The sequence below is a fragment of the Acanthopagrus latus genome, chromosome 8 (assembly GCF_904848185.1).
Source record: "Acanthopagrus latus isolate v.2019 chromosome 8, fAcaLat1.1, whole genome shotgun sequence".
In the NCBI taxonomy this organism is placed as follows: Eukaryota; Metazoa; Chordata; class Actinopteri; order Spariformes; family Sparidae; genus Acanthopagrus; species Acanthopagrus latus.
In genome coordinates, this window is record NC_051046.1 from 18,193,185 (window position 1) to 18,303,413 (window position 110,229).

A 110,229-nucleotide genomic window follows, 5' to 3' on the forward strand; every position below is an offset into this window, starting at 1 on the left:
CGTCACCTGTCAAATCAACAGTTTCTGGCATTTGATTGAGCAGGAATAACATAGGATTTCCCCTCTTTTAGATGACGTCCCTCGAGATGTTGTCCATGTTGGTACATGCTTAATGTGAAATAGCAGTTGTTTTCCAGGAGTGGATCCTTCCTGCTGGAAACCCGCTGCGGTGCCTCCAGTTTCCTGACTCCCTTGGCCTGACGCCCTCGGTCAGTCCCTGGCCAGCTGTCATACCAGGAAACCAAATACAGAGAAGCCTGGCACGGGGCTGTTGGAGGTGCAGTCAGTTGGATAAAATTCCTCATATTCTCCAAGACAACTCTAGGAGATATGATGCAATTTACAAAGAAAATATGTCTGTATTCGCATTAGCAGTTTTGTGTTTAATGACCCTGGTAATGCCTTGGTTTTGATAATAAAATGAGGGAAAATGGACACTTGTGGTCAGAGAGCCAGAAGTGTAAATAAATAGTCACAAAATTGCATGTTATAGGCTTTTTCACATTTATATGGGTATCAAGTGTCTTTTTTCATGGAATATAATCCTTATATATTTAAGCATCTGATAAAAATTCAGTGATGTATCCTATTCTTTTTCAATATAGCATGTAATTTTAGGACAAAACCAAAGTTGTTTGTGCAACATTTCTTATACTAGCGTAGTAAACTCCCTACAACCTTATGTTGTTGTCAAAAAAAAAAAAAAAGCAGATCCCATAATGGCCATCCAATGATTTCATCTGAACATTTTGGTAGAAGTGCATGAGACTTGCTTTCAATGACAACTCGACAACTCAAAAATGTCACAGATGTGGCTGAAATCTTTCAAAACAAGATGGGTCCTTCTATTGATGTCTTTATTATTTTTGGTCAAGCTGGTAGTCAAAAATAAACTTTCAAGCTCTCACTGTAGGAAGCACTTTAGGAAGGTTTTCTGGATTATTTTTTCAAGAGCTCCCTGATTTAAACAAAGTACATATGAAAACGCATTTCAAAAATGAAAAAAAGTGAAGAGCACCCAATTCTTTACATGCACATCAGCACAATTAAAGGAGAAGCATATAGAAACAAAACTATTATCCCTCCACTGAATACTGGACCAGTAGGGACTACCCACCAAGCTGTGCAGAGAAAGGACAAGCGATGGGAAGACAAGATGGAGATTTGGAGGTGACACAGAGGAGAAAGCTGTCATTAGTACCTGAACACTTTAACTGCCTGCAACTCCAGAGGGAAAAACAGCTGCTCTGTCAGGTAAGGGGCCGGTGACAACGTGATGAGCTCATCTGACAACTGTTGTCTAACATGATAATTAGCAGGTATTTACTAATTGAGCACAAAATGTGACGTAACCATCCTTTATTTCCTCAAATGTTACAGCTGTGCCGAAACATGGCACCAACATTATAAAGAGTTTCCTCCATTATTCAACCTTTACAGTGTCATCGAGTGTGAACGTATTTTCTGAATGTGATGTGGTTCAGAGGATTTCACCACTTAAGTGTGACCTTCACAGACTGTAATGAGACTGTGAAGGAGACTCCTCGGGTGAGGATACCTTTGGAAGATTGTGTAGTGGTGTAAAAAGAGATTATGCCCCTGGGGTGTTTAAATGCTAAACAGGCAAAACGACCCTCAGTGCTTTGGTCTTTTGATCCCCCACCTTTTTAAATGGAAAGCAGCTCCAATTAATTCAGCAGTATGATTAATACTATAACCTAAATATTCCATTCATTGACACACAAAGAAGTGCAGACTATTGTTGTGCTATTGAAACACTTGGAGTCAGTTAAACATTTTTGATTCTTTATTTTTATCATGTTCAGATACAAAGGCGAAACATCAAAGGAATCCTCTTAGAAACAAAATACTGGAATAAGCAGTAAAAAAAACAACAACTTCAAACTGTTTAAATTCTGTGGGGTCCACAGTCAGTATAGAAAGAAATGAACTCATATTATACCATAAAAACACATCAATGTAATCAATTGTTTTTAGATCAATCATAGAAAACCTGAACAGCAGGAAAACAAGATATCTACAATACTTGATACTCTGAATGTTAATGAACACCTAAAGAAAAGAAGCTATGTCACCAATAAATTCAAATCGGTTGAACTTAAACTGAGTAACACTATTCAATAAAATGCATGCAGACATGGATAACAATGGTGACTGCACGTGGAATCGTCTGCGACAATAATAAATATTGTACAGTGTTTGACACCAACATCTATCCTCGACCTCTCAGTGGCACTGCTATCCCCTCATGCATTTTTTAAGGATATTGAATTAATATTCATTGTTATCAAAACTAACACAGTATAATATTGCACAAGCCCATAATTCATAATTCATGGGGTGGAAAAGGTTTAGAATACTGTGATGGGGGCGGCAGAAGCAGATGATACGGCGGGTCGTGTCACATGTCCGGTGGAACCGTAAAAAATCAGTTTTAATTTGGTTTCTCTCTTACAGTCTTATCAGCGGGGCCTCAGCTTTTAACTGGAGGCAGAATGTTGGACCCCAAAAATAGATGGTCGACAACAAACATTAACATCTACTAACACGGACAGTTCTCAGCACAGGAGTACTGTATATATGCATGTCACATATTAACACCAAACTCAGACGTTCAAAGATCAGTTTAATCCAAAAAAGAAACTGAACTGCAACTATATTTTCTATTCTTCTTCTCTTTACGTGTAGTAATGAGTATCTTTACAGTTGGTTCTTCAAAGCACAATACTGTTTTTATTTCTTGTTTTTTTCTTTTTGGTTTTTGGATATTTTAAAATGTCAAAACACGAACATCAAAGTGCCATAAAAAAACAATTTGAATTGTGCGAAGACAACTAGAAACACGGCCAAGAGTGTGAGTGAATTTGTAGCATTTCAGTAGCATTTACTGTACATTAGGAGCCGATCTACTTCGACCTGAGATGACAATGTACATCATATTTTAAACTTGCAGCTTCTACACTATAGTTAATCTCTCAGTTTATGATGCCTACCAATTAGGGACACAATTACTGGATTGTTATTGACATAATACTGTCATTCTTGTCATTCCAAGAATCTTGTCAGCAATTATAAAATTGATTTGAAATGGATATGTCAAGATATGAAGTTTCCAAGAGTTACAGATGGCAAGAAAAATCTCATGAGATTTGAAACACATCTGCTGTAACAGCCAGTAACATGTGAATAGTGAAATAACAGTGCAATGTATTACAACATTTAGTCAAGCAACTAAAACATAACATTCTTTAAAAGGACTTATGTATAATTTCAGAGGATGAGTTCCTGTGTCAGATTTCTTGTTGCACCAGTTCATGTGTGAATCTTTGTGAGTCAACAGCTTTTATTCATTATCCAAAGAGTGTCTCTTGTCTTTAACTTAACAATGATCTCAAACTCTTTTTGTCTTTTGTTTATAACATCCTGTCTGTCAGTGAGTCTCCTCCAGCTTTGAAATCACATTTGTCTGTTAAACTGACAGACTGTTAAGGTTTATTGAATGATTGTGTCTCACAATGACAGAGATTAATTTATTATTTGAATTTTTTTCTTTTCGAGTGTCTGCATCACTGCATCATATACTTTTTTCCCCCATTTCAAATTAACCCACAAAAACAAAAAGATTCAGGGGGGTTGGCACAAGATGAGATTAATACTTAATACTGTTTTGACTTTCAAAGGGGTTCGTAGATGACGTCTGGTAAAAGTTTCAGTACGCTTCCCTCAACATGTTCGGTAAAAAATAAGGAATAGTGTAAATAGTCTATTATTGGCTGCTACATGTATATGTTTTGCCAGCATGAATACAGTGGATGTTGGATCTTAACCTTCTAAAGCAGTGCAAAAAATGTACTTAAGGAAACGTGAAATGAGAATTTTACCGTCCAAGCCGCTGCAGAGAAATACTCTGAATACTGAAGAACACACAGTGACACACCTTGAGATGTTTAATCTCTTACTTTTGCTCAAACAAAGAAAATAATATGCCAAATTCTCTGGTAAATTGGTTTGGAATTCAATAGTTTTCCACACTAAAGAACAACAAGCAAACAAACATGTTTCTTCCCAGATTTAAAGACAAAGGATTCTTTACAGCATATTAATCATATTTGCTAATTCACAATTTATTTTTTTATTTTTCCTGGAAGGAAAAAACAACTTTAAATGTCAATATATCCTCTAAAGGTAATATGTATCTTGTGTGTCTTGAGCAGAGGTGAATGGTTTTAGGACATGTGCAAGCTATTAAGTGGAGCTTATGTACATCACCAGCCGTGGGTCTTGGAGGTTCAATGTTCCAGGTAGAACTGATCTAGGATCAGAATCTAGGCAGCACCAACTGATAAAGCAGCAGTCCTGTTACCCCGACCTCCGACGTAGGGAAGAGGGGGAGTCACCACCTTTTATTTAGCTTGTAGGTGTGATCCAAATCTGACCCCAACTGTGCTCAGTGACAAAAAAGATAATAATAATTTCTTGAAATGATCACAGATTTGGTTCAGGTGGAAAAAATTAGTGATCGATTCAGGAAATGGACAAAGACGAGACACAGTAGCTAAACTCAACCAGGGCCCTGCTTACATTGGTTAAGTGTAACATCTCCCACCGCCAACCAGCCAGGGTTGGGGCAGTGGTGCGCTACTCTGGTGTTTGCTGCCCCCTAGGGCTGAGAGCAAGGCAGTGCAGGTGTGGCTCAGGAGGGAGAAGGGAGGGAAGGAAGAGGAGGAGGTAGAGCAAGGGGGGGAGGGGGGAAGGCGGGTCCAGGACATCGTTACTCGTCACAGCCGAGAAGCTCGATTCGCAGGGTGATGCGCTCGTGCCACTCCCACGGCAGGATGCGAATATATCGGCCGTAGAACGGAGGCTCAAAGATGTTCTTTTTGTGAACGTTGTTGTCACTGTTGCCTGGGAAGATCTGGACAGAGAACAGCAGCAAATCAAAACAAACACAGATCATAGCTGTTGATAGATTGAAAAATTCAGATAACAAGACTAAGTGAACCACAATATTGGTCACTTTTGGAGTTAAAGTTTGTTAAATTTTACTCTATTATTTTGTTAGAGTTGTTTTAAAACATAACTTTTCAGGCTTAAATTAAGCTTCTGTCCCAGCTAAATACAGATACATTAGTGTGATAATAAATTGTGTATATTTTCACTATTCGCTCATAGTAACAATACTAATGGCACAACAACGACAAACGCATATTAAAGCTCTCTCTGGCCCTCAGGCAGAATTGAATAAGGTTAAAAACACACTCAACAGGGACATCAGAAAGATTCACAACATTAAACCTAAAACCTTATAAACAACTGCAAACATTATTGCATCAAAGACAGATTCAAATCATTAACCGAACTTCAGAATAAATATTTCATCGGTTAAGTCAGAAAACTATCAATTGTTCCACATCCTGACTTAATACTTCATCAGGCTGTACTCGGGCGCACATCTGGCCGGTGAATAGACTTTTGGATGCAATATGAAGTGCATACAGAAAACTAATCAAACCCAGCGACAAAACAATTGCCTCGGGGTGCAGGGACCAGTGCGTCAGATAAAAGCTAAGCCCCTTTTTATAGTTTCTGTTACAACCACACAAATAAACTCCTGTATTCTTCAGAAAGATGTTCTTCATTCTATATCAATGACTACCATTATAAGGACATGTATTTTCTATCAGATGTACAATATTTGTGTGTAACTGAATCAATAACATCATAACAGAACACAATTTTTCTTTGAAATGTTATTTTCTTGTTTTATTCCTAATGCTGTAATCTTTAATTTTTATCAGTTCCACATGGATCATTTCAGTTTTGAGGTTTTTCAATCAACATTTGCAAACATATTTCTAAGCACAGCTGGACTGACCCTGTCTGTCCTTGTGGTCTCATCTTTCACAATGGTCCAGGACTGTCCGTCATCACTGTGAGCCACTTTGAAGGCTGTCACAAACTGGACAGAGCCGAAGTCTTTGGCCCCCTGTGTGACAATTCCTGTGATCTTCTTGGGAGACTCCAGGTCCACCTAAGGACACAGACACAGCTTCGCTTAACAAACACAGCAATGGGAAAACAAAAAAAGCAACAATGTCCTGGCCCGTTATGCCTTTCTGTCCTACCTGCAGCCACTCAGATCGGTTGTTCGTTGCGGCAGTCCAGGCATTGGTCTTGCCCTGTTTGTCCAGGCGGGCGTAGTGTGGGTGCCAGGTGAAGGCTTCGATGCCCCAGGTGCGGAAGGTGCTGGAAGCCGTGATCTGGCGGTTAGACACCAACCGGGACTTCATGCCCATCGGCTCTGAACAACCTGAAGTGTTTGAATACACTGTAGTGGTGAGACAAGACAGAGAGACGGAGGAAGAGACAGAAAAAGAGAGGAATGGAAAGAGAGAGAAAGTATGATAGACAGGGGACGGACAGGAGCAGCTCAGGCCGGCCAGCGATGATGATGTGGAGTGCAAGAGCAGCAGATGCAGTAGACAGCGATATGTCATGCAGGTGAAACCATGAATGAGCAGCATTAGGCTTAGCTATGCTCACACGAATGAATCTTATGTTGTCTTCAACTAATTGTTTCCACCATCTGTGGTTCAAGTTTATCACACCCACATTATGATATTCTGACATTTATGATACAGAAAGTATTTCCATACTTTTCACATGGTCAGTATGAGAAGACTGCAAACTTCTAAAGCTCATTACACACTTTTCACAGGCAGTAACAGACTTTTTAATGAGTGTGAGTTAGTGAAGCAGCCGGGCATGCAGGTCAGATGAACATAGGGTCAAAGATGCATGAAAGCTGTAATTTCAACTGTACTGTCAAGCTTGTTGCTGCTATGCAACAGCCTTTTTCATTTCCATTACAATCATTTTAGAGCAAATGTTTCTTAGAAGTAAACATCATTTAAAAAAAGGGCCCAAGCTCATGCATGATGGCTGTCGTATGCTGGACTGACAGGCATATGAAAAAAAAACATCCAACAAATGTAGCAATTTTTAAAACATGCACTGGTGGGAGGAGGACAGACACTGATCTGATAAATGAGACAACAATCAAGAGACAAATATTCAGCAGCGTAATGAGGTCAGCAAGTTCCAAAGAACCACACTACATAAAAGAAACAGAGACACAGAAATGTGCTGCATACAGAAAACTTAAAAGAAAAATGATCACATCTGCCTGCTGGGGCGACAATTTTTGGATGCAAATGTGACTTTCAGTCCCTGAATCATTAGCATCCAGTGTGCAGTATGCTTGCCCGTATCACTCCAAAATATGGTTTTGATCAATACACATCTGTGTTTCTAAGTTACAAAGTTTAATTACAATCCTCTGAGTAACACCCTTCGAAATATAATCAATCACTGGGTGAAAAGGGCTGAAAACAATTAGTGAGGAAGCATGTGACTAACATACGGGTTTTAAAAAAAAAAATGAAAAAAAAGACTCTTGGATGACAGTTGTTCCAACCTGGGGTTTGAATTACTTAACTTGTGGAAAGCTTGTTTCTATCACTAACAAACAGTATAATGAAAGACAAAAGTGTGTGTTTGTATGTTTTCTGTGTGAGTTTACCGTTAAGCTCACAGCCCACCATCTCCATGCGCAGGGTGCAAGCCTTGCGACACACCACAGGGACAATGCGGATGTACTGGGCAATGATCGGGGGGTCGAACAGGTTAGTCTTGGTGCCGTCATTGTCCACATTTCCAACAAATACCTACACGGAAATGAAGAATTAGTAAACTGTGTCGTGTGTACTATTAATTTGTTATTTGAACTGGTAAGTGATACTAATCATTGATATTTAGTGGCAGTTTGTAAGTATATTTATATATGTGAACAAAGTGCAATTGAATTGTGTTGTTGGAACATGGTCAACATAAAGTTAGACCAAAGTTCAGTGAAAACACTGAATAGTGTGAGTTCAGTGTTTTCTGCTGATCTTGTTGTGTCTCCTTACACGGTCCTTCCTCTCTCCTTCTGTTCTGTACATGGTGTATGTCTTGCCGTCCAGGCTTGAAGCCACCTTGAAGGCCTTGATGAACTCAGCTGTTCCGATGCGACTGGCACCCTGTGTCACAATACCCGTAAAGCGCATCTTTCTTTGCATATTGATCTGAAATTGTAAAGAGAGAGCAGACATTCGTAAATTATGCTTAATTTTTCAGGGCGACTTCTATCCAAAAGTTTAATCAAAGCATCAAGTGACATATAATGACAGCAGAAAATGTGGGGAATGATTAGCAAAAGCCTCTTTACGTGTTCAACTGTCTTAAATTTTGTCACAATTTTTAATTATTTGTCAGCAGACAGACAAGATTTTTCTAGCCTGGTAGAGCTACAAACATCCTGATATTGAAGCATTTATCCATCTATACACTTTATATCTGAATACACCTCTTACCTCTATCCATGGGTTCTTGTCATGTGCAGCAGCACTCCAGGCGTTAACCAGCCCCTTGTTGTTAAGGCGGGCGAGCTCAGGTCCCCAGCGCTGCAGGCCTAGCATGCTGTAACGGACAGATGAGGCTGAGATCTGGGACTCAGCGATGCCCCCTCCCTCCATGCCAAGCAGGGAAATACAGCCTGTAGGGGAGAGGTGGGGGGGCAGATTCTGACGTCAGTGGGAGACTTCCTACTGTGAAAATAACCTTTCAGGAGCCTGATAAAAGGTTAACGTGGCTAAGTACTCATACTTATTCAGGAAAATGTAGTTTTATTACTTGCTTTACTTTTATAATAAATAGGAATTCTGCAACTGTATGTTGACAGGACTTTTACTAATGGAAGTACAAAGAACAGCGAGTACAAAATGACACAAACACAAAGTTATAAGAAAGAGCATCAAAATAATCAAAGTCTAACACACATTCAGCTATAGTTCTTGTGTGCGCTACAACCTTCACTAAACTTTGTAAACCATGAAGTCATTAAGGATGCAGAGCTTTGAATCTGCTTAACTAAATAAAGTATTGATTTCTCATTTGGCAATCTCCCTTAATGCTGCCTATTGATCATCCTTAATTGCAGAAGCTTGGCAGCCTTCCCAGACATGTCATCCTCAATGTCTTCCTTCAGTCGAACTTCTTTCAATTAATATTTTTCTACCAGCAACTGTGCACCATCACATATGGATTAATTACATCTGTGTGTATATGCGTACATTTAGTTTACTTGAATAAATCCAAAATTATTGAATTTGTGAAACACACATAGTTTACACAGAGTATAATTAGTTAAAGGTAAAGTTAAAGACATTAAAGATAATGAGAGTGATTACAAGACGCATTTTCAAGGGTCATACTTACGCAGCTGACAGTGTTTGCCCACATAAGGGGAGGGACAGTGGCATTTGAAATCTCCGTCCAGGTCCCTGCAGGTGCCACCATTCTCACACGGCTGGCCAGCACAGTCATTGACATCTGCAGAGAGATGCATCACGCCATCACTTACTAAAGTCAAACATAAACTGTTATCAGCCAGTCTTGAAGCAGATCACAGTTAGTTTGAGTAAAGATCACAGGTCATGCTGAAGAGACGAGAAAAGAGAGAGGATGTGATGTTTCTTCAACTGCTTCACACTAAGGTTAGTTGAAGCCATGCCAACAGGACTACAGATGTAGTAGAGAAGAGGCTAAAGGGAGGTGCTGGTTTCTTGTAATTGGACAGTAAGCAAAGCCTTGATCAAGATATTAGAGATCAAAGAACCAGCTTCACAAGGAGCTCATTTAGTCAAGATGTGGAGTATATAATGGAAAGCTCCCAGGAGTGAATGTGTTTAGCTGGGTGAGTGTGGAGATGAGCTTTACAAGAAATCTCAAACTGCATGATACAAGAATAATTAAGTATCATTGAGGGCCATTTCAGTGCAATGTACTTCAAGTTTAACTCCCTTGTAATTCTTTGTTTTGCCTCTTGATGGTGCCCCAACCAACACTATCTGTCCAGCTCAAATGAGTCCAGGTGAGAAAAACAAGTCAGCAGAATGACATGGGAATCAACTCCAACTCCTTTTCATCTCTCACCCACTACAACTGTCAGTGTGACTAACCAGCTTTGAAAACACTCTGTATTGACCACATTTGCAAGGAAAAAGGCACATATTTAGCTGGCTGTATAGATAACTGCAAACCAAAAGGGGGATTTCAGTAGGTCTTTGGAGCTTTAATCCTCAGTGGTTATTATGGAAGAAAAAAAAATGCACACGAACGACCCAGGCACACCAGTTTTATGTTACTATCCAACAAACACGCACATGGCAGCATCTCCCTACCCACATGCTCTCTCCATAAATAGCTCCGTGTCCAAACGTTCATTTTCACACAGTCGCAGGAGGAATACAGTCATTTTGAAATGTGCATCCACAATCTCTGGATAACGAGGTCCACAGGCATGACACTTCTGGCTCTGAAGCTTACACAAAATCACATTAATATACTTTTTTTCTAGCAGCAGCAGCTGAATATTTTACACATCAAGCTCTCTACAAATTGTAAATAAGCTCTTTGATCAATTTACTGTCTTGGAACGTATCAGGACATAGCAGCTGCGTCTGTCTGTATGCACATATGCTGATATATTCATGCTGTCAGGGCATCTTTGGGTTTTAAGAAGTTACAATGTGAGGGGCTTCTTCCAGGGCTACAGGCAATTTAATGTTGTTGTTTTTTTTAAGTATTTTAAATTAGGATACTGAATTACAGTAAAATAAAAACAGAGGTCAGAGAGCATAAACAATTAGAAGTTGAAATATAACACAGTAAGATGGATCAAAAGATTAATTCCAGTGTATTTGCTGTATGAAGTTCAAACAAAATAACTACTGTAGGTAGTATGTTTCGAAAGCAATACTTGCTTCAGGATTTAAGAGGCTGATTGGACATGTTGTTGACATGATATCAGATTATCAACAATCAACCATGTGTTCCTCACCTTGTTGAGTACACTAAGGTGTCAGAGAAGACTCACTGTGCAACCCAGAGACCTATATCTGTAATTGACGACAGACTGATGGAAACCCTGGGACTGACATGCATCAGCTGGTGGTTCTCTCTCCAGTAAGAGGATTGGGCACCAGGAGGACCTTACAGCTTGTTGTTGGGTCTAATCCATTAAAGAGCACAGAGTACCACTGAGACAGGTAAAGGAACAGGTGGTGGCAGAACAACAACAAAGGCATGTAGGTTTGTTTGTCAACAGAGCTACACATGCCTGAAATGTTCTGATCAACTGTAACTGTCAGGTAATGTCTTACAGAGATGTGTCAGGGAGAAAACTGAGCACCTGTCAGCAGCTTCAACCGAGAAAACAAATACTGACATCTAATCAGCTGTTACATACTTAGCAGTATCCACTATGAACGTATTGTTTGTATATACATATAGATTTTTGGAAGAAGAGCATGTGCTAGAGACTCCATGGTCTGTATCCAACAAACCCTGTAGCATATTATGGAAACAGCACACTATCACAATATTTAGAGCGTCAATATCTGTCCCAGCATGAAGTGAAAACCAATACAAATCTCATGCGGCTTGTTTGAAACCCAGCCCTAATCGATGCAAAGCCAAGGTCAGCTGGCAGTGCATGTGGTGATCAGCAAAGCTATCTACATCCAGGATCTGTGCTGCAGCCAGCAGGATTTGGGACTGAAAAAAAATGTGTGAGCCTGCGTCTAACAGACCAAATCTGCTTTTGTGTTGCTGCGCGAGAGCAGAGTTATACGATACATTCTCCATAACTCAGTGTTCAACCCACAACATACTCAAACTGAGTTTTAAATCTAAACCATCTGTGGTGTCTGTACACTTTCCTATGGAGTCAAAGAGCAATGACAGTATGAGGAGTGAAACTTAGAAAATCTATCTTTTATCCCTATAGACACATTGTCCAACACTGTATTAAAGTATTGAATTGATGGTTTAATTGTTATGTACATCAACAGTCCACATTTGAGATGCAACATTTGCAATGAGACTGTTGCAGAGAAAAGTTGGTCTTTTCCTCCAACCAACGATAACAAAAAATAAGGAAATTACATATTATTAAGCACCACTCTCACCGTTGCCATGGTAGAGCAACCAAGGGGGGGTGCTCTGAAGGCTTTAAGGTCACCAAATAAAACCACATTAAAAGTAAAAAAAAAAAAAAGTCTGAAAGGTTTCCAGATGTGTAATTTGATGTGTACTGTGTGGACAGCCTGCAGTGCACCAGCGAGCACCAGCAGGACCCAGAATAGCTTTTGAAGTGGATCTCTGCCAGGGTGTCATTCTCTGCTTAAGGGATGAAGAGCTCCCAGACAAGACTTCTGATGTCATAAAGTGTATTTACAGAGCATGGTGTTTAAAGCTCCATCTCTAAGTGCTCACACTGAAAAGATCCTGGTGACATCAGATCCTGTGTGCTAGAAAAAGATAGCTAAGGTTCAAATCTACTGCATTTAAAATATCTATATTGCTACATTTCTTAAGTTTGAACTGAACATTTATTATTTTAAGATCAGCTTACCTAAACTCATAATGTACATTTGCTACATATATTATATAGTATATAGATATCCTTCATGTATGTTAGATGTGTTAACTTCCCTTTTTCTTTAAAATGAATACACAGAAGGAACTTGAAGAACATCTGAGTCAGAGAAATAAAGTGTCATAAAACTGACAAAGTCATGACTTTATGCCCTTGTGGTTTGAATAGAAAAGTGAGTCTTAGAAGTTGTACACAATGGATTTCCCCCTTGCTGAACACAGAGTTGTTCATCACCACATTATGGTTAAATATTTACAAACGTGGTTGTTAAATTTTCTGGAGGATCTCAAGCAAGGCACTGAACCCCAGACTACTCAGTGGTCAACAGAAGATGAGTTAGAGACATGAAAATACAGTACTTATTGAGTGAATACAAGAATGCTTCTGAAAAAGACCATTTTGATGACAAAAAGCATTCGTTTTCGTTATTTGGTAGTTTAGCAAAACAGAAAAATATAAATTCAGTATCAAGTAAGTTTGTATTAACAGGTTAAATGTTAGTCTTTTCTACAGTTTTCTACAGTAAGATTCTTTCTTTTTACAAATCAACTTGATGGCAATTTCAGTTCCATGATTGAAAACTGTGCAGTTTTGTCATATCTGATTCATGAGAGCACCCTATGTGGCTTATAGTTTTAACAGTCTTTATAAGTCTGTTGCTGTTTTTTATGTTTATGTTTACCTGTGAAGACTCTGTCTCATTTGTCAAGACAGTTTGAAGATACTTCTGTTACTTGATTGTGTAGTTATTCCAAGTAAGCAGCTTTTTAGGACATTCTTGTGTGTTTAATGTAGACAATGGTAAAACTGAGAAATGCATGCCAGTCTGAGTCAGATCCATGTCAGCATTTAGGCACACATGCATACATACATATACATTATATATACACAAACCCTGCACTCAACAGGGGGCATGGAGCCCAGTCTGCCCACGTAACCACATCCTGGGAGGAGCTGAAAATTCTCCCAAAACAACTGAAAAAGCAGCAAATACATGCACATCCCCCTTTGAGACTTTCAAGAAGCAAACAGGGTGCTTTAATCTGCTATGAAAATCTGGGATTTCGAGACTGCAAGCAAGAAAAATACTTCATCCTCCCTCACTTTTCCATCTGCATTGGTCCAAAGTGAAGTGAGCGGCTATTGACATTTCCCTCTCTCCCTCTCTGCATCTCAATACTTGAGCCTCCCATGAGCGCACACACACACGCACACACACGCACACACACACACACTTTTAGGCCAATTTGACAGGACAGTCAGAAGTGCTGTAGTCAGACCTGAGTAGTGAGTGTGACATTGTCAGGAGGGCAGACTTAATTCACTGTTCCGCCTCCATGTTCACTTTTCCGCCCAGCAACAGTAGCAGTACTGACGTTGCGAACACTCAGCGTGGACCGCCACTTTCTGTTGGCTAGGCTGGCACGAGGGATGAATTGTGTGTGTATGTGTATTCTAAACAGTCAGTATATGAGATCATGAGCTGTGTGTGGTTGTTCATGTGGGATGAGCTGCGCTCAAATGATTAAGCTTTTTCCAGTGGTGATTTTCTAGCCCTCTCGATCTGTTTCTCAGAGGAATTCTATTCCTTTAAGGGAAAAAGTATTCGCCAATTACAAAAATTGCGACTACATATTGGTAAAAAAACACATTTGTCCTTTGAGGCCAACTTCTGGAATAGGAAAGAAGTACAAACAAATAGAAGATGGTGCAATTTTCTACCATCTAATTCTATTCTATCTAGTCCATCTTCCAATTTTACTGCTGCGTGTTTCTATTTATAGTTTTCTAGATGCAGTCGTTTGTGTGAGAACAACTTCTACATCCAACCCCAGCTTGCAAACACGTACTTGTCAAGCTCGGTTTTAGGCAGCTTACTGTAAAACAAAAAACAAAAAAACAAGAAGACCGTTCATCCTCCAATAACAGGCCAATACATTTTCAAACCTGACCAGTGAGGAGATTGTGGTCACATTTCTGAACTTCTTCTTCTTTTTTTTTTTTATTATTCTTATCAATTTCTGAACCAAAATGTGCATCTTAATATACAAGTTCATATGTGAATTAACATGAAATTTTTAACTACACTACAACCCAGAGCTAACCACAGTCACAGGATTGCTACTGCTCGTCTCTTTCTGCGTATCACACAAACCATAGGAGCTGGCTGCAATGAGCCTCACGCCTTGCCCACACACACACACAAATTAGAGAGCACTTAAACTGTCACAACACAGTCATCAGTAGCTGTGAATAGAGGGGCACCTCCCTGACCCCGCAGTCCTCAGAGGGGTTCTCAGAAACCAACACGGTCACATAAATTCCCCTCATCATTATCCTTCAGGCATTATCTAATTAGCGTGAATGGCTTCTCTGCAGAAGGCTCTTATTCTGGCAGCTTAGATATAAGTACATGCCAACAGACTTGTGAATGTATGGATCTTGATGAGCTGTGCTTGTGGTTCTTAAAGAAAAAACAAACAGTAAACCATGGCTGTATCTTTGTTCAAGTCAAATTAGTTGTTTAAGCATAAAAATTCCAGATTACGATAAATGGTAACTTGTATGGTTTCACTGGGATTTAAGGCTTGAGGGAGTTGAACAACAAATATTTTATTATGAAAGCACATCTTTCTGTCAGGGTTGGTGAACTGATAAAAAGTCAGTTTATCTAACGTGGAGATTATCTCACTGCCGGTTTTGCTATTAGCCTTGACTCAGAAACAAGGCGAGATAGTGCTGAACTCAGCAATTCCCTGTCTGAGTGTGTGTGTTTGTATATGCATGCTCTGTGTGTGTGTGTGTGTGTGTGTGTGTGCATGTGTGTGTATGTGTGTGTTGTTGAATTCCTCAGCCTCCGCATGCAGCCAAAAGAACAGAGAGCACCTGGATCCAAGAAGGATAGGAGACCACAGCACAAAACACAAACACACAGACATCTTTCTCTCCTCAAGTCCCAGTCCACTGTTACCTTTTTGGGAACTTAAATCAGCCCCTTGGACACCTAGGATAAAAAGGCATACATGATCAAACACAAAATATAAATAGGCTTTTTCCCTAAAGCCCCAATTGATTCCTGCTAAATTACTTCTTTGTGCACATTTGGCCACTGTTATTTTGCCGCCTTCTCGCGCAAACAGTAGCCATCTGTCTCTGTGTGCAGGGCTGGAGGCAGTTGGAAGAGCACAGCACATGTTCCCACCGTTGCTTCCCTCTGACCCTGACTGAACCAACCTGGTCTGAGTGACGTGTGAATGAAGCTCCCATAAGGACAACAGCTGGCTGTCTGGTGGCCAGTACTCACAGCAGCTGTCTGCATGTTAGTGTGTCAGGTTGGATGGATAAACAAGGACCTCATTAGACTTGCTAATTAATTGGACAGGTAAGTATATCTGTACTCTGAACAAGAAAGTTAGAAGCATATCAGGTGTTGTAAAGAAGTATTGTTGTTACTGCCAGATTCAAGGTTTTCAGTGTAACCGATTTGGAATTGTGTCAAAAATAAACTACTAGAACCCCTGATCACTTATAACACAACTCTACAGTGATAAAGCCATTGAGGAGGGAGCACAGACTTACTGTTCTGGCAGTGAACTCCTTCAAAGCCCGGCTGGCACTTGCAGACATACTCGCTGAACACATCACCTCGGCGGGACTGACCGGTCACTTCACAGATGGCATCATTTTTGCAAGGATTGGGGTTGCAGGGCCCTTTTGTATGAGGAAAGACACAGAAGTAGGAGAGGTTTAACAGCAGTTGAGCAGTAATAAATATTTTGGAGAATTGATCTAGGCCAAAGTCCAAGCAATCAAACTCAGATCTAACATTAATTTCAACCCCAGATTTGCTGTGGCTTACCAGTCTCAGTCTCATTGCAAGTTTCTCCAGAGAAGCCATCTGGGCAGATACAGATGAATGGAGCTCCTGCCCCAGTCACACAGGTTCCACCATTACTGCATACATTCACCTTGCAGTAATCACCTGAGGAGGGGAGGTGACATGGTGACTACCACAGTAGACAACACACTTTTTTCTCATTCAGAGAAATCATCTACATTGTTTCAGTCCATGCCTCCTCTTACATGAGCAGATTCTTTGGGTTAATCTCTAAAAAGGACATTCAGGAATGTATCAACTGAGCTTTCACTCAAACTTTTGATTGATTTTTGACTATTGTTTTGGCTGCTTTCATTCAAATGTGTAGTGTCAGAAACAAAATACACAAAAGACAGATTCTGTAAAAGAAGAGCATATTGTAGAACTGGCTGTAGATCCGGTTTGATCCAGCTGTTGTGTACTTTTGTTTCCCATTTATAAACAGCTAACTGCCAGGAATTTCCTGTCGAATCAAATCTGATATTTCCAGGCCCATATTTCAGGAGAGAGAGAAAGCAATGACTGTTGGTAGGAGTTCTTGTACAGTTTTTAGCATTGAAACCACCTTATTATCTATAAGAAAGAGTACAAGATGTTCTGAGACAGTATCAGTTAAAATTGTGTTTTCTCCAACTATTAGGTTGTTCACTCCATACTTCATCGTGCTGCTAAGAGAAGAGTAAACAGACTACTGCAGGTTGGATGTGCTGTTTCGAACAGCTGAGTAAGCCATCACTACACTGTAAACACAACACAAACACTCGATGCTTCCACCAGCAGCACAGCCGCTTGGCCTGAACCTGACAATCTGGCAGCTCTCTGGGCATGAGGGAAATCATGTCATCTCTCAGTGGGTGGGGGAGAAAAAGGAATGAAGAGGCGTGTAGTGTTTTTCAAAAGCATGAAGATTGAATGAGCTATGATTTACAGTCAGAGAGGTTTTTATTCCAAAAGAAGTTTTCTGACCTAGGGAAACTATGAATACAATGCATACAAATCCTACATGTCAAAAAATATAAGTGGCCTACAGTACACGAGTGAGGTAACCTGGTTATTGACAAATTAATGTATCATCTAGTTTATGCAATATATCTAACCAGCAACTGCATTTTTCTCCGCACGTAGCATTTTGAGTGCACTTTTCAATTATACCCTGTTTTGACACTTGTGGAGGAAGTAAATAATTGGGAGTCTTTAAACACTTGTAAAGACAGGGAGGACATTTCCAAGTTATAACTCATCATTTGGATAATTGTTCAGGGAAATTGAGGTTGGACCCCAAGTGTGAAATTGATGGTTATGGTACCACAGTGTCTGTCATACAGGCTAAAAAGGATCTCTGACCCTGTTTTTTTAGTGTTTTAGTGGGGCACCTCCACCTACCTCAAACAAAGCTGAGTCATGGGAGTAGATAAATATTTTTTTAGACATCCATAGTAAACAAAAGTGGTGTTTTAGTCCTGTTGAGGGTATAATTCAGAGGCCACAAGGCCACGGACAAAAAAAGGCTGTGTATCCTGTGTATCACTGCATCCTCTCCATCCATCCTAAGCCCACACTGCACACACATCGCTATAGTTTTCTTGTAGTTTACACAGTGCGAACTCTGGCAAACACATCAGCATTGTGGAAAAACTAGAGTCAGCAATCAAGGAGATGAAGGGAGAAGGAGAAAGAAAGATCCATTTTTTAAGCATCCTGTTTGGCTGTTTATCTACTGAACTGCACTTCCCACAGATGCACAGTCTTATCAGTGCTGTATCCAGTATCATGGCCTTCAAATGCTTTCATATCTCATGGGACTGTAAGGCAACAGGCTGGGCTGGCACTGCCAACACATCCCGATCCAAAAGCTGCCGCTTGTTTATCTTTGGGAAGGAACACAGCCTCCCTTCCTTCAATGGCAGACAGCTCCCTTCAGGAAATCCTCAGAGTAGAGAAATGACAATGCTGAATAAATGATCATCCAAGAATAATTTTATGGAACAATCTGATTGATTAACATGAGATAAACTTACAAGATAAGAGAGACAACTGATTTCATTTAGCTGTCTCTGGGAAAATTGCTTGTGGCCTGCCATGTCTGAAGGGTAATTTAACAAGAAGTTTGTCTGGATTCATGGAGGAAATGAAATTTGTGATGTATTAGTCAAGTTGGTCAGCCAAGAGACAGTGGTCAAACCACCACAGTGGCTTAAAATTCCCAAAAGTGAAGTCACTGTCTGTAAAAATCACATCTGTATAGAATTACACAGGAATAAAGAAAATATGTTTCTTCCTTATTCACTATACTATACAGAGTATATTTCATTATGGGACTGGAACAACTTTGCACATTTACAACAAAAGACTTTGAAGAGGAAAGAAGAGGAAATATGCAGCATCATGTTATGTGGTTTCTAACCCACATCAACTGTAAGCTCCACTGCCATTTCAGAGGAAACCATTTTCCCATTATCTTCTTAACTACAGTTTCAGACAAGTATGAGTTTATATTACAATTCAAATCTCTGGGTGTGGTTTCAGTTTAGTCAGTGTGGGGAAATTACAGCTAAAAATTAGACTCATTTTCAGCTTCCACAATTCAAACTGCCACACCAGTCAGAAACAAAAGTGTTGCTGTGGAATTTTTTTCAAATGCTGATAGTAGCACAAAGAAAGCATCTATTCATCTCCATCATGTTCTGGAGGTGACAGAAATGCTTTTTGCGTTTTTCTGTAAATTGATGGCAAAGAAACACAGAAGCAACCAAGTTAAGAAAAAAGTAACCAAACCAATGTGTAATCCAAAAATACATGTATGCCACTGCTGTTAGTCCAGAGGTCTCTATGACGTCTATAATAACCCTATTCAGGGTGCTGAAGTAATGACTCCTAAATGCCTTTTACAACAACCAAAATGAAAACAAGCCTGAGCATGTTAACACTGTGTTGATATTTCTGTTAATGTGGGTGTGGATCTGTAAACACAAGATGAATCCCAGAAACAACATATCAGTTGTTTTCATTATGTAAACACACAGATATTCCCTATTTAAAAGTGCAAACATGACTATGAGTCACCTGAGGTTGCAGCAATAAACATCTATTTTGCAGCATCTGACAATGCATTACAAACATGTTCAATACATTTGTCAAAATTACACCAGTGCTAAAACTACTCAACATGGTGCCCAACTTTGTCCTCACCACAGTGACAGATTAGGAAGGTATGCAGAGTTTTGTTTGGCAGGACAAGCCATTTCCACAGGGCATTGTGCTTTTCTCACTCCTTATGAGTCATGGTATGTGCTTTTCCCATGATGCCTCGGCCCAAGAATGAGTGTGGAATACCAGACCATAAACACAGAGCAGTACATACCAGAATCACATAATAAGACCCACTAACAAGATGGTGTATGTGTTTGTGCAAAAGCTTCAGCCTCAGATGTGAGGACACAGCTGGGGTAGGGTATCAAGTCAGTGTGTGTAGTAATATTTGTAATTCAAATATATCCTAAAATAAAGGGAAATTATCATATTGAATGTAAGCACATCAAGTTATTGCTTAGCAGATTTTAATAACTGATACTGATAAGCTAAACATTCAAAAGTACCTAAAGACTATCAATCAATCAATCAATCAATCAATCAATCAATCAATCAATCAATCTTAGGCACATTTAGCTTAACTGTACGGGAGGGAATGTCTAGGCACCTCACGATTCGATTAGATTCCGAGTCGAGGGCTGCGATGCGATGTATAGAAAAAAAATCTTTTTATCAAGATTTTTTTCTCACTATGTGACTACTTAGTACTTTGAAAGCAAAGTATTTGTATTTGGTTTTGGTCTCATTGTAGCGTGTCGGGATCATTGTGTCAGTAAAATATCTTTGAGATGGGACGTTGTGTCTCGGCTCAAATATACATAGCGCAAAAGCCCTGGTTCTCGATGACTGAATATGGACGCAAGTCCTTGGCAATAAAAGTTGCAATAGAGTTTGCAATTTGCTTTGCCCTTTCCGAGTTGGATAGAAAATTTGATATTGCTTGCTCGATGGTCCTCTGGTTGGAAACTACAACCAACTTTTTTTCTTCCTCCTCTGGGTGGAAACGTGCATGTGGTTTCTCATGTTTTTCATGTTTCCAAAATATTTTAGTTTAATTCGACAACCATCTAGCTCAGCCATCTCATGTTTTTGTTATGTGTGCACCATCACCTGTCCAAGCGCTGCACTTCTGCACTTACGAGTTCTGCCTCTTGCATTCCGTCAACATTACATTGTCAGTTAACATTTAGAAAATCGATTTTTGACATTTGTGAATCGATTCAGAATCATCCACGTTCGCATCGCGTTGCATCCAAGAGTCGATTATTTCTCCCACCCCTAGTTATCAGTATCAGTAATTATAATTTGATGAATACTTGATGTGCCAACAGCATTGTCAATAAAGCAAGTTTGTACTATAGTCCCTCGCATCTTTAGCTGAAGCAAGCTTCAAATTTTTTGAGTGAAGAAGAAAATGGTGATGCAAAAACGATCATTCCTGCTAATCATGAATTTTATCGCAATTACAATATCTATAAAAACAATCACAATTTGATTTTCTCTCTCCTGGCTGGGAAAACGTTCACAAAACGGCTCGATCATTGAAGCAAATGGTATGTTACTGCAGGTGGCTGGGTTTGTCATGAATGACCCTGACAGGTCTTGTGTTTACCTCGATGAAACAAATGAGTGGCAGCACAACACATGGTACATGTTTAGGGAGTTTCACAGAAAAAGGCATCACTACAAGATGTTTGGCCAACCATTGACCTGAGCCAACATACTTGCCCTCTGACCATATTAGAGCCCAAGCGAATAGAGGGAAAGGAAACATAACCTTTATACAAGGCTAAGCAGACGTCACAACAACAGTGAAACACTTCAGGACTGGATTCATGGGACCGGCCCTCCAAAGTCATTGAAGGACTCTGCGCCATGACTGAGGATAAAGAAAGGATTTAAGGACATGGGGGGCGGGGGGTCCTTAATCAGTTTGATGCAAACTACATCATTTCTGTGTTCAGACTTGGTTTAGAGAGGTCTCACTGACAGGGCATGCCATTTTCTGCTTTAGGAAAATACACACGGTGCACAACAAAAGGCAAGAATCTCCTTCCTCTGAATTATTCTTGAGTTATCAAATACGACATGGAATAAATCATAAGTATATAAAAATGAATACAGTTGGACAGTTTAAGAAGGCTTTGAGGGAATTAGCTTGTGTGTGTGGTTACGTCACTGCTCATATCTGATGTGTCCCAAGGCCTTGTAACAGTAACTGCTCTGCCCTCTGCTCTGTCACGCACACACTTGCACGCTGGTGCATATAGGCTAGCAGGCAAGGGTGGGAACTCAGTGTTCCAGAAAGTCAAGGAGAAGGGCCTGCGTCACAAATACACACACACATACAGCCATACACTTCATGCACTACTTAAAACTATTCAGGATGTGCTGAAGCATAATAAGAAGGCTTGAGACCTGTGGACTGCTGCTCATCCAGTCTGATATCCCACCACTGCTGTATGCTATAACAGCAAAAGGAGAAGGGAAGCTGGACATGTGTAACAAGAAGTGGATTTATCAAGGCCGTGTCCTTAAATAACCTGCATCTTTTCAACATGAAGATCAGCAGGACTCCAGCTGCAGGTGAGCTTTCTGTAATCTGCACGTGCCACTCCAGAGCAACACAGCCATCTGCTGCTTCACAAAAAAAAAAAAAAAAAAAAACAGGGGCCAGCCACTAAAAATACACACACGCGTCACGCAGCATCAACTAAACAACAAGCTACTCTCTGAAGTACTGTATCTGAAACAGAGCCTGGAATAGTAACACAGCAGCAGCAGCAGTCTAAAGTGCATGAGGATGTACCTCTATATAAACACTAAAACAAAGTTAGCAATTTTCTCTGATCATCGTCTTCTTCTTGGATTCATAGTGCCACCGATTTTGTCCTTGGCTCACTGTACGGTTCACGTGACAGTCTGTAAAATATTTATCATGGCAGATTGGAAAGTGGAGCGACAGACACTAATAAAGTGGCCCAAATTAGAAGATACTCCATATTGCAATGAAACATTGATAAGGAAGCCATTCAAAATTCAAATTGGAAGAAAAAGAGCCTGTCTTGTCCTGAGGGACTAATAAAGTCATCAGAGCCGAAGAGGACAGCGGCCTGAAGACCCAACAAAGACAGATGGTAACGACAAAAACACACACTTTCATATTTCTCTCACACACATTGACAAACTTTTTGACACTCTGGAAACTCAGTATAATAGCACTCACTGAAAAAAAGGCTGCAACAACGTATTACTTTCATTTTCTAACATTGTGCAGATTGTTTTTCTTGATTGTTTTCTCTGTTCAATGTCATGAATTACAAAATAAAATGATCTAATTGGTGTGTCCAACCAACTGTTCAAAACTCAAAGATATTCAGTTTTCTATCACACATGAAAAATAACAGCATCAAATCCTGACATTGTGATATTTTCAGGCTATGTTTTGACATCTTCTCAAAACAAAATCTTAAAATATTTTTAATTAAATACCCCAATATTGATATCAATATTGTGACAATATTGCTGGGATGTCTACTGGATATGAAAATCTTGATAAATGATCATCAGTACTGTGGATATAATAATATAATATAATATAATATAATATAATAGATACTAAGGCTATCAAGTATTAGAACAAACTGGAAAGTCTGTTAAATTCAGAAAACAGCACTTGACATAAAATGACATATTGTCTCATATCACAATAATGACATAAAACTGTTATATTGACAAGCCCTAGTACGCCAGTAATTAGGAAAACCCTACAGGAAATGCCATAAGCAAAGACAAAGGCAAGAATAATTTAAATCAAATAGGATTCCTCTGTTTCATGACCCCAAATAATAGCACAAAACTAATTGTCAATTTAACTGTGAATATGAAACATCCATCACATCAGCAGGAAATTAAAATGTCTGGTTAAGTAAGTCCAATAACCGCCTCATATTAAAACTCTATCTTATACCCACAAGTACATTTGCACCAATTTCACCTGAAAAGTCTTCATACGCACCTGCCTGCTTCCTCAAATCATACACATACACACACAGTCCTGCCAAGCCATTGGCCCATCGTCCCCCTATATTTAGCCCTGGTTCACTCAGTTGCCCTATGTGGTCTTGTTGTGAGAAAAGACTGCCTCAGCCCTGACACAGAATGCCGTTTTTCACTTCTCTTCCCTCAGCTCTTGGCAGATAGGACAAGTGAGCTACAACCTGCTGAATTGAGCCCAATCAGGTAAAACACAGGGGGGAAAAACACTCCCCTCAGCTCTTATCCTGCCATGTTAACAGTCCACATGACACAGCAGCAACAAGTCCCATCCCCCCAGATCCCTGACAGCATGGAAAGCCTTGCTGTGGGTGGAAGTTCACTGGCATGTCTGTGTTGGCAGCTGCATCCGGAAAAGTGACTCAATGTTGTGGTCAGTGCAACCACACCTATTCTCCACGGCCGCCCTGTCCCTGAGCATCAAGGAACAAATATGTTGGGATGTGTGCTTCGTTTCAGGCTGCATGCTTTTTCAACTTTTATTCAAAACAAAAGTATATCAAATAACCATGCAAGTGAAGCACCAAGGAAAATCTAGCAGCCTGTCCGTCATGCAGGTCTATGTAAGGACATTACTGGAGAAGGAATAGAAAAACAGTCCAAATCAAAGTTGATGGTCATCAATTTTGGCCACCCTGTATCTGTTAAAAAATATGTGTTTCTGTTACCTGGCTCCAAGTGAGCCTCTGAATTCAACAACTCTCCTTGTCCAGTAATGAAGCCACATGCTTGTATCTGCAGCATGCAGTGCGTTTGTCAACATAGCTGACCAACACAGGCACATGATTCAAACTGTAATGATGGGGCATTTAAAATTTATTTTTTATGGCCTCCTCAGCTACAGGGGGTTAAACAGGGCTATGTTGCTGAATCAAATCATAGAAAAATGTTTTATAAGCAGATTCAATGCAGCATCTGTGTTAAATATGATTATTTTGAGCCCATGTCAGGACCGCTCAAATCAGATATCTTACATAATATGATTTACTATTTGCTTTAGTTTTAAATCCCCACCTTATACAATGCTTCCCTGCAGATTTTTACATAAATCAAAGAAGAATAGAAAATATACCTGACCTATGACAGTGAGCACAAATGCCTGAGGGAGGAAATGTCAGTGGTTGGGTCTGTTTTGCAACTTAACAAAGTCAAAAGTCCGCATTTCACGTGGCAAGTAATACACTTTTACAGACACTTTTAACCAAAGTCCTAAATTCTGCTCTTTGTCAACGTGCAGAATAGGCCTAAATGGAACAGGAACATTTCCACATTTGTCAAAAACATCACCACACCAAAGAAAACATGCTTGTGTGACATGTGGTGATTCTCTCCTGTGTGAGCAGAAAATGAAGGCAGTAGAATCAGGCCATTTTATCTTTTGTCCATGGGCCTAATTGTGTTTGATGCATGGAAATGCAAACAAAGCCCATCGCCAATGGCATGAGCCTAACACCGGACAAGTATAATAGCCAGTCTGTAGGTTATGTGTCACGCTCCTTAAAAGGGGCACTCTGCACACAAAAACCCTCAGGGTATTATTTCTGTAACCGCACTCTTTGTCATGAGCGCCTAGCCTCTAAAACATGAAAAACAAGCCGATAAAATCGATTCCAAGCGATCATTTTTGAATTCTTAAATTTTGAAACCTCTTTGAACACACAGCTGTCCAATCTTGCAGTTTCAGACCCGCCAAATACTGTCTCACTTCTCACATTCCCCCACGTCCTGTCAGCTTAAATCAAGGACTGCTTGAACTTGCCAACCTACAAATGCCCACTGCTCCGTTACTTAGGTGATAAATTGACAGTGCCACTTGTGCGTGGCTGAGATTAAATCGTCACATACCAAACACAGGAGGAGCGAAAATGAGCTGTCGTACTGAACAACTAACTACACATATTCCCAATGAGTACATTCGAAGAGAAAAAGATAAAGTCGCGGACAGAAAGCAACTTTAACTGTAAGCCTGATTCAGCGACGGTCCGGGGGCGATAACAGCGGCGGTTTGAACTGTAAACAAACACAAAGAGGCAACTTACCGTTTACCCCCAGCACCAGGCAAGCTGAGAAAAGTTGCAGCAAAATGAAAAAACTTGTCTGCTTCTTCATAGCTGCTGATTGTGTGTGTTACTGTTGAGCTGTTGTTCGTTAGTTAAAGGGACCGTTGACAGGACAGCGACCCTCTCGCGCTCTGGACGTTGTTGCTGGCTGCTGTGGTAGCTCGTGCCTGTTTTGCGGCTCTTAACTCCCAGGCAGCAGGCTTAGAGCAGGAGCACGTGCGCTTCAGCTCTCAGCCAATCGAAGCCTGGTTTCTAATTGTAGCTCCGCCTCCTTATTCCCGCTGTAGATGGTGAACAAAGAAGAAATTAAATTACCCTGGAAACAAAAGGAGCTTTTATGGCTAATGTGCTGCACTGAATCTCTTGATTAAAATATTTAATATAGGAGCCATCAGAGGAAAATAATTGGTCCTCTGTTCTGGCAATTGTTGTCACAAAACCCTGTGACCTAATTAATTGTTTCTATTGGGTTATGCCAGGCAATGGTCTGGTAAAGCCAGAAGTGGTGTGATGTAACTAAGATAATTTATTGTGCCACTGTGTTTAAGTATAAATATGAGGTAGTTCATGTCATTTTGTGTTTCTACACCACTACATTTCAGAAGAAATAGAACATTTAAGTCACTATCTCTCTATCTGCTATCTTGGCAAGATGGCACTGTAAAGGGGAGGGTGAGGTACAGAAAGTTTTGCAGCATTTTCTTTAGTCATTTAGTGTCTTTTGTAAGTTACTGTTTTAAAAAAAAAAAGTGTTGGGTAACATTACTTTTAAAAGTGAGATTGCTGACATTAAAAAGTAACTTGTTACGTTACTGAATTATCTACTGAGAAATGCATTAGAGTACTCTAAAAGTATTTAAAACCTATGGTAAAACCCTTTGCGACTCATGCATACATGTGGGTTATATTGTCCAGACGGCATGTAACTGTACAAACTGTACCTTTGAATGTATTCACTCTACTGTCATTTTGTAGCCTCCTTTAAGGCCCACAATCAGTAACACTGCAGCCTAATAAAAACAAAACTCATTATGTGATACCTGTGTTATGTGTTGAAAACTTGTATGTTGAAGTAAACATGTATGTACTGCTGTGATCTGGCCCTCTCACTGAAGTTTCAGAGTGCAGAAACAAGTCATAAGGGGGCGAAGTGGCAGAGACAGAAACACCAGTCATCCTATTACAAAACTCTCTACCCTCATCATGATTCTGAATCTGTTATCTTATAGTAAAAGTCACATTATGCTGCATCAAAGGATCTGAATACTTCCTTCACCACTGGAGAAAAGACATGGACTAAATTACTCAATATACTTTGGACTCAAGTTCATTAACTCAAGTATTGCAGACTACAATCATTTCGCTTTACATTCACTAACATGTGGAGGGAAATGCTGTACTTTTCCTCTACATTTATATGAGAGCTGTGGTTGCTTTACAAGTTAAGATTTCACAGGAAAGGTACAACAAAGCTACTGGCCTAAGGCTGTCATACTCATGAAATATTACCATTTGCATTACGTAACATTTTCATCAGTGGAGGCCTTAGTTACTTGTAATGGGGTATCCTCCATCCCTAAACAAAAGACATTATTACTCAAGTATAATCTTCGCAAGCAATATATACTGTATTCAAAGTAAAGTAGTGTTTCACCCAGATCACTTCATATGGAATGTATGCTCTCTTTAAAGGCCTCAAGAAGTGTTTTGATATTTGAATTTGAAATTCCTATGAAATAAGAATCACCTCAAAAGTGAGTTTCCCTATAAGACAGCCCTGTATAGGGTCTTGTGTCAAAAACTATTTTTTAAGACTTTAGTAAGTTTATATTTTGCTCATATAAAGGTAATTCCTTTTTTAAAAAAACAAAATATCTAACTCTTTGAAAATGTCTCTTGGTCTCTATGTTCTTACAATGGGGAACTCCTGGCAGGGAGGGATCAATGGGGGACTGTCTCTGGCTCCCATAGTAAATCTGGCCCCTGGCTCACATTTGTACATATAGTCCACATAGTGAAATATGTGATAGAGGAATGTGGGTTTATTAACACCTAACACAACCCCAGCTTTTATTGTTCTACATTTATTCTTTAGTCTTCTCTTGCATGTATTTACTCTGTTCAGTTCAATCATACAGGCCATAACTGGTTGTAACAATGCATCTTTTATCTGCAATGTAATTTCTTCATTAAGTCTGTATGCTGAACGTCTTGAGTGCTTTTTCACTAATAGTTCTGGGAAAATTCCTGTGACGGCACCCTGTACAAATTCCTCCTCTAAAATGCAGATTAAGGCCAGTGTTTTATTGTGGAAAAGCCAGAAGGTTCATCTGTGGGAGTTTCTTAAGTCAAGATCCAGCAGTGGGTCAGAGTTGATTTTTGTGCTTCAGAAGTGGTGGGTGGAAGGTGGAGAGTTGTTTTTAGAGGGGAAGACTTTTAGAGTGATGTCAAGCAGAGTACATTTTTCGGCTTATTCCTCATTTATGGACGAGTTAGCTGTACGTGTTCACCTTGCTCTAGATTAAGGAGACAAAAAGCAGTCTAAATATAACAACAGTCACATGATTCTCAATTTTAGAAGATGAGATACCTAATGGCCTTGGAAGTATGTTTCCTTGCTCTCTTCTTTAAATTATTTTTCATGTAGCAACAATATTCTTAGATGAACTCTACACATGTTTGATTGGCAGGGTAAAATGTACCCTTCTGTAGCCTAGTAACAAGCCAAAGTGATTTAAATGCAGCATAAAGTGATCTCATGCTTGGAGACCAGCTCAAATACAGAAAAAAAGGCTGCTGTGCTTTGAAGGTCTGTTCTCATCACATCTCCATACCTCGTTTATCGCTCTGTTCCCATGAACAAATCCAGATCAAATGTAGCTGAAAATGACGGTGTGAAACCTACAGCCCTCTCCCTCACATGCTGGACATAGAAAAAAAGAGAAAAATCCTTCCCCAGTTGACCTTAACACATCAAAGCTCAAGCTATATGGAGCGCTACCTAGCTCCTCTTATATTCCCACTCATTAGTTTGATGAGCAGCAGGTCAAACAGAGGGTGAATAAACTGTGATATGGGATGAACTCCACTCCTACCTCAACTCCTACTTCAGGAGATGGGGGATATAAAAGTCAAAGCATATTTCTCTTTGGGTCATCGAATAGAGCAGGGTACATTTAAATTCCACATGAATCTTAATGCAGAAGGTTATCTGAGGTATTGTCTGTTGAGATAAATCAAGGACATGCTGGGAATCCTGTATCCAGTAGTTCCCTTTATTGAACTATGACTAACATTCTTAATAAAGATGAAGGCTGGAAGGTCTCTGTTTAGCAGGTTTGTTTGAGTTACAAGAGGTGCCATTTTCTGCTGTAAAAAAAAAAAAAAAAGAAAAGAAAAAAAAGATAGACTGTAAAACAGCCAAAATAGTTTTCGCCCTGAACCATGTTAATATTAGATTAAACAGTAGTAAACTGTTGTCACAGGGGTTGAAGACTTTCAGCCTGATACAAGTCTGCTGGTGAAACATGCAGGGACAGAGAAGAACCTTCTCTTGTGCTGCCATCTAATAAATGTGATAAATGTGTCATCTCAATCAAAATCACTTATGCAGAACGCTGTGAAAGAACGAAAGTGTTGAAGGGATTCTTTTCATATCAGACCAGTCTGTAAAATCTGTTTTCCCTTGGTGGTGTGACTTGGGCAGATAAGGTTTTTAACCTGGGACACACATTATGGATCTTTTTCAGCCGATGCCAGTAAGATAACTGATAATTTAGCATTTTTCTAATTTAAAAAGGAGATGATAACCTGTAATTTATGCACATTTGAAGGGTAAGAAAGGCTAAGATGAAGAGATCATGGATGGATCAGTTGATATCCCATTGCTTGAGAAAGATTATTTGTGGGTTCATTGTGTTTACTGGCAGATTTCTAACCAATTTAAGGTCGCAAACCACCTCTTGTAGAGTGTGTAGATGCTGCGTTTGTTAAGAGAATGAATGCAGTCTGGCTTCATTTCATTGGCTCTATATGTGGGCTACAATTTCACAGAAAATGATACATAGCCCAATATACATTGTGCATCATTTGATTTTTAAGGTGCAGAACTGCAGCATCGCCAGTTTGAGTCCAGCTGGGGACATCTGCTGCATGTCACTCTCTCTCACTTAAGTTGGACAATCAACAAGGCAAAGAAAGCGACTCCCCCCCAGATTCATTGTGTAGCTTTTAAATTGGATTATTCTGGTAAATTGCAAATCTTTGTGCATACACCACTAATGCACAATATGAACTAAATGGTGAGAGTTAATATTTACTAAATAATCCATGTGAAATGACTAGAGAGATGATAGAAACAGGGGCTCAGTAGGGTTCCACAGCTCATCTTTCCCTCAGGGTCTCCACAGCAGATTAATCTTTTCCTGCTCTCCCACATCATTTCCTGTCATGTTTCCACTGTCAGCTATCCAATAAAAGTGTTGATTTTTTTTTTATGAACCAAATCAGACAGACCACAGCAGCTGCAATATTCAGCGTTTTCCTTCCAGCTCTATGCTGTCCAGTCTGAATTAAAACCAAAGCTCCTCATGCAACTCATGTACCGTTACACGCAGTATGCACACAGCTGGAACATACAGCTCTCATCATAGCATTTCACCATGAACTTCGACCCTCTCATTCATACATCTGTCGCAGCCCTTACCACATATTTGAAGTTATTAAAAAAAGAAGGCACTGACCCTTCATCTGTCTGTGCTCTAGGCTCAGTCAGAGGATTGTAGGTCAGAATGTGAGCAGATGCAGTGGGACATCCTGATATTTTTGGCATACTACATTCAACAAATCATGTACTGGAACATAAAAATATTTTTCTGGCATACTAAATATTATGGGTATTGGAACGCAGCCCATATCTCTGTGCATGACTTTATGTATTTGTATAGTCTTTGTAGACCTCCAAACTCTCTTCCTGGCAGACTTGAGAGCATCATGAAAATGTTACTGTTAGTTCAACAGCAGGTAACAGCCACCCTAAGCCTCTACCTAATAATGTGTTGAGAAATGTGAAAAGACAGTAAAATGCATGGGCAAGACAGATGTTCCCATCCTGAAGTGGCTGCGCTTTTCTCCTTATGATGATAATGCTTCCATCATGTTGAAGTGTGCTTTAGCAAAGAATATTTAAACCCCTCTTAGTTTCTTTTTCTTCCCCTCAGAAAAAGACTGTCAGCAAAATCCCCAAACTGGAAAACTCAACAGGCAGAAAGAGAAGGCTGCTTTATCCGTACAGTCATGAAACCATAAGTACAGATGAGACAATCATGTGCACTGTGAGCTGGATAACGTGCAGCAGCCGTCAAATGTGGTAAGACGGCATGCTCTGATGTTCTTCTCCTTTCAGACAAAGCTTCTTCTCATGACTGACCTCACTAAGTCTGAGCAAGAGGATGAGGTTAATGATGGTTAGATGGAATTTAAATGTGACAGAAGCCTGTTTGATCCTAATCCTCAATGTGGAGTGCCGCATAATCCTGTAGACTCAAACCTTGTGAAAATGTGGTATAGTTAGAGGGAAATGCCACTCAAAAAATGTGTCATAGAATTTATAAACCTGTACCTGGCGAGTATCAGGATGTTTCACTTCTGTCTTCCAAACATAAAGTCCCTTTCACTTCAGTTTTTTCATCTGGAAACATGAGTAAGGATTCATTCTTGTGAAAAACATCATAGATAAAGAAGTGAAAATGATTTCTGTAATGACTGCGAATTCCTGTGGCTCTTTTTCATTGGAAAAAAAAGGAGCTACAGTTCAACTGAAACCTCATTTGGTGATCATAGTTCTGACAGATGTTTTTGCTCAAAAGGTTCATTAGAACTGCGCCAAACCAGATGGGTGCAACCACAAACTGACATGTAGACTCTCTAGTTTATTTTAGGAGCAAAGATATACAGTAAAAACTATGTATGTATAATCAGAAATATGTCCACTCTAGTTTCTACAGGTTTACATTATCATTGTACCATTGTGCATCTACACAATGGATTTACACAATATTATATCTTCAGTTAAAATGGGCGTTTCTGTGGCTTCATATCTTAAAAGACATGGGGCTATATTTGTAAAATGGAATTAAATAAAAGTAGAAACTCACTCACACGTCCCTGTGTCTGTCATTTTCCTTTTTTTTAATCCACACTGTTGTTTAATTGTGTGTTCCTCGCATTCTTAATTATTATGTAAGTGGTTTGGTAATTGTGGGGTAAATTGTTATGAAACAATGTGATGTTTCTGTTCATTGGCAGTCTGCAAAAACATGTTTAAAAAATGTTCTCATGAATACAGTGTCAACTATGTCATTATTATAGTTATTATATGATAAAACTATAATCAACTTTAGAAAGTTAGGACAAAAATATTAGTAATAAATACGTTTAGGGCATGATTAGGTCACTAAAAATGAAAATCAAGTTAACACACTGTATGTCCCATGAGTAGATGGCGCCCTCCAATGGTTAAAACGCTGAAAAAAGTGAGAGTGACTGAGAACTAAACTTTTTTTCATTTTTAAAGAAAATGTGTTCATAGGAATGAAACCCACTGCACATGCAATTACACATTTTATGAAGGAAAGTATAGGTGTTTTCTGGAGGCCTACTGCCATTTACCACTAAAAAACAATCTTATCTATAAATTAAATTAAACATTTTAATCTATTGTTCTTTTTTCTCATATATTTTTATATGCAGGCCTGCAATAAGAATTGGGGGCCCATAGCAAGTTTGCGTGAACATATTCACCTATAACAACCAGCTGTTGGCTATAATCGCCCCATAGTGGCTATTATTGTGGGAGATTAAGCCAATAAGGCTTTTTTTTTATATAAATAATATTTGCCTAAAATGGAGGTCTACAAACATTTACAATTGGCGGACGCATCTGCCTGATGAGGTCGCAGCATGTTAAAGTCATTTGGTCAGCTGTTAGATTCCCTGAAGTAGGAAGTAAGGTACACCGCTGTTTGTCATGCTGCCTTCCTGTGCTATCGGATACTCTGACTGGCAACGGAAGCTGACATAGGCTATGACTCAAAGCAAGGGAAATAATTGAGTTCTGATACGTCGTTTGAATAGAATAATTCAAGGGCTAAACTGATGTAAAGGGGAGGCTAAACGGTGTTATTTCTTTTTTCTATTACTGAACGTATTTGCTGCTGGTGTTACCAAATATCGGAGCTTTGTCAGAGCACTTGAACGCACCCTGCTGGTCACTCAGCTCCTCGGTTGTAAACAGTCGGTGTACAGAGACGGAGCGCTACTCCGGGTGGATCCGACCAGAACCCGGACAGACTCCGAACCACGCCATGGTAAGACCGGAAATGTCCCCCGTATACTTTTAAAGTACATTGTATACCTTTTCTTGTGTTTGTTGAAGTTTTCAGTTTTCACCTCGACCACATTTAGAAACTGTTTTACCTGAGTGACAGAACAAAAGAGAACAAGAACCTGAGACCAGGGACACTTGTCGTGACTCGTTTTTAAGCTAACCAGAGCACAGCTGGCTAACTCCAATCCTGTGTCTTACTAGTTTTTGTTGTTCCGGTTTTGTCGTCCATGTATTTTAAGTGTATGACAATAGGATCAACTTTAAATAGTTAACTTACTAATAGTTTCTATGTTTCCCTTGGCCGCTGAATCGAGTCATTTGTTAGTAAGTTGCCTTTTAAACCTGTGAACACACTTTAATATGTAAATTTGGTGGGGTTTCCCTTTAACTGTGTGTGTTTTCTCTAGCACTGATTGACCACCATCACACTTTGGGTTCAAAAAGGAGGGACCGCAACCACTGTAACTCCTCCAAAGTAAGACAAGGTGAGTAAACACTTCAAATTAATTGAGAGCAACTCTGCTAATTAATGATGACTTTAAAAGTGTCAGAAGCATATGATCAGTATTGATTTTAAGATACTGTCAGTACAAGTAATTTTGGATTTAAAGACTCAAATTCTTGTATTTTGTACGAAGAGACAGTTTTCATAGATTTTGAGCCAGATAGTGTTGGCCTGCTGCACAGGGTGTGTTTGCAGGATTGGAGACTGTGACTCATTTTTCAGACCAACATGTGAAAGTTAACCTTCCCACTGACGTCAGACTACAGACATTTTTTCAAAGGGTGCAGCTCTCTAATGTGGACAAGAACTCATAAATGCTTGTATACCGATTCATGAATTCATCAGATTTCAGGCTGGTTGATAGCACCCTGAAAGACTTAAGGAAATTTAATAAAACATGCCTTAAAAAAAAACAACAACCCTCTTTTGCCCAAGTTGTCATGTTTAGAACCAGACTGTGCTATAGACTGACAGTCAGATATTATTAAAAAAGTAATGTTCAGTTTTACAGAGATTCTGTCTGGTAGAAATTTACAAAAAAACAGGAGTTGCAAAGATCAAGGCCATCTAAGGGAAACTGATCATGAAACAGAATACATTGGTCCAAATCAATATTTATAGATAATTCATCAATCTCAGCAATTTAGATCATTCTAACAGAGTCATGTAACTGGCTAATTCCTATTTTCAATCTCTTAATAAATCATGTAAGTTAAGTTTTTTCTGTGCGTAGGTCCTCTCCAGTGTCCACAATGACCACTCTCGATAATGGTGACATGAACACCTTCGGCCCGGAGCTGCCCGCCATGTTTGATGGCATGAAGCTTGCAGCTGTGGCAACTATCCTCTATGTTATCGTCCGCTGTCTGAACCTGAAGAGTACCACAGAACCACCAGAGGTCACCTACCAGGACACACCACTCAGCCGTTATCTCCTCAAATCCTGCCCACTGCTGACCAAAGAGTAAGTTTATCATTATCCGGTCCAAGTTTTAAAGACCAAGAACACTGGACGACTGAGATAAAAATGCCGCATCTTTTCAGCAATACCTTACCTGACTGTGTCGTTAATGATATTATATTATAATATCTACTGTATATACTATACTATATTACAACCACTGACAGAAGAGGGAGATAGGTGAAGACTTCTTACTGTGAGGTTTGTTTACATGGCTTATTGAGACTGCTGTGAAAACAAGCACCGGAAATTCTGGCAGAATAATTTAGAAAATTGCCATTGTAAATTGAACTTGTACTGGTTTCTCAAAATGTACACTTAACGACTGTGGACTTCACAAGACATTAATGTGTAAGACTCAACCTAGACTCTGACATGAGCTATTAGACATTATTGTGACCTTAGAGAGTCTTTTCACTCTGTTTTTAATCAACTTTTATCCCTTGAAGTTTCTGCTCTGAGCTTGCAGAGCATTTCTGTTATCGCTGATGTTCTGTTTACAGTGGGAGTGTCTGCTGGCATTTTTTTTTTTTTTGTCTACGCAGGAATGTGTTTGATAAAGTTAGTACCAAAGCTGAAGTCTCCTTATACCAAACAAACCATGACATTGACTTGCTGCATCTTGTGAAACTGGGCCTTGATCATTTAAGGCAGTACATCGGTGTACATTCCTGCTAAATCTTGTTGGCTTGAGACCAAATCATTTTTAACACATTTAAAGGTACTTGTGAATGCTGTGTCTAGAGCTACATGATATGGTGATTGAAAATGTCAGCCACGTATAAGAAGTCTCCTCTAGCTCAGAGATTAAATCCAATTCAACTGACCGCTCAGTTAAATTAATGATGGTGCCTTGCAGATTTGTCTGTCACCTCCTATAGTTAGAGTGGTATGTGTGCCTGTCTGTGGTGGGATAATCTTTACTAAGACTGTGCTGAAACATCTTCAGGGTAGCGGTTACAGCTGTAATCTAATATGGAGCTTCTCCTTAGATACATTCCTCCCTTGCTGTGGGGTAAGAGTGGCCATCTCCAGACGGCACTGTATGGCAAGATGGGACGTGTCAACACCCCAACGCCCTGCGGGGTCCGCAAGTTTCTCTCAATGCCGGACGGGGCCACAGCAACCTTTGACCTCTTTGAAGCGCTTGGAGACCACAGCACAGGAGGTCAGATACTATTACTGGTCTGTCTGGTAAAGCTCCAAAGCTTATTGAATTACTGCATGTTTAGGATTTAAGCACACAACTACTGTTATTCTGTCATACTATTAAAAGCTTGTTTTCCTGATGAAGCTATCACTACTTGTTGTTTTGTCAAGATGTTTTTATTCACCGGTCTTTACTCCAGAGTTTTATGTGTCTGTATGTATTGTGAGCCTTGAGTAACAATCAGCCCTTACTACAGTAATCATGAGCAGGAAGACCACTAATGAACTCCCTCGCGCATAAATGCCATGCATTTCAGCAGCCAATTAAATCAACACACACACAGCATCAATTTTACGCCCACACATGACTCCACTTTGTATGTTTATGCATCTGCTTTCTCTTGTTTGTCCGTGTGTGTGCATGTCAGATGACATTACCATGGTAATCTGCCCTGGGATCGGTAACCATAGCGAGAAGAACTACATTCGGACCTTTGTGGATCACTCCCAGCGGCAGGGTTACCGCTGTGCTGTCCTCAACCACCTGGGAGCTCTGCCCAACATGGATCTCACCTCGCCGCGCATGTTCACCTACGGTAACGAGGGAGACATCACATGGTAGTGGGTGACTAACGGGTGCGATTACAACATCTTACAGTCCAAGCCATAGAGGGGAAGTCCACTTAAGTACTTTTTTATGTTTGTTCATTAAAGAGAACTAAAGTAAGGGGAAGCAGAGCAAAATTACAAAAAAAACCAAAACAATGGTTTCAGTCCTGTTACAGTCAAAGTTGCAACATTAAATGGGGGAAGTATTGAAGATCTTCATTAGAAGGCTGTTTCCCAGCATCTATATAAAAACACAACTTTATGAAATTATCTAGCCATTTAATCAAATGTGAAACTTAGCTCTAAAAGTGTCTCTCTTTCATTCAGGGTGTACCTGGGAGTATGCGGCTATGGTGAGCTACGTCAAAGAAGCTTTTCCACAGACGGCACTGGTGGTTGTGGGCTTCAGTCTAGGGGGAAACATTGTCTGTAAGTTCCTGGGTGAGAACAGATCGAACCAGGACCGAGTGCTCTGCTGTGTCAGCGTCTGTCAGGGTTACAACGCCCTCAGGTTAGTAGAATGAGAAGCAAACAAATGAACAGAATGGATTTTACTAAAAATGCACAGATATTTGTATTGGAGCTTCAGTTCTACAGCAGCACTTTTGACAAAATCTTTGAATATGGATGACATTTTACCATAAACATTGGTCACCTTGAAGCTGCAGGTGTTTTTCTTCCTGTGGTGTGTTCATGCATTTTTTATGTGTTTCTAGGGCCCAGGAAACATTCCTTCAGTGGGATCAGTGCCGGAGGCTTTACAACTTTGTGTTGGCAGACAACATGAAGAAACTCATCCTGTCACACAGGTAAAGAAACACAACAACAGCTTCTGCAGTTACAGATTTACAGTGACAGAACTTTTAATCCATTTAAGTTTATGCCAGTGTCAAAGCAACAAGAATCAGCCTGGATCATGCTTTTTTTTCAAATGTATTGGGTTTTATCTTTTTGTTAGTTGTTGCAGTCGATTTGTGCAGCAAGGAAGATGAACATCCATGACAGGAGGCAATTTTTCTTTCACTGTCTGACAACAGCAATGATTTGGATGTGACTCTGACATTGTCAGACAGTTGTAACAAAGATTTAGATTCCTGCTCTGATTTGTCAATAAACCTTAATTGTTTTGATCAACAGGAGCAGTTTGCTTGGCCTGAACTCCAGCAACATTGGCGATGCAGACCTGGAAAGACTGTATGCAGCCACATCACTGACGCAAATTGATGACAGCATCATGAGGTTTGGGTGCATTTTGATTTTGAACCAGTTGCTCTGAAATCTATAGCTGTTCTCTCTTTCATTAATGTTGTCACATAATGTCTTCTGGCAGAAAATTTCACGGTTACAGCTCGTTGAAGGAGTACTATGAGCAGGAGAGCTGTGTGCACTACATCCACAATGTGAGTAACCTCTCTCTGAGTTCATATATACTTTTGGTACCATTGTTACTATCATTACTACCTCTACTGCTCTCTCCTTCACCAATTCTACTACAGTACTGCATCTTTCTCCCCTCCACAGATTTCTACTAGACCAACTTTTGTACTATAAAGATTATCAGGACTACTGATGGTGCACACAAGCCTGATATTAACTTGCTAATGCTACTGCTTCTAATATCACTGTAATACTGCTACAGATTTGACATCCTGTCTCTTAACCAACAAAAGTTAAAGGAATAGTTTGATATTTTAGGAAAATTGCTTATTTGAATTCTTTTGGACAATCAATACCAATCTCATGTTTTTGTGTGAACCATGGAGCTAGAACTGGGAGACAAATAGCTTAGCTCATCTTTGTTTAGCCTAGCATAAAGACTGAAAACTAGGGGTAAAGAGCTAGCCTGGTAGTGTGACACGCTAAAAAAAGGCCACATGCCAAGAACAGCTGGTATCTTTTTGTTTAAACTTAACTGACAATTTGAGGTGTTTTTATTGAAGCATGTGATACAGTCCAGTAGCTTAATTTTCTTTACTATAAACCAGTAGACAGAAGACAGTTTGATGTTTTAGAGGAAGTTACATAGTGTGACTATTTGTTATGGCAATCAACAGTGTTTTCTGTGGGTTACATGGCAACCTCACTACCCCTACTTCCCCTAAAACCACAGATTGTCATCATGATTGGTAAGGCTGTCTTCAATCTTGATGCTAAGACTAACCTATTGCTATAACATCTCCTGTTAACACTACCACTATCACTTCTGATGCTGCTTCTTTTCAGAAACTTTCATTCAGAAATAAACTTTTGTTTCACATGCAGGTCACTGTGCCTCTCCTCCTGGTAAACTCTGCAGACGATCCACTGGTTCACCAGTCACTTCTGGCTATTCCACGCACACTCGCAGGTTTGTGTTCATAGACAAGAGTCATTCATCAGTGTATTTCATTGGTCATAATGTAGTAGTAGTATTCATCAATTACCATATCAAATATCTCATGTATTTTATCCAAATGGGTTTTAAGGACACCATTTTTATTATTAGTGACTGCCATGGAAATGCTTTGATATGGAACTCTACAAATATTACAGTTTGGTTTGTCCTCAAGGCTAAATTTGCAAGGCCCTATGCCTTAGTGGACTAATAAATAAATTAGGTCACACATTAAAGCTGCATATGATAAAAAATATCAATGTACATCCATCTCTTAAAACATAATCATTCACACCTAATTACAGCCAGATGAAAGCATGATCTGTTATATAATCTCTTCTCTGCACATCCAACTGTGCAACGTGCAAGTGTGAAGGGTTAACTGAAACTGTTGCCATAATGACTCATGTGTTGTTTGTTTTGAATATTTTGCGTGTTTCCTTGTGAACAATGACTACAATAGGAAAACGTTGTCCTCACAGTGATACAGACTCAGACGAGTATAGAGCAGATGAACCCATTGTCCTCCCTTCACTGGAGCTGGATACCGAAGCCGGAGTCTTAACCGTTGATAAAGTCTTGTGGCAGCTATCTGCTCAACACGGCCCAGCAGAGACAGTCTTGTTGAATTTTTCAGGGCCATGTGATCTGACTAGGCTGTTGGATTATATATATAGAGCAGTGTGTGTGTGTGTGTGTGTGTGTGTGTGTGTGTGTGTGTGTGTGTGTGTGTTGCCTTAGAAGGTCACATGCGTCTGTGTCTGCCTGTATAAATCATGTGTGTGTAACATAGATTTTAACCAGTAAAATTCCAAACTTGTCCTGTATTTCAAGAGAAGATCAACGCATAGAATTTACTTTTCAGTTGAAAGATTTTGAGGAGTTGGTGTAAATATTCAGTGTTCTGTGCAAGATGTGAGACACAGAGTTGGTTTTAGTGCCTCATCAGGTGACCTACAATAGTTGAAATGTATCACCCACAAACACACACTTTAATGGTGTGTGTGTTTATAGTTGCAAAGACACATGAACAGGAGAAAGTGTGTAGGTGGTGCTGATGACAGGAAGTGAAAGAGGCTGGTGAATTTCTGAGCAGAAACCAACCATCTTGCCAGCTGACTTTACAGTCAGTCACTGAGCCATTTTAACGAGACTGCCAAAAAACAGCGCAGCTTAATTATTTACCTTTGCATTCATGAGTGCCTTTAATTACCATATGGCTGCAGGTGCTCGACCAGAAAACCAAACTCAGACAATGATTGTGCCAAATTGTGCTTTTCTAATCCCTGAATGTCCTTCCCCCTTAGTACAGAGTTCACATTCTTGTGCAGGATGTAAATGTGGGGCAATGAAATCAGAAAGTCTTTCATGTAAGAAACCTTGATTGTCACTACTCCTTCATTTATTGAAACTCAATTAAATGTTGTGTTTTGATTACAACATTTGCACAAGTCACTGTGGTATATAACAACACGCAAGGTGTTTAATCCATGAGCAATTACATCCTAACTTTTAGGCTCTCCCAACCTTTACATTGTTGCTTTGTTTCACTGGCTACACTTTGACGTGTTTTACCATATACATAGACAGTATGAATATAAAACTGACACAGCTGCTTCCAAACAAACTCAGACAAGCAGATTGAAGCACTGCAGCACACTAGCTGCACAGCATCAGACAGCAGCAGAGAGACAAAGTAAACAAGTAGCTGATGGAGAAAGACACAGATGTTTTTGCCAGTAGTTGATGGAGACCAAGAGACATACAAAGAGTAGATATTTGATTAATGTTTTTCAAATTGCATGGAATTTGATTTTAAATGGATGCCCATGTTGTCTGCTGGTTGTGTTAATACATGGTTGTTATGGTAAGCCATTAATATAGATTGTCAAGGTTGTGTCTCTGTGTGTTTTGGACTATTTATAATATAAATCATGGAAAACCACTTTTAACTGACAGATAACCTTACCAGACTTACCAGAGAAAAGTTGCACTCAGAGCTCCTAAAGTTCCTATAATTTTTCAGATAATTGTTTCATTCTCTGGCGTAAAATGCAACTTTTATTTAGTTCACTCTCATTTCTCTTGTGGCCGTTGTTTCAGCCACAGCAGGCAGCTGTTTTCTGTGCAAAAAGCGACTTTGTTAGCAGCTAGCTGGTGAACATAATGGAGGACTTAGCAGCTAAAGAGGCAGATTTGAGCCAGGAGTTGTGGACACTGAAAAATGAGCACAAGGAAGAGTGAACATCAAACATGTATTCATAAAAATCCAAATTATTGCTTGTATTCATAAAAATCCAAATTATTGCTAATGTTGCTCTGTATCTTTCACGCATTAACTATGCAAGCATATGCTAACAAGTTTGCCACATCAACTTTATGAACTGCTAATGCGTCAGTGTGATGTTCCAGTTGTTTCTGCTGCCCCAAAATTGCTAAAACATCAGTTATTGCAACTTTAAACAGATCCCTACAGAAACCCCTACTTAAACTTTACACTTAAGAACTGATGTCATGTTGCTTTGATGATTGGTTCCTGGCATCAGTAGTTTATATGGCTGATAGACAAATTATGTGTTCACTTCAAAAGTAAATACTGCTGATGAAAAACTCCTTCTTCCTCTCTGTCTGTAGAAAAGATGCCCAACGTGATATTCGCCCTGACTCAACATGGAGGCCACCTGGGTTTCTTTGAGGGAGCCGTGCTTTTCCCTCAGCCCCTCACGTGGATAGACAAGTTCATAGTCGAGTACACAGATGCCATTTGCCACTGGGAGAAGAACCACCCAGCCTGCCAGAAGAGCAGCCAGCAGGACATGAACTCCTACCTGCAGAGAACAGGGGTAACACTCAGCGGGTAACTCATATGGAAATGAAGCAGAAACACGCAGGTACACACTCAGCCTCCTGTACTAATGGCCTTATAGTTTACGGAGAAATTCTGGGAAATGCAGGGAATCATCAAATGGATTAGAAAAGGAGGCTAAGTGGGAGTGGCAACACTGAGCTGTAACCTGAAACTCACATTAGTTGATAATACTGGAACATGTTATATGACTCCTTGGTGAATTGTCCCTTCCTCTTGTCCCATTTAACCTCCAACATAACACAAGTTCACCCCTTTGCTGGTTTTTGGCAGCTGCTGCGTCTTGAGTTGAGACAACAGGTTGACCTTTGACCTGCATGTTGAAGGAAAAGTATTTTTATACATGAATTGTTGAAGGGTTCACTTGCAAAAACAAGACATGTTGTTTTTATTTATTTTCTTAAATCTTGTTTTTTGTGCATTCCAGGGAATCAATCAAACTGGTGATGTTCTGATAAGAAATCACAAAAAATGTACTTAAATAAATCTTGTTTTTCATCTTTATGTGCACTCAAGTGGGGTTAGTTTATTAATTTCAGGGTGACATGTATCTGTTTTTGCAAATGAACTCATCTTACATACAAATTAGACATCTAGTATAAATCTTCATAAGAACTGGAAAATCATCTTAGTGAAGTCTACATTGTTGGGATGTTTTTTTGTTTTTTTTTTGTTTTTTTTTAAGCAAACAGTCTGAGGCCTTACAGGCAGTTCGCTTCAAAATCAAAATGCCATATTCTCTTAACTGTAGTGGTATTTATCCATCTAGATTGTTTTGGTATGAATTAGTGAGTTATCTGGCACAAAGATGTCTGCCTTCTCTCAAATATTATAGAACTAAATGGCACTTTGGAGCTCACATGGAGCTCAAAGTGCCGGAGACTCAACAGCAGTGTCCAGAAATCATAACCCAATTACTCAAAATAATCCAGAGACCTTGCTGTGAGGTGTTTCTTGAAGGAACTACTTTTATTTATTTTTTTAAATATGAAACTACACCTGCCAACGGTATCACCGCAGGGATTTCAGAGCGCATTTTTTCATAGACAAGAGACAAGCTAACTAATACCACTTTTGGATATTTTTGGTTAAGTTAGTGAACCAGGTTAAATTTCACTTTTTCACACTAGAGCTTGCCTTTCTGTTTTTTCTTTCTGATTAGTATGTTCACTCATTCATCACAGCCATTCGGAGTAAGGCTCAATTAATGCTCATGACCACTGAAGAGTCATTTCACCCAGTAGTAAATAACGATTATACACATTTACTTTGAAGACAAAAGCCAGATATTAGCAGGTGTAAGCAGTCTTCCAGTGTGAAGAGGGTATAAGCAAAACTTGGCAACAACCACCAAAACAACCTAGATGCATTAATAGCACTACAGTTAGAAGTATTTTGGGGTGGGTTCCATTAAATTCATGACCATAATATACTTTTGAATACCAGCGATGTAACACATCTGTTATATTAAAGCATCTTATGGTGATCTATTTAAAAAGGCTTTCAAGATTTAGCTCATAAAGTTCACGACCACATTATTAAGTGCCTTAATATGAATGTGAATCTGAACAGATTTCTGGCCCCTCATGAATCATTGAGCTACCTCTAATCAGCAGCAGTCTGACATGATTTATGGTTTACAATGATGATTCCAGTAATGATTACAGTGATGATGTTAAGGCTTGTGTTTAGTCAAACCAATTTCCTTGGTATGATGTAATATCATCTTACTTGTTTCCATCAAGAACATGCTGTTCTTGCAGGATAAATGCGTTAATTAACATCCTGTTTAGATTATTTATATAGTTCAAGGCATCAAAGTTAGCAAGTTTTGACACCACTCCAGTTTTTCACTTTGCATTTGCATTGTGTGCCATGGACCATCGGCCTTGCTGCTTACCTTCAAAATTAAAGAATCAGGGTCTCTGGTTGAGGTTTTATAAATGATGAAATTGTTATTTTGATTTAGGGATGTTGTTGCTTTCTCTGTTTTTGAATGGAAAATTGGGCACTTCATATGAACAGATTGTACTCAGCACAATGTACTGTGCCAGATCAGCTTGTTCTAGTCAGTGATTTGTTCCACAGTACCATAAACCAGCAGGTAACAGCAGATGATACCGCCATTCATAGCACAAGGATGGTTAGGTGGTTTAATTTCCCTAAATGCTGCTCTGATTGTTAACGCTTAAAAGGTCCTTTTAAAAATTGTACGACTGAGGCCAGAAGCTACTGAAGATGTACAAATGACTGAAGGGCTGTTCAGGACAGAGCTCAGAGTCAAACTGTGTTTACAAACACCTTTAACTAAAAGGAGAGAAGAGTGCAAATGGGACTCAAATTGTAAGTGTACTAAATACAAAAGCCAATTGTGGATTTTCAGTTTATGCATTTATAAAAACAAACGGACCAAAGCAAGTTTCACTTAAATAATGAAGTAGCTCAACTTTGTTGCTGCGCATTGGCCACATGTGACCCAATAAAAGTCATGTGGCTTTGGCTCAGATACAATAAAAACCTCACATTGAATATGACTTTGAACAGGACTCATTTATAAGTTAACTGCAAAGTGAGAGATGCTTTTTGGGGGTTGTTTGAAGCTGCTTATTGCTACATACAGGATGGGTGGAGATACTTCCTTAAAACAAATATTTACATGAACAGAGGAAAGATTTTTGCAACTACCACATAAAACTTCTTTCTTTGTTCTGTCTCAGCTCATGATAAAGATCTCAAACATCGTCATAAGATTAAGTTTACTTGCAGAAGTTGTTTTCATTTCCTGAGGCTTATTCTGGATCCACCTCAAGTGTCTTTGGTGTAAATGTTTGATTCATAGTTTCCTGTGAGTAACATCCTGTCAGACAATGTAAATGCAACGGTCTCCACCCAAGTCCATGCTTCTTATTGATCAACTTTTCAACCATCTGCCCTTTTAAAAAGATTAATACAACTTGCATTTGCACCATTACTTTGTCTGTATGTGCAATATGTCCTGACTAAGAGATGGACTGATTAGCCTGCACTTTACTGTCTTTGCAGTTCCTATATTTCTATATGGCACTATACTGTAGTATGTATCAGCAGCATATGGGTTTAACATTTGCAATCTAATCATGTTTTTTTTTGTTGCTCTGATGTGGTGCAGCTGTGACTGAATAGTCATATTTAAAATTATTAATAAACATTTTTCACATTGATTTGTTTTTGACAGTTTATTGTTTGCTGATTCTGGGTTGTCCTTTACTAGCAATGCTATTATTTGTATGAAATATTCTTAAACAGCTGTTGTTTGTGGTGTTGTTACATCTGGTTAACACATTCATATAAGCCATATAAAGGCCCAAAAAATATACTTTAAAAAAACATAAAAACCATTAAAACTCAAGTAAAGAGGCTGTTTTGAAAATACAAGGAGTAGAAAGTACAGATAGGGGTGTTAATATGTAGGCAGTAAAATGTAAAAAGTTGTTAGAAAAATCCATACTCAAGTAAAGTACAGATACCTGAAAAATCTACTTGAAGTAACAAAGTATTTGTATTTGGACTTCCCACCTCTGGTGATTTTGCAGAGCTGCTACCACAGCAGTCCCCTCTGTTGCCCTGTTAAGACCTGGAAATTGACGCAAAGACTACAACTTATATTTAAATACAGTTTATTGTACATTTATTGACATTCTTATTGGTGCACCAGGTAGCACAGTGGGTAAAACCTCATAATATTCATACTGAAGAACAATCTAAACACGCATGAGAGACAGGCACTTGTTGGAAGATCAGCCTTGTACTTCAGGGAGAGACGGGGGCCAGAGGGTGGAGATTGAGAAAGCTGGAGCCTGCCAGTGTTAAAACAAGCTGTGTGGGTGAAGCATGGTCTAGACAAAGCACAACATAACAGAGGCTGTGTTGTTGAGAGCCATCCAGTAAAACACTCTCACTTGGCTTCTCCTGGTTGGATACTTTATAATCGTTTTATTAAATGAAACGATATTAAAAGCATTTATATGTGTCTGACTCATGTACGATTTACAGTAACGCTGAGTATTTTTCAAATCGTGCCACTGCCTCCCAGACATCTACTGAAATCTGTGTGACATTTAGTCATCTTTATCTTTAGATCACTTACAGTGATGCAGTTGTCATCTACTTTTTAGAAAGCTTTTCCTTGTTGGTGACTTTCGATGAGCTCTAACATCTCCTGTTTCTGAATCAGCGAAACAAAAGACATATTAAACAAAAATGATATTGTACATTTGGTAACTTGGTGTAATAAAAGTTTTGCTGTTCACCAGCAAACTGTCAAAACTTCAATATCAGAGCTTCCATGAACACGAGTGTCAAAACAGCCTCTGCCCAAAGCTGATTAAATGTGTGAAAATTACAAAATAAAGGTGCTGAAATGTTCATCATGAGGAATTTCCAGTTTCAATCCAGTCTTAAGACTAAGATGGCTGATTTTCACACCAAGTTGGTGTGAATTGAAGTCAGTGTTGCCTGGGAGACAATTAATCAGTCTGAAAAACAATCAAGTACATGTATACAGTATGGAGTGTCAACCAAAGAGCTGACACAGTACTGGAGATTAGATTGTGATTTAGGATGAGGCTGCCTGTTATGTTGTGCTTTAGCAGGAGCACTGAAAACAACATCACTTGGAGCTCCCATACACTTCATTCATTACTTTTTTTTCTTCCACCCACACCGCTACAGTGGGCTTTAAGTCTTGACAGTCTATGGGGGTTTTGTAATATATATCGGCTCTCCGCCTGGTTGGCGCAAAGAGAGGCAGGACATTTAGTCGAACAGCTTGGCTGCTGTGGCCTTGCCATCGTACTTGGAACCTTTTCCATCAAATTCAGAGGGCAGGATATCGGCATCAAACTCCTTGTAGTAGTTCTCCAACTCATCTCCGTGGACGAACACCTAGAGTAGGAACAGCAGCTATTAGAGGCCTTTGAGACAGTGGGGATTTTCAGCACCCGACAATCCAACATGTAAATAAGTGGAAATTTAATTAAATATATGAAATCACTGCAAGAGGAAACTAATATCAGGAAACCAGATAAAATATCAAACACTGTATAAAGTTAATTCTAAAGAAGTATTCCGTGTATTTATGTATTATTTGAAATGGCAGCATACACAGCAGAAGTAGCCAGCTGCCTCCAACAATAACAGGCTCTGTCACATAAAGTATTTTAAAGCCATAAATCTATGACTCTTGTCTAACTCACTCTCTCTAGCAGCTTGCTCTTCATGAGGGGTTTGACCACATTGTAAGTGGTGGTGAAGTACCAGGGCTGGTGGATGAAGTGCACAGCTTTGAAACGGGCGGGGAATGAATCCTGAAAGAATAAAAAGTCAGATGAAATAGATATAAAACCTTTATCGGAGACACGTACTCTGCATTTAGTTACAGAAAAGGTATGAAGACTTCTCTTTTTCTGCTCTTAATTTATAGCTCATGAACATTTATCACACCAACTTCAAACTGTCAAACAATGAGCAGCACTTCCTGGTAAAGTAAACATTGTAATGCCTTGCTCAGAGGCACCTTGGTGTTAGGAGAGGGAAGAGCAAATTTCTTCACTTCTTTTACTGCAAGAATCAGAAACACGTTTTCCACTTTACTTTTGCATCCATCATAACATAGCCTACTGAAAACTTCAACATCTGCAGTTTTCAGTTCACCTGTAGTCATAATTTACCCACCTGCAACATGTCCACCATCTTCTTGAGCTCGGTGGGTTTGATTCCTGACGCCTGCTGCATGGTGAAGCCCTTGAAGTTCTCGATGATGCAGAACCCGTTGATCTGAGTCTCCTCGTTCTCCAGCAGCTTCTCCAGGATCACACAGTAGGCGCGAAGGATCTGGAGGTACACACATTTATCACTGAAATCATATTCCAATCAAAAAGTGAGTTTGTTAACATGTCTCCCCAGGTGCATTGTGGGATATGCAGTGTCACGTACCTCATCAAAAGTGATCTCCTCGTAGTCCCAGTTCTCGATGTTGAAGAGCAGAACCACGCGGCCGTATTTGTCTCTGCTGGGCAGGATGCCGGGGTAGCCGGCCTCGATGGTGCTGCGAACGGCCTCTGGGGTCAGATTCTCAAACAGCTCGGGGTAATCCTTCCTGAAACGCACGTAACCTGGATGGAAAAAACAGACACACACTCTTGGGTCACACCTGGCTGTAAATATCCCTGTCTCTCCAGCTACTGGAATCATAGTTTTCATTTAAAGGTTTTCAACACTTAAGAATTTTTAGTTTAAAGTTTAAATATTTTAGTGTTTTTGTCTATTAATGAAGAGGTAGCTTGGGTCAGACTGTCTTTAGGGACTGATGATACAACTAAAACATTTAAATCAGTCGAGACTTTATCGTCCTATGATGATTTAAATGGTACTTGAAAGGCTGTTTTCACCCTGATGCTGACAAATATTCAATTGAAACTCTAAATGATTGTAAATTTGTAGAAAAAGGTTGTCAGTACATTCAGTTCTGCCTCTTTGCTGACCCACCCTTCATGAGCTCGAAGGCTCTGGGCACGTCATACTTCCTGGCGCGGATGAAGCGGACAAGCAAACTGTCCGGCTTCTCCCCAAAGGTGTCCTGCACCCCCTTGGCCAGGTCATCGCCTCCCTCTGCCTTCTCCTTAATAATTCCTCGCAGCTCCTTCACTGCCGCCACCTTCTTCTCATCCGTCTCGTTCAGCTCGTCCTTGGCCTGCAGGGGGAGCCAGAGCAGACAGTTAGCTGACAGTTTGGATAACTTTGGATGGGGTTGACTAGCATTTGGAGCCAGATTTAAGCAGCAGTTGGAGAAACGGTACTGATCATTTTTCAGTTCAGGTGATTGTCACTTGGGTTTTATGCAGTTTATACTGTCAAAAAGTAAATGTAACTTTCTCTTGTGTTGCGAGCTCATGATGAATTTCATGGACAGCTAATTTGAAGTTCTACAACGCTATCAAATCCCCAATTAGCCCAATACTCGGACTGAATGGCTGTTACTTAGACTAACCTTGCCTTAATGATAGCTTTCTCAGTGAATGAACTCACACTGCACCAGCTAACTATGTGTTATGTTTCATCCTCGGTGTGAGCTACAAGTGGTTCAATAGCTAACTAACCTAGCATACAGTGCTAGCTAGCTAGCCTCTTCTGCATTTCATCCAAAAAGTCTGCTTTTCCTATTTTTTTGTGTGCAGTCTTTTAGTACATTCATTCAGCTAGTGTTGTGACAACCTGTGGAAAAGTAATGCAAGTGGATTCTATTCAGAGCAAAACTGTAATGTGTAAATGTGTCAGCATATCCAGGCTGTCCACATGTTTCTTGTCCGATCACCTTCTGCTTGGTGTGGTCTGGCAGGCTGGCGCAGGGTCCAAACACTGGCCCGTGGTCCTTTACGGTGAGACGCTCCAGCTTGGACCTGAGAGCCTGCTCCTCCTCCGACACCATACGGTAAGTTCCACTCTGAAAAGACATGCAACGGTGTAAATGAGAAGGCAGAGGACTTCAGGATCTGCAGATATAAAAACAAAGTGCAGCACGGTTGTGCACTCACAGGTTCAAGTGTTGCTGTCACTGTTTCACAGCAGTCATTTTGACCTTAATGATAGTTGGTAGTGTGTCCCAGTATCTGTCTGCTCACACTGTGACAAAGACCTTGAAACTGGCACAGCTAGATAATCATAAATTGTCATGAGTCACCTAAGCTTCAACTCAGTAGCAAAAGCAGAGCATTACATTGTGTGGGATTTTTTTAGGGAACTACATAGTAAATTAATTTTATGCTTACAATTCATTTATTGTGAATATGGTTCAAACTTCTCTCAGGAGCAACAGGACATTTATTTCCTTGCAGCTGACACTCGTAATCTGTAGCTGTGTGTGTAAATACAGTAAATTATTTTTGTCCACTATAGAGTTGATGAATACAGTTACTATGTGCTTTAACATGGTAACAGATACTAAAATAATATCTTCATGAGCTACAGAAACCATTTTTTCATTTGACAAAAGAGACCGTAGTTCTTAAATATGGAATGTTGTATAAGCCAGCGGGCAGCAGGCCTCTGCAGAATAAACATGACATTATTTAATAGTTTTGGTTGAATTTACCGGTTCTCCCCACTTTCCTGTCTGTGTTTATGGGATCAGATGACAATCATAATCCCATTGGCATCCAGGAAGTACAGTATGGGGGGGCTGCAGGAGCACCTTTTTCCAGGTTTAGTTTTAGAGGAGGAGCCTGCATTCAAAACCACTGGTCTAAACACTGGCAGCTGTATGAGAACTTTGCTCTGATAAAGTTAACAGTTGGCAATATTTGGATTCAAATCAGTAAATATGTGATGAATGACGACAGATGCGATTGCTGATACCAAAAATACTGAAGTTTGACTCAAAGCTCTACCACGTCCAACTGAGGGAATTCATGGTATGAAGAAGAGCACTGTTGTTTAGGTTATCAACAGCTCGCTACCGTCAGAGTAAAGGAGCACTGAATCAGAGATGGAAGATAATTGTCTCTGCTCTCCATTGAAACACGGCTGAAACACCTGAAGAGGTCATTTCCACAATGTATCATAGCAGGAAAAGCAGAGCTGTTATTAGTGACATTAATAATGGATGAGTTTCATTTAGCCACGCCAGTCTCAGCACCAGTTGGTATTGTGGATACTCGCTCATTGGGAACGACCTAATGGCGCACAGAATGGAAACAGATCCATCGTTCATGTTGTTAGTTACGCCAGTGCCTGACAACATTAACAAAGGAGACCAGAAGGCCCTGCACACCTTGACGCTGTATGAAGCCATGACATTTAATGCACCCAGTGAGAAACTGCTCTTTTTCTATCTTTTCTGCCTCTGCAGGTTGCTCTGGACAAGAGCTCAATAACTTGCATTGTTGATATAATTCTCTCACAAGACCCAGTTGTGCAGTGTGAGGTTTAAAACATGTCTAATCCACATGAGACAAAACACACGTCCGCCATTGCTTCAGCAGCATAATCAATAGGCCTCAGTGTTTGATTAATCTCCCTCACATGAGTCCACTAAAGCTTGTAAATACACGGTAAGGACCGCTAGTGGACCTGAAGCAGGGATCAGAGATTAGCAGATAAGGCTACTGTGGCTGTTGACGGCATCCTAACAATGAGCTTTGGTCTTGAGAAATGTTGAGCCTCAGCCACGTTACAGGGAGATTACTGGGTGTTTGTCTTGGCAATTGTTACTTGTGTGTGAGTGTTACAGCTCAGAAATCCATCCAAAATATCCCCATGGAGCAAAATCGAACCACAGTTCAAGCTGAAGTAAAAGTGTGAGTACTTACAACCACAGCCATATCTGCTGCTCCTTCTATCAGCTCCGAACTGTCTGCAAGAAAATAAAAGGGAGTTTGTGATTCACATGAAACAAATGACACACTGTGCTCAAAATTAATCCCCCTTCATCCCACCCTCTCTGCTATCACAGGGTACCTTCATTTGGCTATATTTAGCACTCGTCCATTCCTGGGTGATTTGTCAGGACTTTTAAGGTCGAGAGTCTTTTTAGTTTTATAATCGACAGGCTCACATTTGCTGTCGAGGTTCAAACTCTTTGGTAAATTCTGTATAAATGCCAAGATCACCAAATATCCATCAGTTTCACCCTTAATATTCCCTTAAATCTCCTGTGAGGCAGTTTTAACGTAGATTGAAAAAACATTTCTCAAAGTGTGATGTAGCATATGCAGTATCTTCTTGTTTTTATATACAGAGTTCTTTCTGAGGTTTGTAGAAGACTTTGATGCACACATTTGGCAGGGGATTTGAAAATGTTGTGTTTTTAATAAAAAATATTATATTTGGGTACAATTTTTTGGGATAAAACCAGAGTAAATAATAAATACACAAAAAGCATAAAGAAGCACAAAACTTGATAAAACTTGCTTTAGTTTTTGATCCTCTCGACTTGGATTTTACCTTAATTTGACCTGGGTGGTGCCCAAAATTGCTGCAGCTAAGCCTTATAATGCTGGGGAAAACCCTGATCTGCAACTATTTTGATAATCGATTAAATATTTCAAAAATTAAAAAACACCAAGGTCTAGCCCTTTTGTCTGAATACGTGACAGTAAACTGAAATAATTGTCAGGAAATTGTCTTGTGCATCATTTTATGCAGATTCCTCTGTTGTTTCTACTAACATTTCTAACATTTAGTGTTTTCTTCTGATCTTTTTTAAAATTAACTGATAGTTGTCCTTCTACTATAGAATAATATACTATACTATACTTCCTTATATTGAATACATGTAGGCCTGAGTCAGTTTTCTTGCATGCTGAAAGTTTGGAGAAACTAAAAGACATCCCACTCACCCACACTATATTACTGTATTATTACTCAATGTAAGCCACTCAGTCGATGCTGAAATCCAAAGCTGCAGAACCATGAGCACAATTTTGGGAATTTTTGTCATGGCTCTGAACATTGCTTGTTATGATGCACCTACTGAGCACAATACAGAGTCTGCTTGATTAGATTTAGCACTCAAATACCTCAAAATACATAAAGAAAATGGTGTTTGGGAGTCAAAGGAAGTAGAATATCCACTTTATATGAGAACACCACTGTTCTTGGTCAAAATCGCTGCTATGTTAACAAAAGTTCAGCTACAGCAGGACTGAGAGGAGCTGCAGAGTTCCACTGTTTCAGAGTGTGAAGCAGCACATCGGAAGAGGAGGCTGAGTCTTACCTGAGGCAGATGTGAAGTCGCCGGTGGGCAGTCACAGGGGTCTGTGTGGAGCGAGGCGGACTGGACCTATGTTTTGTAGTGCTGGGATTAGTGGCGTCACACCAGATTACATCCTGCAGATTTCTTTTTCTTTTCAATCAGCATAAAAGTGGCGGAATTTGGGAGAGAAGGGGGAGGAGGGGGAGCGGGAGATGGTTAGGGTGTTTGGCCAATGGTGGACGTGCTCTCATGATGAAAGGCAGGGCCAGGACACATTTTGATGAATGACGTAATGTTTGGTGCACACTTTAGGTAAGAGGTGGTTTAAGAGGGTGGACGGATTTGATTGCATTACAAAGAGACTCGGATGGAGAGAAAAGTGACCATTGTGACCACTGCATTTGATTTCTGCAACGTGATTCCGCTTGGGCGAGAAGAGAGGAGAGCCTGTGTTCTAACGGGCAGTTTCACATGTTTAAAGGCATTAATGGGAGTTCAGTCTGCATCTAATGTTGTGACATTTCTCCCCAGATCAGCAGCAATATTATCTCTGTTCTTGAATTTATCTTTTTAAGTGGGGCTGATTTCCTCAGTCTGCCAACAAAGGCTGGGATTTATGATCTCGTCTCTGTTTCTATGTGACTAAAGAAATATACAGTACAATCCCAGATCCTGATCTGCATAAATCTAATAAATAAGTCTAATCCACCAAATTTCACAGTGATCTTGTACGTTTTTGAGGTACAGTCAAAACAACAACTCGTCATACGTTATTAGCAACTGAACTCCTTTAGCTCTCGCTGATATCGTGTTTGGTTTTTATTGGGATCTGCAAACTCTGATCAGTAGCTGCAGTCAGATTTTGGGTTCGTATGCTCTCTTTTTTTGCTACATCCATTTATTCATCCAGATTCGTCAATGAATCGTCAGGGAAACTATTGAATTGAAGCTCATGAATTGTTCCCATCTTTTAAGCAAAACATTTAAGGATTCATTGTTTTTTCTTTATTTGATATTGTTGCATATATTTGGGGCGGTATGAATAAATGGTCAAATGAAACAGGCAATCTGAAGACGTTAAAGTGGCCTTTTGAAATAGTGGTGCTGATGCTTTTAGTCGCAATTCTGCAGTGCTGTAAGGGAAATACAAAGCAAAACAAACACAGTGGAGAAAAAAGCAGCAGCAATATCTGGCAGTTCACCAGATATACAAAAATAGTATAAAGAGGCATCAGACCAGTTTTCTATTTAGGACGTCTTACATATCAGAAAACAACAAAATCCATCATTCTGTCTGGAGAAAACCTTCATCTCTCGTGTTTTTATGAAGCAGAAATATGTACACGAGCCCACAAGGATTTGGATTTAGACTTAGGTGCATTCATATCGGTTAACACGGACCTTAAACTACCCACAATTCCCTGTGATCAGATTAGTTCTCGCATACACATTATACGTCAACACACAGAACACACTGACACCGTGCACGTGCCGGTCACCTTCATAGCTGTGTGTGCCACAGCGAGCATTCATTCATTAAGAGCTGAGAGTGAAGGTTAATATTAATAATTCTGTGAGCACTTAATCTAATCGGACACACATTTACTCTGTGTTTATGTCTAATCTCAATTGAGCAAGGCTGAGTAAAAAAAAAAAAAAATAGATTTAATCTCACGTAATTGAGCAACAGAGAGGTGTGCATGAAAACGAATTAACAAAGAGCTGGACAGTAAATACAACAGGATGCTGTGAATATAGTAAGTGCTTTTGGCTTGTTGAGCGAAACCAATCTTATGAATATGGATCATTATGAAAAACAGTAGAACATAAGCAGCGTCTTAAATCAGATTTACAGGGCCTGTGGGGAGTGAGGACATGGGGCCTCATTTATTCCATCTGTAACTGACATCTGAGCTGATCTATTCACAGCTCGAACACCTCGGTGCATTAAAGGGAAAATGTGCCACTGTTTGTGTGGATGTCCAGTTGGTTTTGATGGTAAAATAAGTCAATTAAAGCAATAAACTCCTCAGGGTGTGTTTGATTGACCGAGCAAGCCGAGTTACCCTGCTACAGAAACTGACACCAGTGACGAAGTTGGTTTTAAGAAAGACTTCAAGTTCTTTCAGCTTGGATTTAGCCTCTGGACAGAAACAGGGGCGTGCTGCTGCTCAGAAACAAAACTCGTCCTCTTGCTTGTAAACTGGATTACAGCAAAAAAATGTAAGTGCAGAGGCTGTCGCAGATGCAGATACATTTTTATGGTTCCCGCTTCTCTTTTTCTGGCTAAGTAAGAGATGTTGATACTGCCTTTACACTTCAGCAGTCCGTGGACTGCAGCAGGTTGTTCTATTGTGAGGTTATCTGTGATGTTGGGAAGTCGGCCATTTTCCTCTCTCTGACCCCGGTAGCACTAACGTCACCAACACACGCTTTTCCTCCTGATGCAACGATGAAGGAGTGGGCAGCCGACTAGTAATCTGCTAAATCGGGGCTGATCTACTCAATAAAGCGATTTGGGGAACAAAATTAGACGGATTGGGCAAACAATGCTACTCTCTGTTTTCTCCCTATAGAGCTGAGGGGCCAAGTTCAGGCTTTAGGTGGCTGTGTGGGTGTGTGCTCATGGGTTTGAGTAAGAAAGAAGGAAGCTGAGGCACAAGGGAAAATACATTCACAGAGTCATAATAAAATGTACAGCTCCACCTGCAGCTCACTGTGTTTCACGTTTAGTTTATGTCAGTTACCACTTCGTGTCATGGATTTTCCTGAAAAAAAAAAAATCATATCTTAACTTTCTATTAAATTCACGAGACCTTGGAAATCCTATTCCTCTACTCCAAATACAAGAGACCTGAAGGAAACTTGGCAACACGTTTTCATTTCAATAAGTTTTTGCTGAATGGTTGCAGTAATCAAATGAAATGAACAGGAAGTCATTATCGAAAGTTCTCCACTAGTTCCACATTCTTGTAAACAAACTGTGATTCTGTGTAGTTTGCAGCCACATACAGCAGCGCAGCATTCAAGTTCAATGACTAACGTCTCAGTTACTGGTATTTAACTGAGTCTGCTGGGAGAGAAGAAAAGAAGGATAAGCATTAAAAGTGAAAATGGTGCTTTGTCTTCAGACTGTCGTGTCTTTTCTGGGTCAGCCCACTTTTAATGCAGTGGATTTTGTAATCCATTTGGACATGGTGCCATTCGATGATTTAAATTCCTGATCCTGTATTTATGGCAGACTCTGGCCTGTTGGTCTGGAAGATCCTGAAAATATTTCCCAACTCTTAACAGAGCTTTAGTTTCCCACATTAATGCTACCTGTGTCAACAATGCTGCTGTTAATGCTGATCTGGCTCTCAATCAAGTAGGAGGACCATGACGCCATTGTTTCTTTTTTCCTCTACACTAGCACGATACGTCAATGCAGTGATCCAGGGCAACAGAAGTAAAAAGGTATAAGGCAGCTGACTATGTTCTCATCAGTAAGCCAAATGCAACACTTTTGGGTGTTTTTTTTGCTCCAATTTTTCACAAGTTGAAGTGAAAGTCGTTTTTTTCTGTGCAGACAAAAGATTTACATCTGTCAGATTATGAGCAGGTATCCTGCAGTGAGCAGTCCTTAAAAACTGGCCACACCTGTCAGGTGGATGGATCTTCACACACACTCATTAACACCGATTTACCTTAAACCAAAACATGGAATCTATTCTAATCTATCTAGTTTTTGAAAATAAAATTATCCTGATATCACAAATGAATCACTATTGCTTCACTTTTTTTTTTTTTTTACACTTTACTTCATACTATTTCTGACAGTTGATCTACTCATACATATGTTAAACCATAGCACTCTTGAACTTTGTTAGAACTACATGCACGACCCTTTGACATGTTTTAACTTTAGGGTTTTGTTTATTTTTGCATGTGTATATAGATCTTAATAACATGTTTTAATAGAATTGCAAGTCTTCAAACTTTTTCAAAGCAAAAAAAAAAATTACAAAGTTCTCTCAGCAGCACTATGCCACAAACTGTAACTTAGGTTGGCAGCATCTGCGAAGGTTAGGTGAGGTTAAACCAGAGCAAATCCATTTTAAAGTCATAACAGGCACAAAAAGGAAAAACTTTGTTAATGTTATTCAATGAAAGCACAAAGTGATAAAGTTTCAATTAAATATGCCATTTTATTGGGACATTTAAGAGCAGCTTACAATGAGAGGTAATTAAATAACACCATTACAACTAGACATAACTGTTAAAACATTAAGGCCACATAAACATGGAGGCAACTGCAAAAACATTTTAAAAAGTGTAACTTCCACTTTGAGTGCGCTTATGGCAGCCACTTCCCTTCCACATTATTTATGGTCTTCTATGAACAGAAGACATTTTATAAAGCAATATCAACTGAAAAATACAGCTGCACTTTCCAAAACAGCTGTATCTGTGGCCCATGTCCTCTTAATAGTTAACCTTTTTACCTTTCAAGTAAGAGCAGATAAAGTTGGAGAACTCCAAACACCGCATTTCATAACCTCAAAACTTTAAAAGCACCAATGTCACCCTATAAATATTATCAAGTTAGCCTGATAACTTAGAGACTCTGCAAGCAAACATCACAGCAAAAAAATATGCTGTTGAGCACTCAAACCATGTTTAACATGTTTTAAAGTAAGTCAACAAGTGTTTTCATTTAAGCAATAATGTTCTTTTATCCAAAGTGACACAGTACATCTCCTTGTGCGAGACAATGCCAATAATTTTATATTACCCACCAAAAACGCATTTACTTCTTACAATACTCTCTCTCTCTCACACATTGTTTATAGTTTTCTGTACTGTAGTTCTGAGGTATTTTCCACTAAATGTGCCACATGTCATAAACACTCTTATTGGCTGTCAGCTATGACATCGTCTGGCCAGTACTCGTCCTGCATGTAGTGGTTTGAGGAGGCGAAGCTCGGCTCATGTGGGGCGTCGTCGGCCCTCAGCTTGTTCTGCAGCTCCTGCTCCCACTCGCCCTCCACCAGCTTGTAGAGGTCGAGGGCAGCCTGAGCATCCTCCACCGAGCAGTGACCTCTCCTCCCCGTCTGGACAGGGAAACAAAGACAGGGTCAGTGTAACACACATCATAAACATGCTGACAGCAGACTTCAAAAACAGATAAAAGTGTAGTTATGTGTAAATATTATAAGGAAAGGAAGTCAAAATTTGATAGGAATGATTTAAGACACGTCAGGGCATTTCACAGTAGAAAATGGTCGTCTCAGCGCCCTCTGGTGGGCAAACATCATGATACTTTATTTTCATGACTCCCTTCGGACAAAAGATGACTGCAAAACAAATTAAATTTATAAATTATAAGTCTGGATACGTTTCTGACTGTCAATGTCTCACCTGTATCGTCCTGTTGAGCAGTTTACTGGCCAGGATTTTCAGGGAGGGGCAACGTTCGCGGGGGAATCCAGCCAATCGACTGAGGAGACGCGTGGTACTCGTGTCCCTGACCATGTGACCTGGATGGAGCATGTCCAACGCCTCAAAGTCATTGTAAATGGAGTGGCCGATGACCACTTTGCCCTCAAGTATGCTGAGGATCTACAGGTAAGAAGCCACAGAAGTGCATTAGAGGAGAGAACTATCTGACTTGACTGCTAAAACCGCTTCGACGTGAAGTGGAGCCCTGTAATCTAAAATGTAGAGACAACAATACAGGCATTTTAAACACAGGCAGTATTTCTCTGATTCATTTCTCATCAGGAGGATTTGGACTCTCATGTGCTACCCATTTACAACTGAACTACAGCTTCAGCTTTTATCAACAATACATCACATTTCTGTACTTTTCCCCTGAGGGGCTGATAGCTTTTCAAAGCTCAATATGGAGCAAAGTGACGGCTCATGCTTTGGAAAGGAGGATATACTTAAAGAATCATTAGATAGAGCTTAGATCCAAAAGCGAAGTGGGTCTCACCTCTTCCCTGGCCTGAGTGAACGGCATGGCGTTCTGCAGGTGATGCCTCCGGATGCCACTCCAGCGAGTCCTGTAGTCTGTGACTGTCTGGCATGGTTGGACATATTTATCATACAATACGTTGCCATGATAGTCCAGGATGCTACAGCGGGCCAGCTCGCTGCAGCGTCCCCCAGGCCCAGTCCCCACCATCTCACAGTCCAACGCCACCACCATGGTTGAGCGGAGGCAGGGTGAGCTCCGACCGCTGGCTGGAGGACTCGCCTCCGAGCAGAAACCACTGTCCACCTCCCAGCTGTCCCTGAGTGCTGTGGCTAAGCTGTGGTGGTCAGAGAATCCAGGTTTAGATATGTCAGCACCCTTGTTCTCAGGGTACAGAGTACTTTGACTCTCCTGGTCTGAATTGCTCAATTTTGTTTTTTTGCCAAGTGTATTTGTACCAAGTGGTTCACTGTGGTTGTCTGTTAATTTCCTCTTCATGTTTGGGAACCTGATCTTTTGCTGGCATTTCTTCCTTACTTTTGTGTTCTCCATGACTCGAAGCATCTGGGATTTTTTGCACAGATACCGATAGTTGCTGAGGAGCCCCCAAGAGGAAGCTTTATTCTTTTTTGACGGCTTTGCCATCACCAACCACCGAAACCAGCCACTGCGACATTACTAAGGAAATAAAAAAACAAAAACAGCCAGATTAACACTAGGAAAGAAATTCTGTAGGATGAAAGTAATACGCAGGATTTTATTTTTCTGACAGATACACATTTTCCTCTGGGGCGGTGGCATAACCTTGGTTCTTATCTCACTGTGGCCAATTAAGCAGACTGACATGCGTTATAGTCTAAAGAAACTTTTTTTTTTAACAGCCCACATAAGATCTCCCTGAGGTGGCCATACAGAAGTATCACTGACTTTAAGGGGAAGGGGATTGACAGCAACACACGAGGACACAACTACCGGTCTAACTGTCTTGTGACCTCATTAATTTAAATTTAATCAGTATGGTTAAAGTATGGTAAGTATGGTTATTAATTATTATTAGTTATTATTTTTTGAAAAAGATATTAGGCGTAAAATGAGGGATGATGAATGCCGTTCTGTCTTGCAGAGAATGGCACCAAACTCCATTCAAAATTCAGGCAGTTTAATGTTCCTCCGTTTCTCCATGAATGCTACTAACTGCCTAACATTTATTTTAATTCTGGCTCCACATCAGTGATAAATTCGCTCATCTGTAACACTAATATCACTCGTACATTCAGCCATATCAGATTTAAACACCGGTGAGTGATTGAGTTGATCGTTCAGGCCGTGATTGGCGTTGTATTGATCAACTGTCGTTACGAAAGCTTACAATCAAAGATCTTGGTCAGTTGTATTCAATCCGACGACCACTGGCCCATATGTGTTTGCAAATGGCGCAGACTTGTGTTTTAAGAGTTGTCAAACCGAGTCAGTACCTCCGACAAACAACAACTGCCAGATATTTCAAAGGAGTTTGGCGTTACGTTCTGCTACAACTGACATTGCTAGCTTGTGCAGCTATAAAAGCGACGTCAAACAAAGACACAAAACATCAAAGACACATTTCCTCGACGAAAAATACACTAAAAGACCAACGCTAACGTGTAATCATGTTGGCGAAAACTAAAGCAAACATAAAACAGATGAAATCATTTCAGCATTACCTTCTGATGCAGCACGTGTGCAGTCTGAACATGCCTGGACAAGATCCATCTGCTCCACATCTGATTGGCCCTTTCTCTTCTTCGTTGGTTCGGTGAATGGAAGCGTTTTACCGCCAAATACCTGCGGAGTCGCCGTCTACTGGTTGGATGTGTTATCGCCAAAAATAATTCTGTTTCACAAGTGCAACTTTTTCATCAGTCCAACAATACAGATTGTGTGGACGATTTATAAGAGAGTGATGACATGAAAGCCGTTAAATAAATCTCGAGGTTCATAAAAATATATATGAAGCTCAGCCCAATTCTTAGCTGCACAAGGAACTGTCAAGTTAAAAGTTCGAAATTTGGAATAAAAGTGGCACTCGTGTGGTGCGTGCTAGTGTTTCAAATGTGCCGAACGTATCCTGGACCTCTGTGGTTGGATCACCAAACGCCTTCATTACTCTAAATGGTGCGAAATGTAAGGACTAGCCATGTGTCAGATTCGTACTCCAAACCAACAGGGGCAGCATATGACCGGAGTAGCTGTTAAGTGCTGATAACTGTTACTGTGTCTCCATTCAGGGTCTGCATCCTTCGGAGGCCGCATCTGAAGGCCAATTACGTCACAATGTGTGAAGAGGCTGTCCCAATTCGAAGGCTCCTCCAAATACAGCTCACAAATGTGGCCCTCTTTTCCCTCTTTTTGGAGGATGCACCAAAGGTCTCTCCAAAGGACTCACCTTCAAAGACTGCATAGCCCAGGTCCATCAAAGGATGCAGACCCTGAATTGAGACACAGCATGTAGCTGCCCCTTAGATAGTTAGCTCAGTAAGCTGTGCAGCTAGCTGTTCAGACTGGGAGCACAGGGACCAGGACGCTGTTCACAGCGCTAGCACAGGGACTTAAAATTCTTACATATTGCCCCTTTAAAGGAAAGAAAAGCCCTCTAGCGACTTACTGGGGTACATACAGTTTAAACAGGAAGTACTCATGCATAGTTAGTTTTTTTAAACCCTTGTGTTTAAACTCTTGTATGGTTATATATCTGTCTTCTATTAAAAAAACAATATATCCATTGTTTTTAGATCTGGGGGGCCTCCTGTCCTGCATGTTTTAGATGATTCTCTGCTCCATCTGCCTGATTCAAATGAGCAGCTTGTCATCAAGCTCTGCCATGACAGACTTGTTCATCTTCTTTTAGAATGGCAAGATTTGACAAAAGTAATTGTAATTTTATGTTTTGTTTTGTTTTGATCACTAAAATAAGTACTATATATGTACAGAAGTACAGGGGAAAAACAACGCAAGTTTTCCGTCAAAAATGTGGCTAAACTAAAACATTTCAGAAACTGGAGTGCAGTAAAAAATGCTCTTGTCCATTTAGTCAAATTCATCTGAAATGTATCATGTACCTTAACGTATTGATTATATATTTTTCTATAATCTTTTGACTGGAGTATCTCATTTTTTTCCTCTTTGTTTGTGTAATGATTTACAGACCAAAGCAAAATCACTTATTTGCACACGTATGACAAAAACAAAATGAATTTGTCAATTGCCAAAACAATTCTCATGAACTCTAATTAACTAAATAATTCCTGAATTAATTTTACCAGAAAGGAGAAAAAAAATCATCTAAAATAAGAAAATATTTTTATTTAGTGCTTTGTCTCTTGAACACTAAATGCAATCACTTAATACAATATTTGAAATTAATCTGAAATGTAAAAAAAAAAAATCAAAAAAAATCAAAAAAAATCAGCCAACAGTATGATAAAACATTTTTATCCATGAATGACATCATACAGTTCCTTTTGGTTTTGTGGGCCTTTTTATTTTCACAATCCTTCCAAATGTACAAAAACAAAGACGTGTTACAAAAACAAAAAGAGAAAAAAAAAAGGAATTCACCATTACCATTATCCCCTGTGACGACAACAACAAAAACCAACAGATGACTGGAGACTGCTGTCAAACCAAGGTGCATCAGCCTGAGGTGTGGTAGACAGACCAGGGGAAATAAACATCTCAACTTTTTGAAAAGCTGTCCCCTCTTCTCTAAAAATTTGTTTTAGTTTTTAAACATCGGGCAGGCCCTGGCCACCACCCCTCCACCGTCCACAGTTTTCCCAGAGCAGCGGAGGACCTAAAAGGGAGCGCCGCATCTTTTCGACTTGGCTTCAGAGCATTCGGTAGTTCACTAAGAGAGTGGAATATAATTTAGTTCTTTCTTTGCATGGATTTCCCCAATCCTCCTCCTCCTCCTGTTGTGGGTGGGATGTTGAGTTCCTGTATGGAGCTTTTATAGCTCATCGTCGCCGTCCCTCTTCTTCTTCTTCTTCTTCTTGGACTCCTCCTGCACTGCCAAGGGATTGGTGGCCTCTCTCTTCAAGTAGGAGATGAAGTCGCTCACCTCGCGACCCCCCTGAGACACAAAACGGTGAGAGGGGGATGATGAGCAGAGTGGATACAAGCAGGACGTCGTTTTAATGAACGCTCAAGCAGACACTCACCTCGTATTTCTTTGGGGTCATCTTACGTCCAGCAGGGGCAAAGTACAGTGTGGGGAAACTAGAAAAGCAAAAGATTCAGTGAGCAAGATGCCAAAAAAAACATAAAATTTACAGCCCAAACAACACTGGATTTTAAAGGTCAATACCAATATTTGGGTTAAAAAAAAACCCTATAACAATGTATTGGCTTGGCCCTTTTATCAGTCTACCTCTAAATAACTTCCCGTGAAATATAAAAACTAAATGAATTAGTAAATGGGAATTACATGACAAGGTTTATTTCTTCCTGATCGTAATTTGGAAGTAATGTGTGAGTGAAACTTGGTGTTACATTATTCATCGAGGCATTCTGAGATAGAGGGGAAGTGTGAATATTACATTATTATAAGTGACCCATGACTCACCCGCTGACTTCATATGGAGATGGCACATCATTGGCTGTGGCGTCCATCTTGGCAATGACAATGTTGGGATCCTCAGCAAGCTTTAAGACAAGAGGAGAGAAACAGTCAACTGTTTGCAAGCTAGTTCACAAAATCTACTACTAGAGAGTCTGTAAGTTGTGGTCTAATACAACTTTTGCTGAAAGCCAGTAAAACAATTGTCTTACACGCTGGTTTCTACCATTTTTAAAATTATTTTACCCTTAAAAATGTACAAAAATGAATTGAAAGACAACACCAGGTTCCGTAAGGTTTTCAACCTAAAATTTTTTGTGATCTTGTTGTATGTTTAAAAGTAAACACTTGAACTTCAAGCCCTCCTTTGATCAAGGTCATTAAAAAGCATTATTTTACAGCGTTACCTCAATCTGTTAAATATAGCAACAGTAGTAGATAAGACAGAAGCGTATTTATCGTTAGGAGTCTGTTCCCTCACCTTCTCCCCGAGCTCGTTGAATTTGGGCTCCAAGCTCTTGCAGTGTCCGCACCATGGAGCGTAGAACTCAATCAGCACGTCTTTGCTGTCGTCGTTGACGATGGAGTCGAAGTTCTCAGCCACCACGACCTGAGGACAAATGAAAGATGTCACAAGTTCATCATTATGGACTGATAACAGCTTTCAGACAAAAGTTTTAAACAATATAACTGCATTATGCTATTAATACATTATGAATGTGTACATAATAGTTGCTCAGTCAACTACAGTCTACATATGTACATCAGTCAACTGCCCGTTTCATTTTTACAACTCATTCACTAGCTTATTATCACAAGTACAATATCCACATTAATGCCTTATTTTTGGCGACTACTTGTTTGTTCTAATTTCTGAGCAAATTTTTTGTTGTATTTTAAGATTGACCAAGTTCAATTTAATGCACCCCTTACAAAAAAGGAGACACCCAAGAGTCTTGTCTACAGGAAACCTGAGGGTGTAATAAAGATCTGGCTGTAACAAAGGATCAGGTATTGTTTATATTCCATTAATCTCCATTCATTCAAGTTTTTACACAGTAGGAGTGTAAATATTACACATGAAATAGAAAAATGTAGGAGCAATACAAATACCACCACATAGTACATTATTAACAGAACATAAGAATCTTCTTTGAGGTTTCATTACCTTGACAGGTCCGTCGTTGCTCTCTGGAATGGGCTCTGATTTGAGGTAGCGCTTCAACTTGCCGTCAAAGTATTCCTGCAGGAAACGCTCCAGAGCTTTTCCATCACGTCTGTCACAAGAACAAAAAAGGAACTTCTTTAGAATAACCAGAAAACACAGGCAGAATCTACAAATATTCAAGTTTTCACTTGGATAAGAAGCCAGTAATCTGACTTTCATGTAGTTTTTCACTGCCCGCTTCTGCAGGCAAATGAAATAAGTCATACTGCATTTCTGTAAATTTGTTTGTCGTGCTGCTGAGCTCCTCTACAGATCGGTCTTGTACCACAACACCTAGGGAACTTGAATGACTGTTATAATAACGGTGAGATTGTCATTGGACATCATGAGCCCACACCCTCAGTACACTAGACAAGCATCTCCTCAATATGTGAAAGGGTGTTGATTGAGCCACTGAGTAATAACTCCCACAGGGACATCATTAGTTCAACACCCATCTAAAGTCAACAAGCTAGCAAAAGGGAGCATGTGTGTATAATTATGTCTTCCTCAATTTGTGTGCCACGTGTGGCAAATTTGGATGTTTGAAATGCACTTGTGGCAAATGACAAAATGACCATTTGACGTGACTCACGAGAACTCCTCAGCCATGACGTATTTGTCTCCCTTGGCAGTGCGGATGGCCACCAGAGGCAGTTCTCCTGAGCTGCCATCCAGGCCAAACTCGGACACGTCGTGGCTGAACGCAGCCTTGCTGGCAACGGCAAAGTTCAGCTTCTTGCCCTGATCCAGGAAGCTCTTGGCCACCTTCATCACCCTGTACAAAGCCACAAAGAACAAACATGGCTTGTGATTTTTCAATGTTTAAAAACACAAGAAGACTGAGATTTGAGCTCAGACTAAGGAAATCAACAGCCACTGTGTGAAGGTGAGGAACCCTGGAAGAGTTCAGAGACACTCACCTGTTCCTCCAGTAGTTGGAACCCTTGGGATTTTTGTCATAATCAACATCATAATAAGCCACCAGCACGTCTTTTCCCTTCAGCTGGTCTTTGTTGTCGTCTGTCATGTGGGGGCAGATTCCAAAGCTGAGATGGACAGAGAATATAAAAATTACAAATAAATTTAAAACAATCCATCATATTCTCCAGCCACATAATCCAACTATGCAGATGGTTAACAGCAGTGGAACATGCACTAGAATTTGGTTTTGATCAGATCAAACTCTTAGAAATATGCTGCACACACCGACATCCTGCAAACTTCGATCTCATGCAGATTGCCTAGACAAGAGGTTAGCTTCAAGAAAAGTGAAACATGCTGATAGGGACATCGGCATCACGTGGGCAAAAAAAAAGAAAGAAAAATACAGGTGACTCATCCGCCCGCTTTGTCACACAGCGGTTGGTGGGAACGCTGTTAAACCATATGTAGATGATATACGCACAAGTGCTGTATCTTTTGTTTCAGTTGCCTACATATGATACCTGCCTTCAAACTAGCAAAATGTACAAGTAAAAGCACTGATCCCCCAAAATATACAGATGACAGTGCCGAATGAATTCGGTTCATGTCACCAACTCCTAAAAATATTGAAAGATATGGAGACACCAGCTTCATAATGTTTTTTCAGTATCATCTAATGGGGCCCTTTAGAAGATAATGGAAGTTTTAAAAATAACACAGATAGTAGCACGTTAGAGGTTTCACACTCACACCCTTGTTGCATCACGTGTTTTTAAAAGGTTTTTAAGGGCCCATATCACACCACTCTTCACAATTTGACATTAAAATTTGAAGCTTAAGGTAATGATTAAGCGAACCATATACAATGAAGACTTGAGAGCAACATTTGCCATTTCTATTGAAAATAAATAGGTCAGTAATATCATTAACCTCCAAAAATGTCATGACACCAGATAACAGTTACTGCTGATCACAAGTACCAAACACAAATTGTTACAGCTCAGATGTATGCACTTCAACCTCTGTATGCGTTTCACTGTAAAGTCTGCGGAGTAACTAAAGTAACAAACTTAAGTTACTGTAGTGGAGTAAAAAGTACAATATCTGCCTCCAAAATTGAGGAGTGGAAATATAACGTAATAGAAAACAGAAATACTAAAGTTACTTCATCACTGGTTACTGGCACAATCATCTTTTAATGTAAATGTATACAAGTTTCAAATATGAGTTATCAGTCACCTGAATTACTAACAATCAGTCCTGAAAAACTTTATCGATTGATCGCTGCTTCTAGCTGAGCGACAGCTGACTGTGTTTGCAGAGTGCACGCCTCGCCTATTACACAAGGTCCTGTTGGCACCAGGCCTTGTATGTAAATATGTACAGTGACTATGCAAGATGACCAAGTTTTACCATTGTCAACTAGACCTACAAGTACCAAACATGTCTGCTGCTTAACTAGAGCTGCTGAATGCTAACTGGTGGGGGAAGGATGCAGATAAAACTCACATGTTGTCCTGGATGAACCTCTTGATTTTGTTGCTGGTGTATTTCTCATCGGTGAACTTCACGGAGCTGTCTTCAAACTTGTTGTTGAGTCGTGGTGGGCGGAACAGGATGACTCCCCTGTCGACCAAAAACAGGAAATGTCACTGTAGTCCTGCGGCACCAACAGCAGCTGTGTTAATAACATCAAATGTGTATGGAATCAAACTATTTGGCGTCTTTGCCAATATCTGCTCCCATGGGCTCGCATAAAAGCAAGAATGATGACTAAGCCAAAGGTGGAAAGAGCTACTTACTCTCCGTCAATGCCTTGGCTCTGGAGGAGAGCCTCAGAGTTGGTGTGGGCGAAGCGGTAGTTGTCTCTCAGGGCGCTGGCTGCCTTCAGGTACTCCGCCTGTGATGTGCTCTTGTCATCAGCAAAGAACCCTAAGAAGGAAAGACAAACCCTATTCAGATGGGGCTACAACAAACATGGTGCTGTTGTTTGTGGTTGTAACCAAAAAGGCTCAAGTTACCATCCAACGCTTATAGACGTTATTGTTGATCGACTTTTAATTTCACTCATTCACCTCATTTCTGTGTTAACAAACAGTAACTCACCAATAACACTTGCGTCTTGGTCTGCAATGAACTTCTGAAAGGCTGCGTCATCCTTGAGCTCTACAGAAGCTGGGCCAGCCTGCTTCTTGAGGAAGCTGACAATCCCATCTACAGAAAGCAAGAGCAAAGTAGAGGAAGAACACAGAGTGAAGACAGAGACAACCATGAGGTCACAGACATAAGTATTTGAGTATTTTTGTGGGTGTGAAATCACATCAGAGGCAAATACCTGCTGTTCTGGGACCATCATAGGGACCAGATTCTTCTCCATCCCTGAAGATCTTCAGGGTCGGATAGCCACTGACACCATATTTGCTGCATGTGTTGCTGTTGGATGTGCAGTCAACCTACGAGGAAAGAAAATCATTCACTTTCTGAAGAGGTCCAGAGTGCAGAGAGCCCCACTAAAGTGGACAAAGTTGAGCTTTGCTGCATTATGTAATACCTTGACCAGGGGGACACTGCCTTTCAGACGTGTGGCTGCTGCCTCATACTCAGGTGCTAACCGTTTACAATGGCCACACCTAATGGACAGAAGATATGATCAGTCAAACACAGACACAATTTACACTTCATCTGTAGTCAGGTTTCAGCTTGGCCAAGATCCTGAGGGAGGTCTAGTGATTTCGCCATTTGGAATTTGATACTTCTGACGTAATTCAGTAGGGTTTGTGAAAAAGTTTAGCCTGAGGGCAACAAACGTGATTCACAAGACTGAAAACTACTTTAACTTTAAATCTTTGCTGATAACTCCATTAATTGTTTGAGTCACAAATTGTGAGACAATGATACGAAATGTCCAGCACATCTCCCCAAAGCATGAGCTGGCATTCTAATACTGTCTGTCAGTGCAACAATCCAAAGCCAAAACTTATTTACGTTTAATTCATTATTTTCATAGAAATATGACGTTTTCGCTCTAGGTAGTATAAAGTGATCAACGTTTTAATAAAACCATCTCGGTTAACTTCTATATCTGTTCAAGTTTGGCACAGTGGAACCACGTCACAGCTCTTTTTGACCAATCAGAGGTGGACACCAAAACTTGCCCGGCCAATCAGAACGTTACAACAGTCAAAGGACAACCCCCTAACTTCCTCATAGCCCCATTCGTACGTAGTTTCCATTGAAAATCATTCAGAAAACTTATAAGTACAAGACAGACATAAGCGTCTTCATTATTTTTTTTCCCACTTTTAAGTTATATCTACTGTCAAATCGTGGGAGTCTTTGAATCACTGGTCTACTTCAATTAAAACTACTAGTACAGGTAGTTGGCTTACACCTTTCCGCTTCAAGCTATCATGCTAACGTTTGGTCACTAGCCAATAAACCTAAGACAATTGACACTTCCGTCTGTGTTAATGTTAGACGTAGACAGACGTGCAATGTTTAACATACACAACGAATGATAAACATAAAGAAACAATCGAGATGCATTCACAGTATTTTAAGTTCTGCAAGTGAATGGCAATTAGCTGGTCACCGCGAAGCAAGTAAGCTAGCGTTACGTTAGCTTTTTTAACGAACGTAGAGGTTTGACATAAACTGTGCTCATAACGTTTGAAGACTCACCAAGGGGCGAAAAATTCCACCAGAGCGAGGTCATGAGTTCCAATCTTGCTTTCGAAATCATCATCCCCGTAATCAAGCACATCACTGGCCCGGGAGAACCCAGCAAGAGCGGCCAAAAAGATCAGCCTCAACATTGCAGACCGCACTCGCTAAAAGTCGTCTTTACTTTTTGTTAAACAAAAAAAAAGTTTGAATTGCTAAATGTGTCCGTGATGGCCCCCTCTTCAGCGACGTAAAGCCCAGAGATGCAGGCTCATCCGACAGGGCCAAATGCAGACTAGTCGATAGAGAAAGAGAAAGGGATGGAGGCGGTGAAGATGTTCAGGCAGGCTGCGGGACCTCTCCTCCTAACCACAGTGTGGCAGCCTCCCATTGGTCCAATCCAGGCGTCACTCTACTTCTGTCAGCCAATGAGAAGTAAGCAAACGGGCCTTCTTCCTCTCAGACCCAATCACAACCCGACAAAATCAAAACCTCGCTCTCACACGCGGAAGTGCTTATGTTACTAGTTCACTGCTTGATGTCTTGGCTTTTTAATGAACTGCAAACAACTCCAAGTGTGTCGTTACAGCAAGTTGCAAGTGCTCAATCCATACGACTGAAATACAGTTGCAGTGAGAAACATGTATGAAAATGACCTTTTTCATATAGTATCAGGTATAGTAGGACAGGGTACAACTTTTATGTCACCAAGGAGCACTTTGACTCCTTTTAAACTTCAGCCAGTAATAATACATATAGAAAAGTACAGCAAAACAGAAAAGTAGACGCAGGACAAATCCAACAAACCAATAAATACTTCAATATCCCCATCAATTTAATCAGTCTAAATTGTACAAAAAAATTGAGAAGTTGATGCAGGTTAAAACTTGGATGACAATAGAGTGACCAACTTAGTATCGGATAATTTTCATTAGTGTTTTGTTTAGTCCAACCAACAGCTCAAAGATATTACGCACAGTCTATTATCATGTCAAAGCTGCAAAGTCTCACAACTGAGAAGTTGTTTTCAAATTGTTGTTTTAAAATGTTTTTTATGTGCGTGATTAATAGACCAATCGTTGCAGCTCTGGGTGGTAATGTAACTACTTGACCCCATTTCTACCCCAATTTTAAAACTGTTTTTAACTGCCTTTCAGATGAGTTGTTAAGTATTTTCAACCACTGCTTGTTCACAGGCACCTTCCCTCAAAGCCTGCCATGATCAGACCACTTCTCAAAAAAAATTCATCAGAATCCTCAGTTTTTAGTAACTACCTTTAGTAACTATCTGATGAGTTCCTCAGACACGAGTTTTCAGAGCCCGATTACATTTTGTAATCTTCCTTCAGGCAGCACAACATTTACTGTAGTTGTGATGCGCAAATGGTCAGTGTTCTTTCCACCGCTGGCTCAGATGTCAGAGGAAAGGTCACACACACACTCATCACCTTGTTGATCTGCCAGTTTTTACCATCATTGTGCTATGCACTGTACCTGTTGTGGAAACGCTAAAACCCCAGGATTAAGTGGGCTGGTGCCATTACTTATATAATGATAATTTAATAGAAATGTGTGTTATTATCTCTGTTGCTGTTATCTAAACTACTGGGAAGGTCAAACACTTAATAACAAACAGGTAAACATACTGCTGTCATGACAATAAAAATAGATAATTATGCTTTTAGATGATGAAAAACAAGCATAGTCTCTATCTTTTATGAGTAACACTGGATTTTCAACAGGCAATGCTGGCATCACATCACTGGTTACAGTAATTTATCCTGTAAATTTTGTACTGCTTAATGTAACTTAAGTATCAAGTGAAGTGAGATCTGCCTTACAACTAAATCTTCATACTCTGTCTTGAAAGAGGAGCTTTGTATCAAAATATTGCTTTAATACTTCTACTCTTTTCGTTCATATCATGCTCACATGATGCATTCCTAAATAATCTTAAAAAAAAAAGAAAGTAAAATGTAAATAAAGATGTGATTAATCATAACGACCAAAAAATAAATCATACACAGAAGATCAGAGATCAGGTATCATTCCAGCAAGTTCTACTGAGGGTTTCACTAACAGGTTAGTCTGGCTGTGATTGCGATTATGTAGGTGATGTAGACTTTGTCTTCTTAGGTCTCAATTAGAAGTGTTGTGATATATTGATATTTCAATAACCATGATAATTACAAATATAGTATTGTATTGTAAGTATTGTAAATAACATATTGCCTCTTAAATTTCAATTTCTTCACATTATTGCTTTGTCACATAGCAGGTAGCTCTTTCTATGATGATATTATCTTGAATTCTTTAGGCCACAGTAACCGTGTCGTGAAGATCTGATATTGTGAGATTTATTCCAAAACCCCCCAAGCAGATTCCATTCTTATTCTTAGTTTCAGTCTTATTACAGAAGACACACAAGCAAAAGTAGGCTTCAAATTAATTACCAGTTTGATACAGGATGTGATAATGATTTCAATATTTTATGAAGCTTCAGTTGTAGAACCATGCCAGCAGAGGGAGCTCTCAGACAGCCCACAGTCAGTGACCTCGCCATAGTCAGGTAAGGTCTTTTCAAAAAACATGTTCCATCAGTGTTAAATAAAAGCAAACAGTCATACAACACCTCAGAGGGTAAGTCAGATGCAAAGAGATGTTTCAGTTTACAGACTTAGGAATCTTGTATTTCGTTAATGAGTATTTGTAAGCAGTATATTAAAATACATTTTTATAAGCCACATTAATTTCCAAAATGTACCATGTATCAAACCAAGGTTAACATGTCTGACACTTGTGGAGGCCAATATATCCCTTGTTAAAGTGTCTTTCAGCAATATTTTCTTAATTAGGCCCTCATCACTTCTTTATTAGTTTCATGTTAATCTGCCAAAACTCTGTTATGTACTATATTACTACAAAACTCACTTACTTACTCACTTGCCATATTGGAGGAGGAAAGTTACAGACTTGTAGGGAAAATCTTGAAAGTCTAAGACATATAAAAGTACTGAAATTGTGCAGACTAAAATCAGAAGATCTTTCTCAAAATGTGTATCGAGCCGAATGTTGTATTTTCTTTCTTCCCTCTGATCTCATTCAAGGTCAACAGATATTTGTGGGAAAATTAGAAAAAGAAGATGCAGATGAAAACTTGTTATCTGGCTGTGCAAAGAATGGTCCATATGAAGAATAATATCATATGGTATCTGACCTTGTATGGAGTCTCTATAAATCGCTGTGGTTTTGGTATGCATTGTTTGTCAGCCTCACTAACCTACAGTGCAGTACAAGAAAAACAATGACTTTTAAATCATGCTCCACTACACTCATCTAAAACCATGTGTAAAACCGTGTTTCAGTGCTGAAAATATTCTGGTCTTCATTTTTGTAAACCTTGCTTCCTAAACTTATCTCTGTGGCTCAAACATCCACACAGCCAACTGACAAGCTGTGCTGCTAATCCTTTAAAAGCCGAGGTGCCTTTCTTCCAGAGCAGCCACCGTTTACTGTAAACTTACAGCTGAGATTGGGATTGCGGAAATAGAAAAAGGGATCAAATGAGGTTAGAGGAGGGCTCAAAGTGTGTGAGTACAGAAACTGTATTGCACTACACAGCACTTTGTCAAATATCTGTACTGTTTCAAGGTCATCAATTGGTTATCCACTGGCACCTCAGCCCGTACACATATTCATCATCATTTAGTCGACATATTTTCCCTCACACACAGACTGTCACATCACTGTTCAACCACCATTTTATTCTACGAACCAGTGTTTTGTCTGTGTGTGGCCGAGTGCTTCTGCGCTGTACAGATTTATTTTCCGTTACCCACAAAGCCCCTTCGTTCCTAAATCAGAGCCCCCATTGCCTCTGTAAAGTGGTTGCCACGGCAACCCTCCTGCTCCTCAGCCATATCTGGAACAAGGAGGAGGAGAGATGAGGGCTGCAGCATTATGCTTGTGACATGCTCTGAGAGCTGTGAGAGAACGAGAAGGAGGGAGGGAGGGAGAGGATGTGAGTGTTTGTATGTAGTCAGAACCTTCCTCCAAATCCTCGAACAGAGAAACAGATTCCTGATTCCTTCGCAACACCAACACTTGAAGTCTCAGCTGCGTCTTGTCAGAACACTGAATGTCTTGTAGTCCTGTCAGCGTCCAGACCAAAACACTGGAAAAACTGTTGCCTGTTTCATCACTGGAGACAATAAAACTTATTCACAACAGGACAAAGCACTTGTTACATACTTCCTGCAATGCAGAAAGAACACTGACATCTTCACACTCGCTTGTAAATAACAGCCGGACACTTTCTTTGTTGTTGCTGAGATTGCTCAATGGATGTTTATACTGTAGATGTGTTCACAGTCAGATATTATATCAGATAATCGCAGAGCTTTAAGGATGAATCAGGCAATAATCTACATATTTTTGTTATTGTCAAAACATCCCATGAAGAGACCAAAACGAAAAAGGTGTTAGTCTCTCAATATTTTACAAATACTTCAGTTTTCATTAAATGCAAACTAATTGCAAGGTCTGAATCTAACAATTGTTAATCTGTTAATCTGCCACTCAACTAATAATTTTGGTCTGTAATTGTCCCAAATTGTTCTGAAAAGACGTTACTTAAATACGCTCAGTCAAACTTGTGCATCCACTTTGGATGGAATACACTGTACCCATCTTGCTCTGTTGTTCAGGAGGATGGTGCAGTGCTGTTTTGTTATGAGTACGAAACTTCATCAGGCTTTCCATCGGCTATGGGTGGAGTAGACAATGACTGAATATTCATTTTTGGTTCAACTTGTGCTTTTATATGCACAGGCAATACTTGACAGTATGATGAATTTTTATTGTTGTTTTTCATGGGATTTGTTGTTGCAAGCTTCATCCTATGAACGATTAATTAAATCACTGAAATCTGACATCTGCCAGGGTTCAGTGTCTTGGTTCTGTCAAAACAAGAACCCTGAATACCGGCCTCTCAAGCATAATACAGTTTTGTTATGCCTCTGACTGAACATTGTCACATGACACTATGCAACCACGCTGATCGCAATCACGCTCCTCGAGCTATGTTACCATAGTTACCCAAAGCTTGGGCTTCATGCTTGGGCAAAATCCTCCTAGATACCAAATAATTAAGTCCAGCTCACGTAGAAGCTAAAAAAGCAATCCTGTATCAACACTTTGAGACACAGACAGAGCAGGTACTGTTAAATAGATGATTTCTTTAATAAAATTCATTACAGTGTGACATTCAGCGATGAGCTGGAATGATATTGCTTCATTCGCTTACAGTACAGAATCCAGCCTGGCCAGTGTGTGTTATAACATTACATTTTTGACATCAGTGTGTCATCAAACGTACAAATCCTTTGGAGGAGTATCTTACCCTGTTAATCTACATTCAAAATCCACTCAAAATCGTGAAAAGAAACTGTGTTCATACACTCTACAATGGAGAGTAAAGCACTGATGGATGGACCACACAAGCACCAGATAGTAGGAATGAAACAACACACAGGAATGAGAGGAAAAGACAGAGTATAAGACATGCGTCAGGAAGGGACAGAGGAGGGGTAAAGCCAGGTTTGGTGGGTGCAGGAGTGCTTTCGGAGCAGAGCCATAAATACTGTTTGGCCATGCAAAGACGGACAAACCCACAGCCATCTTTGCTCTGTTACAACAGCCTACAGTTTGTGCACCGTCATTAATCTTTGCTGCAATTTTAGAGCTAGGCTTGGCTTTGAGTTTAAAGATAAAAACCTTCAAGCACCTGAAACACAATGAAGTCCAATGCAGTATTCTGGGACTCTGGTTTGGTTTAGCCAGATAGCTGCGTATAATATACTGTCGATTATATTATAGAGATGTATACTGGAAGGGCAAGGAAGGTTGATTAGATAAGTAGTAGGAATAAAAGAGGCAATGACATAGATATTCATAATATCTATGGGCACAGAGCGGAGTGTTGTGCATGTGTGTGTGCCCAGAGGTTTGTGCAGGTGAGGTCAGGGGTCAGTGTCTACTTGAATTGCTTGAGGGGTGCGGGCACCTTGATGTCCTGACCTCTTTCCAGTCTCTTCTCACACTCGATAAGGTAGTTGACACCGTCGACCACGGTCTGCACTAGCTGGACCTGATGGAGGGATGCATCACACTTGTGAGACACACACAACTGTGAGACAGCATCAACTAGAGGCCAATAACCTTCTCTAAATGATTAAATGAGTCTCTAAAAGGAATGCCTTCTCTAAACGAGTAAATTTAAAAAAAAAATAGCTCATCTCCAAAACAAATACTTGCCTTACCTGTGTCAGCTGTGAGGTCTATAAACTATAGTTGCACAGTTTGAAGATAGTAAGGATTTGTGTACACGCTCACAAATGAAGAAGGATAAAATCTTATTCACATCCAGAATTAGAAATCAATTAACATACTATTTGTAAAATGCCATAGGGATTCTTTAACATGTTAATGTGTGTAACAACACAAGTGTCCTCAGATATGTTGTGTGTTTTGCTTATTGAGAACCACATTTAATTTAATTCATACTGATTAATCCATCACATAAAGTCATAATGAAAGAAGATTTGTGCTTGGTACATAAGGGATACTGTATCTGCTCTGACTGACTAAAAGAGGCACAACTTCTTATTACTGTTTTCCCGCACTTTGCTCCAGCTGTCCCTACTCTGCCTTTTCCTCCATCTATTAACTTGTTGGCTTGGGGCACCAAGTAGCCCGGTAGCTCAGAGGGTAGAGAGCGAGTCCTGTGTACAGAGGCCCTGTCCTCGCTGCAGCAGCACAGGGTTCGAATCCAATCTGCTACTATCCTGCAACTAAAGCCAGAAAGGCAAAAAAACCAAAACACACACACAAAAAAAAATACTCATCTCCACCCTCAGAGTGCTCCTCTCCTGAGTGGATGATGGAGGACTAGCCTGCACTGAAAAGCCCACACGCTCAATAAAGCTTAAATCAAGAATGGATGTTAGAGTCAGACAGCTGCAAAGGTCCAGTTACATTCAAATACTTAAACCTCTCTATGTCAAAGTCATGGATTCACTTCTTTTGGACAGAAGCAATCACAACATGTCATATCTCAAAATGAGGTAAGTGTTTCTCAACCTGCACTATAGTGCGATGAGTTAGTACACTGCACTCCAACCACTGGAGGAGAACAACAATACAGAACAGCTTCATTGTAGTGTCTGACTCTGTCACACAAGCGTGACAGCATGACTGAGAACATAACAAAGACAAACTACATGCACAATCTGGACAAGGACACTCTCCTCTCCTCTCCTCTCCTCTCCTCTCCTCTCCTCTCCTCTCCTCTCCTCAATTTGGTCTGAAAAAAGATCTTCCACAGTAACACAGCTGAGACGGTTTAAATGCTACACTGACAACACTGATGCAATAAATATTGAGTCTAATTAATTAGATTTTTTCAAGAAAGAGTAACTGGCCAGTTTCTTCACTAATCCCTGACCACTTTACAGGTCTACATGGGTTTCCCTACCTCAGACTGTCCCAGGCGGTCCAGGTTGGAGATGTCGAACACACCACCCACAGCAGCCGTGTCCACACCACCAGTCCCTCGCTTCTGCAGACGCAGGTTGGCCAGAATCTTACTGAAGCGGGGATCCTAAGCATTGAATGAGAACAGTTCAAGTTTCAAGGCACATTTATCACCATATTACTACATGTGAAAATCTATTTTTTTTCACCTATCTGCAACATTCAGACATTATGAAAACTTTTACCAGCAACATTAATAAATCTTACGACCCTAGTCCTACAGGATAAACAAAAACACAGTGTTGCATATTCCAGTTGTTTGGTAAAAATGTTGTAGAGTAGACTGACTAGCTGAATAAACTGCAAGAAGGGGAGGGGGCATTTCTCTTGGGCACAGCACAGTTCAAAGCATCTGACACAATGTGAGACACTTGCTTCACATAAAAACTGAACTGAAGAAGCGCTGTTGAATGAGAGTTAAATCAAGAAAATCGAGTCTAGTCACCTTCGAAAAGCTCTTAGATTTTAAATAAAAACATCTGGAAACATAAAAGAGACATTTGGCAATAGATGCAAGGGAAAAAACAACTAATTTGGCCCTATTATTAACATTTTTAATTATTTTATTTTTAAGCTTTCACTATTTTGGTGCTAAAAGCCACACAGGTACTCTGTTTTTCCATCAATATGAGTCAAAATAGATTACCAAAGCAAATTACCCTTGTTATCCACTGAAGTGTGAGCATTTTCTTTGTATTACAACGACTGTGTTACCTTGCTCAGCAGGGGCAGTTTGACGTGGACCCCGGCCCTGAGCCCTGTGCCCAGGTTGGAGGGGCAGGTGAGGATGTAACCGAGGTTCTCATTCCACATGAACTCCCAGCCTCTCTCTTGGATCAGACGCTCCACCTTAGAGAGTCACAGTACAATGAGGGTGTGTTTCATTCATAAAATCTCTGACCTTCGGCACTTTTCATGGGTGTGTATACAATGTTAATACAAAGCAAACTGTTAGTTGCAGCTGATTTTTTTAGATCATTTTTAGATTTTTCGGAGTAAATGAAGAGTTGAAGACTTGTAGGACTGATGAATAAACTGTGGTGGAGCCGACTGACACAGACACTAGCACTGAGGTGTTTTTTGTCAAATCCTCACTATGTAACAGTGCATTGCCACATGTTGCAGCATTTGTTCTTTGCTCTCTTTCTAAGAAGGAACTTGGACTGCTTGGATAAATAATTTATGTTTGCACAACCATGTTTGGACAGTGTTTTTGTGCATCTCTCTACAGGTTTTATTTCTATGGCAGGGAAAGAACTAGGATGAGCAGTTTGCCCTCAGTAGATACTTCACACTTGTAATAATGTCCTCCCTTTTAGCTAATTAATCCCTACAGCCACCTGATAGCAGCAGGTTACAGCTGCTTAATAATCTCACATATTTTAGTTCAATAAAAGATTTCTGGTAAGTAACTATTACAAACTGGATGTCTGTGACAACATTTCAGATGAAAACTACAAGCAGTGCACAACTTTTCAGCTCAATTAAGTTGGAACCTGCTTACTATTTTTTCTGGTCTCTACTAGCATTGGGAGTAAATGTTTACTATTGCCAAACAAACAAAGAAAAGATTGAGGACAACCAAGGATGAATCCTCAAAAACGTGCAAATTTAAAGACGTTACACAGGTGGCACTGTTTGAATCTCTGTAAATACAGCTTGTCGTCATATTTCCAGCCCAGAGAACAAATGAAAGTCTGAGAGATTGTTTCTTTAAACATGCTGTGCCTAATTTTCAAATGGTCCACTATGATACAGTAACTTGGTTTAATTGTGAACAACTAACACCTAACTGCTACAAAATAACTATAGTAAAGTGGTAAAGTCTGTGCCTCTGTGAACATCAACTGTGATGGTTGTTCAATATACTTCTTAATCCAGAGATGCATTGTATATATAGTGCATGTAGATCAGACAGAAAAATCGCAAGACAGTTCAAAAGTTCAGTCTCCTTTCTTAATCCCAGCCATCATCTCTTTCTCATCTCAACATCTTAAATGATCCAACCCTCCCCCCAAACACAGTCATACCTCTTTGAGGCCTTTGCAGAACCTCTCAAAGACTCTCTTCATGTTGCCTCCCTTCTCCATGGAGATGACCCTGGTGTGATCCTCCTCATTGACCCAAATCAGGAATGTCTTGTTGTTGTTGTGCCTGCACAGATAAGAGTTATATTGAGCTATATCATATTGAGCCCAACTGATTAGATTGATTTGTCCTCTGCATTTTGCCCCAAGGAGCACTGGACAGACAAAGTGCTCCAAAAAGGGAGGGGTTGTTTATTTGGATGCAGTGGCCAGGGAACTTAAATACAGAGCTGATATCCCTTTATTATTCACTGCATATTTAGTTATTTTTTAACAACTTTACTATATTAAGTTAATACAGATATGAACACATGGTAGTCACACATAAATGACATTACAATACACTGTGCTTACAAGGCCATATAACATGGTATCGATTTCAAAGAAACATGACACCTCATAAAACACAACACAAAATAAGACCTCACAACTTGTCAACATGATTTTGTCAGTAGTAAAGAAAGGTTTACATCTCTTCGAAATTTCCAAATATTTAAAAAGTCAGTATATAAATAAGTGTGAAGACAGTGGTGCTATCAATAGGCTCACTAGCGATGGGGCTCTATGGAATTTGTATGGTGTAATGTCAGAAGGTTCGTCTGGTCATACAAAAGTGTCCAATTTGAAAAATGGAAACTACAACTGGATTAAATGATACATACTTGTGGTCTTTAGAGTATACATCTGACAAAATAAAACCTGGGAGCTTATAAAAGTACGAAGGCGTGATGCAGATGGCAAGATGCTGCAAAAATGAATTACTGAAATTCCCATAAATGTTGATATAAATATTCATGACATGCAGTATCTTAGTAATTAAGGTTTTAGTCCCTCAACTCTTAAATATATCTAACAACAAATCTGAAAAGCAAACTACGGTGAAATATGCTGAACACATTCATGCTCCCCAGGGGGAAGCATCCACTGGATTTCAATGACCCAACGACCCCTCCAAGTACAGATCTCAGGGCAAGCTGGATATTTCACATAGCTAATATCAGCCCCGACAGAGGCTTTTTGTCCACACTGAGCTCCTTGATAGTGTTAGATTTAATAATGTAATGGATAGGTTATGGAGACAGCAGGCTGGGTAGAAGAAAGAGCGAGAGAGAGAGAGAGAGAGAGAGAGAGAGAGAGAGAGAGAGAGAGTCAGAAAGAACAGCAGGGCCGTGAAACAAAAAAAGAGTATAGGAAAGGTGGGGGTGATGACAAGCAAAAATAAGAGAAAGTAGAGCAGAACATATAGGCAGTGAGAGAGTGAGAAAAAAGGAGGGAGAGAATGAGCCAGGGATGGGAAAAGAAAGCTGGCAGTAGATCTGAAAGAAGAGATGATGGAGGGATGAAGTGAAGGTGAATTATTAAGGAGAGGAGAGGCTGATACGGCTGGCAGGAGAGAGGAGGGAGGCTGGTGATTGATTTTGGCTGGCTGGCACGTTGCATTGGGCTATTCCTGGGTACATGCTGAAACTCAGTGCTGAGGGATCATTGTCCGCATTGCTAATACACCTCCACCATAGCTCAGCAACAGGGAGACAACATTACAGGTGCATGCCAGACAGATAGGAATCATAAAAGTTCTAAAACAGACTGTAAACTCTTTTCACATTTACATTATGGACAGAGTTTTTAAACATGAAAAATAACAAATTCAGCATGAAAAGATTGGCTTTATTTGGGGCAGAGGGAGATTAACGTTACATAATTCCTTGTATGACTTGGTCCCAGCCTTCAGCAATAGAGGAAAGGCTTTGTACAAATCCTAGCGGATCTAACTGAATCTTAGTTTGTCAAAATGCAAGAATCATCCCCTAAAATAAAATGAATGACGTCCCAAAAATCTGCTATAAATCAGATACAAATAGCCTGACTCAGATTATTGCCTCTCCTGTCAAACATAACAGCTATATAAAGACCAAGAACCTTGGATAAACAGTATAGGAAGTGAGAATAATACAGAGAATATGATCCAACCTATGAAAATATGATTGTAACAATAAAATGAAATCAGTTAGACTGTCTGCAGAAAGTTGGAAAGGGACAAATTGATCCATTCTATGAAATCAACTACATTTTATTTAATATCATTAATAATATTGCAATTTCTTACAAGAATACCTCCAGCATTTCCTCAATTTCAGATCAATGTAATGAGCGCTTTTAATTTCTCACCATTTAACTCTAGAGAGCTGGATGAATCTATAAATAGGATAAAGTCTTCAGCTTTTCTTCATAGTGTACCTGACCATTCATATACTGATGTCACTGTCTAAAATACAGAGAACAGGACACTTACCTTAAAACAACAAGTGACGTAATCAGGGCAGCTATAAACTTGATATCCAAATTCTAAGTGCTGTATTGTAGGCAACTGGACTTCTTGATATCCAAAGCTGCAGAATTCAGATCTCAAACTGACTCTGTCAGGCTGGTTCAAGCATCAGATTCACAGAAAAGCAACATGCTCAATTAATGCTGGTTTATCAAACCAACAATGGCTTTATGCAAAAGAGTATCATTTTTTATGTACAAACAATTCATTGCTTTATTTCTACAGCCAATTTTGTTGCCAGAAGCTTGTTTCATCGTTTTTCACTTACCAGATACCGCGGGCATCTGGCCAGTCACGAGCCATGCCTGCACACGTCAGCAGGGGTGACACGGGTTTGTCAAACAGGAAATGGTCCTGTTGTAAATAAAGAGAACAAAAGTTTTATAATCAAAGCACCAACAATGGCTTTGACTGAAGCAGTGAAAACTTAGATTGGACAGTATTGTCACAGGGAAACAAGGGTTGAGAGAGTTAAGAATTCAATAATCTTCTCAATCTTTCTCATTGTGGGCGGGAGAAAAATGTCTTGGCAGGCACAGCTCTCACTCATTTCTGATAATGTGAGGAAAATGTCTGTATCTGTGAAGTCAAGTCAATATTTTAGTCAATTTCATTTAAAGCCTAAAAGCTCATCACCTATTATCACAAATTATACATTTCTCATAAGATCTGTACAGCATACTGCACCCTCTATGGTTGGACACTCAATCTGCAAAAACAAGAAAACAAGCTCTTGGTTATCCAAGGTAAAAGACCTATGTTTGGATCAAGCCTCAACTGAGCCATTATAAACATGATGCATTAGCCTGTATAGTGTGTAAAGTGTAGTGATTTTGCAAAATTTAATGACTGTTTACTGAAACACTGCCAAACCAAAAGGAATTAAAAAATGAATTAAAAAAAATCAATCAAGATGTTGCATTTGCTTTGCAAGTCATCAGTGGCAGCATCCCTGCTTCACTCACATCAATGAGCTGCTGCTGCTCCTCTTCTGTCATCAGGGCGAGACTGTAGTACCTCCCGGCCAGGTCATCCTTCAAGCCAGCGAGGGCGTCCACCACCACCCTTTCCACCTCCCTGCGCTCTGCACGGGTGCAGGCGGGGGGCAGGCTCAGCCCACGGATACTGCGGCCCGTTCGCACCCTGGACGACAGCACGTAGCGCTCGTCGAACTGGCCTGATTGAAGCTGAAACAAAGACAGGGAGGGGATATTTCTTCATATACTCTGCATATCTTGTGTTTCAACATTTTCTGTCATTTTATGACTGATTTGACTTCTAGTAATAAAAATACAGGCTGAGGTTGTTCCTGGAAGCAGACTCAATCACACAGGATGAGATTATTATAGATAACAGTTAAACTTTTTGTTAGCCTACTCCATTTAAATTGGGACTAACCACACTAGTAAACACACAGCGATAAAAGTAGCCAGTCACCATGCCAGCTAACATGACATCCTTTGCACATAGGAGGTCTTGTTTATATGTGATGTTGTGATATCCATCCTGTGTGTCAGTATCATGTTATTACCTTGCTGGAATCCAGGTCAGTGGGGTGCTTCATAGTGAGAGGATCATAACCATTGTGCCTCTCTTTAATGACAGGGTTCAGGAGGTCTGCAAATACCTGAAAGAGACCCAGAATGTAAAAATACAGAATTACAAAACAATGGAGAAAGACTCACATTTGGTTCACCTCATCAATGTACGTCATGGCAAACATATACAGTACTGATATTTTGTAGAACCAGCTTACACATGTGTATCAAAACATGACCTTAATGACTTTTGATGACAATAGCATAGATGTGATAATGGAACAAAAAAGCAGCAAGAAACCAGAAATAAATACAACCCATAAGAATTTACTTCTACACTGTACAGTGCAATCTAAAGCATCATATTGTGTGGTCTCAAGGGTGTGACTATATACTGTAGTATGGTCTTTACATTAATAGTTTTCCTATCTACATTAAAAAATCTTTTTACACACTGCAGGTCAGCACGTCTCTCTACTTACCAGCAGCAGCAATACCACACCCAAATGACCACAAACAGAAGAACCACCCACACATGTGCAAAGCAGGGAGTATTGATGAGTCATTACATCTCAGAGAAACAGTTTAATAAACATTAGCTACAAGTCCATAACCAAAAATGAGCCGGCCACTTGGATACATTCAGGAGTGATGCAACCTGAATGACACATCCTTCCCCACGCCTTGACCTGCATCTGGAGCCTTAACACTCCCACTGATTGGTCCCCACTCATGTCCATAGTTTATATCAGACTAAACAATATACTGACTACTCTAAGAAGTTCTAGATCATCTGTGGCCTCTAAAGGAAGTATGCCATTAAAATGAAAGTATAGTTAGACCTTCATTATAGATAGGCACTGAGACTTCCCAAAAGAGGTGTCCTAGCCTGAAACTCTCCCTCTCTGGTGCTGTAGTACTCCCTCCACTGAAATGAGACAGGAGGATTGGGTGACTTCATTTTTTGGTTGCACTAAAGCAATTTTGCAATCATTTATCAACATTTGTACTTGTATTTACTACTGTATGTCATTCTGGACAGTGAGTGGCAGTCAGTGTTTCACTGTCACTGCAACTCCAACTAGTGGCCTGGGAAAGCGGTGGTCAGCCTCAACTGTTCTGCAATAGACATGGAGATGTTCCAGCCACTTCTTTTCAGCTAAAAACAGGGTGCTTCCATGTACATGTAAAAAGGTACCATGATGTCTGACCTCATAAGACTCCTCGTCACCTGCCACCATGCCCACAGTCTTGATGAAGGGGTGCCCAGGGTTGTCCACACCCGTCTGGATGGCCAGGTCCAGCGTGTAACCATTGGGAGTGGCCTTATCACACAGCTTGGCATAGATGGCAGGTGTCAGGTTACTTGCCATGCAGTTGTTGTGTTTGCGCAGGTCAGGGTACTCCGCACTGCACACATACAAATGCAAGATAACATATTATTGCATTGATCCTTGAGAGGGAAACATTTTTTTCTTTTTGGCAGTGTGGGCACAAGTTAATCATGGAGCTGTGCCCTTGGAGCAGGTGCAGAGAGGGTGACTCACTATACAGGACACTTCCATGTGGCACAAAAACCAGTGCCCTTCTGGCTACGGGACACCTGCTGTGAAAGACGGCTACTACTTTAGATAGAGATGATGCAGCACATACAGGGACGTGAGGCTGTTAATATAAATCATATTGGCATTGTAAATACTAATAAAGTGCTTTGTGATTGTGGGCTTTATAATAAAAATTTAAAAAATTGTACGATCTACAACTATTGTACAATCATCAGTACCAAGACACTGACTATAATCAATGTTTATATCATCATTAGATGTTCAAAGTGTTGTACTGAAAGTCTTTCAGTGAAATAATAATGCCAAATTAACATTAAGAGAGTAAAGACTTAATCACCTCTACCTTCAAATGGTTTGTTTAGGCACACTGGTATGGAAACGAAAAGAACTTGCTGTCAAAGACTGGCTTTGATCCAAAACAAAATACACTTCTATGGCCAAGAATGGAATTAAATTGGGGTTGGCATGGCAAAGACTAAAACTGCAGGAGCAGCACAGACTAAGTAGCTTGTGGGTTCCTGTTTCCTGCTGTCTGCCAAGCAGATACGGAGGACCAAGACATTCAACATGACACAATATAATGTATGAGATGTTGTAATTGTTCCAAACTTAAATGTGCTAAAACTTGAAACAGTCTCAATTTCACTGTCTATTAAGACTTACATAAGCAAACACCACCATCAGCGTGATGTTATGGTGCAGCGCAAAAGTTGACTTTGTTGCACAGTCGCCACTTTTGTCTAGAGAGGCCATCGGAATCAACTAAAAAAGTTCCTTATACAAGCTTTAAAAAAACATTGCTGGTGATGAAATTAGTCCAAAGGGAGATGTTTGTTACAGATAGACAATGACAAAAGTTGAATTTGCTTTGTCAATAAGCCTATTTTCCTCAATTCACAAGAAGCCTGGCCTCTTCCCTTTTATCATGTCTTTCCTGGTCTTTTAATATGAGGCCACCACAGAAAAAACGGAATGGGCGTGGAACAAATATCAAAAATTACCCCATGCCACCACAAATCAATTACAGAGGAAAGACTGTAATTTCATTGGTCAATGACAGAGAGAGAGATGCAACAAAGGCTGTAGCCTATGGTTGATGCAACAACCCCTTAGTCAAGGGAGCACCACATTACCAGTCTTTCAAAGCCAGGAAAACACAGGTGGCTGCAGACAAAATGTTGGCCCAGCGCTGGCAGATTCAGGTTAGTATCAACTCGCTGAATTCACTCCATCATGAGCAACTCAACCCACCTACGTACAACTATAATTGTATTTATGTATTAGCCTTATCATCATTTCCCTAGCATTAGACTGATTGTTAACATAAAGTTGGACGTGTGTGACGGCAGTTTGATGTCATGAAAACGACACCAGCATTTTTGTTGTTGTTATTTTCGATTATCTAACTTGGGTGATGATTTATCCGTCCAATATATATCAGGCATCCCTAATAATCAGTCTATCTCTAGTAAATGCTACACTTGTTAAGTCAACTAAAGCACTTTTGCTTTGTATTATCAGTTCTACTTTGTGGCCATAATTTGATTATCTGCCAATTACCGATAATGTATATTTTTTATTATCAGGCCGATCATTTATCATTTATATTTTGTGCATCCCTAATTTTTGCTGTAATTCAGTTCATAAGTAACACTATGGCAGAATGTACGACTATTTTAGTCATGGGTGTCATACGCTTTCAGTAATAACACACCTAAAATCTTATCAATTGGGGGTAATAGATTAAACCATTAATCAAAAAGTAATTAAGACCAATCAATATATTACCAAAGAAAATAGGTGCTGGTTGAAACCAAGTGTACAAGAATAGGATGATTGAGAGAAAACGTGTTTAAAAAAGACGAGATTTCCTCCACACTGAACCAACATCCAAGGTCTAAGAGAGCACAACACAGATGAAACATGTATAAGAGACTACTACATCTTATCTTATGTACATTGACTTTCAGACAGTAAAAATATTGCGCCTTTAGGACAGCCAAACAAACAAACAAATCTCTCCATCCTTGAAAACTGAGAATTTCAAATTCACCTGCCTTAACCAGAATTTCAACTCCAAGGTAAGACAGCCAGATCTAGCCAAATATTTTGTATCCACTTTTAACCCCATATGAAGCACTATGTTCTTTTTTTCTTTTGTGAAAAGCTTTGGACTAAATATATCTTGTGTGCCATTTCAATTTATTTCAGTTTAGAGGTCCGTGACCACTCATATTGTTTAGAGAAATACATCGCTTTCATGTTAACACTTTGTATTGGTGTGATCTGTGTGACTGTTATGCAACACTCAGGCAGGTTTTATATCTGAGAATCAGATAAGGTTTTAATCTCCATATGCACTGCTTTATAATGTCGGTGTGTCATGGGACACGTACGCAATATCCCGCTGTTTATCTCCCCCGCTCCCATTCATCAGAAAACACTAATGTCATACAACATACCTGGGGTCACCTGAGGAGAAACAGGTCACGGCAGAAGTTGTGAGGCATTTATGTGTCCTTGTGTACAGGCGCGGGAAAAAATCCAAGTGAGAGCAGACACGGCTCTATGTCATGTGTGTCAGGTTTTACCCAGCTAACACTTATTTCATGTTAAAGCTGTAATTGATGAGTCCGGTTTGTGCAGTGTGGCATGTTTTCTCTTGTGTCTGTAAATTGATCGATGATCTTCTTGATGATCGAGACAGAATAAAATCAGGAGAAACACACTAACGGTAACACAGACGACCTTAGTTACTGTTAACATGCAGCTAACGGTGCTTTGAAGTGACTGTTCCTACTGTGCTTTGACCTGCTAATTTAACATATTTTTGTATTATTTAATTTTCCATTTCTAACCTCAAGAACAGGTTGTTGGGCTTAATTGTGAAATGAGCCTCATATATATATATATATATATATATATATATATATATATATATATATATATATATATATATATATATTAGCTAGCAAGGTTACTTTGATGCCCCTCACCCCGCCCTTTTCATTAAATTGCACATAAACCAGGATTGTAGTGAAGAGCACATTTACGCCTAATTGGTGTCGATGACAGGCATCACCACTTATCAAGAAGTGTTTAATATTAACAAACATAATGATATGCAATGTGTTTAAGGAGCCGAAGGGACATATTGGGGTAACGTTACCTGGCGGGGTACCTCCTGCGTACTGGGACTCCGGCGCTGACATGTTCCCGGTGGAGCAGAAATCCAGCCGTTACAGAGCCTCCAACAAACGACAGGATTCCGAGATGTCGTTTGGAGGACAAGATTCGTGTGAAGCTGCTTGCCATTTTTTTTAATTTATTTATTTAATTTTTCCTCTTTAAATGTGTTAAACACGTATTATTTCCACAGCTGCTGTCGGGATGGAGGGACAGGTGTGCGGGAGCGCCGGTGATGAAGAGCCTCTAGTGGAATGACAAGAGGCTGGCTGGGCGATTTAACCGGAGCGACGTCAAGATGGACGGAGACAGGAGGGGGGGGGGAGACCGGAAGTTAAGCTCTTGTTTCAACATAAAAGCACAAATTGTGAAAGGGCCATCTGTTTTAAAGTCGTTAGCTGTCATATGGACAACAATCACAGTCGTTTGAATTATATTATCTTATGTCGGGGTCCCTACAACAGTGTTCTTACAGATATTCAAAAAATGTACCAAAATGTAAAAAAAATGCATTGAGGTTTTTATCCCAAGTCCAGCATCCAGAGGTCGTACGGAGGGAAGGAGGACAAGGACTAGTAAGTGTCAAAGCTGCTAAGGAGGAAAAGTAGGAGGACACATCATCAAAGGACAAAGCCATGCACAAACCCATGCGTACCCCTGTATGTATCACCGACAGATTGAAGAAGTGGCAGAAATCGAGAAATCCTACCAGTGGCTGGGAAAACGCTGCGTAAAGAGGCCCCTGAGTCAATCCAGCACACTACCGCCAGCATGGGAGGTTTGGAAGAGGATGAGGCTTCATTACTGAATAACTTTTGCACCATGTAGTATGTAGTCAGTTGTAAACATGTTAGATAAGATATCAGTTAAGCAGGGAGATGGTATATATATATATATATATATATATATATATATATATATATATATATATATATATATATATATATATATATATATATATATATACACTATGAGTAAGTATAGTATTTTCCCTTACACAAATCCACAAAAGGGTGATTTTATTGTGAAATTTGCCTTGTACAGGAAGTCACATATGTTATTCTGGCGGACTTGACAGGTTGGGAGATGAGCGTGGTGTGAATACTGAAGGGCATCAGTGAGCAGGCTGCAGCACTGAGAGGTTTGTTTCACATCGAGCTGGCCAGCAACAGGACACACAGTGGAGTCACTCATTCTCTCCTTTAACATAGAGTCGAGGAAAAGTGAGACTTATCTGCTCTGGAACTTATCACAAGATTAATCGGGTCATTCCTACATATCATCATAAAAACTGCTGCAACTTCCTCTTATCAATGCGTTACAGCTCATTGAAATTCAAGGGAAAAATAAAGTTCATTTGTCCAATGACACAACTACATATCAACCCGAGGTAACACAGTCTGGTTCATTATGACCTCTAAGCAACCTTTAGAATTCATAACTTATTTATTGTGTGGAAAGTGTTTTACTTTCTTAATCTTTGAGCATCCTGATATACTGATTTTTATCGCTGATATTTATTTACATTAGTCGAACATGTGGGTCTACATATAAAATCATGATCTAACTCAACAACATCTTGAACTCAAAGTTTGGCCCATGGACCTCAGCTCGGTTTTCCTCCCCTTGACTGTGAACTCATCGGACTTATCCAGTTACACACTTATTTCTGTTACATATTTGGTCAAAGGTGTTGATGAATGTCTATAACGATGCTATGTCATATACTGTGCCTTTTTCTTGTAAATGTTTCCAAAAAATCTCTTTAATTTGAATTAATTTAGCAATAGTCAGTGATCAGAAATATGCAGTTCACTTTACAGTCAGTACAGTTTCCAGACAGAGGCCATACTGTTTTATATTCAGGCCCTGAGCTCCTTATGGAGGCTAATTCAATAATCTGTGGATTAAAGAGGAAATAGTGGGCAAACAGTACTCAGATCAAAGTTCACATTGTAGTTCTGCAGGACCTGCAGTCAGTTTGCAAGACAGTGTATTTGAACAAGCAACTAGGTGTGTAGTCTGTTGAACTTCAACCAACTGTAAGATTACAATATACATACATACTGGGACAAACCTGCTGTAGTAAATTACAGTACCAATAAAATATATTCACCTCAGTTGGACTTTATTGTTTTACAACATTGAAACACAGCAGATGTAAGTAGGCTTTTCTTTAAACATCAGTAACATGAGCAATAAGACACATTTATGAAACACGAAAGGTGAATTGAAGCATATCTCACATGAAGATCGCCTGTGTAATAAATTAATCACATTTTCCAAAGTCAAGTTAGAGCATTTTTCAAACTTCATATACAAATTCATATACATATTTATATACACATACTGTATTTATTAAATATAAAATACACCCACCACCAACAAGCTTGTGACACCTGCTTCATGTTATTGGGGAAATGTCCAGGAAGGCTTCTGGAAGTACACTAAAGTACAGTACAAGAATGTTAATGCTATAGAGAAGCCAAGTCAAGAGTACAGAGCTAAATACAATCCATCATTTGTGTCAGGATTTAAAAGCTGCTGTTGAGTGACGGCCACCATCCAGCATCACAGAGCATGAGAGGGTTTGCATGTTATAATAGGGGAAACTTTCATTTTCCAGATCTGCAAAGCTGATCAAGACCAACATAGAAAGCAAGAACTGTTACTGCTGTCAGAGTACAGAGATTGGAGAGATTGGACTCAGTTTTGTTCGATTCACTAGGCCTTTATCATAACAGACAATTTGACTTGTCAAAGTATGACAATCAATGTTAAAACTAAGAACATTAACAATGATTATGTTGAATTCAACTGTCCTAAGCAATGACTATGAGCCAGCATGCACCATACCAGGGACCTGAAACCAAAGCAGGTAAATAACACTGGTTTATTTGTTTTTAACTGCTGCTGCATGGGTGTTAAAAAGACCCAGGCAGCAGTTATAAAAAAACTTCTCTGCTTCAGGAGCAAGTTGTTGCAGAGCACTTCAATCTTACGGTCTAAAGTCGCACACCTAGAACCGCACACCTCAGAGGTGTGTCACCTTGTCTGACTTGTGTGTACATGCACTGATGCCTGGTGTTAATCTTGTAACAATCAACAAGTATATTCTAAAAAAAAAAAAAAGAAAAAGAAAGAAAAAAGCAGTTCTGATGAAACTTAAAGTTTAATTCCTGGTCAGATAATAACTGCAGTTATTCATTTTCAGCAGCTATTATAATGTAATTTCCTGTAAGCGACAATCATTAATGTTCCACCTCCTAAAAGCACATAAAAGGGTTTATACTTCCAGAGCATCGACCTTTGAACAGGCAGATCATTACCACATGAAAGTATCAGGTTTCATTTTATTTGCAGGTGGCTGATGAACTTGAATTATAAAAGTCCCATTCACAGAGTGGAAACTCTGTAGTTAGAAGGTGTCTGCTTTGACCAATATCAAAATCATGTGAATCCTAAGAAATCAGCCCGAGTAAAGGATAAAAAGATAACACTGTCAGTAACTTAATTCAGAAAACTTGTATTTATTTACATAAAACTTTGGCAACATAAGATATTTACACCATGACTCAACCATTCAGGCTTCCCTTTTACTTAAGAGCAGGTTTATGACAAGAACACACTAATAAATAAACACAAATCATTTTTACGTTAAAATAGCTTCAGACTTGATTGTAAAATTGCTGATTAAGAACTGAAAAAAATGACATGACATAAAATATCATCATTTTCCAACATTTTAGTTTCAGGAACATGGGAAACTTTGACAAAATCATTAGGAGGAACAGTGAGTGTAATTTTAAACACACTGGCAAAACTGCATAGGTTTTTCAACTCAGTGCTAAAACCTCTGTAATCTTTAGATATCCTGATTAAAACTAAAGTCACTGGTTAGATGAGAAAATGTGTCTGTGGAGGAGAAAGGGACATTCATTCATCTGCAAAGGCCCTTCAAGTGGTGCTTGAAAGACATTTCAGAACTGACATCAAAAGCATATTTGACAGAATCAGGCTAAATAAGGCTTCACAGTAAAACAGTGAATGGACAGGCTTTTTGCTGGTTTTGGGGTTCAGTGAAGCAGTCTCTTCCTGCTGTAGGTCTTCCCTGTGTGTTGGCGTCTGATCGGCTGGCTGTAGGGAGAGACCTCCACGCCCTCATCTCCTATCGTCCTCCCTGATATGGCCTCATCTGTAAAGTTTAGGAAAAGATGATCGGTGTTAATTCATTTATAGTGCAAGGGAGTGAGAAGTTTATTGTGTTGATCAGGTAACTAATTTCTCATCTGGAAAAGTGAGAATACACTACACGGCCAAGAATCAGACATCACTCCATTATGTGACTAGGGCTGAAACTATTGATTATATTCATGGTCAATAAATCTGTCCATGACTTTCTCCATTAGGGCCCGTCAATAGGGTAAATTATTTTGAAAGAGATTACATTTGAGATAGGATACTTTCATTTTCATATAAAAACTATTAGTAACAATGATGTGACATCAGCTAGGGTCTGTCTCTACAAACAGGTTTTCTTTGATCCGGCGAACGAATATTGTACGTTTATCCTTAATTTAAAAAATATAACTTATGAAATTTTAATATTCTATTTGGATATTCACTTCTCGATTAATCATATTGTCCATAAAATGTTCAAGAAATAGCATCTGCAATTTTTTCACAGACCATGATAATGATTTAACAACTTGTTTTTATTCCACCAAAGTTTCTTCAGTGGTGAAAGATAATCAGTTTAATACCAAATACAACTATGTAAGAAAGCAGATAGTCAGATTTGAGAAAGTGTAACCAGATCAAGCGTGATTAAAACATAAGCACTGTACATCTTACCTTTTAAATTTGGCATTTTCTTACTAGCTGAACCTGTTTTGCCTTTGAATAACAGTGGAGAGTGTGTGAGGGCCAAAATCCCACTTGCTGTCACCGGTTTCCTCAACTTTGAGCTGGGAGGAGTTGCCACTGTCAGAAAGTAGAAAACAGCAATGTTAAATTTACATTTTTAGTCTGTAACATATAGTCCTTTTATAAAAAAGTGTAAATATGTATTTGTAATTTAAGACATTTGAGTAAAATTGCTCTAATGTCAAATGTTCTTTGATTGTAACTTGTGTCAATTGAACACATTTTTTATATTTACTACTTAATGAAGTAAAAATGCAAAATATGTACTGGTCATAGCTTTACATGTGAACATTCTCTTGCTTAAATCTGAAGTCATTGCACACCAAATATATTTGTTCAGACTATAAAAGACATTTTAAATCAACAATGAGAGTATCTTTGCTAAAATCCCAGAACTTTAAATTTGAAACTGAAACAAAATAGCAACAAAATATTTTATTACAAAATGTGTCAACTAAAGCTTACATGACTTGACATCTCCATTTCCAGCGGCCCACATCATTTCTTCCTCCGTTCTCTGAGGATCAGCCTCGTCAGCCTGCTGAGCCAGCTTCTCCATCCAGTACAAGTCTTCCAGTGGAGAGAGAGGAGATGCGTCTGCTCCAACTGGGGGTGACTGTTTAGAAGTCATCCCTATTACTGCAGCTTTGTTGTTTGAGGGCTCATCCGTATCTTCAACATCCTGCAATCTGCTAACTCCAAGGTCAGCCTCCTCCAGCAGCTCCACCAGCAGCGGCTCCCCCTTCAGGCCTCGATCTTTGCCTCCAGCAAATCCAACCTGAGCTCTCTTCCTGCGATGCCAGCTGTTAAGGTTGTCTGGAGTCACCTTCCCTACACTCTGAGGTGAAGGACTCATGGGAATGAGCTCTGCAGTTGCGACTGGAGACATTGTTCCCACAGGATGGCGGGTAGGGGTGTAGGACTGGCAGATATAAGTCTGGACACTTCCACCTTTGCCAGGTGTGCTCTTGGCCGGGGTGACATGAGTACAGAGAGATGGTGAGACACATCCAGGGTCTCTGTGCTTAGAGAACAAAGCCAAGGGGCTTTCCAGCTGAGAAGGTTTCATGCCAGCTAATGGACTCTGAGCTCCTGAGGCCAAATCACCCGCATTCATGGAATCTGTGCGTTTGATTTTAAGCTTGGGAAGTCCTGATGTCTGCATTTCCAATTCTACCTGGTATGTCAGAGGATTTGGAGTACACATGCCTTTTTGTTTGCGAGGTCTTGCTGGGCCTCTAGGGGTTGAAAATCGAGGGGATTCATTTCCGTAGCCCAAACGAGCAGCAGCCTCCCTCTGCTGCCGGTCAGGGGTCTGCCGGAAGCCATAGCTCCGGCCAGGAGGTGTACCTTGGGTAGGCACATGTGGTTTTGGAGAGAATGCACCGGACAGAAGGTCTTCACCAGACTGTGAAGGCTTCCGTGAGAAGCTAATATTCATCTTGAGACCTCCACTGAACTGGGTCTTTATGACTGCCGCATCTACAATGTCCATTCCATCATCGTCTGTGGATGCAGAGTTAAAATGTGATGAGTCAAACTGCTGTGAATCTGTATGGGAACTAGAGTCCATTTCAGAAGATTGGGAAGGTTCAGCCTGTAACTCTTCTCTTAGATCTGATTGCTTGTTCTTTTCCACACGGTCACAGTTCTCAACAGATTCTGTGTTTAGCACAGAGGAAACATTCTCACTAGACTGAGATCTTAAGTTATGTCTGGTAGTTCTAGCACCTTGACCAGACCTTGTTCTTGTCAAGGACTTTGCAGGAGACTTGAGTGAAATTTCTGATCCCTCTAACACAGCAGCACCCTCTGGTGTTAATGCTGGCTTAAATGGGAATGTTGGATTTGAGCTTTTGGCTGGCGTTCGTCCAGAGCGTGTAATCATTTGGTGGGAAGGACTAGGGGTCCTGGTTTGAGTTGTAGTGTTGGGTGTAGGTGAGAGGTGGCAGTCAAGAGGTGGTGTGGATTGTGGAAGAGGCATTTCCAGTGAACCAACAGTATCACTTTTTTCCGGGGTTTTCATCCTGTTGTGAAGTTTTTCTGGGGACATCTGATTTTTTTCCTTTGTCAAAATAACACTTTTTGCATTTTCAGAAACCCTTACCAGGCTTACTTGAGAAATCCTTTCAGGGGTCTTAAAAATGTCTCTTTTAGTGTTTGTGCCTTTGACATGACTGCAGAATGTACTGGGTGATTTCAACAGTCTGGGAGAAGTGCGCAATACAATATGAGGCGACTCTGGAACCTTGAAAGTACTGCTGTTCTCTGCCACTTTACATTTTCGAGGTGATGGAGACCACGTGACGCTCTTCTTAGGAGTCCTGGAAACTGGGCTGTTGAGTAATCCATTAGAGAAGTGACCTTCGACCGAGGCCTTGACTGGAGTCCTGAGAATACTCTTCAGAGGGCTCCTCACAGGGCTTTGCTTAGTTGGCGTTTCTACCACAGCAGTTCTTCTGGCTTGAGATCTGAAAGGACCGCCTCTCAGACCTATACCAAGTTCATGAGAGCTGCTTGCGACAGGGCTCTCTGCAACAGAGAAAACATTCATCCTGGATGGGGTTGGAGTTTTTGGAGTCGCTGGGGTTCGGGGGGTCTTAGGAGTTTTGGGTGTCCTGATCCGATTGACGGCCATCTCATGTCTGCCAGGTGATTTTGTTGGTGTTTTATTTGGACTCTAAAACAAACACACAGACAGAGATTGCATTACACCGACAAGTCTTGATTTCTTCGGCCAGCAGAAACACATTGTGAACACACTGAAATATCAGTCACCTTCTGAGTTGATACAGTGAGCTGTATTTGACTTAAGATATGTAAATGGATGGACAAATGCATGGATACTGTGATTAAATAGGTGTCTTTACATATTTATCGTACAGGCAGGGCTTTACATGGAAATACATTTCTCCGGCACAACTTTAAAAAAAACTGACATGAAAATGAAATGATGCTTTAGTCATTTTGCACAAAATTGAAGAGTATAATAATTGTATTTCATTGTGTCCAGAAACTGTTTTAAATGTCCTTGTTCATCGTCTAATTACATGTCTAATTACATGTGATGTGTTTGGCAGACAACAATATTGAAAAGAGAACTTGCCTCAAAAACACTAGAGTCTGTGAACAGCCGAGACCTGGTGGCCCTGGTTGCATGGGACTGGTCAGAAGGTCGACCGGGGGACGCAGCAGCCCCAAAAAGAAGACGCATGGGTGACCGAACTGCTTTCACATTAACCCCACTGATTTTGCTATCGCTGAGAGTAAGCTGGGATGCGCTGAGTGCCCTGTCCAGGTTGCGGGAGCGAGGTTGAGAACTTGAGTAGAAAGTGTTTGAGTGCCTTCTAGCAAAGTTCTTTATTCTTGGGCTCCTTCTTAGGTCTGAAACAAAACCAAAGCACAAAAAAAACTTTTTGGTGTTGCATAAACTATGATGTTGTGTTAAACACAAGAAATACAGTTTATACTTATTAGATTCATTCAAATATATTTTTGTGTGGAAAAACAATGAAAATTGTTGTCAGTAAAATACCTTCTACTGGCTTTACTGGCGACTCTTCTACAATGCACTCTTCAGTTGGTACAGATCTCCTGGGAGGAAAAAGATCAAAAAACACATAGGTAAACATCTTAAGTTTCCAATAACTAGAAAATGACGATAGAGACAGGAATTGAGAACTGGTTGAAATTTGTTGGATCTGTCGACAATCCTTTTATTGATGCTGGCATGTGATTGGACAGGTGTGCAATGCAAAAACAATGACTCAAAACTCATATACATGTGTAAACATTAAGGAGACTTCAAACATCTGTTTAAAAAAAAAAAAAAAATACTGTAAATCGGTAGCTTGTTGATGTCATAAAGGGAATGAATGCAGCACTGAGGGACCGCTGGTGATTAATCAATTTGAATACATTTCTGTTTTTTTCCTACTCTGTTTCAATGTCGTTTTCAGAGAGACTCGAGGGATGATAAAAAACACACACTGAAAATTCATTAGAAATCAATAAGGAAATCAAATTTCACATTTCTGGGACATGCAAGTCGTGTAATGTGATGTAAATAGCATGTCAGTAAGTCTCAATAGGGTTAACTGTTGTTGCACATACCTTCCCATTTTCTGACGGAACAGGAAACGACTGGACCCCTGCTTGTGATGCGGTGTTTCACACACTTTCTTTGTTAGAAGTTTGTGTCTCTCTGGAAAAAAAAATGATTTAAATGGAAAAACCTCCATCACTCACTCATAGCTGAATAAAACAGATGGCTTAACACTGAGAGTAAAAGGTTCAAATTTGAAATAACCAATAACTTTACCTTCAGATTCATGAGATCGCTTGCGTTTCAGTTTCAATCCTTCCACAGCAGACACAGACTGGCTCCTTGGCAGCTTGGCCTTCTTCGATGGGGAAATGATCTCTTGGTTGAACAAGTTTCTTCTCACCTTAGTCACCTCTGTGGACAATCAGAACATGGTCTGTATTAAGGACTCTAATTTCATAACAACGTGATGCGTACTGCTAAATGTGTCGTATATTCAAAACTAGGGATGTCCCGATCAGGTTTTTTTCCCCCTGATCCTGATTCGAGTCCTTTAATATTTAGTAAATGCAGATACCAATTCCTGATCTGATACTTGGCCTAATATTTTCCTGGATAATACAGCTGCATTAAGGGAAAAAAAACACTTCCTGCATCCAAGCTGTTCCTTACTATTTTTTTTATTTTGTTGAAACAAAGTATATACTTTCATATGGCTCTTATTCTGTATATGCTATTCCAACATTGGCCAACTACCTTCCCTGTGTTAGCAGGTGAGTCTGTGATGCTGTGCTGTGACTGCAGACCCTCATGTACAGCCAGCTGAAGTGTGTGCATGACGCAGCCCAAGCGTGGTACCTCCATATCATCTGCTGCTTTTTTCATATTCCTTACGTTGTCACGTAAAATGACGTGGACGTGTCAATAAATTCAGTTATCTTCTCTGTAATATTTGTGGCCATATCGCTGTCTCAAGGATGTTTCTCTTTCCTTTTGAAAGTATCCGTGAGTGTTTGTTGCTTCAGTGTCTTTGCCTGTATTGCTTGAGTGAATTTGTTGTTTAACTTTGAGTGTTTGTTTTGTATATGCCATATGAAATGTGTAGTATTAAATACAGCTCTGTGAAACAGTCATACTGCAGATGTTACATGTCGCAGTTGGACAGCTTTCGCTTTCTAATTTAAGTTATTTCCACACTGCAGACAATTTACCCACAGGTTTGCCACAATAACGTTATGCGCATGTCTGAGTTCTGCCACAAATTGTGCTCCAACATAAAAAAACGGGCTTGGGTCCACGTTCAAAATTGCCAATCCCCGATCAGTGGAAAAATGCCCATATCATTGTAGAGTTGTACAGTTGCAATGCCTATGCCTCCTCAAAGGGTCCATCAGAAGTGGCACACTTAGCTCCATTTTGCCATATTATATAAGACTAAAACACATTAAGCAAACTAATGTATAGCAATGGATTGAATTACCCTACACAAGCAGTCTGTGTTACCTGAGGATGTGTTTTAACAGAATTTAACCCAAATTAATTTAAGCCATCCATAATCACTGTTCTTAATTTGGAGCAATCTTCAAAACTTTTACAGTCACATTTCATACCTACTGGTAGGTTCAGCTGTAAATTTAGAGCATACCTTGTGTTTCTTGTTTCTGTGTTTGTGGTTCTGGTTCTGCAACAGGTTTCTCCACAGCAACACAGACCTTTGATTTGGACTAATGAAAACACAATAAATTAGGTGAGGTAATCTGGATTAGACAGTTAATAAAAACATGAAACGTATGTCAAAATGTCATCTTCAAAGTAAGTATCAGAGGCACTAAGCAAGTGTGATCGAAGTTTCATAATAATCTAACCAGGGTGTCAGCAGTATATCACCAGCAGCATTCATTATCTAATGTTCTCTTACAGATCTTGAAGTCTTTTTGGGCATCTCTATTTGGCGAAGACACTGTGTTGACTCAGTCATACTGCGATGGCGAGTCAGCATCCCACTCCTAAAAATAAAAAACAAACAAAAGATTCTTGACACAATACATATCAAACATAACTAAAAGAGAAACATCATCCTCTTCATTTAAATACTTCATCTTCCTTATTTTTCATAACCAATTGGTGTCTTTAACATACAGCCATCCCGTACCTCCTGGTGCTGGCTGAGCGATTTCGCAGGTCCTGCAAGCGATCTCTGCCATCTGAAACCAAGCTGTGTGTGGACAGAGGAGGTGAGGAGGCAGATGGAGAAACACTGTCCTTAGCAACTGACTCGTCACTGAAGAAGTCAGCAGGTAGAACAGCCACCAAAGCCTCAGGGAGCTGGGTACCCAAACTATGGTAGATGTCTGCAAGCACTCGAGGGATGGCGGTCATCAACCTTCCATGACACAGACAGACTATTATTAATAGAGATAGAGATAGAGATAGAGATAGAAATAGAGAGACAGAGATAGGTATAAATATAGATAGATAAAGAGATATAGATATGGAAAGATATAGATAGAAAGATATGGCCAGATATAGATAGAGAGATATATATAACAAAAAAACAACAACAAAAAAAAAAAAGCTCCATTCCAGCAACTGCAAAAACGTACCCAGGGAGAACCTCATCTTGAAGGAACCTTGCAAGGCAAACTGGGTCTTTTGTTAAAGAGATTATCCTGAGCAGTTCAGCCACCTAACAAACAGGAGAAGTGAGAGGTAATTTGTTGATATTTGCTTTCAGTTTCCTGGTCAAAATTCTATACTATTATACTGTTAAGTGACAATGAAACCCGTAACCCCAGTTACTCTGCCCTTTGTAATAACATGAAAAAAATAAAAGACTGAGTTGCACTGAGTCCTCAATAGTGAGCATCTTACCTCCTCTGCCATCTGATCAACATCCAGTGAGTCAGACTGCTCTGAGGAGAAAAGTCTGCACAACTCCAGCCTCAGCAAAGCCTGAAGTTGGCACCTAGAAAAGACATATTGTGTTAATGACAGAATAGAGGGGCTTTCTTAACATTTTTTTGCTGTGTAGGAGCGACACAAATGTTTATCAGTACTGACACTTGATATTTTAAGCCTTAGAGAGAGACAGTATAATCCACTGACTCTAAAAACAAAACACCACACAAAAGGTAGAAAGCACTCACTCTCTGATTTTGCTATCAACATCAGCAGTCATGTTATAGAGCTGTCTGATTGATTTGCTGGTCTTGAGGACATGGTGCTGGACAAACAAGGCAATCTTTACCTGTGGATTAAATGTTAATTATGCAAATTAATCACAGCCAAACTTCATCTATCATTTCCTCCTCTATCCAATTATGATAAGCAGTCTGGGGAAAAGACAAAAATGGGCCAGGTAAGAATCTTGAAATACATATAGAAGCTACTACTAGTCTTACCTCCTGGTCTGATTTTGCCACATGGAAGGTTTTCACAGCAGACAGAAGGTGCTGGACACCAATGACGAGAGACGAGTCCCTCTCTACTACAGTCTTGTCATAAGTGGACTTCAGATAGGACAGCAGCTCTGCCTCACTGGTGAAATCTGAGCAAGGTGAGATGGTTATTGATTAATTTGTTCTGAATCAAAAGGGAGAGTTAGATTTTCACTTTCTTGCAGAAAAAGAGTGTTGTAAAGTTTTCAGCAGCACACTCACTGATGGTGTTCGCTCCTTCAGATTTGTTCCTGTCATTTGACCGTCTCTTTCCTCGTCTCTCTGGTCCCTTGCCCTCGACTCCTATCTGCTCAGCTTCTGCCTGATTCTTTTGGGCTTTGACGTTCAGCCGCGCTACGTTCAGCATCTGCAGAGAGCGGCTCATGGTCTTCATTTTCTGCTTCACTGGTGTGCGCTGAGCGTCACCTGTTGATCGAAGATGGTAAACAATAGGGCAATATTTAGTGACATTTCTCAACCTTCACAGAAACTCTGGAATTTAAATTAAAAAGAACAAATAAGAACATCTTACGTTTCTTGCCCCTCTTGTCATTTGCACCCCTGGATGTTTGATACAGTTCAGCCAGACCACTGACCAGCTCCTGCTGCAGGACAGCAGATTCCTCCTCTTCTTTTTGCTCTGGCACTGCATGCAGCAACCTGTCCAACAAAGAAAGTGAACTATCAGGACCATATGTTATATTTTTAACTGAGACAGATTTTTAGGATGCATTTGATTAGTTTACATTTTTATTTGCTTCAAAAGCATTATGGAAAATTCAAACATACATTTTGAAATCACAGTCAACCTTACCTCATTGACTCCATTAAGTGGGAACTCACTCCTGATTTGTCTGACTGAGGGAACCAATTTTCTAACATGCCTTTGGCCAGCGGGCAATGGCTGACTTCCTGCTGAGCCCACTCAGGAACTTGATGATCCTTTGGCTGGTCTGAGGAATTAATCACATCAGCAATAAACAGCGAGCAATGAAATATGTAAACAATATGTACTAAACTGCAACCAACTGACACATAAGGTTTTTTTCAAATTCCATGAAACACACACATAGATAACAAACATAAATATTAAAAACATGGATTCCAACAGTAATCTACCATTACAAATGTAAAAGGGAAATTAAAACATTATACCATTCTGTTAAAATATATTACATGTAACCTGTGGGTTCACATCTACAAGCAGCTATAGGTCAACCTACAACCTTCTGTTTGTTTTTGGTGAAATAATCATATGTGTCTTCGATGGAATTACTGAAAAATCCAGGCAGAATCTAAAGATGTTTTGCACCCTGAAAATTACTATTCTTTCCTCACCATCGCCACTATCACCATCCTCCTCCATGATGTTATACACTACTCCCAGAACACTGTTCACAACATCTGGAAGTTCAGCTGAGGTCTCTGCTGTAGCAGGTGCAATGATTTCGGTGGTCAGGAACTGGTTATGCTGAGTGATTACTGACTGGAGAGCCGTGAGCAGAGCTGTAGAGTGTGACAACGGGGAGAGGACAGCTGAGCATACCAGCCCGCTGTCATTCACCTCAGAAAGCTGCGGGAACAGGAAAAAGCAGAAGCTTTTCAATTAATACTTACAGACGATAAGGATATTTTACAACAGGATCTGTATTCAGAGCCTTAACTGTGACAGCTGCACTGTATAATTGATCATTTGTCTCACCATTTGCAGAGAGTGAGTAGACAGTTGCATGAGAAGATGCTGAAAGGCAGCAGCTCCCTGGTCACTGTTGCTGGAGCACTGAAGCACCCAAGACTCTGTGGGGGTCTGTGTCAGGGAGGAGGCATCCCAGCCCTGCAACACTCCATTAAGATGCACTTTCACTGACTCTGGGAGAAGCCTCTGTCTGCAAGACACTGGCTCCAACATGATGCTACAGCTCTGCATCTCATCACCTGGTTGGGTGAAGAATAACAGACTTAATAAATGCAGTTTATCTTCAACTCTAGGTTTAATGTGCTTAATTTCCTTTCCCTGTCATTTATTCATAGATCATATAGTTTCCGCTGTTGCATTCTGTTTTTTCTTCAATGAGGATGGACAGAATGATGACTCATGGTTATTTAATACCTGTATTCAAACTACAGATTGTATGAATAACTAACAGCTGCAATATGTCAGGCATATCTGAGTTGTAACACATGATGTTAAGGGTTCACTTTAATGTTACCAACCTTGCTCCCACTGCAGAACACCACCTCTGACAGGAAAAGCCAGGCGGTACAGCCTTTCAGAAGATAGCAGATATCCAATGCTAGACCTGAATGCAAAGGCGTCTTGAGTGCAGCAAAGGTTCAGCAGCGCAACCACAGGGATCACTCTGCCATCCACCTGAGCAAGAACCTCAGACAGCTTGTCAAAGCCAAGATGGTCCTCACACCTCATGACCTGTAATAAGACAAAAGATCAAAAGTTGCTTTTGTCAGTGAAAATGTATATTTTTATTTATTATTTAATTACTTATTATTTTTCAACCACAGCCACCCCAGTAGGTAGATGTATGTAACTAATGACTGGATGCGTATAGCCATTTCTTAAATTGCACAGTTTCATTAAAAAGGAAATGATCTGAAGAAGCTATTAAATCCCAAAAGGTGCTGATCCTGTTCTTGCGACATGAGTAACACACAACAACTTTTTAGACTCTAGTTATAGTAGGGTCATAGATGAGTAACACATATAGGGAAAAGCCAAAGCAAAGTGTCTCGTAAGGTGCCCTGCCATAAGAAAATCAAAAAGTATCCAGAGCACAGTTAGAGTAATGAACACCTTTCTTTCATGATGATGATGGTGGAATGAGCTTCCAAGCACATGATTCCAAAATCACACAGGTGCTCAACTAGGATGACGTCCTATTCACAGCACTAATGATTTTGTTCTCAAATATATCACACACCACTAGGAAATTCTACAACATACAATAGAAGTGTCTAACATTTGTATGTCAGTGATTTATTATCAACTTACTGTTTTATAAATATTGTGATTTCTGAGGTTGTCCAAATCGTCCAGCTCTTGTTGGTGCCTAATTATAATATTATAATGCTACAGTGTTCTATGCTATACTCACCTGGGCATGGGATCTACTGTCAACCCAGTGCAGCACAACCTGTCGCTGGACAAGCAAATCGTGAAGGCCCCTGGATATCATTTGGTCAGTCACATCTGTGGGCAGGTCATGGTTTCCGAGAAAAAGATAGTCCAGAAGTTGTGTCCTGGATCGTGGACACTCTGAGACAATAAACACTACATTCCTCCCTTTGTTTAAAATATCATCGTCCTGTGAAACACTTGCAGCTCGACTCGACTTCCTGGGTCTCAAAGACAGTTTAGTGGGAGAAGTGATATCTGGCCTGTCCCATTGGAAGTCCAGCAGGGTTTCTTTTAGTGCGTTTTGAACTGAGGCAGATTGACTGCATTGCAGCTTCTGACGAGAAGGGCATGGGTTATCCTTGACGTCAAACTTGGTTTCAAACTCCAGTTCAAAATCCTCAAATGTTTTGTGGCGAAGCTCCTTGAAGTCAGATCCTCTTGATATTAGCCCGGCATTGCGGCCAGTCTTGGAGTGAAAGAATTTATAACCCCAGCGCACCTTGTCGAATCCATATTTGCAGCTGAAATGTAGCAGGAGTTGCAATATTCCCCGTTTCACGTAATGATTCTTGACATCCAGTTGATCGCCTGAATCGTGATCTCCATAATCCACATCGATCACAAAAACCAAGTTGTGTAAAGCCATACCGTCAACTGCAGTGTCCCTAAAAGACAGCGAATGGCCCCAGATCCCTTAACTCAACGATAAGCCATGGACAGAGCTCTGGCTTATTCAAAAGGATTCGTGCCCACTGTCGTTAGTTTGTCAAACCTTGCCAAACTGGCTGCCCATTGTGATTGGACACAAGGACGCCATTTATAGCTGCCAACATAAGGGCACGACTACGCTATTTAGCTAAGTTAGCAAAGTATGGTAGCTGACGTAATGGTAGCAACGTACTCACAAATTAGCGTAACGGTAACTAAGTTTGACATGAATTTAACTCTCGCCGCAGACTGAAATAACCGCACCCGCGATAGAAAACAAACACGCGTAGTTAGCCTTGAAGCTAGCTGAAGTTGTCATATAACGTTATTCGATGATCTGACGCTTAACTCTGCCATGATCGCCATTTTGTCGTAACTGTCTGTCCTTAACCGTTCGCGCTTTTGGAAGGAGAGCCCACCCCTTCGATGTGATTGGTTACATGCTTAACAACAACAATGTAATTGGCCAAAAATAAGGCTTAAGCTAGCCGGTGATTCGCCAAAGGTCTCATATTAAATTTTTATTGGTCAAGTGCACCATCCATCAAATGTGGACCGAATGAAACATAACAGGAACAGGTTGGACTACGTGACTGACAGGCACCACCTGCATTTAACTTTTAAAAACTAGTTGTTGTTAAGATATAAGCTAAATCAATATGGAACAGATACAAAGATAAAAGCAGTATGCTTACCTGATAGTGTCTGAGTTATCAATAGTGCCACTATGTTAAAGTTTACTGCTGTGTAAAGCTAATGTTTGCGAGTGTAGATTGTGTAAAAGTGCTGTAAACAGACATCAGCAGAAAACTGCTCCCTTGCTTTTGTATAGCTTTTGCAGAAACTGATTTCCACTTTTTAATATTAAAAAGTAAATATTTGCCCCATCCATAACATTTCAAATGAAAAATAAAAAAATAAAAAGTTGAATTTAAATTAGACCACAGATTACCAGATATGGGAAAAGCAACATCTTCAGAGGAATGTTCTTATAAATAGCATTTGGAGATTTGACAAAAAAGTCAAGAGGATTTTGTTTTAGCTGCCAGTGCTTCATGTTTAAAGGAAAACGACAAAATAAAAAACTGGCAGGACGACAGTTTTTTTAAATTTTATTTTCTATTGTGTTGGTCCACAGATGACTATCTACTTGCTCTGGTGTGCCAAGTAAAGCAGTGAGAATTGTGGCTTGGCATCCTCGACCATTCAGTCTCTCACTGCCTAAAATGGAGAAACTCACATTCAGAGCAATACTTGGCTTTGATGTGGAGGTCTGCGGCTTCTCACTGCTTTTTTTTTTTTTTCAACTTTCCCTCAAATTCCCCCAAGTTTTAAGCAAAACAAGATTACTTTGTGTGACTGCAGACCAGGAAAATGTACGTTATCATGCTCTCACCTTCCTGTGGTTGGATTTTGATGTTGGTATCCATCAATTCTATGATGAGAGATGTGTAAATACAATTTTGTAGATAGATAAATAGATTATTTCAGATTTTTACATACTGAGATCTGTCAGCATTGGTATTTAATTAATAATAATAAACCTTGCATGGGTAAATAAAGACCTTTATCCATCAACATTGTCTTGGTTGTATATATATATATATATATATATATATATATATATATATATATATATATATATATATATATATATATATATATATATATATATATATATATATATATATTGCACATAATTAGATGTCTTCATTAAAACCTTTGCTATGATCAAAATCCTTGAAACTGGCATTGCATTGCTCTTGTGCACCCAGCTTCACTGTTCTCTGCAATTGCATGGATAAGTGTATCATCTTTCTCCTCCCCAGGGCTGGAGGGAAAACCAGAAAAAAAAAAAAAAGATTTAAGGAAGTAGAACACTGGGAGAGGAGGTATGTGGGTCACCCTCTGTTTTGCATCCGTAATCACCTCTTTTCTGCAGCACCAGGGGGAGATGAAGAGCTTAGAAAAAGCTTTGAAATAGAGACAGAGATGAAAGAAGAAGCTGAACGTTCTAGACTCTGCTTTTTCTGTCCTACCAGACACCTCCTAAGTCATGAGACCAGGATGTAGGTCAGGGATGCTTTTGGGAAGGAGAATGCTGCTGCTAAAACTAAATACACACTGGCACAGACTTATGGATGCACAAATACACAAATATTTAAGTGTACATGCACGCACTCCTAACATTCTTGGTTAGCTCAAGGTCAACCAATACTGATCAGTCTTTGTCAGGGGTCAAAGTTCAGGTGTAATGTGGAGTCAAAGACAGTGAATATTGCCTGTGGAATAAAACAAAAACAATAGCAATAAAAGCTTGGACAACAAGTTTGGAGGACATTTTATGTCACTCATGGTTTGCAAGTTTTCATAGCATTATTGAATATTAATTACAAGGTCCAGAGAGAAATGTCTTAACAACTGTGAGACATTTTGGGATGAGGTTTAGGACCTTTAGTACCTTGTTGAAATACTTCAGTTGAAAACATATACCTTTATAATAGCCAATTTCTTATCAAAACAACATGTTACTAACTTCTGTGTTAAGTGTGCCCAAAATGTCCTACTCTGCCTGTCCCTCAAACAACCAATGCCCAATTGTAGATAACTGTTGTATAATGGGTAAATTGACATTTTTCTTGGTAACACTGTCAACAGCTGGGAAACGTTGCTACTGTCCATCATTTCCAAGCTGAGACTAATGTGTCCTAAAATGGCCACATATGATAAACCCTTGTGATATAAATGAGGAAAGCTGTCTCTGTTTTAACCAGTTGAGGGTTCAAAATATCAATTTAGAGATTATTGCATATGTTGATTGACACCAACCAAGCAAGTGGTCATCATACATACACCACTATCATCAAAATGCAATGAGGGCTCATGTGCAGATGTGAGTTCTAAGACAGACACAGTACCAACACACAAAAGCATCAACAGGCTGATTACCATAATATCCTCCAGGCTGTGGGTGGAATCACTGAGCAGATGCTTTTAACTTGGCAGAGACGACTGTTGTTCCAAAGCAAATATTGTGCCAGATTTTATTCATGGTGACCCGTGTATGTGCGCAAATCATTAGAATAGCCTTGCTGAGATGTGAATGAAGCCTTCGTTGCCTCAATGAAGTGGAGCCATATTGTTCAGCCACTTTGAAACCTTTTCTGATCTCACTGACCCTAAAAATAAATCTCTCTGTCTGTACAGACCATTCTCTTCATGTGTTTGTACTACAAACAAAGCAGGGAACTGGCTTGTTATAGGGACATTTTGTAATAATGTTTGCTTTCCCAAAATAATTCAATCTGGTGCACTTAATAAGGGGATATTTCAAATGAAATCAAAATATGTTGAACACAATATGTAAAAGAATATGCAAGCCTAGGATAATGACAGCAGGAGCAAATTAGATCTGAACAAAACAAATGAAAAAAGTTCAATTTGTTAACATACAGACATATAAATTGCTTTTGCAACACCAAGGTATGCTTTTCACAAAAAAGCAGGCAACATATGCAGTTTGTTTTATGCTATGGGACATGCCTTGCATCAATTCTTTTTCTTAAAGTCCAGTTTATCTGAGTCGTTTGTCATTCAAAGTAAAAGACAATTTTGCACCCACTGGTTTAACCTTAAACACTCTACCAGGAACTTTTAACTGATCCTGGGACAGTCACAATTTCATACTGACCTACATAAGCAAACAAGACCATCAGTGAGGCTATTTCTGTTATTATAGTTTTTCTTAATGCCTGTCAGCAGGTCAGATTCCAATTCATCCAATCCAATTCATTGGATGAGTCATAACATTTAAACTACTTTAATGAGCGCTGAGGATGGATTGAAGGGGGCCACAGCTTGAGGAAAGAAGCTGCACTATTCTGATGACACAGTAAGAAGCTAAAACAATGTTTACTTTGTTCCTTCTTAGAAAGAAATAGCCAAAACAAAAAAAAGTTCCCCGTAGTGGCTTTAAAAAATGTGTGCAATAGTAATCCAACTTGGTGAGGGATTATAGTGTATGCATAATGTCTATTATGTTTAAAAGCTGTAAATTCCTCTTTCACATTCAAAGGACAATTTTCCAATAAAGTATATTATATTTGTATGTCAAACAGTAAAAGGGATTAAAAGCAGAAATTAAAAATTAGGCATTATGTGAAGTGTTGAAAGAGGTAGTTTTTGGAAATATCTAACAGCATTCCATTAAAAATGCATAAAATGCATATTATGTCACCAACTTTTATAATCAATTGTTATAGGATTTGTTAATTCTTGTCTTGTAAATTGGCACAGAGTCCTTCCTGAGGATCTTTTTGTAATTTGTTTTCACTAAGTTTAAACTCTTCAGCTGCAGATTCCACATATAGAATAAGAAAACCTTTTCCAGCAAGAGACTGTGTGTACGTGTCTGATTGCTGTCACCCCGTCTTATCTTGTCTGGCTTCAGCTAACACACTGTCATTACAGTAGTGCACTTAAAGCAGTCATGTTGCCCTTCGAACAACTTCAAACTTCATCCCACTTACAATGAGGAAAACATTGGAACTTTAACAAGATTACGTATTGCTTTCAGGTTACGTTCCAAGACAGTGGGCTAAAAAGTCTCTGTACAGTTTGTTCCATGTGCTACAGGTTTTATTTAAAAGTTGATTGCCTTTTTACGTGATTTCGTCTGCTGCCAGGTTGTAAAAAAAGACACCATGTATGCCTCAATGATCCCTTTTGGAGCTCCTTTATGCTGCTTCCCTACTGGTTATAAGATTTAACTGATTGCTTTTAGGGGTCAGGTATGTCTGGTTTCCTACCCCAGCTCTAGTTAGGGGTGAAGGTGTGACCCTCAATGAAGTGAAGAGCAATTTTCTTAGCGCCAATACTCAAATCAAAGAAAAAAAACAAAGGGGGCAAAGCCTGTGGTGTCCAAGCACTGTGCTTTAATTTTACATATGTTCATTTTGAGGCAAGTGTAGTTGGTCACACTAACAATTATACATCTGGGTTATAATCAGTCTTTATACCATTTATATCTAGCTCTAGAGAACTAAGCATCTGTCATGCATTTATATTTCTGCATAAAATTTGGTAGGGAACAGTGGAGGCATGACTAGAGACCAGGCTTTTAGTCCTGCATATGATGCCAAACATGTTTTTCTCTTATCTCCATCTGCCTCTTTCTCAGAACTGTTGAACACTCTTTAAGCAAAATCTCAGTGACGCAAATGCCTCAAGAGTTGCGTTGTCACATATGAAAACAGACCGTAATTCTGCTGTGGATGTGGTTAAGGATGACAGGGTTACAAGCACTGGACAAACAATGACTAATGTGTGTTTTTGTGAGAGACGAGGGAAGAGGTATGGAGACTTTTCATGTTCTACCCGCTGTTTTCTGTCCATTCCCGCTCCTGGATGGGAGACAAGAAGAGGCTGTTGTTAAATAGAAGGGCAGTTGTGCTTTGGTTCAGCAAGCTGGGGTTGTCTCACAGCTGAGATCATGTTGAAATGCTGTTTGTCTTGCATGCACTAAAAGATGAGAACTGTGTGCGCACATTAATATGTATAACAGTTACAGGAAAAGCTGGCAATATTCTGTATTTTTCATACTATGAACCAATAACAAGGAAAGAGCCCCTGATGCTACATACACTGATAAATGTGTGTCTGAGTCATAATTTCCGAAAATATCTATTCATCTCAACCCAACGGAAGGAGTTTTCTATATAGTCGTTTTCAGCGACCTAAAACATCATTTAGATATTTTTAAAAGGCTAAAAAAGAAAACTTTGTTTTCAGAAATACCCATGGACATTTGTACAGTGCCTAAAACCTACAAGAACACATAAATGAGCCACGTGTTCACAGGTTCTTTTCACTAATGCCAGCATGGCCACTTTAGTTTGACTCAACCAATTATATTCAACAAGAATTATAAAGGCTATAACACTGATTGTGTAGTTATCCCTGTATGAAAATAGTCCACAACTAAGACTATCTACTCCCATATGTGTAACATTTACAAAAAAAACCTACAGCTGTAGCTACAGCTTTTGTTTTGTTGACAATAAGAAAAACATAGATTGACATCTTTTGTTGGAAACATTTGGGGTAATGTAAGTAACACCTCAACAAAATACACAATCATTTGTAATAATTGTTTAGTCCTTCTTAGACATTTTATTGAGGGAATATTATATATCTTGAAAAGTGAATGGTCACCCCTGACTGCTATCCCTTTCCGCCTCACAAACGCTGATCTTCAATCTGTGTACTTCTTTGATAACTTCATCTCGGCACACATCATAGTCCAACGCTTAAGCCATTCTCTAGAGAGAACGTCTCTCTCTCATCTGGCAGATTTACTTAATCAGAGTCTATTTTTAGTCAAGCCACATGCAACCGAAGCAGGTTCTCAACTAAAGCCCCCTGCAGCATTGTCTCAGTCTGCTGACTCGTGCTCAGATGGAAGTCACACATCACGTTTCACTTGTCACCGAGTGGATTAGGAGAGTAGGGTTATTAGCAACAGGAGGGACGGCTGCAAAGGATCTCCGTGGGGCTCGAGAGGGCACGTCTCTCAGCAAGCTGGTGGTTGTTGTGGATGAGTTCACAGATGAAAACCTGATATTACTAAACGTGCGTCAAGCATGCAATAGACGCGGCTCAAGAAGTGAGTGTTTACACATGGGTATGACGTCAGTTTATCTTAACAATAACAATGGAGATGGACAGCCAGTAAAGGCAACACATCACTTCCTGTTGTTTCATAACTTCCTCCCTTATGTATTCCTCATTTTGTGATTAGCTTTTCTGAGAGGATTTTTTTTTTCTCTACCCAAGATTTGGTCAATAATGGTTTCTCAGACCCACTGACTGTGCTTGCGATTATTGCACTTATGCATATATCTCGAGACCACAAATTAAATTCAAGAGGAAGAATAGCCCATCTGCAACTTTACAGGTGAGAACACTTTAGTGATCTTGCATGTACAATTCTAACTGTACTGTTCAGTTGTGAATCTTCCTCGACAGATAGTCTGTCTCAAGTTCTCCATATTTATCCTGTGATCCTTCGAAAAGTTGTTTGGTGAGATAAACTGTTTCGTTATC

At 39.8% G+C, this 110,229-nt stretch overlaps 7 protein-coding genes and 3 long non-coding RNA genes across 17 annotated transcripts; 3 read left to right on the top strand and 7 right to left on the bottom strand.

Annotated features, from left to right (window-relative positions):
• Nucleotides 1-1,794: 1,794 nt before the first annotated feature.
• Nucleotides 1,795-25,830, bottom strand: mfge8b (milk fat globule EGF and factor V/VIII domain containing b). Of its 4 annotated transcripts, none has more exons than XM_037107008.1 (11): nucleotides 25,625-25,830; nucleotides 16,422-16,544; nucleotides 16,142-16,273; nucleotides 15,534-15,566; nucleotides 9,340-9,453; nucleotides 8,436-8,617; nucleotides 7,992-8,147; nucleotides 7,604-7,748; nucleotides 6,147-6,331; nucleotides 5,897-6,052; nucleotides 1,795-4,936 (listed from the first exon to the last, which is right to left on the bottom strand). In XM_037107008.1, the coding sequence occupies exons 1-11, from the start codon at nucleotides 25,692-25,694 to the stop codon at nucleotides 4,793-4,795; spliced, it is 1,440 nt and encodes a 479-aa protein (XP_036962903.1). In that variant the 5' UTR covers nucleotides 25,695-25,830; the 3' UTR covers nucleotides 1,795-4,792. The 4 variants fall into 4 exon arrangements, with proteins under 4 accessions (XP_036962903.1, XP_036962902.1, XP_036962905.1 ...); XM_037107007.1 differs by having other exon boundaries at nucleotides 6,147-6,349; XM_037107010.1 differs by lacking the exon at nucleotides 15,534-15,566 and having other exon boundaries at nucleotides 25,625-25,828.
• A 6,855-nt stretch (nucleotides 25,831-32,685) lies between these two features.
• Nucleotides 32,686-44,696, top strand: LOC119024665 (monoacylglycerol lipase ABHD2-like). Its single transcript, XM_037107652.1, has 11 exons — nucleotides 32,686-33,012; nucleotides 33,440-33,517; nucleotides 34,271-34,501; nucleotides 35,491-35,666; nucleotides 36,076-36,243; nucleotides 36,584-36,767; nucleotides 36,973-37,065; nucleotides 37,394-37,495; nucleotides 37,587-37,656; nucleotides 38,519-38,603; nucleotides 41,265-44,696. The coding sequence occupies exons 3-11, from the start codon at nucleotides 34,290-34,292 to the stop codon at nucleotides 41,489-41,491; spliced, it is 1,317 nt and encodes a 438-aa protein (XP_036963547.1). The 5' UTR covers nucleotides 32,686-33,012; nucleotides 33,440-33,517; nucleotides 34,271-34,289; the 3' UTR covers nucleotides 41,492-44,696.
• Nucleotides 44,697-45,131: 435 nt separating this feature from the next.
• Nucleotides 45,132-52,301, bottom strand: rlbp1b (retinaldehyde binding protein 1b). 4 transcript variants are annotated; one of them, XM_037105934.1, is made up of 8 exons: nucleotides 52,247-52,301; nucleotides 50,841-50,884; nucleotides 48,848-48,976; nucleotides 48,022-48,226; nucleotides 47,470-47,648; nucleotides 47,209-47,367; nucleotides 46,731-46,841; nucleotides 45,132-46,419 (listed from the first exon to the last, which is right to left on the bottom strand). In XM_037105934.1, the coding sequence occupies exons 2-8, from the start codon at nucleotides 50,850-50,852 to the stop codon at nucleotides 46,291-46,293; spliced, it is 924 nt and encodes a 307-aa protein (XP_036961829.1). In that variant the 5' UTR covers nucleotides 50,853-50,884; nucleotides 52,247-52,301; the 3' UTR covers nucleotides 45,132-46,290. The 4 variants fall into 4 exon arrangements, with proteins under 4 accessions (XP_036961829.1, XP_036961827.1, XP_036961830.1 ...); XM_037105932.1 differs by lacking the exon at nucleotides 52,247-52,301 and having other exon boundaries at nucleotides 50,841-50,950; XM_037105935.1 differs by lacking the exons at nucleotides 50,841-50,884; nucleotides 52,247-52,301 and adding an exon at nucleotides 49,068-49,228.
• LOC119023784 lies at nucleotides 48,222-55,922 on the top strand. Its single transcript, XR_005076335.1, has 3 exons — nucleotides 48,222-48,351; nucleotides 48,872-48,964; nucleotides 55,638-55,922. It is a non-coding gene; the product is annotated as an uncharacterized LOC119023784 (long non-coding RNA).
• Nucleotides 55,923-56,387: 465 nt separating this feature from the next.
• isg20 (interferon stimulated exonuclease gene) lies at nucleotides 56,388-60,023 on the bottom strand. 2 transcript variants are annotated; one of them, XM_037108230.1, is made up of 4 exons: nucleotides 59,888-60,023; nucleotides 58,203-58,862; nucleotides 57,626-57,826; nucleotides 56,388-57,318 (listed from the first exon to the last, which is right to left on the bottom strand). In XM_037108230.1, exons 2-4 carry the CDS (start codon nucleotides 58,827-58,829, stop codon nucleotides 57,118-57,120), a joined length of 1,029 nt encoding a protein of 342 aa, XP_036964125.1. In that variant the 5' UTR covers nucleotides 58,830-58,862; nucleotides 59,888-60,023; the 3' UTR covers nucleotides 56,388-57,117. The 2 variants fall into 2 exon arrangements, with proteins under 2 accessions (XP_036964125.1, XP_036964126.1); XM_037108231.1 differs by lacking the exon at nucleotides 59,888-60,023 and having other exon boundaries at nucleotides 58,203-58,521; nucleotides 58,643-58,785.
• A 1,616-nt stretch (nucleotides 60,024-61,639) lies between these two features.
• pdia3 (protein disulfide isomerase family A, member 3) lies at nucleotides 61,640-68,916 on the bottom strand. The gene is made up of 13 exons (XM_037106483.1): nucleotides 68,597-68,916; nucleotides 67,467-67,545; nucleotides 67,251-67,368; nucleotides 67,022-67,129; nucleotides 66,718-66,847; nucleotides 66,425-66,541; nucleotides 64,912-65,037; nucleotides 64,584-64,766; nucleotides 63,950-64,058; nucleotides 63,263-63,391; nucleotides 62,788-62,867; nucleotides 62,384-62,441; nucleotides 61,640-62,295 (listed from the first exon to the last, which is right to left on the bottom strand). Exons 1-13 carry the CDS (start codon nucleotides 68,728-68,730, stop codon nucleotides 62,173-62,175), a joined length of 1,494 nt encoding a protein of 497 aa, XP_036962378.1. The 5' UTR covers nucleotides 68,731-68,916; the 3' UTR covers nucleotides 61,640-62,172.
• Nucleotides 68,917-73,795: 4,879 nt separating this feature from the next.
• Nucleotides 73,796-87,152, bottom strand: ckmt1 (creatine kinase, mitochondrial 1). Its single transcript, XM_037106484.1, has 9 exons — nucleotides 86,860-87,152; nucleotides 83,337-83,535; nucleotides 82,119-82,214; nucleotides 81,553-81,774; nucleotides 80,856-80,941; nucleotides 78,202-78,325; nucleotides 76,886-77,020; nucleotides 76,113-76,238; nucleotides 73,796-74,726 (listed from the first exon to the last, which is right to left on the bottom strand). Exons 1-9 carry the CDS (start codon nucleotides 87,003-87,005, stop codon nucleotides 74,613-74,615), a joined length of 1,248 nt encoding a protein of 415 aa, XP_036962379.1. The 5' UTR covers nucleotides 87,006-87,152; the 3' UTR covers nucleotides 73,796-74,612.
• Nucleotides 87,153-87,243: 91 nt separating this feature from the next.
• Nucleotides 87,244-88,664, top strand: LOC119024066. Its single transcript, XR_005076391.1, has 3 exons — nucleotides 87,244-87,451; nucleotides 87,553-87,654; nucleotides 87,955-88,664. It is a non-coding gene; the product is annotated as an uncharacterized LOC119024066 (long non-coding RNA).
• A 1,718-nt stretch (nucleotides 88,665-90,382) lies between these two features.
• Nucleotides 90,383-103,538, bottom strand: ticrr (TopBP1-interacting, checkpoint, and replication regulator). Its single transcript, XM_037107544.1, has 21 exons — nucleotides 102,395-103,538; nucleotides 101,499-101,712; nucleotides 100,987-101,219; nucleotides 100,623-100,857; nucleotides 100,099-100,237; nucleotides 99,817-99,944; nucleotides 99,507-99,710; nucleotides 99,249-99,394; nucleotides 98,994-99,094; nucleotides 98,719-98,812; nucleotides 98,451-98,533; nucleotides 98,000-98,230; nucleotides 97,766-97,853; nucleotides 97,493-97,571; nucleotides 96,124-96,261; nucleotides 95,916-96,006; nucleotides 95,338-95,396; nucleotides 94,909-95,186; nucleotides 92,268-94,482; nucleotides 91,731-91,859; nucleotides 90,383-91,071 (listed from the first exon to the last, which is right to left on the bottom strand). Exons 1-21 carry the CDS (start codon nucleotides 103,061-103,063, stop codon nucleotides 90,953-90,955), a joined length of 5,673 nt encoding a protein of 1,890 aa, XP_036963439.1. The 5' UTR covers nucleotides 103,064-103,538; the 3' UTR covers nucleotides 90,383-90,952.
• A 678-nt stretch (nucleotides 103,539-104,216) lies between these two features.
• On the bottom strand, nucleotides 104,217-105,106 carry LOC119024828. Its single transcript, XR_005076617.1, has 3 exons — nucleotides 105,055-105,106; nucleotides 104,846-104,956; nucleotides 104,217-104,560 (listed from the first exon to the last, which is right to left on the bottom strand). It is a non-coding gene; the product is annotated as an uncharacterized LOC119024828 (long non-coding RNA).
• Between the last annotated feature and the right edge of the window lie 5,123 nt (nucleotides 105,107-110,229).

What these genes read in the sequence shown, in the direction of transcription:
- mfge8b (XM_037107007.1), bottom strand. Translation starts at nt 25,694, where the DNA reads ATGAAGAAGCAGACAAGTTTTTTCATTTTGCTGCAACTTTTCTCAGCT. An exon ending in TGATTTAAGTTCCCAAAAAG is followed by an intron (nt 9,454 to 15,533) that starts GTAACAGTGGAC and finishes ATCTCTCTGCAG; the next exon opens with ATGTCAATGACTGTGCTGGC. An exon ending in GGGCAAACACTGTCAGCTGC is followed by an intron (nt 8,618 to 9,339) that starts GTAAGTATGACC and finishes TCTCCCCTACAG; the next exon opens with GCTGTATTTCCCTGCTTGGC.
- LOC119024665 (XM_037107652.1), top strand. Translation starts at nt 34,290, where the DNA reads ATGACCACTCTCGATAATGGTGACATGAACACCTTCGGCCCGGAGCTG. An exon ending in TGCCCACTGCTGACCAAAGA is followed by an intron (nt 34,502 to 35,490) that starts GTAAGTTTATCA and finishes GCTTCTCCTTAG; the next exon opens with ATACATTCCTCCCTTGCTGT. An exon ending in TATTCCACGCACACTCGCAG is followed by an intron (nt 38,604 to 41,264) that starts GTTTGTGTTCAT and finishes CTCTGTCTGTAG; the next exon opens with AAAAGATGCCCAACGTGATA.
- rlbp1b (XM_037105934.1), bottom strand. An exon ending in AGATGGTGGACATGTTGCAG is followed by an intron (nt 46,842 to 47,208) that starts GTGGGTAAATTA and finishes TTATTCTTTCAG; the next exon opens with GATTCATTCCCCGCCCGTTT. An exon ending in AGAGCAAGCTGCTAGAGAGA is followed by an intron (nt 46,420 to 46,730) that starts GTGAGTTAGACA and finishes TTCCTACTCTAG; the next exon opens with GTGTTCGTCCACGGAGATGA.
- isg20 (XM_037108230.1), bottom strand. Translation starts at nt 58,829, where the DNA reads ATGGCAAAGCCGTCAAAAAAGAATAAAGCTTCCTCTTGGGGGCTCCTC. An exon ending in TCACTCAGGCCAGGGAAGAG is followed by an intron (nt 57,827 to 58,202) that starts GTGAGACCCACT and finishes TCTTACCTGTAG; the next exon opens with ATCCTCAGCATACTTGAGGG. An exon ending in TGCTCAACAGGACGATACAG is followed by an intron (nt 57,319 to 57,625) that starts GTGAGACATTGA and finishes TTCCCTGTCCAG; the next exon opens with ACGGGGAGGAGAGGTCACTG.
- pdia3 (XM_037106483.1), bottom strand. Translation starts at nt 68,730, where the DNA reads ATGTTGAGGCTGATCTTTTTGGCCGCTCTTGCTGGGTTCTCCCGGGCC. An exon ending in AGGTTCATCCAGGACAACAT is followed by an intron (nt 65,038 to 66,424) that starts GTGAGTTTTATC and finishes TGTCCATCTCAG; the next exon opens with CTTTGGAATCTGCCCCCACA. An exon ending in TCCAACTACTGGAGGAACAG is followed by an intron (nt 64,767 to 64,911) that starts GTGAGTGTCTCT and finishes GGCTTTGTACAG; the next exon opens with GGTGATGAAGGTGGCCAAGA.
- ckmt1 (XM_037106484.1), bottom strand. Translation starts at nt 87,005, where the DNA reads ATGGCAAGCAGCTTCACACGAATCTTGTCCTCCAAACGACATCTCGGA. An exon ending in GTGACGAGGAGTCTTATGAG is followed by an intron (nt 82,215 to 83,336) that starts GTCAGACATCAT and finishes GGTCTCTTTCAG; the next exon opens with GTATTTGCAGACCTCCTGAA. An exon ending in CTGACCTGGATTCCAGCAAG is followed by an intron (nt 81,775 to 82,118) that starts GTAATAACATGA and finishes TCTTTGTTTCAG; the next exon opens with CTTCAATCAGGCCAGTTCGA.
- ticrr (XM_037107544.1), bottom strand. Translation starts at nt 103,063, where the DNA reads ATGGCTTTACACAACTTGGTTTTTGTGATCGATGTGGATTATGGAGAT. An exon ending in TGTTCTGCAGTGGGAGCAAG is followed by an intron (nt 101,220 to 101,498) that starts GTTGGTAACATT and finishes TCACCCAACCAG; the next exon opens with GTGATGAGATGCAGAGCTGT. An exon ending in CAAGATGAGGTTCTCCCTGG is followed by an intron (nt 98,231 to 98,450) that starts GTACGTTTTTGC and finishes GTGTCATGGAAG; the next exon opens with GTTGATGACCGCCATCCCTC.